Raw genomic sequence first — 144,179 nt, forward strand, 5'->3', positions numbered from 1 at the left:
CTTTCCTTGCCAGGACATTGACCAGCAGGTGCAGGGACCCCCTAGCACACCAGTCCACGATATATTGGGCCTATGCCTCTAGTCTAACACAGTCAATTCTCACTGTACCTTAGAGGCCAGGTAAGCCAGCCACTACCTGAGTCCACTTTAGAGATCACTCAGGAGGCTCAATCACTCTCAATAGCAACAGCCTTCAGGCCAGGGGCACACACCTCCAACAGGAGCCCTGCATACCAGGAATGCACCTGCAACACTACGTGTGTTCCAGCACGACCCCACCTGCATTTGCCATAGGTCACCCAGATGGCCCCTGGCCGCCAAAGCCATAGTCAGAATCTCCGACCTCCAGCAGACTCATCCAATGTGCGCCCTCCTTCAATAGTAGCTGTAGGCAACATCTTCCCTACTGCAGACTCTCACCTGGTCTCCACTCTGCAGCTTACCACAGCACCATGTCACCATGCCCAGCAAATAGCACGTCACGGCCCAGTCTACTCTGCACCGTCTAGCCCCAGACCACTGGGGGTGCATTTGTCACTGCCCCATGAAGGCTGGCACAAATGAAGGAGGCCTGCTGCTTACAGGCACCCTGTTGCCTCCCAGGCAGCACTCCTAGCCACCGCTGGGACCCAGACCACCTCCACTACATGCACAATCGATCACTGGCCAGTCTAGCCTCTAAGGCCCAAGCTCCTCTTAGTCCAATGCAGTAATTTGCTGTCAGTCACACTTGCTGCACCGTCGCTCAGGCTGCCATCTTGTCTAAAGGTGCTGTGCACCAAACCAATCTCATCAGGCCCCCATCTCCCAGGCCCTAGCACCGTCTGGAACCCTGGGAGGTCACATATAGCAGGAGGGCCAGGCTCCACAGGAGGCCCATGGGCCACCACACCACCAGCTTGTACCAGGCCGACCAGCACCACGTGCCGCCAGGCCCGCCAAGTGCTCCGCACACCCCATGATTCGTCTCACCACTATCCCTGCACAGGGCCTGTCAGCCAGAGTGCCTGAAAAGTTTTGAAAGTCTATCAGTCGCTGTGTGCATCCAGGGCAGCAAGGGCTGCATTTGTAGGGCTCAGTATCGCATCAGACAGCCCAGGATTTGGCAGGATTTTAGTCTGTACACCGGGAGGAACAGAAAGACACGTCTACCCGGCCATCTTGCTTGGCCACTCCCCCCCCCCCCCCCCTCACAGAAGTCTCTTGTTGAAATACGAAGTTAGTATTTCAAGCCTGCTTTTAGCTCCCTTTTTAACTGTGTCCAAGCACATTGTCTGTTAATTGAAGACAGCAAATAAAAATGTATCTGCTGCAATAAATGCCATAGGAAACAAAAATCACTGATGGGTCAGAGGAGATAGATAACAGAAAAAACTAACAAGGGTGACTTACAAAAAGAAGTCAGAGTCTGTAATCGAATGCACTGTACATATTTGGAATGGTCAGTGGCAACTTCCGTCATGGGCCCGATGCATGGGTTCTAGAACTCTTCAAAACTCCTTATACTTGGGTCTTTTATATATGTTTATTCATCAAGTCATTGTGTTTCACACATTTTATACCTATAAATCCTTCATTTCCTTAATGCATATAGGGATCCCTGTATCCCTTAAGCAGGAATAATTAATATGTATTAATACATTTGTTCTATTCTTAACAAAAACACAGAAAACGAGGAAAGGCTTTAAACTCACATGTGTGTTAACAATCCTATTAATTCCTCTCTAGTTGAATCATTTAACTGTATTACTTACAGCTACTTCTTCCAAAATGTGGGCGCTCTAAACGCTAGTGTAGTTCACATTTCCTCCTTGCACGTGCATAGTAAAAAAAATAATACTGCAAACACTATAAAGATTTCTTTAGGTTCTAAAATCACGATTTCTGTATTACATGCGCAGATGTATATTTCTTCTATGCCTAGTTATAGCTTTCTCCGATTTTTACAGCACATTTATTTTAAAAAAAAAGAAAAACTGAATCAATACAACTCATCATATTATAGAAAACACCAGTAATCACATTTCTGATGGATACAACTACCTGTGGATTCCTCACCTGATGAATACTCCCATGGCACCAGCATTCGACGGAAATCTTCTTACTAGTCTCTGCACGTCGACGAGGACGTCACTCTAGCCCACGCGACGCCGTCTGACGTCATACAGGCAATAAGAGGTCCTCGCCGACGTGCCGATGACAGTTCCCTTTTTTCCGTGCATTCGAAACGGTTATCTTCGAGGGAGCTACTGTTACCTTCGTGGTTACAGTGTATTGTCTGCTGCGTAGTCTTCTCTGCGGTAATAATGTCTCAGAGGAAGTCGGGTTTCAAGCCCTGTCAAGAGTGTGGGGGCAAGATGTCAGTTACAGATCCTCACTCCGACTGTCTATGGTGTTTGAGCTCCGACCACGACGTCTCGACTTGCGTTTCATGTCAACACATGAATCCGAAGGCCCTCAAAGAGCGTGAGGCCAAGTTATTCATGGCAAAGTCAAAGAAGAAGGAGAAACATCATAAGAAGTCTTCTTCGCCAAGGTCTCACCGGCGTCATTGAGACTCCCGGCGCCGTAGAGACTCACGACGTCATTCCAGCAAGGAGTCTCGTTCGAGGTCACCTTCGGCTCGGCGTCGGAGGACTTGGGAGGTCAGCCCCACGGTCACGCCGCATCCATAGACGCCGTTGCCCTCTCCGGCGTCACCGACTTCGCCTGGTCAGGCGTCAGTGATTGAGGTGGTGCAGCCTCTTGTGTTTTCTCCGGCGTCGCAGACGTCGAGGCCGGCGTCGGGGTCGCCCTCGATCCAGGCACCCCAGTATCCGGCTTTTCCCACTCCTGGAGCCGATAGTACCCGCGTTTCTTAATGCGATGTATACCATCTTTCAGCAGATGGCTCCAGGAGCTGCTCCGGCTGGTCCTTCGGGGCCCTTGGCCTTTTCGTTGGGTGATCCTGCGCCTCTTCGGCCGGCACCCTTTATGCCCTTTCTCCCTTTTGGGAATGTGGGCTCGGCGCCGGTGCCGGCGTCGGTGGCCGCTCCGGTGGCTTCGGATGTTTCGGCCCCGGAGGTTGCCCTTCCGTCGAAGTCAGGATTTTGCCCTGTGACTCCGGTTGGTCCATCGGCTCCAAGACCTCGTCCTCCGGCTCCTACCTCGGCGCCGAAGCTGCCTGTGGCGCCGGACGCGGCGTCAGATGCTTCTGGAGATCGGCGCCGTTCTTCGACGTCGGCGGAGGCCATGTCGACTCCGCGTATCGAGGAGAGACTTCATTCGAGGAGGCGTGCTCTCCGTCTTTTAGAAGAGCAGGAGTACCAGCGAGTCTTAGAGGAGGGAGAGATTGAGGACTCTGGAGACGGACTACATGGTCTGGATACAGCCAGTGGGCTGGACACTTCCCCTGAGTGGGACCTTTAATCTCCAGGGGAATATACGGAGGAGGCTGCTTCCTTTCATGCTGTGGTGAGGAAGGCAGCGAGCTTTTTGGACCTGCCTTTGCCGGTGGCAGAGGCGAAGCAGAATTTGCTGACAGAGGTATTGCATCCGGCCTCTGCTGCAGCTGAGCCTCTCTTGCCATTTAATGAGGCTTTGCTGGATCCGGTGTTGGAGGTGTGGAAGAAGCCGGTGTCTTCCTCGGCCGTTCATAGGGCTGTGGCCAGGAGGTATCGAGCTGCACCATCTGACCCTGGCTTTCTCTCTAGACACCCTACGCCGGAGAGCTTGGTGGTGCAAGCCTCCTGTTCCTCAAAGTCAGCGCCTGGTTCCTTCCCGACGGTGCCTGGAGACAGAGACTCCAAGAAACTGGATGCGCAGTCCAAGAAAATATTTTCGTCATGCAGTTTGGCGTTGAAGGCCACCAACGCAACGTGCATTCTGGGGAGGTACATCCATGCTCTGATGGATGATATTTCGTCTTCATTTACGGAGCTCCCCCAGGGTCTCTTGGATGTGGTCTCGGACGCCCAGGCTGCCGCGACCCAGATTATCCAGTCTGGGCTGGACACAACCGACTCGGTGGCCAGGGCGATGGGCACGGCTGTGGTGGCAAGAAGACAGGCCTGGCTCCGAAACTCAGGGTTTTCTGCGGATGTGCAGTCGACCCTGCTGGACCTCCCGTTTGATGGGGACAGACTGTTTGGAGCCAAGGCAGATTCGGCCTTGGAACGATTTAAGGAGAGCAGAGCCACAGCCAAATCGTTAGGACTGCAAGCTCCTTCTTCCTCTGCCTCTTCTAGATTTTTCAGGAGGTTTCGGGGATTTGGGCGTGGCTCTTCTTCCTCTTCCTTTCGGGGGAGGTTCCAGCAACCTGCCTCTTCCCTCCCCTATAGGTCATTTAGAGGGAGGGGGAGGGCCCGTACCAGAGGAGCCTCTCAACAGCACTCTGCCTCTTCCTCGTCCTCTGGAGGGGTGCAGCAGGGGAAGCAGCCTTAGGCTTCCACCGTTTCCCACTCACTCCTCTCCTGTAGGGGGAAGATTACAGCATTTTCTCCACAAGTGGAAGTCTATCACCACGGACACTTGGGTTCTCGGCATTGTGGGGAAAGGCTACGCCCTTCCCTTTCGGGAGTTCCCGCCCCTCATCCCGCCCCGCCCATCTTATTGTTCAGAAGAACACCTCCTGTTGCTAGAACAGGAGGTTCAAGTCCTCCTTTCAAAGGGCGCGGTAGAGTTGGTCCCAGAGCAGGAAAAGGGTCGAGGTTGTTACTCAAGATACTTCCTGATTCCCAAAAAGGATGGTCAGTTGAGACCAATCCTGGATCTGAGGATCTTGAATTGGTTCCTCAAACAGGAAAAGTTCAAGATGCTGACCCTAGCACAGGTGCTTTTGGCGTTGAACAAGGAAGATTGGATGGTGTCTGTCGACTTGCAGGATGCTTACTTTCATATCCCGATACTCAAGTCGCACAGGAAGTATCTCCGGTTTGTGGTAGGGTCGCAGCACTATCAGTTTGCGGTCCTCCCGTTTGGTCTTACTTCAGCACCTCGAGTCTTCACAAAGGTGATGTCAGTGGTTGCGGCGGAGCTCAGAAGGAAGGGGATAGCAGTATTCCCTTACTTGGACGACTGGTTGATCAAAGCCAAGTCCCCGGAGCTTGTGTCGCATCATCTGCAGTCAACAACCCAGTTGTTGTTCGACCTGGGCTTTTCGGTGAACGTGCCCAAATCTCACCTGGAGCCCTCTCAGCGCCTCCTGTTCATAGGGGCAGTACTGGATACAACATTGAGTCGAGCCTTTCCTCCGCCTCAGCGGATTCAAGATATTCAGGAATTAGTTCCAATGTTTCGAAATGGAGCGGTAGTTCCAGTCCTCAAGGTCCTTCGTCTGCTCGGTCTGTTCGCCTCCTGCATTCTGTTGGTCACGCATGCTCGCTGGCACATGAGGGCTCTTCAGTGGTGCCTCCGAAGGCAGTGGTCTCAACACAAGGGAGATTTAGAAGGTACTGTCAAGATCTCCAGAGATGCTGCTGTGGAATTGAAGTGGTGGATTGCGGGCAACAATCTTTCACAGGGAAAGCCGTTCGCGCAGTCGCCACCAGTGGCCACGGTCATAACGGATGCTTCCACCCTAGGATGGGGAGCTCATCTGGGGGATCTGGAGATCAAAGGGCTTTGGTCTCCAGAGGAACAGGTGTTTCATATCAATCTGTTGGAGTTACGGGCTGTACGTCTGGCTCTCAAGGCCTTCCTCCCATCCCTTCGTGGTCAGTCGGTACAGGTCCTGACGGACAATACTACCACGATGTGGTACATAAACAAACAGGGAGGAGTAGGGTCGTACCTTCTCTGCAGAGAAGCTCTTCGGCTATGGTCCTGGGCAAAGGACCATCAGATTTGCTTGGTGGCAAATCATCTGGCCGGGGTCTTGAATGTACGTGCGGACAGTCTCAGTCGCCAATTCTCGGCAGACCACGAGTGGCGTCTCCATCCAGATCAAGTCTGTTTAATCTTCCAGATGTGGGGGTTTCCTCGGATAGATCTGTTTGCCACTCGGGAGAACGCGCATTGCCCGTTATTCTGCAGCCTCCAGTATCCGATGCAGGGAGCGTTGGGGGACGCGTTTCAGATAACCTGGTGCGATCAGTTGCTTTACGCGTTTCCCCCCATACCCTTGATTCCTCGAGTGTTGAGGAAAATTCGCCAAGACCGGGCCCAAGTCATCTTAATAGCTCCGGATTGGCCAAGGAGGGTATGGTACTCCGACCTTCTCCAACTCTCACTGTGCCCTCCGCTCCGTCTCCCTCTCAGGGCAGACCTCCTCTCGCAGTCGCAGGGGCAGGTTTTACACCCCAACCTCCAGAGTCTGCACCTACATGCTTGGAGATTGAACGGGGCAACCTGAGTTCCTTCTCTCTCCCGCCTGATGTAGTGGATGTTATCTTAGCGGCCAGGCGACACTCCACTAAATCTATCTACGCTAATAGGTGGTCTAAATTTGTTATGTGGTGTGGAGAGAGACAGATTGATCCCTTACATGCTCATCTGTCACATGTTTTGTCTTTTGCACTGTCTCTAGCGCAGAAAGGTTGTGCAGTGGCTACCATTAAGGGTTATTTGTCGGCCTTGTCAGCCTTCATTTGTCTTCCAGACCAACCATCGTTATTTAAATCCCCTATTGTTCTCAGATTCTTGAAAGGTCTTCTGAATCAATATCCTCCAAAACCATTCGTTATGCCTCAATGGGATTTGTCCTTGGTCCTGACTTTCCTTATGGGGTCCCCTTTTGAGCCTATGCATTCTTGCCCCTTAAGGTATTTGGTTATTAAAACAGTATTCCTGGTAGCTATAACATCAGCAAGGAGAGTGAGTGAGTTGCAGGCCTTATCGGTTAAACCCCCTTATATAACGTTTTATGGGGATAAGGTGGTGTTGAGGACCAAGGCTGCTTTCCTTCCGAAGGTTGTTTCACCCTTCCATTTGGCTCAGACAATCACTTTGTCCACGTTTTATCCTCCGCCTCATCCTTCAAAGGAGGAAGAAAGACTACATCGCCTGGACCCAAAAAGGGCGTTGAGCTTCTATATCGACAGAATGAAGGATATCAGGCTGGAGGATCAGCTGTTTGTCGGATACGTGGGCAAGAGGAGAGGAAAGGCAGTCCACAAGAGAACACTCTCCAGGTGGGTTGTTCTTTGCATTAAAATCTGTTACTCTTTGGCAAAGAAGGATCCGCCTGAGGGCATTAGAGCTCACTCCACCAGAGCTAAGTCGGCCCCTTCGGCCTTGGCCAGGGGTGTTCCTGTGGTCGACATCTGCAAGGCCGCAACTTGGTCGTCCCTTCACACTTTTGTGAAACATTACTGTTTGGACTCTGAGGTCAGGAGGGACGGTCATTTTGCACGGTCAGTGCTGCAGGATTTCTTGGTTTGACCATTTAGGCACCCACCGCCGGGCGTGGTACTGCTTTGGGACTCTATTCATCAGGTGAGGAATCCACAGGTAGTTGTATCCATCAGAAGAACGAGTTACTTACCTTCGGTAACGACTTTTCTGGTGGATACATTAGCTACCTGTGGATTCCTCACGGTCCCACCCGCCTCCCCGTTGCCTTTTTGGTCTCTCCAAGCAATCCTTGAGTGTGCTCCTTTTGGTCTTCAAAGTTGCAATACATTTTGCATATATGATATTTGTATATATGTGTATATTTATATATAAATCTATATATATTGTGTATATACATGATTCGTATGTATAAATATATTTATTTGTTTAAAAAAAAAAAAAGAAGGTTATATTAAATCTACAGCTATTTTATTGCAATGTTGTGTGATTTACAATATTAAGAGATGTTGCTTTGCTCTTTCATTACATTGGGTTATTATTATTCTCATGCACGTAAAAAATGTTGGTACTGTCATCGGCACGTCGGCGAGGACCTCTTATTGCCTGTATGACGTCAGACGGCGTCGCGTGGGCTAGAGTGACGTCCTCGTCGACGTGCAGAGACTAGTAAGAAGATTTCCGTCGAATGCTGGCGCCATGGGAGTATTCATCAGGTGAGGAATCCACAGGTAGCTAATGTATCCACCAGAAAAGTCGTTACCGAAGGTAAGTAACTCGTTCTTTTCTTTTAGCCATCCTGGAAATCGCATCAAGTAATTCAATCGACTATTGTTTTCTTTTTAACAGGTACATCAATCAAGTGGTTGATGTGTGATGGAGATTTAGGGATAACTGGGAACCTTATTTGGGTCCCCGAGCCCTGATATGACAAGCTATGTGTGACTTTTGAATACCTGTATGGGCATTTTCTTTGTGACACTCTTACTTTAACAGCTTAAACATGTGACAGATGAGCATGTAAGGGATCAATCTGTCTCTCTCCACACCACATAACAAATTTAGACCACCTATTAGCGTAGATAGATTTAGTGGAGTGTCGCCTGGCCGCTAAGATAACATCCACTACATCAGGTGGGAGAGAGAAGGAACTCAGGTTGCCCCGTTCAATCTCCAAGCATGTAGGTGCAGACTCTGGAGGTTGGGGTGTAAAACCTGCCCCTGCGACTGCGAGAGGAGGTCTGCCCTGAGAGGGAGACGGAGCGGAGGGCACAGTGAGAGTTGGAGAAGGTCGGAGTACCATACCCTCCTTGGCCAATCCGGAGCTATTAAGATGACTTGGGCCCGGTCTTGGCAAATTTTCCTCAACACTCGAGCAACTGATCGCACCAGGTTATCTGAAACGCGTCCCCCAACGCTCCCTGCATCGGATACTGGAGGCTGCAGAATAACGGGCAATGCGCGTTCTCCCGAGTGGCAAACAGATCTATCCGAGGAAACCCCCACATCTGGAAGATTAAACAGACTTGATCTGGATGGAGACGCCACTCGTGGTCTGCCGAGAATTGGCGACTGAGACTGTCCGCACATACATTCAAGACCCCGGCCAGATGATTTGCCACCAAGCAAATCTGATGGTCCTTTGCCCAGGACCATAGCCGAAGAGCTTCTCTGCAGAGAAGGTACGACCCTACTCCTCCCTGTTTGTTTATGTACCACATCGTGGTAGTATTGTCCGTCAGGACCTGTACCGACTGACCACGAAGGGATGGGAGGAAGGCCTTGAGAGCCAGACGTACAGCCCGTAACTCCAACAGATTGATATGAAACACCTGTTCCTCTGGAGACCAAAGCCCTTTGATCTCCAGATCCCCCAGATGAGCTCCCCATCCTAGGGTGGAAGCATCCGTTATGACCGTGGCCACTGGTGGCGACTGCGCGAACGGCTTTCCCTGTGAAAGATTGTTGCCCGCAATCCACCACTTCAATTCCACAGCAGCATCTCTGGAGATCTTGACAGTACCTTCTAAATCTCCCTTGTGTTGAGACCACTGCCTTCCGAGGCACCACTGAAGAGCCCTCATGTGCCAGCGAGCATGCGTGACCAACAGAATGCAGGAGGCGAACAGACCGAGCAGACGAAGGACCTTGAGGACTGGAACTACCGCTCCATTTCGAAACATTGGAACCAATTCCTGAATATCTTGAATCCGCTGAGGCGGAGGAAAGGCTCGACTCAATGTTGTATCCAGTACTGCCCCTATGAACAGGAGGCGCTGAGAGGGCTCCAGGTGAGATTTGGGCACGTTCACCGAAAAGCCCAGGTCGAACAACAACTGGGTTGTTGACTGCAGATGATGCGACACAAGCTCCGGGGACTTGGCTTTGATCAACCAGTCGTCCAAGTAAGGGAATACTGCTATCCCCTTCCTTCTGAGCTCCGCCGCAACCACTGACATCACCTTTGTGAAGACTCGAGGTGCTGAAGTAAGACCAAACGGGAGGACCGCAAACTGATAGTGCTGCGACCCTACCACAAACCGGAGATACTTCCTGTGCGACTTGAGTATCGGGATATGAAAGTAAGCATCCTGCAAGTCGACAGACACCATCCAATCTTCCTTGTTCAACGCCAAAAGCACCTGTGCTAGGGTCAGCATCTTGAACTTTTCCTGTTTGAGGAACCAATTCAAGATCCTCAGATCCAGGATTGGTCTCAACTGACCATCCTTTTTGGGAATCAGGAAGTATCTTGAGTAACAACCTCGACCCTTTTCCTGCTCTGGGACCAACTCTACCGCGCCCTTTGAAAGGAGGACTTGAACCTCCTGTTCTAGCAACAGGAGGTGTTCTTCTGAACAATAAGATGGGCGGGGCGGGATGAGGGGCGGGAACTCCCGAAAGGGAAGGGCGTAGCCTTTCCCCACAATGCCGAGAACCCAAGTGTCCGTGGTGATAGACTTCCACTTGTGGAGAAAATGCTGTAATCTTCCCCCTACAGGAGAGGAGTGAGTGGGAAACGGTGGAAGCCTAAGGCTGCTTCCCCTGCTGCACCCCTCCAGAGGACGAGGAAGAGGCAGAGTGCTGTTGAGAGGCTCCTCTGGTACGGGCCCCACCCCTCCCCCTCCCTCTAAATGACCTATAGGGGAGGGAAGAGGCGGGTTGCTGGAACCTCCCCCGAAAGGAAGAGGAAGAAGAGCCACGCCCAAATCCCCGAAACCTCCTGAAAAATCTAGAAGAGGCAGAGGAAGAAGGAGCTTGCAGTCCTAACGATTTGGCTGTGGCTCTGCTCTCCTTAAATCGTTCCAAGGCCGAATCTGCCTTGGCTCCAAACAGTCTGTCCCCATCAAACGGGAGGTCCAGCAGGGTCGACTGCACATCCGCAGAAAACCCTGAGTTTCGGAGCCAGGCCTGTCTTCTTGCCACCACAGCCGTGCCCATCGCCCTGGCCACCGAGTCGGTCGTGTCCAGCCCAGACTGGATAATCTGGGTCGCGGCAGCCTGGGCGTTCGAGACCACATCCAAGAGACCCTGGGGGAGCTCCGTAAATGAAGACGAAATATCATCCATCAGAGCATGGATGTACCTCCCCAGAATGCACGTTGCGTTGGTGGCCTTCAACGCCAAACTGCATGACGAAAATATTTTCTTGGACTGCGCATCCAGTTTCTTGGAGTCTCTGTCTCCAGGCACCGTCGGGAAGGAACCAGGCGCTGACTTTGAGGAACAGGAGGCTTGCACCACCAAGCTCTCCGGCGTAGGGTGTCTAGAGAGAAAGCCAGGGTCAGATGGTGCAGCTCGATACCTCCTGGCCACAGCCCTATGAACGGCCGAGGAAGACACCGGCTTCTTCCACACCTCCAACACCGGATCCAGCAAAGCCTCATTAAATGGCAAGAGAGGCTCAGCTGCAGCAGAGGCCGGATGCAATACCTCTGTCAGCAAATTCTGCTTCGCCTCTGCCACCGGCAAAGGCAGGTCCAAAAAGCTCGCTGCCTTCCTCACCACAGCATGAAAGGAAGCAGCCTCCTCCGTATATTCCCCTGGAGATGAAAGGTCCCACTCAGGGGAAGTGTCCAGCCCACTGGCTGTATCCAGACCATGTAGTCCGTCTCCAGAGTCCTCAATCTCTCCCTCCTCTAAGACTCGCTGGTACTCCTGCTCTTCTAAAAGACGGAGAGCACGCCTCCTCGAATGAAGTCTCTCCTCGATACGCGGAGTCGACATGGCCTCCGCCGACGTCGAAGAACGGCGCCGATCTCCAGAAGCATCTGACGCCGCGTCCGGCGCCACAGGCAGCTTCGGCGCCGAGGTAGGAGCCGGAGGACGAGGTCTTGGAGCCGATGGACCAACCGGAGTCACAGGGCAAAATCCTGACTTCGACGGAAGGGCAACCTCCGGGGCCGAAACATCCGAAGCCACCGGAGCGGCCACCGACGCCGGCACCGGCGCCGAGCCCACATTCCCAAAAGGGAGAAAGGGCATAAAGGGTGCCGGCCGAAGAGGCGCAGGATCACCCAACGAAAAGGCCAAGGGCCCCGAAGGACCAGCCGGAGCAGCTCCTGGAGCCATCTGCTGAAAGATGGTATACATCGCATTAAGAAACGCGGTACTATCGGCTCCAGGAGTGGGAAAAGCCGGATACTGGGGTGCCTGGATCGAGGGCGACCCCGACGCCGGCCTCGACGTCTGCGACGCCGGAGAAAACACAAGAGGCTGCACCACCTCAATCACTGACGCCTGACCAGGCGAAGTCGGTGACGCCGGAGAGGGCAACGGCGTCGATGGATGCGGCGTGACCGTGGGGCTGACCTCCCAAGTCCTCCGACGCCGAGCCGAAGGTGACCTCGAACGAGACTCCTTGCTGGAATGACGTCGTGAGTCTCTACGGCGCCGGGAGTCTCGATGACGCCGGTGAGACCTTGGCGAAGAAGACTTCTTATGATGTTTCTCCTTCTTCTTTGACTTTGCCATGAATAACTTGGCCTCATGCTCTTTGAGGGCCTTCAGATTCATGTGTTGACATGAATCGCAAGTCGAGACGTCGTGGTCGGAGCTCAAACACCATAGACAGTCGGAGTGAGGATCTGTAACTGACATCTTGCCCCCACACTCTCGACAGGGCTTGAAACCCGACTTCCTCTGAGACATTATTACCGCAGAGAAGACTACGCAGCAGACAATACACTGTAACCACGAAGGTAACAGTAGCTCCCTCGAAGATAACCGTTTCGAATGCACGGAAAAAAGGGAACTGTCATCGGCACGTCGGCGAGGACCTCTTATTGCCTGTATGACGTCAGACGGCGTCGAGTGGGCTAGAGTGACGTCCTCGTCGACGTGCAGAGACTAGTAAGAAGATTTCCGTCGAATGCTGGCGCCATGGGAGTATTCATCAGGTGAGGAATCCACAGGTAGTTGTATCCATCAGAAAAGGATTGTACGTATTCCTTTTGAATTTTCTCCTCATAAGCTCCAAGCTCTTACTCTCCTTGTCAAGAGGTGGCCCGATGTTGAAGGGATGTTCATCCTCCTCCCTGCCGTTGAGGTGACGATTGAATCCGCTGGCACCAAACCCTTGATGTATGCCGGGTTCTTGGGTGAATACTTATATTTTTTCTTTGCCCTAGGAGTCATGGCTCTGCATGTTGCAGGATCTTTGATAGCCTCCCTTCTTTGATCAAGAACGCTAGGCAGCATTGGCAGGAATTAGCTCCTGGCTTGTGATGGCAATAGGGTTTCCTCCTCCACCTGCACTCCATAATTGTTTGCAGCTTTTTTTGATTACCTGATTATATAGAGTGATGTTGTCCGGAGGCGAAGGCCTCCATGGGTAAGAATCAACACCCTCCTCTGGTGAGTCAGTCTCCAGGTCTTGCCACAGATTTTGAGTATTCGGACTTCTGAGCCCTGGAACAAGCCTCCAACTTATTCCTTTATCTATTCATAGAAGAGTTCTTCCTCCTTCTCCTGAGGCTCTGGTTCGATGTCTTAGACCTCCTTTTCTCCTTGATCCTTTGGTGTCGAGGTACTGTGTGCAGTTTAAAATCTCCTTAAGGATTAGTTGAAATCTTTTTTCTTCTGCATCAAGGCACCTCCTCTTCTTCTCAATTTCTGCAGAGCATTCTTCAGCGTCACAGCTCAGCGTAGATTTTCTCTTTGCCGTTGAAGATTTCTTCGAGGACACATCGGTCATTGAGATTTGGTGTTAGCTTTGAGACCTCTCCTTTTTCAATGTTGAAATGTCTTTCCTCGACATTCTTTTGACAACTGGGTCTTATCTGGAGATTTTCCTCCTGGGGTGTCCTTTCAAGAGATTGGAGGGGTTCTCTTTCTCTGGTCCTGCCTTCAGTTGATAAATGCTTCAAAAACTAGGCTACCCTTGTTTCTCCTAAGTCTGACCTTCGAGAGACTGGCGCATTTTTCAGGGCGCTCTCACCTGTGGTCTTGTCCTTCTTGGTTGCCTGAATTTATACACTGACAATCTTTTGGTTGGCGTCCGAGGTTTCCCTCTCAGCACCTTCAGCGATGTTTTCCTTCCTGTAGCTTGACAGACCCAGGTCTCTCAGGAATGGGGTCTTCTTCTGTCCCTGCATGGTGAGCAGTGCACTTCTCTGCTTTTGCCTCGTTCTCAAAGTCTTCAACATGAAGACAATGCAGGCGTTGCAATCTTCGCATCTGTGGTCAATGGGTAGGCATAGATTGTAGAAAGGGTGCTGGTCCTTCTGCGTGAACTTGTGGTGGCAATTTGAGCCCAACTGTAATGGAGTCTTCTCCATTAGGCCATACAGGGAGCCCCCTCTCCGGGCATTCTTGAATTCTGTTGAGGAAAAATTGTCTCCTACCCTCTCAACTTCCCTCCGGTACATCTCCAATGTTCTTGTCTGATTTGGTGTTAACTTTCAATGATTTTCTTCTCAGAACATTTTCTTCCTCAAGTTGGAGAGCCTTCAGCCAAGCAGACAGACCCAATGGCAGAAAAAAAGAATCTGAAGAAGAGCTGAAGAGCTGAGGAAGAAGAGCTGCCCTGCCTATGACTGTGCTTTGTGGAGCTATCCTGCAGTTGCTGCTTCTGCCGGAGTAAGAGGGCAAAGACTGGACTTTGTGTGCCTTGCATCCTGTGAAGAAATCTCCAAGGGCTTGATTTATAGCTTGCCTCCTGTTTGAAGTCTCAGGGACAGCAAAGACTTCTCTCTGCCAGCACCTGGAGTCTCTTGTCAGAGCAGGAGTCTCTCCAGTGGTGCCCTATCCAGTCCCTGGGCCCTTGAAAGGAAAAGCTGATGAAAATTCAAGGAAATCGGCTTCGGACGACTCCGGACAGACGCCGCTGCTGAATCCGGTGACGCCACCTGCAACCAACTCCGTGATCTTCGCTGGAACGCAATGACCTTCGCAGGCCCGACATTGAGGCAGCTCCGCCAAAGTCCGCGGAAGTCGCCGCACCACATCATGACCGACGCCGCTCAAAGTGCGCTGATTTAATGTTTCGCACAGACGCCGTGATCCCCGACTTTGCGCATCGGCTTGTTTTCACTCTTCACCAAAGGTACTGTACCTGTCTACGCAACTCCGTGTCCGGCGCCGCTGGTGTCGGATTGTTGGGAACGACTCCGTCACAACTCCATGTTAACACCTCATCAAAGCATTTTGTGTTTCTAAGCGCTATTTTTGAGTTTAATCTTTAAAAATTAATATCTTGACTTGTGTATGTCGGATTTTTGTCATATTGCTCGTTTTGTTTAGATAAATATTTCCTCTTTTTCTAAACTGGTGTTGTGTCATTTTGTAGTGTTTGCATTAAGTTACTGTGTGTTTTGGTACAGATACTTTACACCTAGCACTCTGAAGTTAAGCCTACTGCTCTGCCAAGCTACCAAGGGGGTAAGCAGGGGCTAGCTGAGGGTGTTTCTCTTTCACCTTGAATATAGTGAGGGTCCTTGCTTGAACAGGGGGTAACCTGACTGTCAACCAAAAACCCCATTTCTAACATTGGGGATCAGCGGTTGGGATTTGGACTTGTATTTGTACTTTACATACAGTGATTAAGTGTACATTACTGTTTGAGTTCAGACCACTACGTGACCACATACTACTTGTCTTGTGATTTTGCTTTTCTCTCTTTGGGACTATTTTTGTTCTACTTCTATTTTTGCTGATCCCTTGATTGACTTTTTTTTGGGGGGGGGGGGGAAACTTCATTTGGGAACTTGTTTTCTGACTTGGAACTTCATACTTTTGTTTAACTCTTCATCATGTCTCAATCTGGAGATGCGTCAGCTGGAGCTGCTTTTGACAGAGAAATTGGAGAGCTACGCCGTGGCTCAGTTGAAGCAGTTGTGCAAAGATTTAGCCTGTCCCATTAAGAGCTCTTCCAAGAAGGAGGAGCTGCAAAAGGCACTGAAGGCCTGGGTGACAGCCACAGAGGTTGAGGGGCCACACAGAGGAGGAGCAGGGTGAGGAGGAGAGGGTGCCAGTCACTCACAATGATGTAGTGGGTGGGCCTGTTATGTCCAGGGAGAGTGTCTCCGGGGCAGGCAGCAGTGTGTCCTCCAAGGGTCTGACACCTGAAGAGTTACAGGACAGACAGGCAGAGAGGGAATACTAAATGGAGCTGAAAAAGTTTAGTCTAAAGATGGAGATGGAAAGGGAGATGGAGCAGAGAAGGTTGGCCATTGAGGAAAGGAAGCTGCAGCTGGCTCATGAGCTTAGCTTAAAGGAGTTAGACACAAGGAGCCAGCCTATCAGGGATGGTGGCAGCAATCCTACAGTGCAGCCCGAAAGGAGGGTGCACATTCCTAAAGACCTGGTGAAGGATTACAAGAGGGAGGATGACATACACTTGTGGTTCAAGGGGTATGAGTCTGCTCTCCACATGAACCTGGTCCTTGAAGCTCATTGGGGGGCAGCTCTGTGGAAGCACTTTGAGGTAGAAGGAAGGGATACACTGACAGCCTTAGGGGATGCTCAGAATCTCACATACACTATCATGAAGGAGGCCCTACTCACAAGGTATGGTCTCACCCCAGAGCAGTATAAAGACAAGTGTAGGTCCTCTAAGAAGGAATCCCAAACATGGTTGGAATGTGTTGATTCTCATTGCAGGTCACTGGATGGTTGGGTGGAGGGCAGTAAGGTAACTACATATGAGGGGCTTTACAATCTGATTGCTTTGGAGCACTTGTACAGTTTATGTTTTCCAGAGCTGCGCCAGCACCTGATTGAAAGCAAGCTGACTGACCCCAGGAAGCGGACCGCTGGGAGAGCACCCGGGTCCAAAAGAGGTATGGGGGAAGACCACACTAAGGGTGGGCAGGGTCCCTCTCAGAAGAAAGGGGGAGTTCTCTAAAGGGCCCCAAACTGATTACCAGGGTAAGGATTCCCAACTCCCCAGTGAAAAGAAGCCATGGTTCTTCAAAGGGAAGCCAGTGGCAGGTGGTACCCCCACATAAGTGCTATGCATGTGACCAGGTGGGTCATGTGAGGGGGGGGACCCCAAATGCCCCAAAAGTACACCGGCACCCACTGATGCGCCATCCCAGGATTTGGCCAGTGTAGCACTTGGGAAGGAGTTGGTTTCAGGTGGGTGGGAACCAGCTGAGATGACCCTTGTCTCACTAGGGGACAGTGAGATGGTCCAGAGAACCCTAGTGCCTGAAAACACTAAGAAGTACAGGCAGTGGGTGACCATCAATGGACAGAGGGGGGAGGCTCTGAGAGACACAGGAGCTAGTGTGACTACAGTGAGGAGTCAGCTGGTGTCTGAAGAGCAGATTGATCCCCAGGTACTTCACCAAGTAGTTGCAGTGGACAACTCAGAGCGCCTGTGCAGAGTGGTACAGGTTCCCTTTGAAATTGTGTGGGGGGGGGGGGGGGCAAGGAGTCTCAGGTTCCTTGAAGGTAGCTGTGAGTCCAACCATGCCTGTTGATTGTTTGCTAGGCAATGACCTGGGGGATTCCCCTTGGAAGGAGGTGGAACACAGGTCTCACTTGGAGATGTTTGGTCTGCCTGGGTGGGTATGCGTATCCACCCGGTCAATGGCAGCCCACCAGGGTAATCAGGAGCCCCTAGAGCCTGAAACAATGGCCCAGGGGACCGCCAAGAAGAGGAAGGGCAGGCAGTGCGGGAAACCGGTCGCAGAAGTTCCCACGGTCCGGGAGGAGGCGGTGACAGGGGAACAGGTGGCTGAACTGGGGGAGGTCCCTGAGCTGTCGCAGTGGCAGCAGGAATGGGGGGGCCCCACCAGAGAGGCATTCTGTGAGGCACAGAAGGTATGCCCTATAAACAAACTGCAGGGAATTGCCTGCCCACCACCCCTAAAACACACTGATGCACAAAATGCCACTGTAGAAAAAAGCTATCTTGAATTTGGTAAAAACAACAAGCAGAAAACATAGTGAAATTTTCCTTTTATTGGTATGCTTTATTTGATACACATTCATGTGTCTTACGCCATTTGCACTGTGACATTAAAGGTACAGTACTAACATTCACCTTGAGGTACTTCTTATGTTTCCTTCTTTAATACTGTAAGCTGGATAGATGCAAGTACTGTTCAAGCACACACTGGAAGCAGTCCCCTGAAATTAGCACAGCTTATTACGACACTGTAAAAACAATGCAGTGCAATAATATGTAGAAATAAAGACTATCAACATAAATACTAATTTGAATATCATTTATCTATATTACATTTGGACATATCAACAGCACCGCTAATTAACATACCTGTAGAGAGACTCTTGGGCATATCTTCCAAAAGCAATTTATGATATTTATTTGCATGTGTTGTGCTTTTAAAAGTCCAGAACATTTAGTGCCTTGTGACTTGGATACTTTTCCAAATTAAGAATGTCAAAAGATAATAATTGCATTCATGGACTGGGATGAAGACACTCCTTTGGTGACTAATTTTGATAGTTTTAAAGGGGAACAGTTGTGTGACTGCGTCTTGCTCAACAATTTAAATCTGTGCATCAGTTTCAAGAAAATATCTGCAGTAAATTAAATTGTGAATGGTGCTTGAATGTGGCTTTCGGTATTACACTGCAGCAATACCTACAACCCAAATATGCACAGGGCACTTTAATTAGATTCATCACTTCCATAACAACATTTTACTGAAATGATTAAAAGATCTGAAAATAATAAATATTTATTAATTAGATTTTATGTTCAAGTGGAATGCCAAACTTAATGTGCAGACTGTCTCATGCCTTGAGCACAATTGCTGACTTTATTGCCACTTGCTTCTAGTCTCCATAAAATATGAATATCTAGGATTCTATGTACACTACAAAACATTTTTATACTTCTGTACACATATACACATTTACATTGGGATTCAGTTCAGAACTCTCCTCCAGCTTCGCTTATATGTATTTAAAAAAAAAAAAAAAAAGTGCAGTAAAGGATTGTCAGATTAATGCCAGCATGAAGAGATATGATATCAAGCTTAGTCGACATCCACTGCATTTTACAAACAACATATCGAGCACATTGCATGGGCAGCGCCTGACCGAGCAGCAGATATGATTCTAAAGAAACTGCATTGCAATGTGGAGTTTTTCACTCCTCTAGACACTCTGTGGGAATTAATAAGGGATGAATCAATTATTCCAATACATATCTTTAAACTGTCACTTTGGGCGAATTGGATTTGTGACTACATGTTAATTCCCATTCCTTCCATAACTACTGTGGGTGTCTTCATAATTCCAACCCAGAAACCGGGAAGAAAAAGTTGGCTTTACATAAGACCAATACTTGCCTCGAGTCCTCAAGCCTTAACAATTTTGAAATCCAATTGTACTTTCCCAGGAACAAACATTCCCTCAAAAGCAAACTCTGTCAAATTGGCTGAACTTAAAAGATAACATTTACCACACGCGGGCATCCAGCCCAGTCTTTACAGTGGGTCTGAAATTGGTAGTACATACTTCAATGACTGTTCATAAGCCTGATGGAGCTGGGCACTGGCAACTAAGGACACATCAGTAAATTAGGAGTACAGGATGCACTAAACAAGCAACCTATTTTCAGGTCTATTCCTCTCCTATTTTCTACCAGCAGGAACAAATTAGGAGGCAAGTCACTGAAAGGCGATTGAAGCAAATGCCCAAAAGTTTTGACCAAACAAGTCAAAATGAACAGTTTAGCCAAAGTAAACATCAGTTGTTGAAAGACAATCCAAAAACCATGCTTGTAAGCATAAGTAAAGTAGTCTACAAGGCTGTGCTGCTTAATTCAATTTTTTGAGGTAGTGTAAAGTCAAACAATCTTGTGGGTCTAAAGCAGTAGAATGATAATGATCTCACAAAAACTTTTACCATTTCCCAGGATAGAAGTAAAGAAATGCATCCTGAAATTTAGAAAAAATGGAACTTACCTTGTGAACGCGGTAGCTGATGAACATTTTTGAAAAAGGGCAATCCAAGAAGAAAATAAGAGATTCCTTCAAAAGAGCAAAAATCCAAACACCCAATCATGTTGTTCAAAACAACGTGTGCTGAACACACACTACTTTACTTTCCTGAACCTCTTAGATGGGCAGAGACAAGTACAAGAATTGCTGGTCTTGTTTCATTGGTGGGCCGGCAAGGCAGAAATGGGTGCTGCTCTACTTCTCAATACAAAACATGGAAAACTGCCACCATGGTATACACAAATTTAGGGACCACAAGATGGTTCTTACAACTAGAAATGTATGTACAGTTATTTTGCACTCTGATACTGGTAAATCCAGAGGAAGAGCACACCTGAGTGCAAAGTGAATGTACACAACCAGCTGTAGATGACACTGATATCACTGAACATGTATTCCTAATTCAGCTAGTCGCTGCAGTGAGAGCCCAGAAAGGAAATTCTAAGAAATCAGTTTCACAATATGTTTTGCTAGGGCAGCACAATACTGAATTTCAAGCAGTTAAATGTTAAGACTGCAATTTATATACTCATCAGCAAGATAGCACCAGGTAATCTATCTTTGAAAGTCCTCAACATTGGACAGAGGGGGGCTTGATTTTTGGAGGATGGAATTCCTGCGTTCAAAAAGTAATTTGCTAACTCTTACTAAGCGTTATTTTGGATTACAGGAAGAAGAATTATACCCAGAAAAACATGTAATGCTATAATCATTTAGTGGTAAAGCTACACCACCCATTTCTTTCCTTCTTAAATCCAAAGTCAAAGTGATGAATACTTAAACATGTGCGGTCAAACTAACAAAGGAAATTTAAATTATTAGCTGCATAACACCAATATTCTAGCAAGTACCCTTAAAATCTATGAATAAGCCTAAACAGTGATGAAATAAGTTAGCAACATAGTGTTTAAATTAAATCACCTTTTATCAGGCACACATATCAGGGAGCAGAATGGCCTGTGGATTAGTGATATTCTGTTCAACTTCATTCAGCATGGTCACTTATCCTTGCTCCCATCCGTGAGCTCTTGCTTCTTTACTGCATTTGAAATCAGAAATCGACCTGCAACGCCCAATTGCAATATTCATTTCTATAAGTTTCATACATCTTTTTGTAGTTTTTCAAGTTAAGGAGTTAAACTAATAGCCATATTGTTGGCAGTGGCTGCCAGCAGCTTTAGGAGGGAGGGGGGCGGGCGGGACACACACACACACACACACAGACACACACGAACATCCATTACCAACACACATACCATTCCAACATGCACGCACTCACCAAACATTCATTTTAAAAGATCGCACACACTCATTCTTTCACACACACACACACACGCATGCACATCCATCCATCCATTAACAACACTCATAGCACTCAAACATGCACGCACCAAACATTCAATTTAAAACATCACACACACACACACACACACACACACACACACACACACACACACACACACCTTCAGCCTCCAGGTCCCAGGAGGGTTGGGACTGCTGCCTTCCCTCCCTGGCTGACCAATGAGGGAAGGCAGCAGTCCCAGCCTCGTCAGAGTGGGATGGGGTCAGTGAGACTGCTGACCCCACCCCACTCTGTGACGAAGTGTCACTGATTGACACTCGCCCTGGGCACTTCAGGGCTTAAACTGAAGCGCCCAGGGAGAGTGTCAATTGGTGACGCTTTCCTAGTCACTAAGGGGAGGGCCTCGAGGCACCTTTGCTGAGCCGAGGAGGTCACGCCCATAGGAGCTGTGACCTCCTCAGCACAGCAAAGTTTAGCTCAAGCAGCCAGGAGTGTGCGCAAATCACACATGTCTGCTCCTGGCTGCCTGAGCTCAACATGGAGAGTGTCTGTCAGGCTGACCTTTGTTCAGCCTGACAGACACTCTTCATGAGGGGCAAAAGGTGGGGGGGCATGGCCCCTCCGTCCTAAAGGACGGGCCGCCACTGGTTGTTGGTGAAATCAAACTTTCCCACAGGTAATTAACACCACAACAGGCATGCCAAGCAGCCAGGTCCTTAAATTGAAGGTAACCAACTTACTTCACTAAACAGTGCGGCAAATAATCAAAGCAGTATACTCTCAAATGGTCATGCTACCTATAATTATCAATACAGGCAGGTAGTCTAAGGTTTCTTTTCAAATACATAGCCACATGAGTTTGTCTTGGGACTGTATAATTAAGTTACTGTTGTTTTTACAGACCACGGTGTATAGAGAGGGCCAATGTAGCAACAGAGGGATGCTTTGATGAAGCACTTAGTTTGTTGTTATCTTATAACCTATCAAATGATAAAAGAACTATAATTTTGACCATTTCGAAACTAGAACATCTCACAGCTTATGTAATATTGCAAAACTACGGAGATCAGTTCAAAACCAGGATGGATATGCATAATCTATACATCTTCAGGTCACGTGTCAATAGGTCATCCTCCAAGGTGAGGGCATCTCCTGTGGCTGAGTAGTCATTAAGGACCAGTAATGAGGAAAACAAATGCAACTGCTAGGTTGTTAACTCTCATTAACACATCCAAAGTATGAATACAGCAAAAACCTGAACTGCTAGATTAGTGGTAGTTCATTGAATAGGGGCAGACCAGTCTGAAACATCTGTGCACATCAACTGTTTTAAATGTCGTTAAAAAGGAAAAATGGAAGAAATTGTCCTACAGATTTCGTACAAATACAACAGAAGTAAAATGTATATTATCATTTTTTTTGCTGTTGTCCATTTTGAAATGTGCCTACTCAAAGCAAATAAGACCAGTAAGTGTAGCATACACCATTTAATTAGGTCTATTTGAAATGTTATCCTTGCTGCCATCTCCACTGTTCCATGAAGGTCTAAAGTGCTCTTCTACTGTCTTACAGGTGGCATACAATAAAGTTTATTTAAAAAAAGAGGAATTTTTGAGACGCCTATGACCACTACTACCATACCGCACTAAAATATTTACGCGAACTGTGCACATACAAGTTTGTTACAGTGCAGCTAAAGATAACGCTAATCGGTAAACTGCCACATAAAATTATTTGGTTAGTTTCCACTAACAACATGTAATTCTGTAAAAAAGGGCAGTATGAGCATAGATAAGAAAGAGCTCTAGCATTGGAAGAAAGCTACAAAACGATATGCAGAAACGAGAACAAGAGATATGACTTATTTCCTTTCTTATACTTGCTTAATGCACTACCAAAACGTCTTATCGGCAGATGGTTGCATTATTTCGCAATAATTAAAGAATCAAAGAATTAGTACTTCATGGAAAGGAATGGTGTTTCTGGCTAACTTTGTTCGACTTTAAATAGGGTGGCATAAGAAAATGTTAATTATTTTAAATTTACTTTTATGCCAGTTTGCAATTCTTAGTACAAGCAGCCTTTGAAAGTAGTAGTGTATGGATGTGGCAGGCGTAAAAAAAAAAAAAAAGTACTCTTGGGTCACCACTAAAGTCTCCCATGTCAAAGCCTAAACTGCTGGTAAAGCATACTTTGGTCTATTTCAGAAGCTAAAGAAGACCTTGCAGGTCTTACAATCCTGAAATTCAGTTACACAAAGGCCAGTTAGTATGAAAAATGGTCGCATGCCACAGTGTTTCGGCATTTAACTGTGTGATGAAAAAATAACTGCTCTAGAAATAGAATATGTTTTTATTACTAACTAAATGAAGCTAACACTTTTGGTCATATAGAAAAAAATAATACTGCTTTATCTCTGGACATGGCAAATAAAAGGGACACACACACACCCATGAGTCCAGTTTGAAGGACAACCTATGAAAAATAATGCAGAGTACAAAACATGTTATTGATCCAAAAATGATGCACGACATGTGGGGACTGACAATTCAAATGCACAATTTTTAGGTCTAAATAAAAGCATGAAAGACCAAGGGCCTGATTGCCATCTTGGCGGACACTGTTACTCAGTCACAAACGTGACGGATATCCCGTCTGCTGTATTACGATTCCATTAAGTCCTATGGAGATCGTAATACGGCAATCGGAATATCCAGCACACTTGCGACAGAGTATTCCAGCTGCCACGATCGTAATCAGGCCCTAAGACTAGGATGCAAATGTCCAAGTATTCGTAGTCAAGGTCTCTAAGGAAGGCCCATGTGCCTGGGTGAAATGCGTTTTTTTATGTAAAAGGTACATTTTCCAGATTCAGGAGGGCTAAAGTGCAAGCAGACTCTTCGGTCTCGACATCCAAAGGCCCTACATGAATATCAAACAACTGCTTCACAGTAAAGAGCAATTGTATGTCTAGATTTCGTTTTAATTTGAACATCGGTTGCCACACTGCTCAAACTTTTAATGGGGGTAACAGAGCTCATCCTGTGCCTCTAATGGATTTGCAGGCCTCCCCAGATAGAGTACTTAACTTTACTTCTGGTATTCTACAAGGGCAGTGACATTTATTCGTCACCAGCGGCATCCAGAGGGATGCAGCTTCCCTCTGTAAGTTCCTGTAGGCCCACTGCAGAGTGCCTTAAAATACCCCGCTATGCCAGCCTTCCCACTGACGTGCATGCACAGAGATGAGGTTTGATTCTGACTCCATGTGCCAGTGTAATAGTGGATCTACTTTGTACTGAATGTTGCCAGTCACTCAAGAGCCAAATCTAAATTTCATACCATCACTCTCAAATCTGTTTCAAGCGTAGAATATGAGCTCTGGAATCTGCCCTCCCTGAACACCGGTACCATTGGTACTGTCAGAAGAGCACTGAAACTGGACGGTTACTTTCCCACACTGGACTTCAGTCATTCCTTCTTGTCCAAAATAACTTAGCTCATTGCTATCCAGAATTACACTAGCAGTATAAAATGTATCAGGTTCTATTTGGACTGGATATTCAAACCACACAGGGAAAGTGTTGCTGGATCCATCAGAAAAATATTTACTCAAGTTTTGTCCTAGAATAACACCCTGTCGTTTCAGTTCAATTTTTGCACTATATTCTGCTGATCCACAACTCGAACCGTAGAGACCAAAGCCAGCAATGAACACTCTCTTGTCAACAGCGAACTGAATGCTGTCACATCGTCCTCTATATCGCCACTGGTTACTGCGGTAGGCACAAGACTGGAAACGGTGGCATCGTTGAGGAACAAGGCCTTTCCTTGTTTTGCTCACAAACTCTAGTTCTGGCTTTTTAGCAGCAGTATACCACAAAAATATATCATTAGTTTCTGTCAGAGTCAAGATCCCTGACTGAGCAGCGCCATTGGCAAAATCATCAAGTGCCATGGTAGGGATACGAATTAAGTAAAGTGCTTTCCCTAATACTTTTCGCTTATTGTCTATAGAAACAGCCATGTCTTGCCGCTGGCATTCCACCTCTGCCCAGTTGAGTGCTGCCTCAAAAACAACAATTTCTTTTGCATTCAAAGTCTCTCTTCGGAGAATACTTTCTAATGTCTGAAAATCAATGTCACAGAAGCCTTCAGATTTTAGAGCCAGTTCCGCCTGTGCATCAATCACTTCCCAGCAGCGTTGGGTCAGATCAGGTTCTTCAAAAAGACAGCTCTGTGAGAGCAGGACGCAAGCATTCTTTGCGCTGAGGCTAGTTTCCAGGAAATTAACACATGCTCGTGCAAGATGAGGAACAATGTACTTCTTTGCAGCGTAAAGTGTTGCCAATACAGTATCGGCCGATAAGTCAATTTCATCGCAGTAGATATACCTGAAAACGTAAGAACAGCATGATATTAGCATAGAAACAACTACTTTCAACAGCCAAGTGCAACCCCCACCAAAAAATATACAAAGTAAATATTTTTTTTCAAAAAGGAATTACTAGCAAATAACTGTTGTAACAGTTTAACTACTACAGTACACTGACTTGCAATACATAATCATGTGATATACTACATGGTTCATGCAGCTACTCAAGAAGTTTGAAAAAGGTTCACAGGTTTTATTTTTCTAATGCCGACCATCAAGCATATTCTTGCAATGGCTAGTCCCAAAATGCTCTAGTTGTTGCCACAATCATCTACATGGTTTTTGCAGAGAGCACACATACTACCAGGATTCGTAGCTCTAGCAGCTGACTGAAAGCAGAACATTAAAATAAAATCAAAAAATTTATTTGGAAATTAACATAAGACTACAAGTGGAGTTTCAGAGTCATGTTTTCTATTAAGTTAGCACAAAAAATGAGCCTATCTCACAGATGTTGAAAGCAGGGTGCACTCAAAGGATTGAGATGAACAGAATTTAAAGCTTACACCTAGTCTCAAAAAGTGTGTGGGGGAGGGGCACAGAACTGAATTTCTTTTGGAATACATTACAAAGCACGCTGAGAACACATCATTTGTTGACAGTTCAGGTGGATTTTCCTTCAAATTATACAAAATGGATTTGCGGGCATATCCCAGCAGTTGGGTATGTGCATTTTGTAGCAACTGTAAGAGTCAACAAACTGGCGACGATGTTTTACAACAGTAGTATACCAAATCTGTCCGTCAGACTTTTTTAGTTGCTGGGATGTACAGAAACAAACCAGATCCAGAGCCAACAACTGAGCTGCCATGGGTAATGATTTTTCATCATCAGGGGTATGGAATTTAATAAAATATCTACTTGTCCATAAGGACAGGTTGCTTAAAAAAAATCTACTTGTTCCTTTGGTGCATTGTGGTGCGCCGACAAATTATGGCAGCAATCTCATTATGTAGGAGCTCTAATAATAGGCTCTCATGATCATGTCAGGGCTAATACTGTAGTATGGCTTGAATACTTGCAATTTCAATCCCTAGTACAGCAATTTCCTTATTTTTGCTACCTTTCCACAGCTCTACATAACTGGGCTGGAGGAAGCAGTAAGCAATAGTTCCAGGGCTGGAATGCCTTTGCAAATGCAAAACTCCTAACTAATATTTTAAGGATGTTCACTAGCTCTTCTCTAATCTTTTCCGATACTGAGAAAGGTTGGAAATTTACTACTGATAATGGCAGAAGTAGAAGTTCTTCAAGGATTGGGGAAAAAAAAAAAAATGGTTGGAGTCAACGTGAACTTGTAAATGCTAAATAGATTTTCGCAATCTACACATGCATATTTGTTCATGCTAAAATACAATTCACAAATGTTTTCTAAGAGTACGATTACCTAGTCTACTTCTGTAAAGGTCTTGTGAATTCATGAAAGCCACTAATTCAAAGACAGATAGCATAGGTGCACTGTTGCAAATTTCTTTAAGAATTGGGTCCCTAATTAAGTCTGGCATTGACCAAGACATTTTGTTTTTATTACAATTCTATTTTTCTATCTACAGGCTGGCTTTACTGTGGGTGATCGCATTCTGCTGTTCCGCAAGTATCCTATAGGCACACAAAGTAGTTTTGTTCAGTGCCAGGAACTACTGTGGCAATCAGTGGCATAATGAAACTGAAGGGGGGCCCTATGCAAAGAACATGGAGGGGATCCCCTCCCCGCCAGACTCATTCAGGGCATCTGCTGTCCTGAGTGGGTCCCCTGGAGGGGTACCCCTGCACCGCCGGAACTGCTGGACCTTTGTTACAGCACTTTTGAGACAGAAAACACAACAATATAGTGTTACCAAAGCCATGTCAAAACAAGGCATGAATAGACAAAACAAAAAGACTCACAACAAATGTTGGATCGGGCGGCTTTGCCAGTGCTTGTTTATTTTCATGCTTCCCATAATCTAGTTGAAAATGGTTACACTGATTTTCTGTTAGGAATATTTTTTGGGAAATACTGGCATGCATCAACACATTTTACTAAATTATGCTTTAAAGAAATAGCACTTAATTTCATAGTAGCAAAACATTTTTTTCCTACTTGCATTTTGTTCTGAACATTTTATTTTGAAAGAAAAGAATGATCACTCTTGCCTACAGGTTTCTGCAAACATTTGCATCTAATCAGAGAGCATTCTGGGAGCATTATACTTAGCCTCAAATTGCTAAACTTTTCAAATGTGTGTACACTTTTTTTTTTACTGGAATCACTGTCAGTAGTGCAGTGTAACCTTAAAATGTTTAGTTACACCGCTCAACCTAATGATGAAGGCTTTTCAATATTGAACCATAAATACAAGTTTGAACACCATTAACATATGGACACACATTACCTCAACTTCAGACAGCACCTTCCCTGTAAACTGACAGCCAAAGGGTTTGTGCTGCAGTGGGTTGTGCCTACTTGTCCCAAGGACAAAATAAACATGAAAACTTGTTGCCCTTGACCCCAGACAATATGTCGCTGGTGTGGGGCGATAGGAATTCCACATCCCTGATCATGTAACCCACCATGCAGCAATTCATATGGTAAAATCTAAAGAATGAGAAATGGGTTTGAAGAAAACGTATGCATTTTTAAAATGTGCCCAAGATACTGCGTTTAGGACACGTTTTTGAGGACAAAAGTTGTAAGGCAACATAGACTGGACAGATCGGTAAGAACAAATACTGTTAGTGCCTGCATCAATCAATCCACACTCTTCTGAGCAGAAGATGAAAATGGCTTAGTTATTGGAATCAAAAGCCACTTACAGATCAATGAAAATCAGGACAGCATTACTTCATATTAGTAAAATTATCATCGACCACCACCTGCCCGTATCTAACGGAGGACCAAAGCCCCCTGGTAGTGACCACGCCAGTCACTAGACACCAAAAATGAAAGCAGTACCCATTCTTGCAGAGCTATACCAGCCAAAAGTTGGAGAGAAGGATAGCCATCAGATCCAGGATCTACTTTTTCAATAAAGGAATAATAAGGATAAACACCATATTCCTTATGTTATTCCCTTACGCAGTGAACCTCAGCCTCAATATCCTTTCAGAACAGAAGGAAAGCATTGTATAAATGCAACATTATGTCAATTGAAATATCAGGGCATAACAGGGCCTTGTCTCATCAATGAACATACCCCTTTTCCCCCAGTCTCCAAACTGGATCGATCCTTTAAGATAGTTTTACACCATAGGAATTTGAATTAACATAAACAAACATACCTGATGCAAAGTGAGCACAGTACGGGTTTAATGATGAACTTAGTGCAGAAAAGAAATACAAAACAACCTTGGATATCCTCAATGGGTTTTAGACAGAACAAAGCACCTGAAAGTGACTATCTAACTGTCTTTATTTTAGACAGGGTGTAGTTCTTGTTTTTATAATTGTCTACAGACTGTAACAACAGTCCTGGCTTATTTTCAGCGCACATCATAGAGATCCTATAACCAGATCCCAAGGTATTGTCATACATTAATGATATCTATTACAGTGAAGACGATTAAGACATACACCTAACTAGGGGAGACAGAATTATAACAATATTAACAACTTATGGTTACAAGATTAACTTGTGTGCTACCTTGCAGCCTCTTTATACACTAAAGTTGCAAACTGTTAGAACTGGCATCCTTGGCGTGCTCTCCCCTAACTTATTGCCTCAGCTTCCCAGGTTATTGCTGTGTGCTGGCCTCTGTTTTTGCTACTCTGGGCACTTTACCGCTGCTGACCAGTGCTAAAGTGCAAGTGCTCCCTATGTGAAATTGTATGTGTAATTGGCTTTTCCATGACTGCCATATTAGATTTACTAGTAAGTCCCTAATAAAGTGCACTAGAGGTGCCCAGGGCCTGTAAATCAAATGCTACAAGTAGGCCTGCAGCATTGATTGTGCCACCTACATTAGTAGCCCTGTAAACATGGCTCAGATCTGCCACTGCAGTGTCTGTGTGTGCAGTTTTAAACTGTCAATTTGACTTGGCAAGTGTATCCACTTGTCAGGCCTAAACCTTCCCTTTTTTTATACATGTAAGGCACCCCTAAGGTAGGACGTAGGTAGCCCTCTGGGCAGGGAGCAGTGCATGTTAAATATGGAACATGTACTTATGTATTTTACATGTCCTGACAAAAATAATGCCAAATTCAGTTTTCACTGTTGAAAAGCCTATCCCTCTCATGGGTTAACATGGGGCTGCCTTTAGATATCTTTTAAATGCAGTTTCCCTTTGAGAGCAGATAGAGATTTGGAGTTTGGGGTCTCTGAATTCACAATTTAAAAATACATCTTTCAGTGGAGTTGGTTTTTAGATTGTTAGTTTGAAAATGCCACTTTCAGAAAGTGAGCATTTTCTTGCTTTAACCATTCTGTGACTCTGCCTGTCTGTGGATTCCCTGTCCCTGTCTGGGTCAGGCTGACAGTTGGGCTGTTTGTGAATCCCCTCTATAGAGGGGCACAAAGGGAGCTGGGGTGTAGCCTGCATATCCTGATGAGCCATCTGAGCTAGAGTGGAGGAAGGAGTGTGCCTGCCCTCACACAATACAATCTCCATCCCTCTAGTGTGTGCCTGGGGCCTGGCCTGGGCAAGGTAGGATCATGTAAAAAACAGAAACTTTTCTTTGAAGTTGGGCAAATTCAAAGGCAGAAAGGGGTATAAGTATTGGACCCAAAACCACCAGACTTTAGATTTCTTCAAGACTTGTTTCTGGATCCAAGAGGAACCTCTGCAAAGGAGAACAGCTGAGAAGTGCTGTCCCTGCCTGTGACTGTGCTTTGTTGGGCTACCCTGCAGTTGCTGCTTCTGCCTGTGAAAGGGGACAAACAAGACTTTGTTGTGCATTCCTGCTTGAGAAGAATCTCCAAGGGCTTGGACTGAGCTTGCCTCCTGTTTTTGCAGTCTCTGGCACAGCAAAGGTTTCATCAACCATCCAACCATGCTGTGGACTCTAGCTTGTCAGAGGGTGCCATTCCAGTTCCTGTGCCCCGGAGAGTGAAATTCTGGTAAAATGTTGTGAAATGCCACCAGACGCTGCTGTGCGACTTCATAAGGATGCCGCTGCATGGAATCCGTGACACCGCCTGCATCCAAAGCCATTAATCTCTCAGAAGCACGACAACCCCACCGACATCCCAGGCCCCGCGTCACTGATGCCACTGATGTCCCAAGAACTCACAAGATCGGAGTGTCGTAGCACCGACATTCATGACACCCAAATCAGTCGCAGCATCTGTGGTGTGACCGTTAACCCGTGAGGTCGCCCCGCAGCATCGTGACTTCGCCGGACTTCCACTTTGCTGCAGGTGCCCCGGGACTGACTCCTCGCAACCTACACCACCTCACCTCCACCTCTTCGCAGCAAGGACTCAACACCTCTTTGTGATGCCTCCGCTCCATCGCCCCCCAGCACCAAAACCGACGCCGCATCAGATCCAGCAACACTTCGCTCTCCGACTCTGTGCACCAGGCTGTTTTCCACATTTTTTCTAAGGTACTGTACCTGGGGGTCCTTGTGACTCCATAAACGGCGCCAGTGGCGTTGCATTGTGGAAAACAACTCTGTCACGATGCCGCTTAACATCAAATTGCAGCACTTGTGCTTCTAGGCACCATTTTTGTGTTTTTAATTGCTAAAGTCATATTTTAAATTGTGTATTTTTATCATATTTGGTCTTGTTTACTTAGATAAGAATTTACTATTTTTCAAACCTGTGTGCTGTCCATTTTGCAGTGTTTCACTGGTACAAATACTTTACACATTGTCTCAGGGTTAAGCCTTTCTGCTCGTGCAAAGCTACCACGGGGGTTGACGGGTGTTAACCGGGTGTGTTTCTCCTTTGCCCTGACTAGAGGGAGGGTCCTTGCTTGGACAGGGAGCAACCTGATTGCCAACAAAAGATCCCATTTCTAACACAAACTCTGCTGGGATTCTTTAACTTTGGATGAACTTACTTGCCTCCCTATGCTGTCCAAGTGAAATCCTTGCAAGAGTCTATTTCTCTCAAGTTTATAGCAAAACAATGGATGAACAAAATCAATCAATCACTTGTTAAGCGTGCTACTCACACAATAGGGTCTCAAGGTGCGGGGGAGGGGAGAATGGGGTTGCTACTGCTCGAATAGCCAGGTCTTGAGACGTTTCCTGAAGGTCAGGAGGTCCTGGGTCAGGCGTAGGTTGACGGGGAGGGAGTTCCAGGTTTTAGCGGCGAGGTGGGAGAAGGATCTGCTGCCGGTTGCGGTACGGTGGATGTGGGGCACGGTGGCGAGGTTGGCAGAGCGGAGCTGGCGGGTGGGAACGTGGAAGCTGAGATGCTCATTGAGGTAGGCAGGGCCTGTGTTGTGGAGAGCCTTGTGAGCGTGAATCAGGAGTTTTAAGATGATCCTCTTGTTGACGGGGAGCCAGTGAAGGTCTGAGGTGGGCTGAGATGTGTTTGTGGCAAGGGAGGTTAAGGATGAGACGTGTGGAGGCGTTCTGGATGCGCTGAAGTTTCCTCTGGAGCTTGCCCGTTGTTCTCCGTGTAGAGTATGTTGCCGTAGTCCAGTCTACTGCTGACGAGGGCGTGGGTGACCGTTCTGGTTTCGATAGGGATCCATCTGAAGGTCTTACGAAGCATGCAGCGGGTGTTGAAACATGAGGATGAGATGGCGTTGACTTGCTGGGTCATGGTGAGCAATGAGTCCAGTATGAAGTCGAGGTTGCGTGCGTGGGTGGTGGGAGTTGGAGCGGCTCCTAGTGTGGCAGGCCACCAGGAGTCGTCCCATACTGATCAGTTGGAGCTGAAGATGAGGATATCAGCCTTATCAGAGTTCAGTCTGAGGTGGCTTTTGTCTCAATCCAGTTGGAGAAGGCATGAAGTCTGTTGTGGAGATTGGTCTTGGCGGTGGCGGGCCCTTCATGAGTGAGACGATCAGTTGGGTGTCGTCCGCGTAGGAGACAATGTTATGGCCGTGGGATCGGACAATGTTGGCGAGCGGCGCCATGTAGATGTTAAAAAGGGTAGGGCTGAGAGAGAATCCTTGGGGGACTCCGCAGATGGTCTTGGTGGCTTTCGACAGGAACGGAGGGAGGCGGACTCTGAGTTCTGCTGGACAGCAAGGATGTGATCCAGTCCAAGGCCTTGTGGCGGATTCCGGCGTCGTGGAGGGGGTGCGGTATGTGGTGACAGACGGTGTTGAAGGCTGCCGAGAGGTCAAGGAGGATGAGGGCCACGGTTTCATCTTTGTCGAGCATGATCCTGATGTCATTGGTAGCAGCGATGAGAGCGGTCTCGGTGCTGTGGTTCTTGCGGAAGCCGAATTGGGAGATGTTGAACAAGCTGTTGTCCTCCAGGAAGCGTGATAGTTGGCTGTTGACTATCTTCTCGATGACCTTCGCTGGGAAGGGGAGGAGGGAGATGGGCCGGGAATTCTTAAGATCTTCGGGGTCTGCCTTGGGTTTTTTGAGTAGGGCATTGACCTCAGCGTGTTTCCAGCTCTCCAGGAAGGTGGCGGTCTTGAAGGAGCTGTTGATGATAGTGCAGAGTTGGGGGCCAATGATTTGGCTGGCCTTATTGAAGACATGGTGAGGGCAGGGGTCGGCGGGTAATCCGGAGTGGATGGTGCTCATGGTGGTGACCTCGTCGTTGGGGTGGGTCCAGGTGCTCAGGAGGTTGGTGTGGTTGGGTGCGTTGGGGTTGGTGTTGGCAGCAGTGGTAGTGGGGGGGGGGAAATCGGTGAGGCGAAGCTGCCGTGGGTATCCGTGATCTTGCGGTGAAAAAGGGTGGCGATGGAGTCGCAGAGGTCTTGCGAGGGTGGGGGAGGGTCGATGGAGCAGGACTTGGTGAGTTCTTTGATGATGCTGAAGAGCTCTTTGCTGTTGTGCGCGCTGTTGTCAACTTGCTCTCTTTGTAGAATGATCTTTTGGTGGTCCGGATGAGCTGGTGATGCTTGCGGATGGCTGTCTTGAGGGCGGCGTGGTTGCTCTCCATTTGTTCGTGGCGCCATAACTTCGATTTTCCGGCACTCGGCTTGGAGGCCTGAAAGTCGGCAGTGAACCAGGGTGCTTTCTTGCTGGTGCGGGTGTTGCACACTGTGCTACACACAGTGATGCACACTGATATCTTGTGCATACTGCAAGCAAACACGCTAGTGGCAAAATATTTACAAACTAGGGACAGTAGGAGCAACCCAGTGCTAAGAGGCATACCAAGCCAGTCAGGTCATACTTATGAGACCTACAATAAGTGTTTCTGTAGCATACAAGGCTCACTCATATTCTTCAGCTGAAGCACATTTTCTTTCCATTGAAAAGTTCTTGAAGCTGTTCAGACAGCGATTTTGAAGGAGTGCCCCTTGGTGGTTTCTCCTGTACTAGCACTAGAGGCAGCCACTAAAGCTTATTGCTTGCACACTATACTTAGGAGGGTGCTGTGGGTCTCTTCTTTTGAGTATAGTGGATGAAAAGTTTCAGTATGATCCCACTCTTCGTACACATGCTTTTCTCCAATATGAGCAGAATGTTACTCCAAATCCATAAGCTTTGCCCATTAAGTCTTTTGAGAGTGTGTTCTAAATGGACGGTTCTGCTCAACCATCAGTAGGAACATGATATAAGTACTCCACAGTCTGCGCAGCAGTGAAAGGTATGGTGGAAGATGGTGAATTCTGTCCAAAGTGCAACCACAGTAAGATCTTTGGTGATAGCATTATGCAACATGCAGAATTTTATGCCCTGGTACCTGCACTACAGAAAGCTGTCCTGTCACTTACCGCACTAATAACATCCAATTCATCTTTCGGTGTGCAAGGGTACAATGCTGACCTGCAACACTGGCCCTTGAGTGGATTCAAAGGTTCAAAGGGGAGACCTATTAAGAATAAACAGCTTTGGGGAAAGGTAGGTGTCTTACAAGACAAGCTTCCATTGGTAAGACACACTTTGGGCCATCAGCGTGAGGAGTTTCATGCCAAAGGGAACTGTGCGGCTGTCTTAGCTGCCAAAGCTGAAATTCAGACTGTTTTAGATCTGGTTAAGGCTGCTACTTTGACAAAGATCAAAACAAGCATAACAACATCAACAATATATGCAAACAAACCTCCTGTGGGCTTTCCTCCTACATATTCCCACACTCTTAATCCAGACAACACTCATGTGGTTACTCTACCAGGAGTGGTAGACAGGATGATTCCTAATGAGGTGTCCAGATTAGACCGAATCAGAGAAGCACATGAGGGACTGTCATCTTCCCATGCTGGGGTTAATAGAACTACAGCAACACTACTGGTATCCTTGTATGTATAAGTAGACCACAGATTACAATGTGACTTTTGTCAGCCGATTAAAGCTACTATTAGAAGACCTTTGCTAACTCCTTTCACATTCTCCAACATCCAGTTCAGGGTGTTTATTTGGACCACATCGGCCCAACAGATTCTGTTAACCAATGTAAGTATATGTTGGTAGCAACTGATTCAAGTTCTCAATTCCTATGGGTGTGGCCACAGAGAAATATAAGTGTTTCAGCAGTCGTACAGGATTTGCAGTGTCTGGTAGCGATGGAAGCAGTTCACTTAATTCAGATAATGGTGCTGTGACAGCTTCCATGGCATATAGGGACACTGTCTGCTGTAGAACTTTGTCTGCAGTTCATCAATCTGTCTTGAGCCAAGCCCAGAGGATTAGTTGGGCATGCTAACTGCATGTTTAAACAAGCCTTGACTGCTGGGGTACTATGTCCAGGTTTTAGTTGCTACTATAATCTGTATGAAATCCAGTGAGCATAAAATAACTTGCCTAGACAAGTATTGGAAGGGCCCACTTCATATGAGGTGCGCCTCGGAGTTCCTCTGTACGTGCCTGGCCTAGATAGTCCGGTTAAGGTGGTGGATGAAGAAAAGTTTGACATGGAAAATGTCTGACTTCCTTACCAATCCAAGAGGTCACAGACAAGCCATCTAATGTGAACCATTCTGAAGCAGCAACCAGCGAAGAGAAGGTAACCACTGCTGATCGACGGGTCCTTAAAGTAAGGGACCTTGTTCGAAGAAACATCCATGACAAGCAAGCATTTGAACCTTCCTACAGACCACTTGCTGCATTCCTTGGGGTAAAAGGTAAATTAACTTTCACTCTGCCTCCTTTGTCTAGTTCAAGGAGAAACAGACAGATGTCCACCAATCACCTGAAAAAGCACTGTGGCTTATTCTATACAGCTGACCATCACAGAGACCAAGAAGGATTCAGAGTAGAAGCTCTCTGGATCTCCCTACTTTGAATGAAGTACCCCTTGAAGAGAGCAGTAACATTCCTAGCTTGAGGTTCCGGCCAGGGATATTTGAACATAATGCATCTCCAACTGTACACAGAGCAATCTGTTTTACAGATGATTACAAAAAAATGGGCAGGCAGCATCTAACGGTCAATTAAATTATTTCACAGTTAATTTAATGAGTCCAAAAGTAAAGCTCCAAAAGTCTTAGGAGAAAGCTAATAATATTCATTTCTTTATTGTTCTTCAGATTTTCTTCATAAAATATAGCCACATAGCCAATGCTTTTCGCTCACACAACATAAGCCTCATCAGTGCGTGCACTCTGTAACTGACATCCAAAGATTTGTAGTCATCCATATGTCACTAAGTAATCATCCATTTGTCACTAAATAATATCAATATTGCTTCAGTACAGTCTCAATGGAAGGTCAATCATGCAATACCTGTTGGTGCAGACTCATGATCGTGGCCCCTAATGAGATATTGCAATTACCATATGAGTTGAAATTTTCAATGGATTATGTGATTATTCCTGGTTCTATTTCAGATGACTGGGATACAGAGACCGGAAAACCACGAGGTCTGATTTGCAGACTTATGCTACTTTGAACAATCATGATCATTTTTTGAATGCATTGAATTCTTAAAAATGTTATTGTTTTCATCATTATGCACAGTATTGATACACTGAACTGGTTACCCTGGAGAAATATACACTTATACACAATGGGAGCATTGCGAGGTTCCATCTCTTAATAATCGTCAACATTTCCTCATGCGATTTCTTTATTTCCAGAGTGAGGACAAGTTATATTCCTCAGCTCTCTGTTTTCCACCAAGTCCACAACAACTCCAGAAAAATTAAATCACAACTAAAAAACTGATCTAATCAAATGCATTTCATGAAAATTTGCCTATCCAAGAATAGGAGTACTGGCAAGAAATTGTTGATGAGATATGCGTTTGGGGAACAAAATGCTGGCAAGTTGAAAGCAAAGAAGCCTTACTATGGGCATGCATTATTCCAAAAGAAATTATTTTCTTGAACAAAACCATGCAGCAGACCAACTGTCTTGGGTTTGCAACCATGAAAAACCTTCAAGAATAAATACATAAATAAATAAAACAAAAAAAACACATCTATACCAAAAGATAACTTAATCTTCTTTAGCAAATTCCAATTATAAATGAACATTTCAGAATCTGAAATAAATGATATGATCTAGGATGAAACCTACATTCCACTCAGAACCTCTGAAGGTTTAGCCTTGGCCCTATGATTCCAGTACTTGCATGTACCGTTTTCTTTCCAACACCCCTGTTCATAAGGTTAATCTCCCTGATCTGGAATATATCACAGACACACACACTCATACCTGTAGTTGTTACCACATATAATGTGGGCAGGCTGTGCAACGATGATTAGCACATTCCGGTCTGATGGCTGTGAAAGCATGTATTCATAATTCGAGAAAACATGGATCAAACACCACTAGAAACAACGGTTTCTCAGTGAAAATAATATATGCTATTTTAATAAGAGAAATTAATACTCAGAAAGAGAAGCTGCAGTAAGAATTAGGCAGATAGCTCAAGAAAACCCTTTTTAACGCTACTGACAATGTCATGTACACGCTTTCTAAAAGTGCAGTCATTAAACCACATCATGTCTTCAGCACTAGACCTTCTAAAAAGGACTTGGGTTTATTACAGCATGACTAGGCTGAATTAAGAACCATCATACATTTAAATTTGGGTATTAAAACAACTTTGATCAGGTGTTATGCCTAGGCAACATCTGAAGCAGACACCCATTTTTGAGCCTTACAATTTGACTATAACACAAAAAGCAATGGCTATAAAAGAATTAAAATACACTTTGCTGAGTCTCTAAAAGAGAGAAGCACCATTTTCAGTTAGTGACCATTCACCTATTACATCGCTGAAACACGGTATTGTTTCTCTACCAATTATAATTTTTCATTTTCAAGACTGCCAGACATATAAACCTTTAGGTTTGTATGAAATAATTCAGATCTGTTCATTTTATATTTTACATGTGCTTAAAAAATGATGACCATGTGTTTATTTTATTAGTACCTTCAGCTGCAGAAATGCTCTAGGTCACTGTCTTCTGTGCAATCCAATTTCCTTGCATGGAATATGTAGTGGTTTAATGCCAGGATTAAGTTGAGTTTTATTAATTACTCCTACATCAATCTCCATACACCATGAACTACTGCATAATGGTTCTTATTCAATGTTAACCAATGTTAATTGTTGTGGATTGAAACCTGGCCAACTTTATGTGAATACAGTTTCTAAATCAATACACTGCAGGGGAACAACCTGGTACCCACAGTCTCAAAATGCAATCAGAAAAAGTGCCTTGCCCTAATATGTATACCAGAGGCATGTGCTTTGATGAAATTAGCAAATTTGTTGGTGTGCTATTACAAAAGCAAGCCCCTTTGACTTATGTGGCAGAAACGTATAACTTGCAGACAACGATGACTGCTTCGGAGATTTAGAGGGTGTTAAACACACAATACCCAACTCACTTTGCTGACAGTATTCATACAATCTTGAATTCCTCAACAACTAGTATTGTGCATCTTTAAGAATATTTGATTTGGTCTGTTGACTGGATTTCAAGACGTTTTCAGACTGATACCACCATTTTTCACTCTTTTCTGCTGCTCCTCAGCTGCGGTATGGTCATCTTTCTCTTTATCAGACAAGGAATTCACTAACATGGAGTACACTTATCCAGAGATGTAGAGAAAACCTAGCATGCCATCTGGGAGACGCCTGGCTTTCCAAACTTAGTGAAAACTGGATGCCGTCTTTTTGCAAAAATATATGCTACACAAGAAAGACCTGTGTAGGAACAATCCAGCTAAAATTATCTTGGATCTACATCTAGAGCAACCCCATGTGGCTTTCCTGGATGTGGAAATCCTCCTGCAACTGTTGCAGTCACACCGGATACAATGCATCTGACCCTACTGCAAGATACTAATTATGACAGATCAATTTCACCAGTTATTCTTTGACAAGTTTCCCGAGGTCTGGCTTGGGACATCTATGTTACCTGGGCCTCCAAATGAAGTGCCCTCACCATCACTGAGTGATTTGGAATTGTGACCGCTTGATGGTCCATCTGAAATGTGAGCTAATGACAAGCATGCATTGACTGGTTTTCTCCATGACCATAGGTTTGCTGTGTGTGAACATGGTAACATCATAAGGTCCTCAGAAAAGAACTGAAAACACCTTTTGATCCAACAGAAAACATGCACAGGATTCTAAACCTAACCAACTGTGTTATGAAGCGGAAACTTTTCAATAAAATCTCTTCATTTTTGCTTTTGCTTTTCAAGCTGCATTATTTTTAATTGGCATATTCAGTATCATACCTGATCTGTTTAAACGTCAATATGCCTCCCTATTAACTGGCATGTTTTATAATGTCTTTTATAAACGCATGGTGTACATTAAAATCTTTTGCTTGTTATATTGCTTGAAACCTGCTAGGTGTAAGAAAGTATTCATGCACTGCATGTTGCATAATTTCTTACTATTTATGTAGTTCATGCCTTTTTTATGCAACTATGTTTCATATGTATATGACCAATATTATGAAATTATTTTAGATATAAAAGCTTAGAACTTATTTTTTGAGACCATAGATGTTGGTATAAAATCTGAAAACTCCCTATACATATCTCCATACATATGACACCACAACTCAGATGTACAAGCCGGGGATGATGTAGAGTCCATAAGGCCCAACTCTACATGGGCAGGCCAAGACTCTATTTTCTATATTTTTGTATAATCATGGACATGTCTGCTTTTGACCCAGATGTCGTCTGTCTTATCTTTCCAAGAAATGGTGGCAGTGTCAAGTCATTCAGACAAGACACCTGATGTTCAGAAAATGACATCCATAAGCCTGGAACAAGAGCTTTTTATCTCTATTTCAAGGTTAGACAAGAACAATAACAAACAGTCAAGTGTGAATTGCCATGTTTTTACCTTAGCTTTTATAAAAATGCACCTAAGAGTAGCATCTTGATGCAGACAGGTTATTTCAGACATTTTTAAGAATATGCCATAAATTCCCATCTCAGAAAAGATGCAGTTTAAAAGGCCAGATTATTGACCACTTGTCAGGAGAGGTCCTTTGCCCTACATAAATCACTCAACATACTACCAAAGAAGATTTTGACTGCCAGAGATGCTGCCACATTGTGCTTTATGCTGAAAGTAGATGCAGAGCCAAGTCTGGGAAGACAGGAGCTGATTCAACATGCGTTTTCCTTTCACAGGAACACGGTCTCCTGGACTTCTGATAACTACAGCAGTTTGCTGTAAACAGGTACACAGTATGTTGATTCTCCTCAAGAAGCTCTAGATGCAAGTTATAATAACCCAAGCTCTTCTAGTGAAGTGCACAGAAATAGGTCTTATTACATTACATTTTAGCTATGGCAGAACGGTTCATTTTATTATCATTGTTCTCAACATGTATTTGCGTTGTTTAATCTTCTGTGTGGTTATATTAGATAAGCTAAACAGTTGAAATAAATGCTTTTTAATTGAAGTGTCTTTTTCTTAGCACAGTTTGTATGTGTGGGATATTGTAAAGAATGAAATTGGCTTTTCAAATTACCACTGCTTTCCTGGATCCCTGTTTAGGAACTGTTAAAAACCCAAAAGCAGTTGATGTCACTTCAACTATGTATTAAGTGAGGTCCTGCAGGGCTACAATAACCAGTCTTTCACATTTAATCATTGCTGCATTGAACTAAGTTCACTGGTGTCAATCGTGGGTGTGAAAACAAAGCTTGTAGAGCTTAGCCAGAGTCTTAGTTTATGCAGTAGGGGCTCAGGACTATTGACAGGAAAAAAAAGTTTGGACAGCTGTCCACTGGGCCATAATAGTAAAAACTGACAAACCAAGTCTGAAGACACAGCTGTGAAAATCCAAAATTCCAATAGGCTAACAAGACCCAGAGAAAAGGCCTCTATCTTTACACCAAGATTGATTTTTTTTCCATTGGCAACTGTAAGATTTTAATGTGGAGTGTATCTTGGACAATGGATTTTTTCTGCAACATCCGGAGAACATTCTGGGGCCAGCACAGTTAGCATTTTGAGTACCAAATCCCCAGATTGAGACGTCTGAAAGTGGGTGTGCTGAGTAGAGGGGACCCCAGATGGGAATATGGAAAACTGCCAATTAGGACAAATTTCCTTTGCCAAAAGAGGAAGAAGTCCTGATCTCCTTGACTACTCTGGTACCAACGAAAGGACCTCTGCTTTGTCTGCTTGAATCTTCTGCAGGACCTTGGAAAATAAGGGAAATTGAGGAAAAGCGTAGAGAAGGTCCTGAGGCCAAGATACTGCTAAGGCATCAAGAGCCCACCCCCTTGTTGATGGAATCTGAGTGCAGAAGTGAAGAAGGAAGGGGTTCTCTGTTGAAAACAGATAAAACCAGGCCCGACTGAACCTGCTAAAATCTCCTTAAAGAGATGAGGAGAAAAGCAGAGAGAGACTGATGACAGAAACTTCCTGCTGAGGAGCTCATCAGGCCCATTCCTCCTCCCTAGAAGTTGAACAGCTGTCTGAAACAGAAGGTTGCTCTTGGCTCAACAGAAACGCTCCAGAGAAAGGAGGAATAGGTGAGGATTCATACCCCCCTGGTGTCTGATGTTTGGTCGAACAACCTTCTGCACAACTGAAGAAGTGGCGCAACCCACAGGAGGGTACTGTGCACCACTGCAGATTTTCTCCAGTTGGAGGACTGACTGCTCTCTAAGGGAGACCGTTTAGCCTGAGCCTTTAACTTTCCAAAAACTGCCCCAGCCAACACTGCTAGCATCTGTGGTAAGTATTGCGGGTGTAGGGGGAACCAGAGGGTTACCTTTGGACAGACTGTCTGGAAATAACTATCACTGGAGACCCTGGAAAGTTTGTGTGAGTTAATGGAATAAAAGTCTTGTATTCCTGAGAAGACAGATCCCAGTTCTGTGCATGGTGAACTAAAGGGTGCACTTGGAAACTACTCCATGGACCACTGGCTCCTCAACCAAAGTTTTGCTAAAGCTTGAGGAAGGGAGGGAAGAGTGGATATTTGAGGTGCCAAGCTGGGTCTTCTGTTACCTGGAGGAGAAATATCCCCCAAGGCCGTGCAGGGAAAAGATTGGACTTATTGATATTTAAGAGCAGTCCAAGAGACTGAAGATGATAACAGACCTTCTGGATGTGGCACTTTGCCTTAAGGAAAGAAAACACAGCAATGAGCCAGCCATCGAGGGATGGGTACACTTGAATTCCCTCAGAATGTAAGGGAAACAAGAGCTTGGTAAAATCTTTTGGTGGTGAAGAGAGGCCTAATGGAAGGGCCTGGAATTGGCAATGGTTGTTTCCCCACAGCAAAACAAAGATACTTCTGGAAGTCCTTGCAAACTGGGACATGCATATAAGTGCCCAGCATGTTGAGTGACGCTAGGAAGTCTTCCTGTTCGATCAAGCGAAGGATACTCTGGATTGTAATCATCTTGATATGGAGAAAATGCTGGTTCACACCCTTGAGGTCCAAAACTGGCCTGAATTACTCTGATAACTTTTGAACTTGAAACAAGATGGAGTAATACCATGTTTGTGAGGAACTGGAATTATTGCGGCCTTGTCCAAAAGTACTTGGATCCCTTCAAAAGGCCCAGACGCCATACTGGATTGATTGGAAGTGGAGGTGAACGAAAAGAATGGTCTGGAGGTGTGGATAAATTTGATGTGGTAATCTGATATGGTCTCCTTGAACCAAACATCTGACAAAGTGCGAGTCCATTGTTGATGAAAAAACAGAAGACTAACCCCAACCCAAACACTGGCATAGTCATGCCTTTGGAGGGGGAGGAGTGGAAGAGGGCTGAGGCTGGAAACTGGGCTTGTTGTTTGAAGGGGAACTCCGGCCACAATTGCTTCCAGAAAGGTTTGAAATTCCCCTTTAAAAATAACAAGTCCAAACACCCTTCGGTAGCCAAACTTTGTGCCCCTAGAAAAAAGGGAAATTTTTCTTTTTCATCTTCTTTTTGACATTTTTGAGCCTACAAAGGGTAGTTTCAGTAGTACCAGCTTCTGGGATGGTTTCCATGAGTGAAATCAAATGTGCTGCAATTGCTGCTTCAGGAGCAGCGGCTGATGCATGTAAGATTGTCATATTAAAAGGTCTGATAAAAAACGGTCTTGCTGCTCCATCATGGACAATAAAGAGGACATATCCAATCATTCATCCATCAAGTTAGCTAAAGCCTGAAAGTCCTTGAGCAGGGACTGGACCATGTAGGTAACATAGGCATTTGCTCGGACTGAAACATTAGATGCAGAATATGTTCTTTTATAAGCCCCTTCGGTCTTTTTATCGGTTTTTCAGAAGGAAGAGCATCTTTTGATAACATAGTGCCCTGCGAGGACAAATCAGCAACTAAATTGTCCACATTTACGGTTGGTGGAAAGTCGTTCAAAAGCCCTCCAGCGGAAAGCGTTTAGAAAGGAATCTATGGGGAGGGATGGTAGTCAATATCTTTCCATTTGTGACAAAGCACCGTGAAGAGGCAGACTCAGGACCTGCTCGATACTGCGTAAAAAAAGTCCTCTTTATCTGTTCCTGGAGCAGAAAAGTTCAAATATCTCTAAGATGTTGAACAAGATGAACTAGCTCAGTGCCCTGCACAAAGTGTCCTCTATTGTCATCATCGTCGCAGTCATAAGGATGATCAACATCTGCAACCAAACGAGGCACCTTAATTAAGGGACGGAAAAAACACTCATGAAATTTGAAAGCTGCCCCCAGAGCATCATTCATAATCTGTATTGGATGGGGTTCATGCTGCTCTCCTCCATCATGCAATCCACACTACTCGCTATTCTCCATGTCTGCAGCTTCCTGTTGGTGAAGCTTTTCCCATGCAATTTAAATAACACAACTCCCCAAACTCTTGTGGGAGCCGCCATTTTAAAATCACTCAAAACGAGAATATAATAAAGGGATCAGCGCTTAAAAATGACAAAAAATAAATAAATCAAATGATAGCCAACAAATCAATGTAATTCGTTGAAAGAGACAGGAAAGGCCAGGTAATAGGACGGAAATTAGGCTACTCAGAAAGTATCTCACCATCGCACTATGGTTGTTGCCTGCTCTGCAGGATAGTTAAGCAGCTAACACAAGCCTCGGTGGAAAAAAAATAAAGTGTTAGATAACAATCAATTTATCTAGGTTGAGTCGGCCAGGCGACAGATTCCATGTGGATGTTGTCATTCCTAGTTTCTCCTTTTATGCCTCATGGGAGTTTAGGGGCCCTCCTGGGGAAATCTTTTTCAGTCAGGCTTGACAATAGCTTTCTGTTCCCTCAGAAAACTGCTCACATGTAAGGTCTGGGGAACCAAGACAGATGAGGAGGCAATGACGTCCCTGTGCACTGAGTAATAATGATTCTGCTGCTAGTCTCATCAAAAATGAATATTAATAAGCTAGAGAGTAACAGCATCTTCGGTGCCATCTTTTCGTTGTCAGCCTCAACAAAGGGGATAAGGAGAAAAACTGAGTTGTGTAGTCCTGTTTAGGGTATTAGATTAGATTATAGTCTTGATGCTGCTTAATAACCCAGAGTGCATGTTTGACAAAGACAAAATACTGGGTGATGCATTGCGGGTATTTATTAATTACCAATACTGGCTTCAGCGTTATAATTACCAGTAGAGCCCGAAGAATACTGGCCAGGTGGGAAGCCTACTGGGAGCCCATCGTTCCTCACATGTGCGCAGAGAGCATGATGCAGCAGGCTGACAGTTTCCAGATCCCCAATTGGTATTCACTATAAGTGAACAGATACATAAACCCAACAAGCTACAGGGGAGGTGGGGCAGGTCAGCAAAGTTGTACAGAGGTTCCCCTCCTGAAGCAGGGAAGCAGCAGTTCAGATAGAGGGGCACTGTCATCCAGATGAGGCACATAGCTTACTTTTGGTTTCTAATCACAAAGACAGGGAGTCATGAAAGTACAGTCAGGATGGTTCTCCGCACTGGAGTGCACTTCAATTGCGGCTCACTTATTGCGCAAGAGTAGGTGCTGCTTGGGTGGCACGATGCTATTCCCATGACTGTATGACACGCAAAGGATATTATTACCATATACTATTGTGATACTGCTAGAAAGCAGTTCTTATTGCCTTACGCAACTAGTGGCCATGACAACATGCCTATACATACTAAGCGAGCAGCGAGAACTGGCACTAACAGACAATATACTGTCATTTGGAGGACACAGAGGGGTAGGAGGAGGTGGGGGCTATATGCTGAGATCAAGAAGAGGGGGGAGCAAAGGAGAAAGCAGCACATGAGGGGGGTTGAGAAAGAAAACATATGTACTACCACGAAGGGCTTAAAGTTAAAGAACAAAAGTAGCTGCTGAATGTCAGCAATGGAAGGGTATAACAACATAGCCAACGAAAGCAAAGAAAAAAAGAAACACAGAAGAGAGGAAAGCCACCAACAAAGAGAAGGAACTGAGATTGACAAGTAAGTCATCTAATGGTGAGAAAGAGCAGACTCTGGTGTATTGTATACAACGTGGCCTTGAGGGTAACCACAAAAAGACAATCAAAATTGAATAATAGACATATAGCAGAGGACGAAAATCAAAATTACATTTTTTATTCCTATATAGAGGAACTTTTATCTGGCTGCATGTAAACCATTAATTTTACATTGTCTACCAATTTGCACTCTAGACATCTATACTTTAGATTTTTCTGGCAGTGGCCTGGTGATCATGCATTACATAAATGTACTCTGTGTAAAAGAACAACCAAATTGACATACCTGCCAACTCCTTATTTCAAATGTACCTGCACAAAGGTTTTGGATAAGTATACAGTGTGCAGTGTGCAGGAAAGGAGAGTCAAAGAGAATAAAAATGTTTCCTACTGGCACCAAAAAATAAACATACTTTCATAAAGTGCAGTCTGGCTGTAGAAAGAAAACGCAAAGTACACTTCCAATACATTAACATGGATGGGAAAAAACCATCAAAACCAAAAAACAAATTTGCACAATATGTATTCTCTAGGACAGGGATCTTCAAGCTGGGGGACACCCCCCCGTCCCCCTGGATACATCCCCATCCCCCCCCCCCACCAGGCCTATAGTGATTCTAGAGGGAGGCAGAGCAAGGATCTGGCCAAGAGAAGCATTGTGCTGATACCCAGGCTTTGTTTTAAGCTGAAAAAACATGAGCAGCAGTAAACTGCTCTGTAATGGGCCATCAATAACATGTTTTGTCATTTATCAAACACCCTTGGCCTAAGAGCAACAGAGAAAAACTAGTGCAAAGGAAACCCAAAGAGTAGGCTGGGAAAAAAAAGGATCCAAATTCCTTCAAAGTCTGATCTGCCTGTGAAGAGCCCTTTCAAAACTCAACTTCATTGATTTTGAAGAATAGGGACAGAAACAGTGGAGCCAAACACCGCATAAGTTAAAGCAGATAAGGGTCTAGAGGGGAGTTCTTTTGGTACACGGTACGTATGCCTAGAACATTCCAGGTTTGAGTTTGGAGACTTTGGAAATTCAACACAAGAAAGCAAAAAAGTCTCCCAGCAAGTTTTTGGTCGTAAAAATTGTAATGAGATACTTTACTACCCTATACTTGAAAGGGAACTGAGTAACTGAACTGCAAAACATGAGAGAGAAAACCATCAGCATTTCATTTCCATTTCTCAAGGTCTCATTAACAATATCTGACTTGTTTTACTCTTTAAAATTCCATCAATGATTCCCAATATAGGGTTGCCAGGAAAAATAGAAAGCTTCCTTGTTTAGTGCACTGTAGAAAGCCTCAACCAGTCAGACATGAGCGACCTGCTTGGCATTTAATCTTAATAAACAGGAAGCTGCTTCAGGGCTACTCATGCTAAAGATGGGCACAAGCGCAGTTACACAATGAAAGGGGCTGGGACTTAAACGTACAAGAACACACAATGATGTCCCCTTTCTACCATGGACTGAAGAATTAATTGTGCGCAGCAGACATGAACAACTAAAGCACATCTTGGAAGGTACCTCATTTATCACTACCTAATGGTGCCTGTACAAATCGCTGACGTTCCAACTCACCGCTATCATGTCCAAAGATTTATAGGTACCAGTGACCTACAAATCATGCAGTATGCAAAATACTTCTCCATGGGGCCAGTTTCTGTGCTCAGCTCACACACTACTTTCTTCAAAAAGTCATTTCCCTTTCTTACCATCAGTTTACAAGTTATTTCAACCCCAATGGAAGGTACATTTTTCATCCTTTGACACGATTCTAACTAATTCCTTTTCCGCTGTCATTATCACAGAATAAAGGTACTTATATTTACTTCAAAATGAAATCCCTCTTCTAATCAAGTCCCTTGGAAGCAGTCTGCAAAGTTCAAAATGCAACAGGTAGACCACAGAATCAAGAGGATCAAAAGACCATAGTATAACTCTATAGATTACTGAAATATAACATTTTAAAGGTTAAGAATTTGTAACAAGTATTGTCAACCACCCGCTACAAGGACTGATCTATATCTAATTCCCCCACCACTGGAATCTCAAAGTAAACCTTGTTTCTCCTTCCTATGTTGTTCTCACCTACCCCCAAAAAGGACTTAAAGTATATCAGAGTACAAAGTAACACAATCCCCCTCATTAACGGGTGTCACAAATCTATTTTCGAACTTGTAGAAGGAATGGTTTCCTCATGAATTTATATCTGTTTGTATGAACACTGACAGAAATGTTAGACAGAAGTTTGAAATGTGCAGTGTCTCTGCTGAATTTATAAAAAAACAAGTATGAATGCTGCTGATTGAGGTCACTTATGATTACAATTAGTCAGTGTCTCATACACATGGCTAATTCTTCAATCCATTTTAGAATAGGGGCCTCATTTTGTATGTCATGGCATAAAAAGTGAGGTGAAGTGAAGTTCATTTAAGAACAAGCAGCCAGAGTTGAGGCACGCAGGCAGCCAGCTCTCAAATCCAACAGCAGAACCTTAAGCACAGTTCATAACAAGCAAGGAACCTGAAATAGGGAACACCACAGTGTTGCACTGCTCCTTGCTAGAGATTTCATAAAAAATAAAATTCAATTATTTAATGACCTGTATGAGTGAAATCTAGACTTAACCAAAAGCTGCATTTTAAACGTGCACTTTCTTTGCACTTACTTGACTTGCTAATGCTGACAAATTTCAAACAGCATTCACTCGGCAGAAAAGTTTCTACTGTGACTTTTGCATTGCCTTTGCATTATGCTAACTTCCTATGCTAACAAAGAAAGCTATAATATATGTTATTCCTTTAACCACTTGACCGACATTGAAATCTAAAAACTTGTAAACGAATCTGAAATGTACTTCTTTATGAATAGGCTTTAGTGTGGAGATGTGTGAGAATCAAAATTACATAAGCTGTTTGTGCATAAAACGTACATGTTCTTTCTTTCAGAATAACGAGATGGCTGTGATAATTTCTTAGTGTAACAGTGTATGAAAAATGTTTTCTAAATGTATCTTATATTAGAGCTGTTTTTGTTAGAAGTTACCATCTCAACAGAAATTATTCCTGTCTTGCGCTCTTCTTTACTGTTCATTGGATGATTAAATACCTTAGCTGAAACATTTGTAATGAATTGTATTCATTGAAACTCAAGTATAAAAAGTGTCCCAGTGGACTAACAGTTAGTGCACACACACACCCTCTCACTCGTCATTTAGAGCTCACGATTGTGAAACTGTGAGCTCAGACAGACCGTTGCTCTCTGCCTAGACTATTCTGTAACAGTCTGTTACAGTGCTCTTTATGAGTACGGTCAGCTTTGCTGACTAGGCTGCCTCTTAGACATTTGTTCCTTTTTGCTATTTCCTGACTAAAATTATTTATGTTACTGACTTAGAACACTAGACTAGGGAAGGCTTATGGGACATGCTTTGTGCAATGTTCTGTAAATCTTATTTGACTAATAAAGAAAGATTTAAAAATGTATGAGAAAAAAATCATTGCTGACCCCTATGATTAGTAACTTTATGAATTATCTATATTGAAGTTTAAAATTGCAGTTCTCTTTTCAGGCTCATTTTAAAGTCTTCTACTGGGTATTTAAGAGTTGTGGAGTGATTTATAAATGTAGGTTTCTCTGCACTCCCAAAACGTTGGCAGCAGAAGTAAGGTTAAAATGACAAGGGGAAAGATGCTGCAATAACTGAAAAGTGCACAAAAATAGATAAAGCCCAAATGCCTTGAACCCGGTTGCTAAGAAGGATAGTGCATTTTTGTCCGATACTGATTTGGGAGATGACATATTAGATTACCTTTTAGCTACATGTCAACCACCATATGTGGGTCCTATGCCAAACAATGGAGCTGAATTGATAAATAATGTAACCATGGCTACAGCTCAAATAGATCCAGGTGTTCCACAAGTTACTAGTTTTATGCAAGTAGTACAGCTTGCAAATATACAACCTATGGTGCAGCTCAGAATGCAAGTGGAATGTGTACAGGGGGAATGATGGTATCTCCGGGAACAGGAAGAGGTGCTCAGAGTGATCAGAGTACAGGTGTTGATGTTGTGACGCTGAAGAAAATGACACCTTGTCACTTATGTAACAGGGTGGGGCACTGGAAGTGCGCATGTAGGCTCAGTCAAGATAGAACTGTCAAAATCAGATACAGGGAGTAAACAACATGCAGATACTGGGGGTTCCCATGCAAGAGATGCAAGTACCAGTGCAAACTCTGACTCAAATGGTAGACCATCCCACAAACACCTGTTATCCAGCTGAATGTAAACAATACAAGACTGAATCAAATCAGCTGCCGGAAATTAATTGAAATGTGATGCAGGTTCAAAATAAAAATACAGTCCAGTAGTTTCTCAGGTTTAATAATATTAAGATGTTAGATTTGGGCATGTCACAATGATGTCAAGTACTGAATCCTAGAAAATTGTTACCAATCCTGCATCAGATTGTTTTGAACACGATTGCCTTAATGTCACAGATGTATGCACCAGATCATACATAAAAAATGAGCCTTTAATACATTTAGATTATGTTCTATTTGTCAATGGCTCATGTTTGAGAACAAATGATGGTTCATTTTGAGGTTTCACTACCTCGTCTGGTTTGCCCATTAGAAATGGTGAATATGTTAGAAATTTACTGGAAGCTCTACAACTCCTCACTGAAGCTGCTGTTGTGAAATGTGCAGCACACAGAAGCGACAATAATTATGTCACAGTTGGCAACAGGTATGCTGATGATGTGGCACACTGCTGCGTGATTGTGGCCTGTACATTTAATTGATAGTTTGCAAATGAAAATCCAGGAGACAATGGCCCTCATTATGACTTCGGTGGTCTTTTTAACAGACCGCCTAAGTTGTGGGCGCCAGAAGAACGCCAGTGTTGGTGCTCCGAAGACTGCCATATTATGACTTCATACAGATTTCTGCCCGTTCACAGGCGGAAATCTGGCACCGTAAGCCTGGCTGACAGCAGAAGAGAGGGGTTTCCACTGCCACGCCAACAGGACTCCGCCTGCCATATTATGATAGTAATACAGTGCAGCAGTTTCCTGAACGGAGGTACGGTGTTGGCGGTGGAAAACACTGAGACCCACCCCACCCTCCTGGACGACTGCCTCACCGAGACAGGTAGGTGGACTGTTCAAAAGCAGGGAGCATGGGGGGGGGGGGGGGGGTAGTGCATGTGTGTGTTCATATGTGGGGGTGGGCGTGTATGTACGTATATGTGGGTACTGGGTGTGTCTGAATGGGAGGGGAGGACGTGTCAGGGTGCGAGTGAGTAGGTGCATGTATTGGGATGCATGCGACTAGGGGGGTTTGTATGGTGCATGCAAGCGAGTGGGGGGTGTATGTCGGAGTGTTTTGGTGAGTGGGGGTGCGTGTCTGTGTGCGAGCGAGTGGTGTCTGGATGTATGCGTGCGGTTGGGGGGGGTGTCTACAAGTGTATGGGTGGGGGTTGTATGTCTGCAAGTGTGTGGATGGGTGGGGGTGTATGTCTGCAAGTGGTGTGTGGATGAGTGGGGGGGGTGTCTGCAAGTGTGCAGATGGGTGGGGGGGTGCCAGTGACAGGAACGGGGATTTTTGTCACCAAGTGCATTACCACCAGGGTTTTCGTGGCTGGGGGACTGCTGCAGAAAGCCTGGCGGTGTGCTGATTTGTAATATCGCCAGCCTGTCTTACAGCTGCTGCAGGGCTGAAGGTGCTCACCCTGGCGGTACTGGCGGCGTTGTGGCCTCTGCGAGGGTGGTGTAATGAGGGCCAATGTCTTTTCCATGATGAGTGTAGCGGATACTTCGGATGAAGTGAGACGAATGCAAGAAAATGCACAAGACACAGAGAAACAGGGTTGGATCAGAGCAGGATGTGGGATAGAGGAGTACAGTGTTTAGTATTCAGTGGATAGAAACCCAATATTGCCAGACAGTCTACTATCTCCAAAGACATGACATTTTCATGGTCCGACTCATCTAGGTAGGGACTACATGATACAGCTTTTAAACAATACCTCAAGCAGAACTGCCTCATCAATGTGTGGCATGTCAACAGATGAATGTAGGCAAACAAACATGTTACATTGAGTCGTGTAGGAAGATCAGGAGGTCCTTTCAATAGGATGCAGGTGGACTTCATCGAAATGCCCATTTGTAATGGGTTAAGCTATGTCCTGGTGATTGTCTGCATCTTCTCCAGATGGGTGGAAGCTAATCCAATCAGGAGAAACAATAGTGTCTCTATAGCAAATTTACTGTTGAGGGAGTTAGTACCCAGGTACGCTGTGCCAGGTTCTCTAGAATCAGACTGAGGTACTCACTTTAACAGTGAGATCACAAAAGTGTTATGGGCAGCATTACAATTTGAACAAAAGCTCCACTGCAGTTATCGTCCGTAACATTCAGGCACAGTGGAGCAACTTAATGGGACAATTATATCAAGATTGGCGAAAATGTGTGCTTCCACTTGTCTGCAATGGCCTAATGCTTTGCCTTTAGTGCCAATGAGTCTACGAAGTACTCCTGACAGAAAAACTGTTTTGTCACCACACAAGATCCTAATGGGCAGAAGCAATGAGATTACCTGCAGTTCCAGCAAATGAAGATGTGAATTTTTCAGATGACATGGTACTCGATTACAGTAACGGATTGGTTGATGTGGTACGCTCTGTCTCGTGGCACAACCTTATACCTGGTGAATGGGTCTTAGTCACGAAGCATGTAAGAAAGTCCCCTGCCTTGACTGCTATTGATTGACTATCCACTAAATCTTATGCTGCGATTATACCAGTGGCCCTTGTGAGTAGGGATGGTCTGTTGGTTGGGCCTGTTAATTGCGGGATAGGGGACAATGTCCCGAGTTGTATGCCTAGTATTATGAAGGATAGTGCTAAGCTAGCTATTATGTCCTGGAATCTGGCAGGGTTGAGTAGCAAACTAATGGACCTGAGTGGGCTGCTTATGTTAAAAAACAGGATATTTGCATATTTCAGGAGACTTGGGCTTTGGCCCTAGTCTCCCTGGATGTTTTTTTATCTAATTACTTGGAGGCCCAGCCCGCTGCTGGGGGCAGCGGTTGGGCAAAGGAAGGCCTTTTGATATTGATAAACAAGAAACTACAGTGCACTCACTCAGCCCTAAAAATAGACTCACCCGATTTATTAGGCACACAGCTTAAATTTAAGAGAGGCTTTAGCCTTGTAATAATTAACGTATATGCTAGATCAGTGTCATGGGCTGCAAAGTCTCAGACCTTAGCCCAGTTGATTGAATTTACAGATACATTGCATTATTCTATTAATTTAGTTAACGCCTGTGAGGTCAATTGCTCATTTGAACCCTCTTCTTATAGCAGCGATTTGACTGCTGATGAGGATGAATATAGGGGTATCCCACAATTGATGGGGAACCAACTGTCAACTTGTTCACGTGCCACCCTTCAGTTAAGAGCGATGTATCTTAAGCAAGGTCTAAGGGCCTGTAATGGCAGTACGCACTTGGATCAATGTTACCCTCCTACCTTGAAGTGTGGCCAGCTAACTAGCGTCATTGATTATTTTTTAGTAGATGTTAGATTGTGGCCTATGCTGAAAGATATGAAGGTTAATTTTCGCCATGACAGCGATAATAATTCTTTACTTCTTACAGCGATGTATTTATGAGATCACAGAACAACCACTCCACTACAGTGTCCGAGCCATTAGTGGCTAGTGATTACAAACGTGTTGCCTGGCCGAAAGCGATGTCAAACCCTTATTTGCACAAGGAGATCTATAATTTGTTTACTGGTGCCTTATCTAATTAGGAGGAGTATGAGGTTGAAAACATTCCAATCCACAGTATCCATGAGACCTTGGTTCCTAAATTACAAGCCATTTTTTATAGCAAGACCACTACCAAGAGGACTGTCTCTACACACAAAATATAAGTGGTTTAACAACGATTGCTTAAAGGCTAAATCAGCACTAAAGTTAGCGGTTGTGTCTCGATCACAGAGGATGATTAGAACGGCCAGAATTGCATACCATACAGCCATAGCGTAGGCAAAGAAAAACTGAAAAGATATTGTTTGGCAGAATTTGCTCAAAGCAACCAGTTTAAATGATAATAGGACTTTATGAAAGTTACTCTACCAAAGTCAAAATGAGGGCAGAAGTTTCAACCATTATCATATCCAACCGGAAAGTGGGGTGACCATTTCTCCAATCTTTATGCTCTAAAGATTGATACATCCAGTGACGACTCTTCTCCTCTGATGCAGTTCGAACTGAACCCCTTGCTACGAGGGTCTGGGGAGGGCATTAGCAGTCCCGATGACTATTGATTTCACCTTGGGAGAAACTGGCGCTGCAATTGCTTCTTTGAAATCTTCCAACGCTCCTGGTCCTGACAAAATACCAGGGGATCTATTTAAGTCTGAGCCGGTAATCTGGTCCAGTTAAATCAATATGATAACCAATGCTATAGCAGCTAGGGGCCTTATCCCTGTTACTAGGGAGGGAGCTGAAATAATACCTATCTATAAGAAAGGTGAAGTGAGCTCCCCTACTAATAACAGACCTATCCGCCTTAACGATAGCCTACAAAAACTTTTTGTGAAGCAGGTTCTGAATAGGTTGTTAGAGTGGGTTGATGCTAATCGTGTGCTGCCATCATCCCCTCATCAGGTGGGGTTTCCACCCAAAACTAGTACTGTAGACCAAGTTTTCCGGTTGGCTCTTTTATATTAGAAATATGTACTTTTTGCCAAACAGTCAGTACGACGCTATTGTGGACCGTCAGTCCGCCTTTGATTTGGTTCCTAGATGGAAATTAAGGGAGGTCTTCGATAAAGAGGGTATACCCAGGAACGTAATTCATCTTTTAGTGCAGCTCCATGAAGCTAACTATGCTCATATGAGATGGGGCAAATGCTATACTGCAGGGGGGTTGTCAAGGTTGCGTCCTGGCCCACTCATTTATTTTTACTTTATATATCAATGGGGTGGTTCAAGCCTGGTCTTTTTGCCAGAATGGCGCCCCACCTTAAATGCTCAAAAAATCCCCATATTACTTTTTGTGGACATTTCTCTCCTTATTTCTAAGACACTGAAAGGGCTACAAATTCTTGTTAATAGGTTCACAGCTTTTTGTACAGATCACGGGCTGGAAATGAATGTTAGCAAAACAAAATTGATGATGCTCAGTCCTGGGCCAGCCAAGAGATGCACAATTTCTGTAGACAGTGTTCCCTTAGACACGGTTGGATCCATAGCTTATCTTGGTGTCAGGATCTCAAACAGTTTGAAGTGGGAAGATCAGATAAGTAGGAGTTTGCTTCTTTTACAACAGAGGTAAGGTGCTATCATGCGCTTGTATAAGTGTACCGGCGCAAGAGGGGTATCTCAGTCCCTAAAGATTTACTTGGCAAAAGCACAAAATGCTGCTACTTATGGTGCAGAGGTGTGGGGCTATTGGAAAGTTCATAAAACTGTCTGCTAAAGAAAATAGCTTTGTTTGAGCACTATTTGCTTGTCCAGGCAGTACCCCTCTGGTTCCCATATATCTTGATCTAGATCGTAATTGGATTTTAGATATGCTAGTTTTAAAGAACAAATTACTTACCTTCGGTAACGAGGTATCTGGTAGAGACTATCTAGCTGCAGATTCCTTACCTTCGAATTCCCTGGCGTCAGCTTCGAATCCGGAGTTTTTTCTGAGCAGTACCCTGCACGCGCGCCGCCAGGTGGCGTCGTTCGGATCCGCGTGCGTCGTGTGCGTCGTTGGAGCCGCCTATGACATCACGGTTGTCTATATAGACGCCGTCTCGGTGCGCGTACGTCAGTTCTTTTCCACAACTTCCCACGCCAGAAGTGCAGAGTCATGGAAGAACCAACCATTAAGGATTTTACCTCTTTGACTGTTTGAAGCAAAAATTATTTCATGCCTTTAAGAAAGGCAAAAATGGCAAGATCAAAAATATACATATGTACACATAATAAATACATATATATATCTACATAAGAAAAATAGCAGCAGAGCGGGGAGGCTTGGGCGGGTGTAAGGAATCTGCAGCTAGATATAGGGCCTGATTACAACTTTGGAGGACGGTGTTAAACCGTCCCAAAAGTAACAAATTATAGATCTCCTTGTGCAAATAAGGGTTTGCCCTACCGTATTACGAGTTCCATAGGATATAATGGACTCGTAATACGGTAGGTGGTATATCCGCCACTTTTGGGACGGTTTAACACCATCCTCCAAAGTTGTAATCAGGCCCTAAGTCTCTACCAGATACCTCGTTACCGAAGGTAAGTAACTTGTTCATCTGATAGAGACTTCTAGCTGCAGCTTCCTTACCTTAGAATAGATAACCAAGCTATAACCCATGGCGGTGGGTCTGAAGGAGATTTTTATACCAGGAAGTCCTGCAAGACAGAACGGGCAAAATGCCCCTCTCTTCTCACCTGGCTATCCAGGCAGTAGTGTTTTGCAAACGTGTGCAAAGAAGCCCACGTTGCAGCCTGACAGACGTCCACCACCGGTATGCCACGTGCTAACGTAGTGGTAACAGCTTTCTCCCTAGTAGAATGAGCTCTCAAGCCCTCGGGAGGCTGCTTCTTTGCCAAAGCGTAGCATATCTTTATACAGAGAACGACCCAGCGCGAAATAGATAGTTTCTGCACTGCCCGACCCTTCTTTGCACCAACGTACCCCACAAAGAGTTGGTCGTCCACCCAGAACTCTTTAGTGCGGTCAAGGTAGAACAATAACGCTCTTTTTGGGTCCAGCCGATGGAGACGCTCCTCTTCCTTAGAGGGATGCGGTGGTGCAAAGAAGGTGGGCAGGGTGATATTTTGACCCAGATGGAAAGGGGTCACCACCTTGGGTAGGAAAGAGGCACGAGTTCTGAGAACCACTTTTTCAGGATAGATTGTGAGATACAGTGGTTTTGATGACAAAGCCTGTAGCTCATTAACTTTTCTGGCAGATGTAATTGCCAACAAAAAGGCTGTCTTAATAGTGAGCAGCCGAAGAGGACAGTTATGCAAGGGCTCGAAGGGAGCACACATAAGGAAGGTAAGAACCAAATTAAGATCCCACTGGGGCATAAGAAAGGCACAGGCGGGAATAGATGCACAAGCCCTTTCAAAAACCTCTGTACTATAGGTGACTTAAACAGAGATGGTTGATCGGGCAACTGAAGAAAAGCTGATAAGGCTGCAAGATAGCCCTTGAGAGTCCCCAAGGAGGAAACCTGCTGGGCGAGAGACAAAATAAACAAAAGGATGTTAGACCGAGAAGAAGAAAGAGGATCAATAGACCTCTCTGAACAATATGAAACAAAACGTTTCCAACGGCAGGCGTAGATCGACTTAGTAAAGGGACGCCTGGCTGCCAGAATTACATCACAGACCTCGGGAGGGAGGTCACAAACCATCAACTGTCGCCGCTCAATCTCCACGCATGAAGGCGCAGAGTTGACAGGTTCGGAGAACCTTCCCCTGCTGCTGCGACAGAAGATCCTCCCGAAGAGGCAGCCTGATTGGAGGACCGATGCTCATATTGAGAAGCTCTGGATACCAAACTCTCCGTGCCCAAACCGGAGCCACTAGGATTACTTGGGCCCGGTCGTTCTTGATTTTCTTGAGAACTCTGGGCAGAGGTGGTATAGGCAGAAAGGCATACAGGAGGCCTGAACTCCACTTGCGACGAAAAGCATCGCCTAGCGATAGCCCCTTTGGAAACACCAACATGCAAAACTGCTGACATTGCGCGTTCTCTGCGGAGGCGAACAGATCTAACCAAGGCTCTCCCCACTGCTGAAAGAGTCCTTGCGCCACCTCCGGATGGAGACACCATTTGTGATCCTCTAAGCATTTTCGGCTGAGTTTGTCTGCTCTGGCGTTCAGAGAACCTGCAAGGTGTTGAACCACCAGGGTCATGCCCTGTTGTTCCAGCCATGTCCAGAGACGTAAAGCCTCTTGACAAAGGGTCCACGACCCCACACCGCCCTCCTTGTTGCAGTACCACATTGTGGTAGTGTTGTCCGTGAACACCTGCACCACCTTCCCTTTCACAACAGGAAGAAATGCCTTTAATGCTAGCCGGATCGCCCGAAGCTGCAGCAAGTTGATGTGGAGCCCGGATTCCGCAGGAGACCAGTGACCTCTGATCTCCACCACCCCCAGATGGCCGCCCCATCCCAGAAGTGACGCATCTGTCACTACCGTTAGATCTGGTTGGGGAAGGGAGAGGGGTCTGCCTTTGACCCACTCGCAGTTCACTAACCACCACTGCAGATCTTTTGCAGTCCCCTCAGAGATCTGAACCACGTCGGTAAGATTTCCCTGATACTGTGCCCATTGGAACTTCAGGTCCCACTGCAGAGCCCTCATGCACCATCTGGCATGCTTGACCAATGGGATGCAGGAAACCATGAGTCCCAGCAGCCTCAGAGTCTGTCTCACAGAGATCCAGAATAGAGGCCGAAACATCGGAATCATAACCTTAATATCCTGGACCCGCTGATCGAGAGGATAAGCCCGATACTGCACGGTGTCCAGAACAGCTCCGATGAAAGTAAGCTTCTGAGAGGGAGTCAGGTGTGACTTCGGCACATTTATAGTGAACCCCAGCGAATGCAAGAGGTCCGCCGTCATCTGGAGGTGGGTGACAAGAGCCTGGGGCGTAGGAGCCTTCAACAGCCAATCGTCTAGGTACGGGAAGACTGAAATCCCTGACCTGCGCAAATGAGCTGCCACCACCGCCATCACCTTTGTGAACACCCAAGTGGCACTGGTTTGACCGAAAGGAAGCACGGTAAACTGAAAGTGCTCGTGGCCCACCTTGAACCGCAGGTAACGCCTGTGAGCTGGCAGGATAGGAATATGGAAATATGCATCCTGCAAATCTAACGCTACCATCCAGTCTCCTTGGTCTAGGGCAGACAGAACCTGAGCAAGAGTGAGCATCTTGAATTTCTCCTTCTTGAGGAAGAGATTGACGTCCCTTAAATCCAAGATAGGGCGAAGGCCTTTGTTCTTTTTGGGAATCAGAAAGTAGCGGGAATAACAACCACTGCCTATTTCTGATATCGGGACTCTTTCTATGGCTCCCTTGGCCAAGAGATCTGTAACTTCCCCGCGGAGCAAAGCTAGATGGTCTTCCATAAGCCATTCCTTTGTCGGAAGGATAGAAGGAGGGAAAGACTGGAAGGGAGTAGCCCTTCCGTATGATCTGCAGGACCCACTTGTCCGTGGTGATGGAAAGCCAGTGAGGGAGATGAAAACGAATCCTCCCTCCAACTGGACGGACATGATCCCGCAGAACCACACTAGGAGGGCTTGGGCGCAGTGGAGGGGGGCTGTGTGGCGGTTGACCTCTGGCCAGACCCTCTGGGTCTGATGGTACCACGACCTCTTCCAGGATGCTGTGAAGCCTGAGGACGGTGGCTGAACTGTGGCTGGCGTGGCACCACACCCCTTCAGAAGCCTCGAAAGGGGCAAAAGACAGACTGCTGGCACTGAAAGGCCCAAGGATCTGGTCGTGGCTCGAGAATCCTTGAACCTCTCAAGCACGGAGTCTGCCTTTTTCGCCAAAAAGGCGAGAGCCATCAAAGGGCATGTCTATCAAGCTGGACAGGACATCCCCTGAAAAACCAGTAGAACGTAGCCAGGCGTGGCGACGTAGGGCCACTGACGATGAAATTGCTCTGCACAGCGAGTCGGTTGTGTCCAAACCACACCGAATCGTAAACTTGGCTGCATCTCTCCCATCCTTGACAGCCTGGGTGAGAGTGTCCCGTACGCCCTCCGGGACCTGGGGCAGCACCTGTGCCACCGTATCCCATAAAGTATGGGAATAACGGCCCAATAGGCAAGAGGTGTTTACGGACCTCAATGCCAGGCTGGTGGAAGAAAACATCTTCTTCCCAAGCTGATCCAGCCTCTTGGATTCCCTATCCGGGGGAGCGGAAGGGAAGGCACCACGGGAAGTAGAGGCTTGGACAACCAAGCTCTCAGGAGTGGGGTGTTGTGTCAGGAAACTAGGGTCGCTGGGAGCAGGTCTATGTCGGCCGCCGACCGTCCTATTCACAGGAGCCCCTGTGCTGGTTTTGGACCACGTACCCAGAAGGACGTCTGTAAGAGCCCAATTGAAGGACAACAACGGCTCCTATGTTGACACCCCCGGCTGAAGCACTTCTGTCAGGATATTCATCCGGATTGGCACCGTAGGCAAATCTAGGTCCAAGACCTCAGCTGCCCTACGCACCACCATAGCGAAAGAAGCACCCTCCTCCGTAGCCACATTAGGAGGAGAGAGCATACTAGTATCTGGAGACGTGTCCAGTCCACTGGCCTCCCCTAGATCCTCATACAAGTCCTGTTGCAATCTAGATTTTAAGGGGTCCTCAGACCCCTCCCATTCCTCTCCTGCGTCTGGCTGATCTAAATAATGCTCAGACAATGATCTGGGTCGAATTGGCTCTGTCGGAGTTGACGTCGTACGAAGTCGCTCTGGCTCCGGATCATCCGGAATAAGGATGGGGCTGCCACCGGTGGCGGAATCGTCTACGTCAGACCTGGCGCCGAAGGAGGTTGACTGTGAGACCGGCGCCGGTCCGGATCAGTTATCGGATCCTGGGGTCCCCAACGCACTGAGGCCGAAGCTGCCGGCATCAAATACGAAGGGGCCCCTGCTGACCCCGCGGGGCCCAAAGACCCACCAGAGGGTGCAGCCCGCTCAAAAACGAGACGCATGGCCTCGTAAAACTCTTATTTGACTGAGGGTCGATCCGGTCCCCGGAAAGGGGTGAAGACGCGGAGTCGACCCTGGCGACGGCTCCGCAGAACCGCGCTCAGAACGTCGACGTTCCCTAGATGCCTCGTAGACCGACGGGCGTGGCGAAGACGAAGTCCGCTTGGACTGCTTCTTCTTCTCGTGCCTCTTACCTTCGGATGACCTTGAATGCGAGGAAGAGGACTTGGGGCTCCGGGAGCGGTGCCGCAACCTCCTCCTACTGCGGGACAGTGACCTCCGCGGAGTCGCGCCGACCGAAGACGAATGTTGGGCCGCAAGAAGCTTAAGGGATCTCTCCCTCAAGGCCTTCGGCGCCATGGCCAGACAGTCGGAGCACGAGGTGGAATCGTGGTCCTTCTCCAGGCACCAAAGAAACTCGGTGCTGATCCGTCACCAACATGGTGCGATGACATGCACCACACGGCTTGAATCCTGTCTTCCTCGAAGACATGACTTCAAACAGTCAAAAAAGCGTCGACAAACCGTCGAAGCAGGGTAGCTCTTTCCAAAACTGCGCTTAAGCAGCGCGGAAGGAAAAGAACTGACGTACGCGCGCCGAGACGGCGTCTATATAGACAACCGTGATGTCATAGACGGCTCCAACTACGCTGACGACGCACGCGGAGCTGGTCGACGCACGTAGATCCGAATGACGCCACCCGACGGCGCGCATGCAGGGTACTGCTCAGAAAAAACTCTGGATTCGAAGCTGACGCCAGGGAATTCTAAGGTAAGGAAGCTGCAGCTAGAAGTCTCTATCAGATACCCCTGTTATACTGGGTAAGGATATGGATGGACCACTCCAGAACTCAGTACGTAAAGAAATTCACTTGTTGATTTTCTTGAAAAAGATCTAACGTACCCTCTATCCCATGGTTTAAGCATGTGTTAAAGGAGTTCTGTATTCTGGGTCTTTGGAGTTTCTGGGAGAATCCCCAGGGTTTAAGGAAAGTCCAGATGCAATCCCTGATTTCATCTTACTGGGCCTCTGTCAGGAACAACCACCTTTGTGCTACAACTCACAGGTGGTTGACCAATCTATTTCTTGATTTTAAGTGGTACCCCCTGTATGAGTCTTTTTCAGATATTATGTCTAAAACCCTTGCTAAGAACCTGTATATTTGTTTTTGTTATGTGTGTGTTTGCCACTAATGTCTTTGAAAAGTAGCTGGAGGACGACATCTGTATCGAACATTTGCCCGGTCTGTGGTGCAGCTCCGGAGACTGTTGAACATATCCTGTTTTTCTGTACAGCTTACGTGATTTTCCGGTGCAAGTGCATACATCCTATCTGCCGGAACCTGGGCACCAGACAATATGTTATGGCCTCAGGATTTTTAAAAGTGATACTTCTACTGTTACGGTGCAGGAAGTTTGCAAGCCCCTTGTGGCTGCATGGTACATACGCACCTGTTTTTTAAAAAGACTGTCAATGAATCATGTCTAATAAATTGTGCTAATTAAGCATGCATGGCACACACACATGCTTGCTTCTTTTAAAAAATAATGTCAATGAATCATGCTTAATATTATGAAATTATGCATGCTCAGTGGCCAGGGCTCGGGGATTGATTGATTTTATTGTTGCGAGCATTTTATGCAGGGTTTTTTTATCTTTTTGTATTTACTAATGTAAATTATGTGGAGTTTCTTGTTTTGTACACTTTGATGGTTTTTTGATAACCAAATAAAGTTTTGGATGATGATGATGGATGATTGTAGCGAATCATAGTTTGTTTTAATGGGATAACAGGAGTTAGCTTAGCCTTCGGCTTGCAGACTCATGCCCCCGTCACCTAGTGACTTTTAACCTACTTAGCTTGCTCCGTCTTAGTCCATTTAATTATTTAACTTCTTCTAAGATGGCTGCCTTGTTTATAGTTAGGCCACTTGTTATGCTTTGCATTATCAGTGCCACCGCACTAAGGCATCAAGATCAAGTGACAAAGACAAACAAACAGTAGGTGTTCACACTTAGGGACTTTCCTTCTCTATACTGTCGAGGGAATTGTTTATAGTAATTGCCGCCCCAAGCATCTCTGTTATCTATTGTTTGGGAACACACCTACTTCTGGGGTCCAAGCAGAGCTGTATAAATACATCACACTTTAGACAGATAATCAGAGGGATTCACCACCATCACAGATATCGATGCTGCACGTCGTCTTGACGCTGACCCAGTCTTCGTGTCCCTGCAGAGTCTGAGATAGAGACCTCATTCCAGGGTAACGAGGGTTGGGGGCTCCTCTCATGGACATGGCATTGGCAGATTAGGTTTAACAAACCTAGCTCTCCTTTAGGTAGGAGGTTAGGCCTATCACATTAGGATATCAGGACACATTACACACCTTGTGTCATTTCATGCTATTGCAAGATGGTGGGTGTCTTCGTAATAATGACTCTTGTCTTTACAATTCTGTTCCTTGCACTGTTCATTATCCTAATCATTGCAGCCCATGCAACTTATCGCAGATTGCAGTTGTGTTAAATAAAAACTATTGAGACTTTACTGCATCTTCGTTATTGCCTGTGTTTGGATGGGACATGATGTATCTGTGAGAAAGGGGTAATCTCCGTTTAACCACGACACTCCCTGAGATGTCTTACTCTCGAGTCCATGCGTAAAGGCTGCCACAAATCACCTTTTACTATTTGGGTTTTCGGTGAGGTGCTGCTAGTGAGCCGGAAGGGTTGGGACGACAGCTATGACTTGTTGTAGGATAGGCATAGTCGCCTACAAACATAAGTACTGTCATACTTAAACCAGCAGTCTTACCTAGAGCAAGAGTCCAAACCACGACATGATGATGAATTGATGGTGGATTGATGGTGGATTGATGGTGATGGATTGATGATGGATGATGATGATGGAATGATGGTGAATGATGATGGATGATGATGTAAGAAAGTCCTGTCTAGAGTGACATTGGAAAGGCCCCTATCAAGTAATTATGATCACTAATACAGAAGTTAAATGTGCTAGAATTCCAACTGGGTACACACTTCACATACCCAGAGAACAAGGGATCCTAGTGAAGAAACAGTGTTCTATGAGTCAGAACCAAGAGCACTGGTGTACGTACCACTGGACGCTGTCCAAGCACAGACTCAATAGAGAAAAGACTGATTAGAGGCAGCAATCTCTGATAGGTGAATTAGTCCAACTGCCGGACATCTCACATAGTGGCACTGGAGAAGAACTGGTGACACAAGTTAATGAAGTAACTTCTTAATCAGTTCCGGAACTAGCAGAGAATAGTAGAGATCCAGGAGAAGAAATTAGTTATGGAATACAGACAAAAAGTGATCCACATTACAAAAAATGGCCAAAAGCTTACAGTAGACAGAAACTAAGATCAAGTGTGTCGGGTGAATCAATACCGCGAACCATCAAAGAAGAAACAGTCAAGTGGTATAAATGACGCAGAAGTTGTGGTATCGCGGACGGCCCTGGAATTACGGTGTGCGCCAGGATCAGCTGCAGAATCACATCCTCAGTAGGGAACCAGGAGAAAGATCAAGGAGCACCATGACATCCTTAAGGCTTCTTTGAAGGAGAGTGGATAGTCTGAGATGAGGCATGCTTAGTCTTCTTGTACTTTTTTATTTATTTTTGTTGGCTTGAACTCACCTGAAGACTTGGACTGCAACGACAACTTGCCAGGGCACACTCCTTCCTTGACTTGGAGTTGTGGCAAAAACACTAGAGACAAACTTTGTGAGGATTTGTCACAAATATCTGCTTGCAACAGTCAGTACATGGCTTAAACCGTGCAGGTTTAGGAGGGGCATGTTGCCCAGCAGACCAGAAAGACATTTTGAGAGAGAAAAAAACTCAACCATTGAGAAAAGATTAGGAGCTTGCTATGAATTCACACACAAAGGTGCAGATAGAAAGGGACTGATGTCATTGCTTGAGTGGCACCTTTATGTGGCCCCAGCTGTCACTTCCAGGGATTTGCGAGGTTGACACAGAGATACATGTCACTACCTAGCAGTGTGCAGGGGCTATACTGAAAAATCGTCCAAATCCAGTCTAGCTCCTGGGGATATGCTGAAGGTGAAAAATATGCAGCTAGAATGATCCATCAGCAATTGAGATAGGTCACCGACACATACACACCCTTAAATTTGCTGTAGGTTAAAAATCAGTTTTGCTATCTTTAAAGGCCTGTTAACGATGGTCCTTTATTACATTGAAAGTTAAAAGTATCTACTTTTCATCCAGAGCCAGGATAAAATACAAAGTCTTTCAACAATTAGTGCTATGAAGAGACAATTGAAGAGTATCCTCTCATATGTTCAATTATCTCCTATTGAACTAAAAGTTCTGCATTATCCAGGCATAACACAAAGTGTGCAACCACATCTAGGTAACACATTTAGTACAGCTTTATGGTCTGACACGATATAATGGCTATATATTAGGGCACAGTCTTCTCTGGGCATGACCAAGTTAATCTGGTATACTATAATTTCCATTTGCAGACTATTATTTACGTAACACTATTACTGCTGGTATCCAAGATCCTATTACCAGTCAACCATTGACATTAAGCCTTGTGTGATGTTGCGTAAATGCAACATTGCTAAAGTATTACTCTTCATTTTGGTACTTTTAATAAAAGCAGTTTAGTTGTTTAATAGGTTACTACTACTTTTACGCAACGGTGATTAGTTCTCTTTTTTTAATTTTAAGTGCAGTACGTTTTTATAATCCCAGGGCATTTCCTGAAGCTTAGATCATTTTTGTGACGGTATATAATCGGATGGACCACTGCTTCACTATATTTTAGTGTATGAGGAGAGGGATATCAAAAGGTAAACATGTCGGCAATGTTGCTTATTTTATTTTGTTTTACCACCTGATATTCCTTACTAGCTCTCCTCATTTTCTGATTTTCCTGTTTGAGTTTGTTAAAGAGGGATGTGCTGGTGTCTGATTGGCGGATGAATAACGCAGATCACTATTTAAAAGAATTTCTTGTTAATCAATAATAACATATGAATTCATAAATAACTGCAGTCTGTGACCAGCATTGGCAGGGGGTATTCATTCAATCAAACGAATGAAAAAGAGAGACAAACTAACTGAACCACATAAAAGGTGATATTTTCGCGTTACAGGATACCAGATGAACGAGTTACTTACCTTCGGTAACGACTTTTCTGGTGGATACATTAGCTACCTGTGGATTCCTCACCTCATGAATACTCCCATGGCGCCAGCCTTCGACGGAAATCTTCTTACTAGTCTCTGCACGTCGACGAGGACGTCACTGTCTCGCACGCGACGCCGTCTGACGTCATACAGGCAATAAGAGGTCCTCGACGACGTGCGGACGTCAGTACCAATCATTTTTTACGTGCATGAGAACAACCAGGCAATGCAATGAAAGAACAAAGCAACATCCATTATATTGTAAAAATACACCACATTGTACGAATAACTGTAAATCTTTTTTTTTTTTTTTTATGTACATATATATATATATATATATAAAACTCTTTCTTTTAAAATATATACACACACCAAGTATATACATAAAGATATATACACCTATACCTATATATATATAAATATATTATATATATACATCTATTGCACCCTCAAAGATCAAGAGGAGCGCACTCAAGGATTACTTGGCAAGACCATAAAGGCAACGGGGAGGCGGGTGGGACCGTGAGGAATCCACAGGTAGCTAATGTATCCACCAGAAAAGTCGTTACCGAAGGTAAGTAACTCGTTCTTCTGATGGATACAACTACCTGTGGATTCCTCACCTCATGAATAGAGTCCGAAAGCAGTACCACGCCCGGCGGTGGGTGCCTAAATGGTCAAACCAAGAAATCCTGCAGCACTGACCGTGCAAAATGGCCGTCCCTTCTAACCTCAGAATCTAAACAGTAATGTTTTGCAAAAGTGTGAAGGGACGACCAAGTTGCGGCCTTGCAGATGTCGACCACAGGAACACCTCTGGCTAAGGCCGAAGTGGCCGACTTAGCTCTGGTGGAATGAGCTCTAATGCCCTCAGGAGGATCCTTCTGCCATATTTTAATGCAAAGAACAACCCACCTGGATAGTGTTCTCTTGTGGACTGCCTTTCCTCTCCTCTTGCCCACGTATCCAATAAACAGCTGATCCTCCAGCCTGAAATCCTTTGTTCTATCGATAAAGAAGCTCAACGCTCTCTTTGGATCCAGACGGTGCAGTCTTTCTTCCTCTTTGGAAGGATGAGGCGGAGGATAGAACGTGGACAAAGTAATTGCCTGAGCCAAATGGAAGGGTGAAACAACCTTCGGGAGGAAAGCAGCCTTGGTCCTCAACACCACCTTATCCCCATAAAAAGTTGTATAAGGGGGTTTTACTGATAAGGCCTGCAACTCACTCACTCTCCTTGCTGATGTTATAGCTATCAGGAAGACTGTTTTTAAAAACAAATACCTCAAGGGGCAAGAATGCATAGGTTCAAAAGGGGACCCCATAAGGAAAGTCAGGACTAAGGACAAATCCCATTGCGGCATAACGAATGGCTTTGGAGGATATTGATTTAGAAGACCTTTCAAGAATCTGATAACAATAGGGGATTTAAATAAAGATGGTTGGTCTGGAAGACATATGAAGGCTGACAAGGCCGATAAATAACCTTTAATGGTAGCCACTGCACAACCTTTCTGCGCCAGAGATAGAGCAAAAGACAAAACGTCCGATAGATGAGCTTGTAAAGGATCAATCTGCCTCTCTCCACACCACGCAACAAATTTAGACCACCTATTAGCGTAGATAGATTTAGTGGAGTGTCGCCTGGCCGCTAATATAACATCCACTACCTCAGGCGGGAGAGAGAAGGAACTCAGGTTGCCCCGTTCAATCTCCAGGCATGTAGGTGCAGACTCTGGAGGTTGGGGTGTAGAACCTGCCCCTGCGACTGCGAGAGGAGGTCTGCCCTGAAAGGGAGACGGAGCGGCGGGCACGTTGAGAGTTGGAGAAGGTCGGAGTACCACACCCTCCTTGGCCAATCCGGAGCTATTACGATTACTAGAGCCCGGTCTTGGTGAATCTTCCTCAATACTCGAGGAATCAAGGGTATGGGAGGAAACGCGTAAAGCAACTGGCCGCACCAGGTCATTTGAAACGCGTCCCCCAACGCTTCCTGCATCGGATACTGAAGGCTGCAGAACAACGGACAATGCGCGTTCTCTCGAGTGGCAAACAGATCTACCCGAGGAAACCCCCACTTCTGGAAGATTAAACGGACTTGATCTGGATGGAGACGCCACTCGTGGTCTGCCGAGAAGTGGCGACTGAGACTGTCCGCACGCACGTTCAAGACTCCGGCCAGATGGTTTGCTATCAAGCAAATCCGATGGTCCTTTGCCCAGGACCATAGTCGAAGAGCTTCTCTGCAGAGAAGGTACGACCCCACTCCTCCCTGCTTGTTTATGTACCACATCGTGGTAGTATTGTCCGTTAGGACCTGTACCGACTGACCACGAAGGGAAGGGAGGAAGGCCTTGAGAGCCAGACGTACAGCCCGTAACTCTAACAGATTGATGTGAAAAATCTGTTCCTCTGGAGACCAAAGACCTTTGATCTCCAGATCCCCCAGATGAGCTCCCCACCCTAGAGTGGAAGCATCCGTTATGACTGTGGCCACTGGTGGCGACTGCTGGAACGGTTTTCCTTGTGAAAGATTGTTGCTTGCAATCCACCACTTCAAATCCACAGCAGCATCTCTGGAGATCTTGACAGTACCCTCTAGATCCCCTCTGTGTTGAGACCACTGCCTTCGGAGGCACCACTGAAGAGCCCTCATGTGCCAGCGAGCATGCGTGACCAACAGAATGCAGGAGGCAAAAAGACCGAGCAGACGAAGGACCTTGAGGACTGGAACTACCGCTCCATTTCGAAACATTGGAACCAAATCCTGAATATCTTGAATCCGCTGAGGCGGAGGAAAGGCCCGACCCAATGTCGTATCCAGTACTGCCCCTATGAACAGGAGGCGCTGAGAGGGCTCCAGGTGAGATTTGGGCTCGTTCACCGAAAAGCCCAGGTCGAACAACAACTGGGTTGTTGACTGCAGATGACGCAACACAAGCTCCGGGGACTTGGCTTTGATCAACCAATCGTCCAAGTAAGGGAATACTGCTATCCCCTTCCTTCTGAGCTCTGCCGCAACCACCGACATCACCTTCGTGAAGACTCGAGGTGCTGAAGTAAGACCAAACGGAAGGACCGCAAACTGGTAGTGTTGCGATCCCACCACAAACCGGAGATACTTCCTGTGTGACTTGAGTATCGGGATATGAAAGTAAGCATCCTGCAAGTCGACAGACACCATCCAGTCTTCCATGTTCAACGCCAAAAGCACCTGTGCTAGGGTCAGCATCTTGAACTTTTCCTGCTTGAGGAACCAATTCAAGATCCTCAGGTCCAGAATTGGTCTCAAACGACCATCCTTCTTGGGAATCAGGAAATACCTTGAGTAAACTCCTTGACCCCTTTCCTGCTCCGGGACCAACTCCACCGCGCCCTTTAAAAGGAGGACTTCTACCTCCTGTTCTAGCAACAGGAGGTGTTCTTGTGAACAATACGAAGGGCGGGGCGGGATGAGGGGCGGAAACTCCCGAAAGGGAAGGGTGTAGCCTTTTCCCACAACACTGAGAACCCAAGTGTCCGACGTAACAGTCTCCCATTTGGTGAGAAAATGCTGTAATCTTCCCCCTACAGGAGAGGAGTGAGTGGGAAATGGTGGAAGCCTAAGGCTGCTTCCCCTGCTGCACCCCGCCAGAGGATGAGGAAGAGGCAGAGTGCTGCTGAGAGGCTCCCCTGGTGCGGACCCTACCCCTCCCCCTAAAAGATCTATAGGGATGGGAAGAGGCAGGTTGCTGATATCTTCCCCGAAAGGAAGAGGAGGAAGAGCCACGCCCAAATCCACGAAACCTCCTGAAGAATCTGGAAGAGGCCGTGGAAGAAGGAGCTTGGAGTCCCAACGACTTAGCCGTGGCCCTGCTCTCCTTAAAACGTTCCAAGGCCGAATCAGCCTTAGCCCCAAACAGTTTGTCCCCATCAAACGGGAGATCCAACAATGTGGACTGTACATCTGCCGAAAAGCCCGAGTTACGTAGCCAGGCCTGTCTCCTTTCCACCACAGTTGTGCCCATTGCTCTGGCTACCGAGTCGGTGGTATCCAGTCCCGTCTGGATAATTTGGGTCGCAGCAGCCTGGGTATCAGAGACAAGATCCAAAAGACCCTGGGGAAGCTCTGTAAACGAAGAGGAGATGTCATCCATCAGAGCATGAATATACCTCCCCAGGATACAGGTCGCATTAGTGGCTTTTAACGCCAGACTGCAGGACGAAAAAATCTTCTTCGACTGCGCCTCTAGCTTTTTTGAGTCTCTGTCCCCAGGCACCGTCGGGAAAGAACCAGGCGCTGATTTGGACGAACAGGAGGCCTGCACAACCAAGCTCTCCGGCGTAGGGTGCCTAGATAGGAAACCAGGATCAGTTGGAGCCGTCCGATACCTCCTGGCCACGGCTCTGTGAACTGCTGGGGAAGATGCCGGCTTCTTCCACACCTCTAAAACCGGATCCAGCAGAGCGTCATTAAAAGGTAATAGAGGCTCCGCCGCGGCTGAGGCCGGATGCAACACCTCTGTCAAAAGGTTTTGTTTCGCCTCCACCACCGGCAAAGGCAGGTCCAAAAAACTAGCTGCCTTCCGTACCACTGTATGAAAGGAAGCAGCTTCCTCGGTATATTCCCCCGGGGACGAAAGGTCCCACTCAGGGGAAGTGTCCAGCCCACTGGCCGACTCCAGTCCACGCAGCCCATCACCCGAGTCCTCTAGCTCTCCTTCCTCTAGGGCTCGTTGGTACTCCTGCTCCTCTAGTACCCGGAGAGCACGCCTCCTTGAATGCAGTCGTTGCTCAATCCGCGGAGTCGACAACACCTCCGCCGAAGTCGGAGATCGGCGCCGATCTTCCGAAGCCACCGACGCCGCATCCGGCGCCACAGGTAACTTCGGCGCCGACTGAAGAGCAGATGAAACGGATGGACCCACCGGAGTCACAGGCCGAAATCTCGACGTCGACGGGATGGAAATCCCTGGGGCCAATCCCTCCGAAGCCATCGGAGCGGCCACCGGCGCCGACACTGGCGCCGAGCCCACGTTCCCAAACGGGAGAAAGGGCATAAAGGGTGCCGGCCGAAGAGGCGCAGGATCACCCAAAGAAAAGGCCAAAGGCCCAGCCGGAGCACCCCCTGGAGCCATCTGTTGGAAGATGGCATACATCGCATTCAAGAATGCGGAACTATCGGCTCCAGGGGTGGGAAAAGCCGGATACTGGGGTGCCTGACTCGGAGGCGACCCCGACGCCGGCCTCGGCGTCTGCGCCGGAGAAAACACCTGAGGCTCCAATACCTCAATCACCGACGCCTGTCCAGGCGAAGTTGGAGACGTCGGAGAGAGCAACGGCGTCGAAGGATGCGGCGTCACCGTGGGGCTGACCTCCCATGTCCTCCGGCGCCGATCCGGAGACCTGGAACGAGCCTCCCTTGAATGACGCCGAGATTCTCTACGGCGCCGGGAGTCTCGATGACGCCGATGTCTTGGAGAAGACTTTTTCTTGTGATGCTTCTCCTTTGACTTGGCCATAAACAGCTTCGCCTCGCGTTCTTTAATGGCCTTCGGATTCATGTGCTGACACGAATCACAAGTCGAGACGTCGTGGTCGGAGCTCAAACACCAAAGGCAATCGGAATGAGGATCCGTCACCGACATCTTGCCTCCACACTCACGACAAGGCTTAAATCCAGACTTTCTCTGCGACATTATTTCCACAGAGAAAGAGTACGCAGCAAGATATACACTGTAACCGCAAGAGTAACAGTTGCTCCCTCGAAGATAACCGTTTCGAATGCACGGAAAAAAGGGAACTGACGTCCGCACGTCGTCGAGGACCTCTTATTGCCTGTATGACGTCAGACGGCGTCGCGTGCGAGACAGTGACGTCCTCGTCGACGTGCAGAGACTAGTAAGAAGATTTCCGTCGAAGGCTGGCGCCATGGGAGTATTCATGAGGTGAGGAATCCACAGGTAGTTGTATCCATCAGAAAATGCAAAACAGTGCATGGTGGATTTTACACACTCCTAGCACTATTGCTTACAAAAAAAAAAAAACGGTAACCATTCTACGTTCAGATGTATACAAAGGAAACTGCATATGGAAGCAGAATGTTTCATGCTTTGCGCCTGATCTGCAGGTTCTAGGGTGTCTTCAAATGATGGAAAATATATCTGACTTTAATAGCAAGACAATTATTAGGCGATCAGAACTCCGTGTTAATTTCATCGTCATGATTAAATGTGCACCACTGTCTATTTTGTCCTCACACAACAGAAATTCTGCCCTCTTCTGTTAGATAAAAAAGAATAAACGGAAATTAACCAGCGCTTCGAGCACCCACGTGGTAGGAAAAATACACCATTAGTAGTCTGTCTGAAAGAACAATAGTCTAATGAACTGTCTTTTACCAAGATGTGTTCTTATAATTGAAATGTGGAGCAGAAGAACAGGAAAAAAAATCTAGGCTTAAGCAAGTGTTACTTTTGAAAATGGTTGCACTTATAACAAGTACATTAATATTCACACTGACCTGGTCTGCTGCATCTTGTGCAAACTTTTATACTATTAAAGTGAAAATCTACGTAACAGCGGCTTCATATGTCTCAGCCTATTATGTCTCTAGGATGGTGAAGTTAGGCGTTTGTGGTAGGTACTTCCTTTGAAGGAAAATGGAGGTGAACAATATTTCGAGAAGTGGTAAAGTTTGCATGACAGGTGTTCTTAGCGAATTACACAGCAAGAGCTTCCATGTTGTAAAGGTGAAAAGGGGTTCTAAGCCTGGCGACACCATCAAATTAGGACAGTATGCTACTTTGCTACTTAACGTTCTTTCTGAATACTGTAATCAGCTGGGCTACATCTGCTGCAGTCTACACTGTTTAAATGTCTTCTCATTGGTAATTATGCAGAATAATTGGAAAATCGTGATGACCCAAAGACAAAAATACCTTATATCAACAAAATGCATTGCCGTAATTAGATGGTTGTTAAGTTCCAGGCAATATTTTTTTGGAAATCGTTTCTTTAGTATCAGCGGATTTCCTTTCTAAAGCACACCATGAAAAACGCACATTGAGGTCCACAGCAAACGGGTAAACTACCTACAACAAATGAAAAGGTTCGAATCCGATAACTAGAAAGGCAGCTCTTTGCACAGATGACAAACTATTGCCAAAGGACAACGTTTGATTCAATAACTGGGATCAGGGTTAAGGACAGGCTAACAATATCATTACTTTAAGATATCTGGCACCGAAAGATACGGGTGACCGCAGCATGCGAAAGAAACACCACTTTCTGGCGGCGAGTGATTAGGTACTGCTTCTAGCTTGGCGTCAAGCTTCTTCAGGAAGTGGAGGAACAAGCAGGAAATCTGCGTACCTCATCCTGAGACAAACATTGCTGAGCTCGACGCCTCTTGCCATGTGCACCTTTTAACAACTAGATGCTGCAGAAATGCAACCTTTGCAGAGCGTGGTTCATTCAAGGCACGCATATTATTTGATATTAGGAACATGTGTGATAAAGGCACGCTTATTATAGGTTATAACAGTACATAACAAGACTTACTTCAACATAGCGAGAAATGCTGTAGGTTCAACGTCGGGTATGCGAATTTCATCGTTGCCCTCCGCGAGCTCTCCATAAAACATTGCATGGAATACGGAGCTCCCAACAGCTAAAACATACTAATGAGAAAGAGAAAGACAATTTAAACCACCAGGCAGAAGCACATGAACTGAAGGCACACATTAGCTATTATGCCAGTTTTTGACGAAAATCAAACTACACCAGCTAATCCACATCGGGCAAAACGAATCAAGACGGCACAGTACACAATGCTGGACCCCCCCCCCCCACCCCCCTCCAGCGGTATTGTAAAACAAGTTCACTTTTACGTCGTCTCTTAGGGGCAGTTATAATGTACACATAATTCCCTACTGGGCTCGTCTGCCATAGGAAAAGGGCGAGCAGTAGCAACCCTTAAACAGGCCATCAAGCATTCAAATGACAGAACTGAAAACATTCCCGCTTTTTATGAAATGTATATACGTAGGAGGCCATGCTATTAATATGTAAAAAATAAGCACAGCAAAGAGCTGAAACTGATGCTCGCAAACCATCTGTTTAGTCGTCTTCTACCAACATATAGACGAAGCCCAGAGGCGACCGTGCAGCATTCAGAAAGGTCACTCACTGGATGCAGCAGCACAAATCCCGCAGGACCTCTTAAATGCATGGGGAACACTCACATTACCTATACGAAAGTGGAAATATTAGTGGAGCTGCTGCTTACTTTGTGTCCCGGCAGCCGCTGAGTCCCGCCTGGTGGCCCCACCACAAAATGAATATCGGCCATCAATTCATTATTGAACATCACTGCATTTCTAGAAACAGAGGGAACGTTATTATTTGACCGTGTACTATTCTGCTCGTCACGCTGACTGTAACTTGCTAAAAGGTTTAAAGTAATTATAAATAAATGCAATCGATTGCAAGAACAGGTAGAAGCCAAGCAAGTCTTAACTGTTTAACAATTATAACAAGTTAAAGGAAAAGGGCACTTCATACAAACAACCCCTCCCAATACTACACCAGAACATGTCTTTCACTATTCTTGAATGGGCCATGCTCGTTTGCACTTGTTTGCCCGGTGGAAAAAAAACAGTGTCCTTTCAAACCCACATAGGATTCAACCCGTGCCCTTAAGAAAACTCTCTCTCGGGCATGCACGTTAACTACCTAAATGCACACATACACGCCACAGCTCTCTTACCGCTCTCGGATGGTGGGATACAGCCCCTGCCAGTTCGGTGCGGGGATGGTGTTGTTGTTGTTGAGGTTCTGCTGGTGGTACAGCTGGAGGGTGTTTGAATTGGAGTTGGCCGGTTTCTTGCTTGGAAAGATCTCCGCAGCCATCTTCTTCTTTCGTGTCTTTAGTGTAATGATTTCATAGCAAACTGGTGGTAACTTGCTGCTGTTGCTGGCATTTCCCTTCGGTCCTTTCTTCGACCTCTTGACAGACTCTGGAAGCATTAAAAAGAATGTGAGGCATTTCATGTTCTTTCCCTTGGCATCTACCATGAGTACAGCTTGCCAGCCCAAAGAGGTCTAGAGCATTCAAGAAAATGATGCGGAAACCCGAGGGGCTAGGAAATCCCAGTAAGAAAGAAACATAGCTTCGCCTCAAAGACAAGGTGACCTTTTCCATGAACTAAACCAGCCAGCCGCTTCAAGTCTGATCCGGGGTTCCATTTCTTAGCCACTTCAAGACTTCCAAATCCATTTGCCCTTAAAGCTGCCTAAACACGCAGCAAAACAAAACAGCTCTCATGTGCTGTACGGTCTGCCAGCAGCGCTTGCTTTGAAACAGGCTCGCGCCTGAGCACGAGCGAGGAGCACCGCCTGGCTGAAGTTGTGTTTCGTGGCTCTGGAGAGAGCAGGTATTACAGCCCTGCAGATGGAAGCCGGGAGCCAATAGCTGCCGGAACTGGCCACGATTGGTCCAAGCTGCGCATTGTCACCAATTGGAGTGTGAACAACAATAACATTAACATCTCATCATTCGCAACCCCACTTTGTGTGGTATATGCAAACTTCTTTGGCAGATCTATGCCTTAGCATTAGATGATATAAGAACACTACAGAAAATTAGAAACACGGAATAGGGAACCTGCAACAAAATGAGGGCGAGGGCTTGATACAAAACAAGCGTACGACGCGTTCAAACACAGTGTTAGCTCTGCAGTGCATCCTTTAGAGAGTCACCATGGCACTTTTGTAGGACCAATACTGATCTCAGTACTGGGAGAAAAACCCAACGACCCGCGACATTTTTCTCTTAAGCACGTTTAGAATCCCCTTTCAGATCAGCATTCAGCGCGCCTCAGACTGAATAGGGATGAGATCACGGCATTAGTTGTACACTTATTCCCGTTCCAAGGAGCATAATGGTGCCTGCCAGGAGTTTCAAATCACCAAGCAGTGCTAATTAGGCCAATAGTTATATCGGACACGCTAGCAATTCATCAGAAAAGGGCAAATGTCTCACGCAAGACAGGAGGAATCAAGGCAAATATTTTAATGAACGTCTGAATAGAAGCCGTGCATTCAAAGAAAGAAAGAAAAACCCAGCAGGCGCTTTCAGCGCGATGTCAAACAAGAAGAATCTGTAAGTATTAAAGTAAACGTGGCAAATAATACTGTATACTGCAGAAGTCCTAGCATAAAGAAGCTATGTCACATGCATCCCAAATGGCAAATGTAAACAATTCAGTAAACCGAAAAAACATAATAAAACATCACGTAAACGCTTTACTGGGCTTACTGTTGCAACAGCTACTGCTGCTTGCACCGACAAATAAGCATTTAAAAAGTAAATAAATGTTTGCCGTTTTAGAGTACCGGTTAGAACTCATTGTGTTCGCGTACTCTCACAAAATATTAGACCAAGGAATCTGCCAATCATCTGTCTGCTCAGGGCTAGAAACCGAAAACTATTCTTCTGTGATACCATCAAATGGAGGTCAGTGAGCAGCAGCAGAAAGGGGATGGAGCTGGAAGGTGCAGTCATGAAGCGATGTGTCCGACAATCAACTTCCATTTATATTAAAAAAAAAAAAAAATCTTCCCAAAGAAATCGGAAGCAAAGATAAATTTGGTAGTGCAGAGCCTGTGTGTGCAGTCTTACTGCCACTCTGACTTGGCATTTGAAGCCTCTTGCCAAGCCTTAAACCCCTCTTTTCTCAAACATAAGTCAGCCCTAAAATAGACACTAGGTAGCTCATGGGGCAGGGTGCCATGTAAGCTAAAGGCAGGACATATAATTTTAGGTTTTCATGTACCGGTAATGAAAAACTCCCAAAGTTGTTTTTCATTATAGCGAGGCCTGCCCCTCTCATAAGCCAGCATTGGGAATTCCTTATAATACTTTTACTTTCTGATCTGGGAGAAGTATCTGCATCATGTTTAGTACCATTGGAATGTTAATAATAAATCCTCTTTACTGGTGGGGTCGGATTTATTATTGCGGTTTTAGAAATGCCACCTTCTAGAAAGAGGGCATTTCTCTGCACTCACTGCCCTATGTGCCCGCAGCCTACCCCAAATACACATCTGACTTGGGTTAGGTGACAGCTACACTTGTGCATTCCCTCCAGACACCCACAACATAGGATACTCAGCTACATCTGCATTCATCTGCATACTAATGGGTCTTGCTGGGGAGGAGTTTGGGAAGGGCTCCCACTTACATCTGGTCAGAGCAGTGGCGTAACAAAAGGCTCCCCCACCTGCAGTGCAAGGGGGCCCGAGCTACAGGGGCCCCATCAGCAAAGCAGTCTGCCCTAAGAGCTACTGAGTGAGCCCTGAGAGGGCCCTCCATGTTCTTTGCAAGGGGCCCCCTCAAGTTTCGTTATGCCACTGGGCCAGAGCCCTCCCAAAGAAGGGGATAATTACCTCCCACAGTTAGCCTGGAGCCGAGGCTGACCTGAAAGGGCGACCTGTTCACTTCACAAGAACTCTTGGTAGTCACCCCCCCAACTTCAAAGCCACTTTTCAGTATTTGTACTGGGTCCATGAACCACTAAAGACAATACACCTCTGGGCTCAGGAAAAGCTGCTGGAGTAAAGACTGCTGTGTGCCAGGATTGCCACTCTGCCAAGACTGATTGCTTCCAGGAACTGCTGCCCTGCTTTGCTGCACTGCCTTGCTGCCTGCTGATCTCTGCCCGGTAGCCCAAGACTCCTTCACCAAAGCCAGAGTGACTCAGCAGCTTTTGCTTTCCTTTGCCGCTCGCTACTTTGAATCACCCTAAGTGGCTTTGCCAAACTCAGTCGCTTGCAACTCTGGTCATCCAGAGCTTTTCTGCCAACTTTGCCACATGCATCTTCAATCACCCAGAGCGGCCCCGATATCCGTCGGCAGAATTCATCCTGTACCTGGAGCGGCACAGCTAAGCCCAGCAGCAGCACTGTGCAAAGCCCGGAAATCAACCACCTGCTCCCCGATAGGAGCACAGCCAATTACATTACCGTAGTCTGTGGAATCAACACGAACTCGTGCACAGGAATCCCAAGCATCACCTCTTTGATCGCATAATTAATAACCTTACTTTATTTTTGAGTTTGCAAAGTAAATATTTAACCAGTTACAAATTGGATCTGTATTGTGCTGATTTTAAATTAACTAGATAAACAAGATTTATTTTCCTACACCTGAGTGGGGTCTCTTTTTGTGGTGTACCTACTGTGATTATTTATGAGTGTTGCACACATACTTCATCACACAATGCCTTCATAGTTAGACCTGCCTGCTCTGCGCCCCGCTACCAGAGGCTGGGCACAGGCTCCTTTATGTCGTGTAATTGACTGGCCCATACTAGGATTGTCGTCCCTACTTGGACAGGGTACATACCTTTACTAACTAGGGACCCATTTTCTAACATTGGTGATCAGCGGTGAGGATTGGACTTGTGTTTGTGCAATACCACATAGCGATTCAGTGCATACTATAACTCCATACTTAGAGACCTATTTTCCTATTTTTTGCCTGACCTGTACCAACTGGCATTGTTCTTTTTGATTTCATTTTTCAATTCTGGCTAACTGGCCTTTTTGAATTTTTCTCCTAAACTATGTCTCACTCTGGAGAAGCCATACCTGCAGTAATTGACTTTGAGCTGACCAGGTTGGAATCTTACACTGTGCAACAGCTGAAGGATTTCTGAAAGGATTTCCAAGTCTGTACAAGGGGTTTCCCCAGGAAGGTGGGACTACAGAAGGCCTTGAGGGTCTGGACAGAGGCCCAGGTTGCAGGGGAGGACATCCCAGATAAGGAACAAGAAATTCCTGAGGCAGAGGATGATCTGATCTTGGAATCCCATGAGGAAGGTGAACAAACTGTGGAAAGGGCCAACAGGTTGCCAGGAGCAAGAGTGGTTTCAAGATCAGGGAGCAGTGTCTCTTCCAGGAACCGGTCACAAGAGGAGCTGGCACACAGGAGGGAGGAGGGGAAACTCAGATTGGAGCTTGCTAGATTGGAGCAGGCCCACAAGGAGAGAAAACTGACTCTGGAGGAGAAGAAATTGGCCCATGAGCTCAGTTTTAGAGAGCCGGACGAAAGAAGCCTGGAAGTAGGGCCCAGCAATGGAAATGTTGGCAGCATACCTGCAGTGTCTTCAAGTGAGTCTAAAATCCACATCCCAAAAGATGTTGTGGCCAGTTTCAGTGTGGGGGATGACATGGATAAGTGGTTAGAAGCCTATCAAGTTGCATTATAAGTGCAGAGGATCCCAGGGGAACTCTGGGGAGGTGCCTTTGGTAGTACACACCCCTCTGTGGGGAGGGACACCCTTTTTGCTTTAGAGGTGGGGTGTAGGAGGCTGGCCTGGTTTGTAGTGGGTACCCTGGGTACTTACACCTTATACCAGGTCTAGTTATCCCTCATTAGTGAAGTAGTAGTGTTCTAGCAGCTTAGGCTGATAGAGGTAGCTATAGCAGAGCAGCTTAGGCTGAACTAGGAGACATGCAAAGCTCATGCAATACCACTTATAGTTACACAGTACTTATACACAAGTAAAGTCAATAATCAGTGTTAGCAAAAATAAAGGTATTTATTTGGGTGACACAGTACCAAAACTATATTAGAGACAATACTCCTGCTAGAGGTAAGTATTATACACAATATATACACTAGACACCAAAATTAGACAAGTAAATAGTCATAGAACAATGCAAACAGTAGGAAATCCTATAGAATGCAATGGGAGAAAATAGGTCTAGGGACAACACAAACCATATACTAAGAAAGTGGAATGCGAATCACAAATTCTCCCCTAGACAAGTGTAGTGTGTGCAGAATCGCTGGGAGAGTAAGAATACAGTAAAGGTAAATAAATTACCCCATCCCAGAACCCAGAAAAGCAGGAGTAAAGTATTGCAAGTTTCCTTAGGACACACTACACTCTGTTTTTGGGATTTTGCAGCAGCCAACCAAGTCTGCAAAGAACAACTGCTGGATTATTGGACCTGAAGACCTGAAAAGGAAGGGGACCAAGTCCAGAAGTTGAAAGAAGTTCCAAGAAGGACAGGAGCCCCTGCCGACCCAGAAGAGGGTGCAAAAGAAGAGTCCCCGGTTAGTCGAAGACTGCAGAAATGCACCCTAGGAAGATGCCAGCGGGTTCCTGCGTGATGCAAAAGATGTCCCACTGCGTGAAGATCATTGCAGACGAGAGTTCGTGTTGGAAGGCGCCTACAAGCCTTGGGTATAACAAAAGTGCGTTTTTCGTCAAAATGGCACTGGATGGACCCAGGAGGGACCTGGGGGCCTCAACTCTGGGTGAGGAGGAAGAGGTGTCTCTCAGCACTTTAGAGAGCCCTCAGGATGCCAGCCGGCACCCCCAGGAGCAGCAGGACCCGGGTTCAAAGGAGGTGCAAAACGCAGTTGATGCAGCACAACAAAAGAAGGTCCTACGCCGCCGGAGAACAACTCAGCGAGTTGAGCGTCGCAGGATGGAGTGCTTGGGACCTGGGCCCGGCTGTGCACAAAGGAATTTTGCAAAGAGTGCACAGAGGCCCCAGGAGCTGAAGAAGACGCAGTACACAGGGGTACAGTCACTCTCGGGGAAGGTAAGATCTTACCTTCTCCAAATTGCATCAGCAGGACCTCAGGACAGTCTATGTCGATGATGTCCACCGTCTGTGTCCTTAGGAGCACGCTTGTCACTGTGAGAGGAGTCCCAGTCATCGTCTTGGAAGGTGCCTGCTTGGAGCAGGGGAGTGACTCCGCCACTCTACGGGAGATTTCTTCACGCCTTCTGGTGCAGGATGAAGAAAGAGTCCCCAGAGCATGCACACCGTGGAAACTGTTGCAGTTGCTGACTTGGAGCTGAGGTTGCTGAAGAAAAGTGTCTCTTGTAGACACTTTGTTGCAGTTACAGCGTTTCTTGGAGCAGGCTGCGGTTGATCAGAGGTAAGGAGAGTCTGAAATTGTTGCAGAGGATTCCTGAAGGAAACTTGCAAGCAGAATCTGCAGAGAACCCACAGAAGATACCCTAAATAGCACTGAGAGGGGGGATTGGCTACCTTATCAGGTATGGACCTATCAGGAGGGGTCTCCGACGTCACCTGCTGGCACTGGCCACTCAGAGCCCTCCAGAGTGCCCCCACACCTTGCAAAGCAAGATGGCTGAAGTCTGGGACACATTAGAGGAGCTCTAGGCACCACCCCTGGGGTGGTGATGGACAGGGGAGTGTTCACTCCCCTTTCCTTTGTCCAGTTTCCCGCCAGAGTAGGGGACAAGGGGTCCCTGAACCAGTGTAAGGGTTTGTCTAAGCTCCCTATGGGTGGAAAAAGAAATGCTGCAGCCCATATGGATCTCCTGGAACCCCAATGCCCTGGGTACCTAGGTACCATATATCAGGGACTTATAAGGGAGGTGGGGGGGGGGGGGGGTCTAGTGTGCCAACTAAAATTGGTATATGAAGTCACTGGCCTACAGTGACAAATTTAAAAGCAGAGCGAGCATAAGCACTGAGGTTCTGATTAGCAGAGCCTCTTTGACACAGTTAGGCACTACACAGGCATACACATTAGGCCACAAACTATTGAGCACTGGGGTCCTGGCTAGCAGGATCCCAGTGACACAGTAAAAACACACTGACACACACTCACAAACAGGCCAAAAGTGGGGGTAATCATGCTAGAAAGAGGCTACTTTCCTACATGGGGGACCAAACCAACTACCCTGCTATGAAAGCCATCTTAGCCAAGTTATTTGGTCTGATCCCTGAAGGGCAAAATGCAAAAGTTCAGGACCAGTCGCAAACTCAACACACAAACCTGGGTACATTTTCTAGACTATGCTGGGTAAGGCACTGAAGGGAACCAATGTGAATGATTTTGATGGGCTGTTCAACTTGTTTTTGACGGAGCACATGCTTGCTAATTGTTTTACAGAGCTGCACCAACACCTGGAGATAGCACCCTGACTGAACCCAGGAAACTTGCGGAGAAGGTGCAGTCAGCATCCCCAGGGATTAGGGTTAACTCATATCTCTGTTCTTGGTTAAACCTTCATGTTTCGAAGTAAACATAATGTGCTGTGTTACACAATTGGTTTTTATCAATGCTTGTTTTACCAATGCTTGTTTGCTAATGTGAGCAGGTGTAGACATGTGCTTCTAATTGGGTGTGGTGACTCATCCACATGTGGAAACTCAACTGCTTTCCTGATTGGCTATAAAAAGCAGAGTGAAGCATGCCTCCCTGCTTGGCTTTGCTTCCTGATCTCAGCATCTGATTTGGCAATTCTTTTCTTCGTTCCTGTACCAGCTGACACCAGGCATTCCTCTAGCACTCCAGAAAAGACTGCAGCTATGTGACTAGTATTCTCCAGGGAGTTTGTTCTTTGAGCGCCGCGCTTTCCTAGAACAACTGGTGTATTTCAGACCTCGTATTTTGGCAGAGTGCTTATCTTGAAAAGACAAATACATTTCTGAACATTCTACATTATTATTGTAGTTACTTGGCTAAATGTGCTACAGGAAATCTGCTTGAGCTCAAGTACTACAAAAAGTGACAGTGCAATTTAAAAAGAGCATTTAAATGACTTTTCTTTCTCTAATAGCATAACTCTTGGATTTATATTGTGTCATTCATGCCTGTGTTTCAGGTTTGAGGAATTTGCTTTTGAAGCGTTTTCACACACACAGTGAAACCAAACCAAACTGTGCCACCCTAACTGTTTAAACCCGGAGTGGACCTTTGTATTTCTTGAATTGTTTTTGTTCCTTTTCGTTTAACCCTATGCATGCAGGAAAGTTACATGTGATATAATTAATGCCCTTGTTTGCCTTTCTTGTGCATGATAAGTGCAACCACAGTTCTAATTGTAGTGTGCAACAGTGAATCTCTGTCGAGCCAGCCCTAGTGTCGCAGTACTTATTGCTATGGTACTCAGTTTGGGTTTTTGGTAATGCAGTGTTAGCAATTGTGCCAAAAGTTATTATTATCCAAGAAAAGTGCTAGAGCATCCCGGTGTTCTTCTACCACTCCCGTGCCCATATCAGAAAGAGAGAGATTCAGTTTCAAGGAAGTTGAGTGCACTAACTCTATTATCACTCTATCAACAATGACCTGCCCCTCCTAAGATACAGGGTGCATGGCTGGACCGGCAAGACGTGCCAGTGTTTTGTCTCTTTCTCTTCCACTCCCCCTTTCTTTTTGGGACACCTGCCAGAGTTTCTGTGTCTACCAGGAAGTGCTGAGAGGTGTTCCAGGAGGTCGGGGGGCATACCATCGCCCCTGCAGACATCCTGCTTTTCAGGTGAGTGGCCCGTCTCGACAGAAAGCCAAGCCAGAACATACAGGGCTTGCCTGGGCGATGGATTCCTCAATGGTTTCTTTCAAAGGTTTAGCACAGGCTTTACCAGCTGATCAGGATGCTCCATCTTTATTAGAATCAACTAGGGCCCTTGCGGGATTAGAGAAGGAAGTTCTTTCCTTAAAGCAAGAGAACCAGGAGTTGCACACTGAACTACAGCGGTATAAAACACAAGACACCCCCTGGGGAGGAGTCAAACTAAAACAAAGATCTCCAGTACTACAGGCCCCTCGGATTGACCCGTCTAATCATGTTCTTAGACCCGATTCAGGTCCAACGACTTCCACCACACAAACCATGCAGGTAATGGTCACAACATCAACCCTGTGCCCTTAGCTCATCCAGAAAGGTTTTTTGGAGATAGTGCCAAGTTCAAATTTTTTTGTGTTGGGCAGCTGCTTTCTCCAACGATGCTGCAAAGGTAGCTTTTATTATCTCTTATTTGGGAGGCAATGCAGTTAATTGGTCCATTCTGCTGGTGGAGCACAATGACCCTATACTGTATGATTTCCACCGGTTCAAGGAAGCCTTGCGGAAACTGTTCACCAAACATCTCTTCGTGCAAGCCAGTGACAAGGAGTTGCTGAATTTGCGCCAGGGAAACAAGGATCTACTGTCCTATATCACCTCTTTCAATCAGTTGGTGGCAGAGACTGAGTGGCCCGAGGAGAAGAGGACCTCTCTCTTCTATCGTGGCCTTGGGACAATCTCAAGGATGTTCTAGCCCAAATTGTGGAACCTCCTACGGAGTGTTCCAAGTTCACTGACCTGGTGGTACGATTGGATCACCGCTTGATTGAACGTAAGGGAGAAAAATTCAGGGGTGACACACGCTTAGTGGTGCTCAAAACTAAGAAAAAGAAGTCCACCATTCCCACTCATGATACACTTGAGCCCATGCAAATTGGCAGTGAAGGAAGAGAAAGAACGTAGGAATAAATTGAAACTGTTTATACTGTGGTAAGGCAGGGCATTTTGCTCGGGAATGTCCTAACAAGCCTACTGCTCCAAAGACAGCCATCGGAGCGTAACATGGCCAGAATTCTCTCTTCCTGACCAGTCAGAAAACGATCTTGCTTGATTATTTCTGAGACCATTTTATCGAGCGCTTCTTTCAATATGGTCTCACATCTTCTGGCTAATACCACCAGTCCAGTACCGCGACATCTAACTCTTATTGTGACGTTAATGTTGTCCCCTCAGGTTCGTAAGGTCATTCCCATATTGCATGACTCTGGGGCTACCGGAAACTTTTTAGACTTGGGTTTGGCTAAAACCCTAAATATTACGACTGCCAGAAAAGACGTCCCTGAACCAGTCAGAGCCGTAGATGGCTCAGAATTGTCCTCCGGGCTCATCGTTTATCAAACAGCCCCCTTGTCCATGCTTTGCGCAAACAACCATATAGAACAAATTCAGTTTGACCTCATAGATACCCCAGTATTTGGAGCCATTTTGGGGATACGCTGGCTTCAGTTACACAATCCCAAAATTGACTGGGCAGCAAGGACAGTGACAGACTCTCAACATTGCTGGCACTCCTGTTACCAAGACAAACCAATACTAGCGACACCCTTGCATTGTGGGTCCACATATTGTACGGCTTTCAAGCCGGACAACTCACTGGCCATTCCTGCACAGTATAAAGACTTCCATGATGTCTTTAGTGAACAGAGGGCCACCCAGCTGCCGCCACATAGGTCATACGATTGCCGTATAGACTTGATTCCAGGAGCAACGCTACCATGTAGTAGAGTGTATGCTCTTTCTGAGCCTGAGAATCGATACCTGCAAGACTACCTGGATGATCTATTGGCTAAGGGTTTCATTCCTCATTCAACGTCACCAGTATTGTCATCTTTGTTCTTCATGCCCAAGAAGAATCGTGAGCTGCACGCCTGTATAGATTATCACGCAGTGAACAAAGTGACCAATAAAAAAAAAAAAAAAAAAAAATAATCAGTATCCTCTTGCATTGATCTCGGTACTTTTAGATCAGGTACATCAGTCGACAATTTATACTAAACTCGACCTCCGGGGCGTCTACCACTTGATCCGAGTGATGAAGGGGGATGAGTGGAAGACGGCATTCCGAACTAAATTCGGACTCTTCGAGTACACAGTGATGCCCTTCGGGTTGTGCAACGCTCCTGCAGTGCTTCAATTTTTCATCAATGAACTGCTGCAGGAGTTTCTGCATATCTGTGTAGTGGTATACATAGACGGCATTTTGATCTATTTGTCTTCCACTGAGGAACATATAGGGCATGTAAGAGCTGTTTTACAACGGCTTCGTGAGCATCATCTCTTCGCCAAGCTGGGAAAATGTGTTTTTCATGCTACAACTGTAGAATTCCTGGGATTTGTGATAACTTTCGATGGAATTTCTAAGGATAGGTCCAAGGTACAGGCCATTCTGGATTAGGTAGTCCCAAGATCCATCAAGGAAGTGCAGCAGTTTTCGGGCTTCGCAAAATTTTATCTGAGATTTATGCCCCACTTTTCTACTGTGGTATCTCCCATAGCTCGTCTCCTACGAAAGGGGGTTAAGTTCCTCTGGGATGCAGAAGCTGAGAAAGCCTTCCAACATTTTAAAAACACATTCACTGAAGCACCCACTCTCCATCATACTGACCCTGCCCAGCCATTTTTCGTGGAAGCAGATGCTTCCCAAATGGCAGTGGGTGGTGGTCTTGTCCCAATGAGATCCGGAGTCTGGGCATTTCCATCCAGTAGCTTACTTCTCAAAGAAATTGCTACCTGCAGAGCAAAATTACACGGTGGCGGAGCGGGAACGTCTGGCCATTAAGCTTGCCTTCCAGGAATGGTGTCACCACCTACTAGGAACTAGACACACTGTAACTATTTACACAGATCACCGTAATTTTCAAGCGACCAAGGACCTGACACCTCGTCAATTACGCTGGCTTCTATTCTTTAACAAGTCCGACTTCGTAATAGCCTATAGGCCCGGCACTACACAACAAAAGGCAGACACGTTGTCTAGGATGGGTTTTTCCTCTGATGTTGCGCTAGAACTGGCCAGAAGCATTACACCCCCAGAACAAAATCATAGCTGTGTGCACTTCCCAAGTATTCCTTGAGAAAATACAGGTAGCCCAACACAAGGTTCCCTGTTCGAATGATGTGCTTGAAAAAGAGGGTTTAGTATACCATGCTGATCAGGTGTACGTCCCTACCAAAGAATTACGGGATACAGTGTTACACTGGGGACACGATTCTGTCCTCGCAGGTCACCCCGGTGAGAAAAAGATGTTAGATCTCTGTCAAAGATGGTTTTGGTGGCCCACACTTGTGCAGGATGTCAGAAGCTACGCCCAGACTTGTTCCTCCTGTGTTCAGGCAAAAACCTCACATATTCCAGCCACAGGATTGTTACTGCCCATGCCAATTCTGGTGGCCCCATGGCATTCCATAAGTATGGATTTTATTTCTGACCTCCCAGCTTACAATGGACACACTGTCATATGGGTGGTTGTAGATTACCTAATTAAAATGGCTCATTTTGTTCTATTAAAACGCCTCCCTACGGCTTCAAAGCTCTCTGATTTGTTTGCCCAACACATTGTATTCATGGGTTGCTCATCACAATTGTTTCCGATCGTGGCTCCCAATTTACATCACGGTTTTGGCGTAGCTTCTGTTCCTCTGTTGGTATGAACGTCCGCTTGTCCTCTGCATATCATCCACAAACGGATGGGGAGACGGAACGTGCCAACTAATCGCTGGAGCAAATCCTGAGATGTTACAATGACACATAGTCTACTAAGTGGGATAAGGCTTTCCCTCTTGTTGAATTTGTATATAACAACAGTGTCCACATAGCTACAGGAGTATCCCCATTTTACTGTTTGTTTGATCTGCACCCAAGAATGCTACCTATAACTGGGTCCCAAACATCCACAAGAGTCCCATCAGTACAGAAACACCATAAAGAGTTACAGGAGATTCAAAAACAATTACAACATAATTTAAAAATCTACCAAGCTCAAGTAAAAAAACAAGCAGACAAAAGAAGAAGACCTGCTCCCTCTTACCAGATAGGACATCAGATGTGGCTCTCATCAAAAAATCTCCATCTTGCAGGATCCAGAAAATTAAACCTCTGATTTCTAGGCCCTTTTCCCATTGCCAAAATCATCAATCCTGTGGTAGTAGAACTGACATTGCCAGATGATTTCAAGGTACACCCCGTGTTTCATGTGTTGTTACTCCGACCCTATTGCACTGATACCCGCGATGCCCCACCACCTCCCCTGGTAAAAGTACACGGGCAATGGGAATTTGAAGTGGCCAAAATTCTTGACTCCAGGCAAGTCTGTGGTGTTCTACACTATTTATTGGCTTGGAAAGGATATGGGCCTGAGTACAATTCCTGGGAACCCGCATCCACAGTTCATGCTCCACGTCTTACTACAAAATTCTATCTCCTGCACCCTTCCAGGCCCCGCCCTTTGAGAGGGTCCTTGGTGGGGAGGACGGTCAGGAATCCCCAAGGTGTCTCCTGCGTTATCTGTCAGCATCCCCAGGGATTAGGGTTAAATCATATCTCTTTTCGTGGTTAAACCTTCATGTTTCTAAGCAAACACAGCACATAATGTGCTGTATTACATAATTGGATTTAACAATGCTTGTTTGCTAATGTGAGCAGGTGTAGACATGTGCTTCTATTTGGGTGTGGTGTAGACAAGTGCTTCTAAGTGGGTGTGGTGACTCATCCACACCTGGATCAGCACAAAGGTATCTCAGGAGGTAGGGGGCCCAAAAGGTTGATTAGGGTTCCCCCCGGAAGAAAGAGGGGAGAGATAAAAAGAAAGGGTTCTCTAAAGGCCAACAAAACAATTGACAGGGGAAAGGGTCTGTGTTAGAAATTGGGTCTCTGGTTGGCAGTCAGTTTGAACTCTGTCCAAGCAGGGACCCTCACTCTAGTAAGGGTAAAGGAAATACACAGCTCACATAACCTCTACTCACCTCCTTGGTAGCTTGGCACAAGCAATCAGGCTTATCTCAGAGGCAATGTGTAAAGTAGTTGTACAAAACACACACAGTGAAAACACCACAAAAGGACTAAACACCAGTTTAGAAAAGTATTCAATATTTACCTAAATTCAAAAACCAAAAATGCAATATACGCAAGCAAAGATAAGAATCTTTAAAATAAAGAGTCTTAAACCATAGAAATCAATGGATGCATTATTTTAGCGCAAAGTACCTGGTGTCAAATATACAGCTGCAATGGAGACAGTGCGTCAGAAAAGCAAGCAATGCGTTGATTCCTTATTCGCAAGTGAGGCCATGCGTCAATTGTTTTCTCGCACCGGAGGCTGTGCGTCAATTCTTTTCTTGCAAGGGAGGACGTGTGTTGACTCCGGGTGCGCAGCCTCGGGTCCGTGCAGGGATGTTGAAGACTTTGATGCCTCGGATCCGTGTATGGAAATTTCTGATGCACTGTGCGAAGAGTCCGCGGTGAGAACAGGTGCTGCATCATTTCTCCAGTGCAAGACAGGTGCTGAATTGAATTTTCAGCCGCGGGACAGGGCATGCGTTGATTTTTCTGACACGCACACAGCGGTTTGTGGATTTCCCCCCACAGGTTGCCAGCTTTCACTCCCAAGGCCCCAGGGACTGGATGTGGCACCACTTAGCAAGTCAGGACTCCCAGCAGAAGAGCCGAGACACTGGCAGATGAAGTATTTGATGTCCCTGAGACTTCAGAACAGGGGGCAAGCTCAGTTCGACCCCTTGGAGAAACCTCACAACCAGGATTTCAGAAAGCTAAGTCTAATTCGTTCCCTCTTCAGGCAGAAGTAGCAGCAGCAGGCCAGCACAGCAAAGCAACAGGCAGAGTGGCACCCTCCTCAAGCATCAAGCTCTTCTCCTTGACAGAGGTTCCTCTTGATCCAGAAGTAATCTGAAAATCTGGGGTTTTGGGTCCACTACTTATTCTCATTTCTGCCTTTGAAGTAGGCAAACTTCAATGGAAAGTCTCTGTTGTTCACAAGATCCTGCCTTGCCCAGGCTCGGCCCCAGACACCAGGGCTGCATTGTGTGAGGACAGGCAATGCCCTTTCAAATAGAAGGGTTTGGCCTGACAAGTGGGTGCACTGGCCAGGTAGAATTGGCAGTTTAATACTGCACACACAGGTACTGCAGTGGCAGGTTTGAGACATGTGTACAGGGCTACTCATGTGGGTGGCACAATCAGTACTGCAGGCCCACTAGTAGCATTTGATTTACAGGCCCTGGGCACCTCTAGCGCACTTTACTAGGGACTTACTAGTAAATCATATATGTCAATCATGGATAACCAACCACCGATACAATTTAGATAGAGAGCACTTGCACTTTAGCACCGGTCAGCAGTGGTAACGTGCCCGGAGTATCAAAACCACTACAATGAATTACAGCACAGGATCCAAAAACAGGGGGTCGGAAGCAAAAAGTATAGGGAAACCACGCCAAGAGCTGCCAGGTCTAACATTCTGGTTCAGATTCCCAATCTGGCCATCAGAAACCAAACTCCCCTGACGAACGTCAGCAGCTCAAAACACTCAAGTGCTATGTGTGAGGCAAGTATGGACAGTACAAGGGGGGCCCCAATTGCCAAAAAAAGGGCACACCCTCCCACAGGAGGTAAGAATCCAGGGTTGGCTAGCATAGTGCTGGGGGAAGACTGTCCCAGTTAATGGGGGGTGAGGGGGTTAGTGGAGTTACCCTAGTATCCCTGGGTGATAGTGAGATGGTTCTTAAGATCCATGTGCCACGCAATACTATAAAGTATTAGCAATGGGTCACCATCAATGGGCAAGGTGTTGAGGCTCTGAGGGACGCAGGGGCCAGCATGACTATGGTAGTGAGTCAACCGGTGTCCCTAGAGCAGGTGACTCCCAATGCACTCCCCCAAGTTGTGGTGACTGACAACAGAGGGGATCACTATCCTGTGGCCTTGGTTCCATTTGAGTGGGGGGGGATAGTTTCAGGTCATCTGAGAGTTGCTATAAGCTCTGGTATGCCTGTGGACTGTTTGTTAGGTAATGACCTAGAGTCCACTGTCTGGAAACAGGTGGAACTGATGTGAAGATGTGGGTGTTACCTGACTGGATCTGTGCTACCACAAGATCCATGCCTGTCCGAGAGAGGGGCGGGGTTCAAGAAGGCCTGGAGCATGGAACAATGGCCCAGCCAGCTGCTTAAAAGGGGAAAGGCAGAGGGTGTGATAAACCAGCCCCTGAGTTTACCGCTAGTGAGATGGATGGGGCACCCGTTGAGGTCACCCTGGAGTCTGCTGAGGAGGGCACTGCTTCCCTAGGCAACCTGCCTAACCCTGCAGACTGGGAGGTGAAAGGAGGACCCACCAAGGAGGAGTTCTGTTTGGCACAGAGAGAGCGTCCAACCCTTGAGCGAATAAGGCGATAGACCGAAGCCCAAGAAGCAGGTGATGTCTGTGGAAGCTATCACATTAACTGGGAGGACGGCCTCCTACAAAGTGAGCCTAAGGCTCCTGTGCATAGGATAACAAGGGCCCCGGTGGTCCCCCAATGCTACAGGGCCTTCCTACTGGAGCTGGCTCAAGAGATACCCCTGGCAGGGCACTTGGGCCAAGACAAGGCCTTTGCAAGGCGTGTCCCCCACTTGTATTGGCCCAAGATGAGGACCTCCTCGGACATGTTCTGTAGGACCTGCGTGATCTGCCAGGCTAGTGGGAAGACAGAGCAGAAGCTGAAGACTCCCCTGAAACTATTCCCAGTTATTAGCACCCCCTCTGAAAGAGTGGCCATCAATGTCATTAGGCCCATGGATCCCAGACTACTTCTGTTAACTAGTTCATCCTGGTTCTGGGAGGGAGAGGGGAGGGAAATCATGCCACTTGGTACCCAGAGGCCATACCTCTGTGGACCGCCACTGAACCTGTAGTGGCAAGAGCCCTTATGGGAATTTTCACCCAGGTGGGCTTCCCCAAAGAAGTGGTGTCTGACAGGGGTACCAACTTCATGTCTGCTTATATGCAGTCCATGTGGAAAGATTGCAGAGTAACCTACACGTTTCCTAACCCTTACCACCGTGCAAACCAACAGGCTTGTTGAAAAGTTCAACAATATCCTAAAAGACATGATCAAAAGTCTGCCTAAGGACAAAGTGGGATATCCTTTTGCCTTATTTGGTTTTTGCCTACATGAAGGTACCACAGAAGGTAGTGGGGTTCAGCCCCTTCAAGCTTCTGTATGGGCACCCCGTCAGGGGACATCTTAGCTTGGTTAAGGATGGTTGGGAGAAAGCTCCCAAGAAAGTCCTCCAGGATGTAGTAGACTACATGCTGGCCTTCCATAGCAAAATGACTAAGTTGTTGTGGAAGCAAGCTTCTGACAACTTAGAAGCAAGACAGGCTGTAATGAAGGAGTGGTATGACCAAAACTCTACCACTGTGGAATTTTAGCATGGTCAGAAAGTGTGGGTGATGGAACTTGTGGAGCCTGGGTCTCTCCAGGATCGCTGGTCCGGACCCTACGAGTAGGTGAAGAAGGATAAGGTCACCTATGTGCTGGACCTTAAGACCCCGAGGCAACCTTATATGGTGCTTCATAACAATCACATCAAACCTCACTTTGAGAGGTTTGAGGTCCCCCTGTTGCTGGTGACTCATGGGAGCTGATGAGGAGAGTGAACCCCTTCCTGACCTCTTAGCCTCCAAGGAGAAGGATGGGTCTGTGGAAGAAGTGATCCTTTCCCCCCATCTTGACTCCTGAACAGCAGAGAGACTGCCACCAAGTATTGGAACAGTTCTCCTTTCTTTCCTCCCTTACTTCTGGGTTTACCCATCTGTGTACTCATGGTGTGGACACAGGAGCCAACTTCACTGTCAAGCACAAGTCTTACAGGTTGTCAGATAAGGTGAGGGGCAGCATCAAGAGTGAGGACAATAAGATGCTGGATTTATGGGTGAAAGAACCCTCCATTAGCACCTGGTCCAGTCCTGTGGTTCTGGTACCAAAAGCTGCCCCACCGGGCACCACACCTGAACTAAGGTACAGTGTGACTACAGAGGGCTCAAATCTGTAACCAAGACTGATGTTCATCCCATCCCCAGGCTGATGACCTGGTTGACAGGTTATGGGCTGCCAAGTACTTTTGATCTCACATCAGTGTACTGGCAAAGGAAAGGTCAGTCACTACCAGTTCAGGGTGATGCCCTTTGGAGTGAAAAACGCTCTGGCCACCTTTCAGAGCCTGGTAAACCAGGTATTTGCTGGTTTGGAGGCCTTCTCTGCTACCTACTTGGACAACATAGCTGTTATCAGTAGCAGCTGGGAAAACCACCTCTACCACCCCAGGGAAGTGCTTCAGGCCGTGCTACAGGCAGGCCCGACTATCAAGGCCAGTAAGCGCCAGATAGGGCAGGGGTCTGTGGTGTACTTGGGAAACCTGGTGGGTGTGGGTAAGGTGCAACCCCTCCAGGCCAAGACTGAAACCCTCATGGCCTGGAAGCCCCCCCAAAGCCCAGACAGAGGTCAGAGCCTTCTTGGGCCTCACTGTGAACTATAGGAGGTTTGTCAAGGTATACAGCACTCCTGTTGCCCCCTTGACTAAGCTGACCTCTAAGAAGCAGCTGAGGAATGTGATTTGGGAAGAGGTATTCCAAAAAGTGTCTGACTCCATGAAGCAAGCCCTGTGCACAGCTCCTGTACTCAAGGCCCCGGACGTCTCCAAAGAGTTAATTGTACAAACTGATGTCTCAGAGCATGGCGTAGGGGCAATATTGTCACAGCTCATTGAGAAAAGGCCTGGATCATCCTGTGGGCTTTATCTCTAGGAGGCTACTTCCCCAGGAACTGAGGTGGAGTGATATAGAGAGGGAAGCATTTGCTGTGGTTTGGGCCCTGAAGCATTTGAGGCCATACTTGTTTGGCACTCACTTTTTGATTCAGACTTACCACATGCCCCTCAGATGGCTAATGCAAATGAGGGACAAAAATCCAAAATTGTTCAGGTGGTCCATTTCCCTACAGGGTATATACTTCAGGGTGGAACACCCATCTGGGGTAGACAACGCCAATGCTGACAGTCTACCTAAGTTCTTCTGCCTTAGTGATGAGAACTCCCTAGAGGCTGGATAGCTGTCTCTACTTTCAGCTAGGGGTGTGGGGAAGAGGGGCACAAATTTTTAGATGCAACATCCTTAGAGTGGGCTTACCCCAGACTTTAGCCTTTTCTCTTCCTATTTTTCTGAGCATCGTTTAATTGGCCTTCGGTCTCTGAGCACATTAACACTGCTTACCAGTGCTAATGTGCATGTGCTGCTTCCCCAAAACATGGTAACATTGGTGTATCCACAATTGGCATATGTAATTTGCAGGTACACCTCTGGGCATACCCTTCCCACTTGGGGCGACAAAAGCAAAGACAGTTGATGGACGTAATGCAGAGCAAATCAAACAGTCACCTCCCAGTCACAGATCTAGGTTTAATCCATCAGTTTTTTTGCTTGCCAGTGGACATTTTTGTCCACTGACTGCACTGTGTACCCATAGCCTATCTCCAATACACGCCTGGCTTGGGCTAGGTGGCAGCTACACTTGTGCATTTCCTTCAAAAACCCACAACACAGGATACTCAGCTACATCTGCATACTGATTGGTCTTCCTGGGGAGGAGGTTGGGAAGGGCTCCCACTTACATCTCAAGAGGTAATGGCCAGAGTCCTCACAAAGGGGCTGATTACCTCCCACTGTTAGTCTGGGTCGAGGCTGACCAGAAAGGGGGACCTGTGCGCTTCACAAGAACTCTTTGTGGTCACCACCCACCTCAAAGGGACTTTTCTATATAAATACTGACAGTACACTTCTGGACTCAGGGAAAACCCTGCTGGAGTAAAGACTGCTGTGTGCCAGGATTTCCACTCTGCCAGGATCGACTGCTCCCAGGAACAGCAGCTCTGCTTTGCTGCACCGCCCTGCTGCCTGCTGATCTCTTCCTGGCAACCCAAGACCTGTTCACCAAACCCAGAGTGATTCCGGGCGGCTTTTGCTTTCCGTTGCTGCTTGCTACTTCAATCACCCCAAGTGGCTTTGACAAACTCTTCCGCTTGCAACTTTGATCACCCAGAGCAGTCCTGCTGAACCTAAGCCGCTCACTACTTCAAATCACCCCAAGCCGAGTTTATGTTGTGTAATTGACTTGCCCTGACTAGGATTGTACTCCCTACTTGGACAGGGTGCATAACTTTGCCAACTAGAGACCCAATTTCTAACACGGGGGTTTTATTGTTAAAGCAAAAAAATATTAGCAAAGTCTCATTCCTCGCTCTACATTGAAGGGGAATGATACTGCTCTAGTTGCCCTCACTAGTGGCCCAGGCTTTTGATAAAGTGCATGTATGAAGGTTATACTTTGTATAGAATTTACCATAGGCACTTTACCCTTAGCGAGCAAAAAGACTTTCTTGATGGCTATAAATAATGTACAACTAATTCTTGGCATCTCATCAAAATAATGCTGGATTCCCCAGACTGGCATGAAGCGGTTTTAGTCGTTTTTTGGGGGGCTAATGAAGTTATTATGCCAGGTAATCTATTTTTATGAACCATGGCCACAATTCTTAGCTCAGTGTTTTTTTGGGGGGAAAATGGGCAGATATGATTTACATCAATCTGGAAATTGACCCAGTTTCAGAATCGTTGATATAGAAACTCCTCTCCCTTTTTATCCTCAAACAGTAACATCTCAAATTTACTGGCTGTCAGTCACCATGCATTTATCGTCCATATTCTCTTTCCTATACTATCTGTATGGCTGTCAAATTCCCTTAACATGAGTCAAGTCTGCCGCAGGAAGCAAAAGGTGATCTATTCCAGAAAATGAGCAATATGTTCCAGAATAAAAGAAAAACACTATCCAGACATCTTACTCCCCTGATACATCACAGAGCCCATATGGGCCAGCCCAACTCAAAAACATGAACATCCTATAAGTGCCTATCCACTGTGGCATTAAAATTCCTGATTATATTTATGCCCACTGGTGTTCCAAACAGCATGCTTCTAGTTTCTCCCTGGGTCTTTCATATGAAGGGGGGGGGGGGGTGAAGGGGGGGGGGGGGGAGTTGGTGTATATATCAACAAAAGTCCTGGTATGCCCTGCTAAGCAGCCTCAATCTTTAGTTAATCTGTTCATCTTGTCTGGGTGGACGAGCGTAACAGTCAATAAAGTTCTTCTGTAAATGAACGGCCACCCCTCTGGAACCCCTCAAAAACCTAGCATAACAGTCTATTGAAGCTGAATTTCCCAAGGAGGTGTGTCTCGTGCTTGAGGTGTATCCACTGGGCTTTAGTTATATACAAACCATCATACTGTACTATGCTTTATTTTATCATTTAGGCCATTACATTTCTGGGAGGTGATCTTCAAGGCAGGTGTCCTAGATGTTATTTTACTAGGAGTCATCTGAGCCAGGTGTCTAAAGTTTGAGGTCCCACAGATCAATAGCCACAAGGGTGGTTGTGTCAATCCTGCTATGTCACATTATATGCGTGTGTTGTATTGCTATGTCCTATCTATAAACAGAGCCACTGGAATTATTAAGAGGGGAGAATCAAATTACATGGCAGGGGTGACTAATAATACTATGAAACAAGAAAAGGCAAATTATGCAGCATAATGCAGCACAATTTGTGATAGTACTACGTCCTTATTTTGCCATTTTTATACATGATAACACTGTTTGGGGAAAGATTTCACATTGAGGGTATCAATGTAATACCAAAATACAGCAATAAGCAACTGAGAGATGAGCAGTCAAACTTTGAGAGGGGCCTTCCACTGTACAGTAACTGTGTCTTTAGAAATATTTGATCTGTTTGAACTAAAAACATTTTTTGGCAAAATCTTCAGATTATGCAGTCGATGAAGGATTATGCGGCAAATGTGGCAATCCATAATTATGTGGAAAATGCCACAGCCACAGAATCACATAACTCCAGTGACCCTGTCTACAACCCTGCATCTTCGTCTTGAAACCCTTTCACCCTACAATTTTACCCCAGAAGTACCTGTTGGCCATAACTCTAATACAATGCTAAAAAATTTTGGAAACCCCAGGGGAAGTGTGGGTCGATGTGTAAATTGCTGGCTGTACCATCCCCTCTGACTAGGAAACAGCAGCAACAAGCATCACCATAAAACCACTGCCAATGTGAATGTGTTCAGAGCCTCCACGAGGGAGGTCATTATTGGTTCAGATTTATGTTCGAGTCTTTAATTTCTGCGTCGGATTTTGTGGTGTGTGTAGTCGTCTGTCAAGCTTATTCTGGACAAAACCTCAGTTGGTTTGGCCATGCAGCCTTCGCCACCACTGTTGTTCTGTGTCAGTTCCAGCTGCATCTACACTTTGTTCTCTCCTGGGGTCGCCTCAATGGCAAATTCAATCGGGGTAAATATGGAGCAATCATGACAATGTGCAAGTGCCCCTGTCATCAATACCAGTCCCAAGCAGATTTTTGAGTGTCAAAGATAGAGGACTTCACCTGAAAGTTGACATTCAATTTTCCTGGATACATTAGAGTATAATCCAGCTATAATCACTCTCCTCTTTCGCTTTAATGCAATAAAAGAAAGTTGTTACTGCTGAACCAGACATGCATAGTGTGGGAACAGCATAATGCTGCTGGATTCAAAGGTCACCTCACTTGCCCATAATGCTGCCTTAAGAATCTTGAGTCTGTCAATTTAACAAAGCTTTCTTACAGTGACAGACAGGGTGGCGCCCTAGGAGGGGATTGAAAATTAAAGCATGGCAGCCCTTTTCTATCACAAAACAGTTAATACATTCCTCAACTGGAAACCATACCTTCTAACATGTTGTGATTGACTGCACAGGGTTAGTGCTTTCATCTCCCTCTGGTAAACTCAAATTCTGAGACTGTTTCTATGTGCCTGCCCTTCTGCATCTTCGCTTCTTTTCTTCAATACATTTCGAGGCAACTGAAAAGTGAGCCAGTGTGTCTCAGGGTCTGAAGGGAAGCTTCAGCTATTGAGGCCAGTTCTTTTACCTCTGCAATCCTGTCATCCACATTACAGAGATCTTGTCTGATCAAAGAAACATCCAGGTGGACCAAGTATATTTTGCAATCAGTGATGTTTGGGACTCTTATGGTCAGTAAGATAATTTGCATTGTAGTGACGGCAACATTAGTCTCACCTGCTACCAGTGTCGTTGGGTGTTCTGCTGCTTCGCCTGAGATTGATTTAGTGTATTTTTCCATGTTAGTTTGTTGTGAGGCAGAGGGCCCTTTTGCTGCAGTGATTAGCTATTAACTCAGACAGGTACCTTGGGGCTGGTCTCCAGTTGTTACAGTGTATGGATCTCACGTTTCAAGCTCTGTCCACATGAATGGAGGGGATATTTGAGGTTACAGCTTGTTTACCAAGGACGTTCTCATAGGTGACCTATGTCCTTGAGAAATAGTCACCTAAATGAATTCTGATCTAGAAGACCGTCTCAGTGAGCAGTCTGCAAAACGTTTGAGGACCGCTTCTCTTTGACTCAACCTACAGCCCTTGTTTAGTGATTGGAGGGCATTGTGGCAGGCCACATTAAACAACCCTTTTTCAAAAATGAGTACATGCAGCATTCATGACACCAGTCTCAAATACGGGCAAGGGGTAGGATGGATGTCATAATCCTGTAGCAGCAGCCTGGTGGAATAAATGGGAGCCCAGCAGCCAATTTGTTAAAACTCTGGGCTTCGGGCCAGCTGTTCTGTTTCTTTTGTCAAGGCCCCAGAGCAGCTCTAACTCACTCACCTACAGCAATTTTGCCTCACTATTTAACCATAATGTTGAGCCCCTGTCAGGGGTTGCCATGTCAAGACTGATGCCATGCTTATTATTATTAATTAGGTGTTTAAAGATGTATACAAGGTTTGGGGTGAAAGCTCATCGGATTGCATCTACCACCTTGGCATGCCAGACGGCACCCCTGTTCTGGTTTTCTTAAGCTGGTCACAAACAGATTTCATTTTAACTTGTCTAATGGGATAAAACACTTGCAGCAGAGATCCTGGAGTATCCAACTAATTCTAGGGTATGTAAACAGTCAAAAAACTCATGGTGGTTCATTTACTTTTTGGAGAGATCTATGTGCCCTCTTATCACAGGTTTGACATCATAAGTTTGCACAGATGGTTACTGTGCCAGGTGCAAAGCACAAAGTGTAACATGCAGGTCACTGATCGGACAGAAAAGCTCAGTCGGTTACTGCTTTTGCTAGAGGGATCATCCTTGGTTTACCTGTAGGTCACATGTTCTAATCTTTGTGAGATTAATTACTGGGTTATAAACCTGCATCAAGGAGTTTTTTGCAGACTGCAATAGGTGCAGAGCAATACTAGTTTTTTATCTCAATCTTTGATTATTCTAAGGTTAATATAAGCCTCCTTTGGGTAGTAATTAAGACTATAATAAAAGCATAAAGTAAATGGCTGGTAGTGTAATTACTGAAGTACGCATATATCTGAACGCTTTACTGTGCATGCATTTCTCGTACAGTATCTGGAAAAGTCAAAAGCCTATCTCCAAATCATAACTCATCTCAAGCTTAGTGACATGCTAAGTATCTTTGCTTCCTCAACCTTGCTTCCAGGCCATGATGAGACTCGAACCAATTACATGTCAACCAACTTTTATGTGGGGCATTTGTGCTGGGCTCAACTGGAAGTGAAAACAAGAGGCATTCCTCACTCCTTGGGAGTTGCTTCTCTGAATGGAAAACATGCAAAGTGTGCACTGCTGAATTTGTCCCAGTGTCTGCAAACTGTACCGGGACACAGCATGTTGGGATGGACTGAATCTGGATCAACAATAGCTTCCAGGTCTCAGTATCCATTCAGTCTGTGACCTCAGACTAGGACGGGACTATATATGCAAAATACAGATAACTGCGTATTGAATCATACGTAATGCAGAAATACATTTGGGGCTTACTTATTCTGACAAGTTTCATGCATGCTTTAGCACTATCACTCTCCTTCAAGAGTATTAAGTAAGAACAACACAAGGGCTCACTTATTTAAATAAGGTGCAAAAATCAAATAAAAAAAAAACTATTTACAAAGAGTGGCTGGATGAACTGAATGTTGCAGGAAAGAGAAAATGGGCTTTACGGGAAACGTCAGGTACCCTCAAAATTGGAAAGTGGGTACAGTTTCAGAGTTGCTCCTTTCAGGGCAACTCTGACCAACAGTGTTTCCAGGGTAGTCTTCCAGACCCAGAGAAATTAAGAATCACACCGCTTTAGTGTAGAGGTGGGAAAGCCGGCAAATTTATACAAAGCTGAGCCAGGACTATGACTTGAAACCTACAACCAAAGAAGAACCACTGAGCGAGTAAATACCTTGTATGATTTGATTTCTCCAACGTTTTCTGAAAACCACTGGATGGGAAAGAACACAACTATCTCACAAAGACTGCGAGCAGACATGTTAGAGACTAGTGGCCTGTTTAAGAGTTCAGTGGACTGGTTACCCCACCATAAATGTAATGGATATCTTGTCCGCCGTATTATAAGTGCCAATGAATATAAAGTACTTGTAATACGGCAACTGAGATATCCGTCAAATTTGTGACAGAGGAACCCGTCCGTCGAACTCTAAATAAGGGTCTAAATATTTACAGACCAAGCATGGGCTATGCTTAGTTTACAATGCAGGGCAGACAACTTTCATATCACTCTACAGCCAAAACAAACTTTGCTTTGATAGAGAGAATTCTTACTGCAGTGCAGATGGCCATATTGAAAGAATGGCTGTTGGCACAAGGGGAACTAATAATTATAGTCTCTCACATTCCTACTATAGAAGCAGCAACAAAAGCAAGTATTCCTAAAGCTCACGCTCTACACCTGCGTTTGGTAAAGTGGGGCTCCCCATTAAGTGCAGCTGATGTAACATTCAAGTACAATCCAACTCTCTGCGTGCAACAATTTCCACATTATACACAAGAAGTACCACAGACACCTAATATTTTACCTATTAAGAGCTACAAGAGCATGTTCTACACAGTCTGTGGTTGATACTACACAGAAATACTCTGCAGCTTACACTGCAGTACATGGATTTATTATTATTATTATTTTTTAAACTGCAACCTCAAACTGCTGTATACACACTAAAATGTCAAGTGATTGCACTGCACAGCTCTCAGAAATGTAGGCCTTGTTGCTTGTACTAGAGAAAGCTGATCTGTCAATTTCCACACTAACAGTACTGGATTGTTCCTTCTGTGTGCAAGGGTACAGTGCTGTCTCAGCACATTAGCAAATGAACTGATTCAAAGATTCAAAAGGGAAATAAATAAAACTAAACAGCTGTGAGGAACAGTGGCTTTCTTAAGAGATAAGCTTTCATTGGTCCATGTCCAACATACAATGCCACGTAAAAATGAAGGAATTTACGCTAAAGGGAACTGTGCAGTCAACCTGGCCACAAAAGCAGATGTACATACCTTCAAGGTGGCTGTGGTAACCAAATCTCAACCTAAGGTATTTTGGCAGTGATTCAAGCAATAGCTAAGGGAGGGAAGTCACATGACAGCTTTCCCTTTAAGTATTTCTACAATGTCACATAAGAAAACACTCTGATGGTATCTACACCCAGACTGGAAGACAGACATTTTCCTAACAAGCAGGTTAAGTCAGACCTAATAAAGGCAGCTCATGAAGGGTTAGCATCTGCCCATGCTAGCAAGAGTGCCACAGTAGCCATGCTACAGCAAAGGTACTGGTGGCCACATATTCCTAAACATACAAATAATTATGTGAGACTAATATTTGCCAACAAACAAAACTTCTACTGTTTCAAGACAAACGCGGAGTCCCATTACTATCGCCAATCATGCATTTGGGTAATTTTCCTCGTTCCTATCAGACCAGTCATGTCAGTAAACTAACAGAGGCACACATAGGTTGCTGTTGATTCGTGCTCCAGATTTCTGTAAGGCCACAAAGAAACACTGATTTTTGATCAGTCATAAAAGCCTTGCAGTGCTTAGTAGCAATGGGAGCCGTTCATACCTTTCATTTAGACAACGGTTCTGCGTTCACCGCAATGGAGCTTAGGGATGCTATATCTGCTCTGGGAGTATGTCTGCAATATTTGCACCTGTTTCACCCAAAAAGCAATTGGTTTACAGAGTGCACAAATGGTGGGCTCAAACAAGCCATGATGGCTAGCGTTTTAAGTATAAAATTGAGTTGCCTACATAATCTATATGGAGTTCAGAAAGCATTAAATAATTTGCCTGGAGGAGTACGGGGAGGTCAGACTATTTGAGAGGTTCTTTGGAGAATCTATGCATGCACCTGATCTTGATAGTCCTGGAAAGGTAGTGGAAGGAAAAAGTATGACCTGGAGAACTGTTTAATGGTCTTGAAGAATGTCCAAGAGGTCAGAGACAAGCTATCTAATTTGAAGCATTCGGACTCTGCGACCCGTGAAGTTAAGGTTTTTATAGCTGCTGACGGTGGTGCTCCAAAGCAGGAGAGCCTGTTCATGAAATTATCCCTGATAAGCAAGTATTTGGCCCATCTTACTGACATCCAGTTCTTTGGGTAGAAGGCACACCAACTGTAAACCTGCCTCATTCAAAGAAAAAACAGGGAGGTGTCCATAGATAACCTTAAAAAGCATTAAGGGGACAATTCTGTTCAGCAGAATCCCTTGACAACAAAGTGCCTTCAGAGTGGAACCTTACAGCCACTCCCAAATCTGAAAGGACTACGCCTAGAAGAGTACAGTCATACTGAAATCTAAAGTCCCATTCCGGGGAATGTTTATCCAGCTTTACACCAAGTACTGGATTTCATGGAGGAATGTGATGCTGTGATTAAAGAAATTCCAACCATCGCAACTATTGCTGTAGTTTAATATGAGCTGCCCCTGAGCTAACATCCACAAGGATGTTACCACTTATATTTTAGCAGAATGAATCTGCTGTAGATTTTGATTTAGGCGACATGCCAACAGGTACCACAGTTGTTAAATGCCACTGATAGCTTTCTGTTTACCACCGCCTGTTGGAAATTTACCTTTTCTGCATGGTCACCCAAGATTTTTTAATGTTTGCTGGATTCAACATTTAGGCTGGCTGTAGAACTTGGAGCACTTTATCCCTGCCAACCAGTGGTAAAATGCATGTACTCCTCCTTTCTGATTTGTTGGAATTGGCATACTCCTACATTTAAGTCCCTAGTATATAGTATAAAATGCACCCAGGGCCTACACGTTAAACACCACTAGTGTACTGCAGCAATAATTGTGCCATCCACTACAGTAGCAACACAAACATGGCAGCAGGCATATCTGTGTAGCCTGGCAGTAGCAGTGTAAAAAACTGCAATCTGACCTGCCAACATGAACCATTTTGACAGATCAAAACCTCCCTTTTAAATATTAATAAGTCACCCATGTGTAGGCCTTGTGGCTCACCAGGCAGGGTGCAATGTATATAAAAGCTCCAGAGGGCTTAACTATCCTATTCAGAAAACTATGGCCCCCGTTAAAAGCCTAATATTGTATCTCAGAAATGGCACTAGCTGGAAAAATATTCACACAACTATTTAACTATTTTTAAAAATTAAATTCAATGATGGAGTCATGTTTTTAATAAATAGTAAAGCAACTTTTAGAAAGTTACCCTTTTCCTGCCTGAAGATCTTGGAGACTAAATTTGCCTTTGCTCTCCCACTTTTAGCAGCCAGTAATTAGCATCTGATTTGTGTGAAATGTCTTCCAGGAGCAAACAATGAGCTGACCTGAATGGGTAGATACGACTCCTCGGAACCAGACAGAATATGCAGAGTATAGATGTGAGCATCTTTTTTGACACTTAACATTGATTCACACTCAAAAGGAAGGTTAACTGGATGCCAGAATAATTCTTGTATATCACTATCTGGTTGATGCAATTTCCGTTTGTTCTACTAGACTTCGGTCTCTGAGTTTATTGTGGGTACAGTGACTGTCCCAAACTGGATTTTAGTGCAAGATGTGGGAAGCTGTTAGATGTGGGAGGACTCTAGGGTTACCATAGTACACTTTCCACACACATTCCTGGCCCTCAGAGCCCAAGTTTGAAGTGGCCAAAGACTTTCCCCAACTTCAAAATGCCCAAAGAGGGTAGGGCCGTTTATATCCCAATGCATTTATCGGTCGGCTTTGCAGAACCTCATTCGTCTGCGGCCAAAAAAATAGCACTGTTGGAATAAAAAGAAAACCATTACAAACAAAAACAGTTAAAAATAGGCAGTAAAATATGTCATTCGGAGAACACTAGAACAAATTAATGGGCTAAGTGGAAAGAGATTCCTTGAGGATATTTTGGAAGTTTTATTAAATGCTCGACAGCTCCCAGAGGGCTCTGATCTCAGAAAGGGGGGCACTGTACCATGGGTAGCATAATAAAGAGGTCCTGGCAAGAGGGGAGGAAGCTTTGTGTACATTTTGATGTTACTGGCAGAGCAGGTCCTGAGCCAGGCAAGTGAAATTCAACAATGATGACGTATATGTACACAAACAGTTCTCTCTGCCAGCAGCCATATGTTGCTTGGAGGCCCGCAATGGGCAAGACGCCTAAAAACGTATATGTCAACCACATTCAAAAAGTAAGAGTTTGTGTAATGTTTCACGTGCAAAATAGTTCTAGCATTTGTCAAATTCATGTGAAATTATGTGAAATGAACTTGTACCTTATACTGTGTGAAAATTGAATGCGAATCCATGCTTTATGTATGAATATCACGATAGCAACAGATTGATTTTTAACAAAAGCAGGTTTACAGCTCCTGCATATCATTTTCTGCTTCAAACAAATTTGAAAATTACAAAATACTTTCATCTAAAAAAGGGAAGAAATAAAAAAAATTCATCTAATGTGAAATCTGTAGATTTCACAGGATTTAGCCATCATAATGAGAGAGCGTAGTTTATGTAATCTATATTAACAAGAAATGTTTATGAAATAGTGTGTGATAATACCACTTAGAAACTGTATTAATGTATTTTGTTTAAACGTGCACTTGAAATGTGACCACGGGGAGTGGCCGCCAATGTATACGTAGACTAATAAAAATAACTAAATGTTTATGAATTATTATACTGAATAAGTTTTATACTAATTATTATGTTACTAAAGTTATGCTAAATCAATTCGTAGGCCTTAAGTTAGCATGAGCCGAAGCTTAGCTGCCTGGCTTTCATATTAAATGTGGTTCTCTAAACATGCAGTGTGCTGACTAGCAAAAGGACATGACCTCTTGTATTCTTCAAACTAGAAGCTGAATGTAACCATAGTAGGTCCGTTCTCAGGAAATTCATAATTGCTTGTAGAAATGTTATAGCCAAAATGCAACAGTCTAGATTAATTTAATGTACAAGGTCACTTAAACCAGTACAGACAATGGAGCTACTGACCGAAGATGTGCAAAGAATTACAGAAGGATGAAATCATACCGGACATTCTACCTCTGAAGATGTCAATCATGTGGACCAATAAAAAGTATGAGAACTGATGCGGGGTGAAAGATTTAATTACATAATCCATTTTCAATTGGATAGAGATAGTGGGGTGCAACTCTTTAGCCAATTGGATTTTAAGGGAATGTACAACGAAAGGGGATACACATCCCTGTCACCAGGAAGTAAAGGGGAACGGAGGGGTATGACAGGGAGCCTCTAGAATTAGTTAGGGAGATGTTATTGATTTTATCCAGAAAATATGTCACTCTGTTTGGTGACTTATTGGTTTACTTAAACCATCCTCTTTCTTAGATTGTCCATTTTACACTTTACCTCCTTATGAGGGAAGTGCCCTTTTTGCCCAGAGCTGAATTCCTGATTGATGGCGAATCGACTGATGTCCTGAAGACGAAGATTGAACCTGAGTGCTGACCCAAACCCTGGAGGGTAACTATGACAATGGAATTGTAATTTTCTGTTTGCTTTTCCTTTCTAGGTACCAACTGCTTACTTTTGACAGAGGCCATCGCTAGATGTTTTCCAAATTGGTGTTCTAAATTGTTTTGCATGAAGCCCAACATGCTAATGCTAATCAGTGGTTAGGACAGGTGTTCACTAAACTGACGCAAATAGACAAAATGACTGAATCTATGTTTTGTTGAACTGATGCACTAATGACATTCTACTAAAGTTGATCTATGTTGACGCTGTGTTATGTTCTAATAATTGCGTTCCTTGCCTTGGTGAAGTCTTATTCAAGTTGCCAGATTATGACAATGCTATTATGTTTCTTGGTTTTGAGATTAACACATCTGCTTTTAGAATTATAACTAATAGGGAATAAAACTCATAAAATTCTACTAAACTGGTGTGGTTATTCATGACTACAAGGTCATGGTGGTGTCTCGGGTTGATTAATGTCTTTGACTAAAGTGAAATGCATTGTGGTAATAAATATTGATGACATTATTGGTGTATTTATTGATTAGCTATCTCATCCTAAGGTGTCTCTCAACTGGGTCAAAAGATTTGTCGGCCTAAAACGAGTCCTAATGTGTAATAAATTATCATAGAGGGACGCGTTAGCAATAATACAAAATGTTGTCTTGACATTGCATGAACACACTTTCCAGGGATGCTTTTAGGTCCCAGTTCAGTCATAAGACAGAACAAGCGAGATCGCTCTGTGAAAAAAGATAAAAAGAAGTCCACAAACCGGACAGAAAACAGCGAGCCTCGTATGTTTTCAGTACTTCGTCGCTGCGCTCGAGGTGGGCTAACCATCGGGAAAGGCATGACGTGTGCATGCCTTCCACTAATGAAAGCAAGCAGATTTTAAAAGGCAAGCCCACAAACCAATGAAAGACACTGACGTGACATGGACGGGGCTCCGAGCCCTTTTCTAACAACTGAAGCGTCTCGCAAGCGATACGCATGCACAAGCGCATGCAATGCAGGCTCGACCCTAAAAAGGACTTAGAGGGGGAGCAATGGAGGAAGCATAGACGAGCAACTCTACACCATAGAGAGGAAGCATACAACACTGGGGGGGGGGGTAGAGGACGCAACAGAGGAGCTGGGGTGGGATAGGAAAAGGTAATATGTTTCTTTAAAAACAAAAACAAAATGGTGGTGGGGGAGTAACAGACAGGTGGAGGGTTGACAACAGAGAATGCAGGGATGTTAAGGAGAAACAACTAATTTGCAGAGATCAAGATGCACACTCCATTGGAATTATGGAAAAAAGAAAAAAATAGGACTTTGAATGTAAACGGTACAAGGGTTACATTTATCCAGTCAGAAACACTGCTACTTCCAGTTAAAAGACAAGCAGAAAAAATAAGTCACTGAATGAGAAGTAAGTCTATGCAATATATGAGAAAGCCAAACATTCGTGAGCAACGGGGCTAACCACAGACCTACACTAAGTACTGGTATTATACTCAATAAATCATTCGACAACTAACAGCTAAAATGACAACTAAGCAAGCATTGGCAGCCAACAGGTCGCACCTTCAGAAGGTGATGCTTTTTATAGTTAATCATTTCAAAATATCCTACTCAAGAACTGGCTGGTTTGTTGTTTGCACTCATCGATCCAAACCCACCTATAACTTCAGTGTTCAAAATACCGATAAGTCCACCTTCCTTCAAAACAAGCAAATGACTTGTTTAAGGCAACTAAAACATATACTTAACACGACTTCACAAATTACAACATTTTCCTTAATCAGGACAACATCCTTTACGGAATGAAAACCGAAAATATTGTTAACGGGCTATAGCGATATACGTTTAGCGAAGGCCAATGCCAGCTGTAAATGGAAAACAAAACTTAGTTCAAAGCCGCTCAAATAGTTCCCACACTCCTAATACTGCGAGATTCGAGCTTTAAGTTTGTGCAAACGAACGCACCTCGCTGGGCTAAAAAACGATGTATATATTGCAAAATTAAGAAAATATGCTTTTACCACATTAAGTCAAGGTATAAAACTGTTGGTATCTGAGTTTGAAATAGAAAAACTGCTTACCACGCCCACTATTACTGCGAAGAGCCAATCAAGTCAACCAGTAGGAGGATCAACGAGTCCACAAAGACAGCACAGTTAGACCGCCAGCTCATGTAATGTTTAAAGCACTCTCCGCTATTTACAACCAACATTCCTAAACTGAATAAGTCCGAAATCCGTTGTCAGTTGACTTTTTTAACATACATTTGACCGTAATGTTAGTGCTTCCGGGTCGCATGATGGCCAATCTTATTTGGTTGTACAGTTTCTGGAACTGGGAGGGAATAGTAACCTCTGAGGTGAACTATGATTGGACAATAAGTAACACTTTAACCAATCCAAATACACCGCACATAATACAAAGAGCCCGAGTCCGCATATATTCCTAGAGGAGTATGTACGCTGGCTGGCATGACGATTGTCTGAGATGAAAGCAGTTAACGTTGCTGGTATTCAATTTCAAGCCGGGCTGGGGCAAATGGTTAGGTTTCGCTGCTGCTACCCACAGTACTGAGGCTGATGGGGAGGGGAGCACAATAAACACCGGGAGGTAACAGTGTAGAGTGATTTAGATAGTCGTTTACATAGAAATAGGACTAAATATTGACAATGCTCTGACCAGTACTAATATCCTATACATATATCAGATGCCAGGCCGTTTTTTGGCTGTTTAGGGCAGTTCACGCTTAGGCCCTCATATCTTTTTGACCACATAAGGTACCCATACCAAATTTAAGTCCTTTTTTCCAACATCCTAGGGATTCTAGAGGTACCCAGAGTTTGTGGGTTCCCTGGAGGAAACCAAGAAATTAGCCAAACTACAGCGAAAAGTTATTTTTTTCCCCTTAAAAATGGGACAAAAGGCTTGTGTTTATTTTCCCCTGAAAATGGCATCAACAAAGGGTTTGCAGGGTTAAAATAACCATCTTCCCAGCTTTCAGGAACAAGCAGACTTGAATCCGATAACCCCATTTTGAAACACAATTTTGGAATTTTACTGGAACATACCCCATTTTTACATTTTTGGTGTGCTTTCAGCCTCCTTCCAGTTAGTGCCAGAAATGGATGTGAAACTAATGCTGGATCCTGGACAGCTAAACATTTCTGAGAGGTAGACTAAATTCTGAATTCAGCAATGAGTCATTTGTGTAGATCCTTCAAGGTTTTCCTACAGAAAGTAACAACTAAAATTAAAAATATTGAAATTGAGGTGAAAAAAAGAGCCATTTCTGTCCATGTTTTCTTCTATAACTTTTTCCAGCTATGGCAGATTTTTTAAAAGCAATATACTGTTACGTCTGCTGGACTCTTCTGGTTACGGGGATACATAGGGCTTGTAGGTGCATCAAGAACCCTAGGTACCCAGCGCCATTAAAGGAGCTACACCTTGCAATGGACTTTCATTGTATACTTCGTATACAGCAAATCTTTTGGTGAAATATAAAGAGTGAAAAATAGGTATCAAGGAAACCTTTGTATTTACAAAATGGGTATAAAATGAGGTGTTGAGAGCAGTGGTTATTTGCACATCTCTGAATTCTGGGGTCCCCATACTAGCATGTGAATTACGGGGGAATTTCTCAAATAGACGTCTTTTTTTACACACATTTGGAAGGAAAAAATATAGAGAAGGACAAGGGGGCAGTAACACTTGTTGTTCCATTCTGTGTTCCCCCAAGTCGCCTGATACCTCACTTGCTTGGGTAGGCCTAATGCTCGTGAGAGGAAAAGCAACTTAGACACATCAACTTTTTACATTGACAACTGACGTGTTTTTTTGGAAAGTGCCTTGCTGTGGATTTTGGTCTCTAGCTCAGCCGGCACCCAGGAAAACCTACCAAACCTATGCATTTTTTAAAACTAGACATCTAGGGGAACCCAGGATGGGGTAACTTGTGGTGCCCTCACCAGGTTCTGTTACCCAGAATCCTTTGTAAACCCCATAATTTGGCAAAAAAACACTTTCTCCTCACATTTCGGTGATAGAAAGTTCTGGAATATGAGAGGAGTCACATATTTCCTTCTACCCAGCATTCACCCAAGTCTCTCGATGAAAATGGTACCTCACCTGTGTGGGTAGGTCTAGTGCCCGCAGCAGGAAATGCCCCAAAACACTACATGGACACATCAACATTATCAAATACAAAACAACTTGTTTTTGCAGGGGGCATCTGTGTTTTTGGTCCTGGGCTCAGCAGCCATCCAGGGAAACCTACCAAACCCAGGCATTTCTGAAAACTAGACACCCGAGGGAGTCCATGGAGGTGTGACTCAGGTGGATCCCCCAGGGTTTTCTTAAACAGAATCCTTAGCAAACCTCAAATTTAGCTAAAAAGTCACATTTTCCCCACATTTCTGTGTGGGATCACTGCACTGGCACACATTTCCTACCACCCAATGTTCCCCTCAGTCTCTTGATAAAAGTGATACCACACCTCTGTAGGTGGGCCAAGTACCTGTGACAGGGAAGAGCTAAAAACATGTTGAAATTGAGGGAGGAACCAAAGCTTGCTCAGTAGGGCAGTAGTTTGAAAAAATAAATGTTTTTAGGCTAACAAGTGGGACAGAATTTTATCGGTATGGATGTAACAATGCGGGGTGGTAGGAATTTTGTGGATTCCTGATGGTTCTGGAAGGTTCCATCACCAAAATGTGGGAAAAACTGGTGATTTCAAGCAAAGTTGGAGGTTTGCAGGGCATTGTGGGTAAGAAAATGGTGCGGGGTGCATGTGAAGCACGCCACACTGGACTCACCCAGATGTTTAGTATTCAGATATGTCTAAGTCTCCTAGATTTTTCTACGTGGCAGTGTCCTAAAGTCCAAACAATGCAGTCCTCACCATTCCAAGTGGGATGATTTTGAGAGTTGGACAAGCTCTCATGGCCCATATGTAAAACCAAAACCGAAAATAATCAAATGCCCTCTTGCTTGCCGTTGAGATAAGATATTTTAGTGTGCGGGGAGAAAGCTGAAAGACTGTTACCCCCTTCAGTTGGGGTGGGGGCATAACTTTGCCCATACTGGTTGGTAGCCACCAACCCACATTTTTTTTTTTTTTTTAATTCACAGTGGGCTTTCTCATCGGATCATGGCTTCCAGTGCGATGGAGGCAACCTCTGATGAGGTCAGCGCGCGATTGTGCGACGTCATTAGACGTCTCGGGGGTGGGGGGCTACAGGGGATCATCCTTGCCCCTAGGCCCATGGGGGGAGCACTAGCGCTCCATCCACGGGCCTGGTGCAGGACTTAACGGTTACATCCCCAGCACCGAGCGATGCTGCAGAGGACGTAACCGCTACATCCAAGGCACCGAAGGGGTTAAAGACTCCCTTTCTGAAGCTTTCTCAAAAGCAGGGGGTTTGTGATCTGGCTTAGACAATGGGCTCCACAGAGACTAATTCATCCCTTGTTAACTCATGCTAGGCAGCAACAACTGCGCCCTAGGTGTGATGAGTGAGCTGTATAAACGTTAGCCTTCAGAGCACATTTCGAAATATGTGTGCTCTCCCAACCCTTACTCAAAATGGGAACATGTACTTATTTTTTTCAAATGGGTTGAGACGCCAGGACAATCCTTAATAACCTGGACTGTCTGGGCAAACCTGGGATGCCTGGTCTCCCTGTAACAGCAGTAGCAGTGTGGCAATTAGAAGATCAAGAAACAAACAGTGTGAGCCAAGATTGGGGTCTGGCTTGACTGCAAAGAGCAAAGCAGTAGCTGGACGAACAAATGATTGTGCATGTAAATGGTATATTAAACATCCCATAAAAGACATGATAACGACTCTTTTATAATAAATACATTTTTTTCTTGAACACCTGGGTATTTCTATAGTTTTTTGTATATTTTAAACATACTAGTTTTTTGATTCTGTACTTTTCCCTATCCCCAGTACCATGACGCACTGCTGTGAGGGAACAAGAGATTTCAGTTGTCATTAGCACTGTATATGTGGTCATTGCTTTTGTATTCAGGTTAAGATTATTTTGTATAAACCCACTGACGTTGTGCTCCCTCTCGTTCTCTTGCATGACTGACTGAGCGGTGTAAATCTCTTATCAGATTTTGGTGTGCCTTCTGGACCAGTTTTTCTGTGAAGCACTCTAAAAGACAACTCCAGTTTTTCTTTCATATAGAACTCATTTGGTCCTACAAGACAGGGATGGTTGATTTATTTTCAGATTATAAGTCATACAGAAATCAAATAAGATAGTCAACATCAATTAATCAGTACATCAGAGTGCAGAGCTTAGAATCAATCAAAGAAATCAGTAAAGTTCAGGTCAGCAAAATACAGTGTGCATAAATGGCAGCATAATCTGACATGAATTCACCTCTAAGGTCAGTAAGAAAGCGCTCTCTAACACACCAAAAACGTATGTCCTTTCATACTATTCCAAGCAAAGGATTTCACTCATTCAAGCTCTTTAGGCATCATGTAAGTTCTCATAGGACATACTTTTAAAAAATAGGACAAGGGCGCCTCTCTCATATTTGAATGAAAAAAGTCAGTTACAAAACAGAATGCTTTTGCTAGGTCTCACTTTAGCTGCTTGTTATTGAAAGCCTATTGTGTGCAATACCAGCGCTTTCAGTCAGTTTCTGCTCATGGCTTGTTGACTTTCCTGTCTATCTCATTTACATGCTTCTTATTTGATGGCTTTCCTTCCTTTTCTTGTGTTGGTCCCTCACCTGTAACATGGTTCATTTACATTGTTTAAGATTGGATGAGTTGTGTTCTTCCACTGTTTCAGGGAACTACTTTCTTTCAGCATCATATGTAAGTGCATATGTTTTATTGCTCTCCCCTATGTGTGCTTTTCCTCCTCACATCACTCCCTCAGCTCATCCATTGGTTCCCCGTCCCTTCCTGTGTAGCTCACCTTTGTTTTTTTTGGCTTTTTCGAAAGACACTCTAACACACTTCCTTATCATTGCTCCCTACTGGTCAACCAAACCACCCCCTTTACCCTCACTGTGTTCTCACAATTGCTCTCTGATGCACAGCAGTGTTCAGTTGTTGTTGCCTCTGCTCCTCGTTGCTCCTCTGCTCTTCCCTGTCCCATTTTTTATTATTTGTATTATTTTTGTTTTTGGATGGCTCAGCAGCTGCAATTTGCTGCAGAGCCGCCCTTTTCCCTGTAATACTTTTTATTTCTGGCCCACATCTAATGACATTTCCTTGCTGTGATTGTTTTGACCCAGCCTTCTGGCTGTGACTCTGGTTAGATGTTTTCTGGTTTTGAAGAGTTCCTTGCTGACGTGGATTTTGGCTGTCTTTGGCCTTTGAATACATATCATACCTCTTTGTACCTTTCAGGATGATTGAGTCCCGCTTGCTCATTTGTCCTCTTGTAGTCAAAAGGCTGCATTGCCAGTGGAGGTAAGGCAAATGCCTGTTAGGTAGGACGGGGATTCTTTCTTGATTAGCACAGTGGCCCACACCACCAACTCCAAAGCACAGGGGTCTCTGCCCAACTTCCTCTGCCAACTCTGCATCATCAATTAAGCTGTACAGATAGGAGCATAGATGATTTTTCATCCTGCTGTAAGAAAGAAGTGCTTATGCAAAGCTGAAAGAGGTAATTGAGACCTCCGTCCTTATCTGTCCTTGCAGTAATATTTCTAGGGTGACCATGTCAGAAAGGAGAAGTAGGGTAGTGACTTTGCATAAGCATTTCAGAAGCATTGCACAGTTGCCTGAAGGCCTTTTGTAGGCCTTAAATAGGTTACATTGCAAAAAGGGTTTGCTTATGAATGCATTTCATAATATTAACACAGCTGCTTTGCTTTATTCTCTGCCAGCAGCCCAGGCTGAATTTGTTTTGAGAGCGTCCTGGCCAATGGCTAGGGTACATAGCTTTGAAGCCGCTGGGCAGCCTTGTACAGTGTGAGCAGAGTTGTCTATAAAGAGCTAGATGGGTTTTAAAATAAATAGGAGGCGGTGGGAGTTGCAGTGCAGCACAATATATTAAATGCAGCTTGAGAAGCACTCGCATGGAAAGAATAAAAAATGATTGTGAACCTCTATAGGCCCTAGGGGAGGAGTCTCAAAGTCTATAATGCAGCCTTGCCCAGCATTTGGAAATCACCAGATTGATGTAATGCTGAGTTTAGCCCTGTCTTTACCCTGTCATGTCTCCCCTTGTTATTTAGTTGTGTCCATTAATCTATTGCAGGTTTTAAACCCTCATTATGATCAGCCGTAATTATTCCCCTGCCCTGGATTTACAATTACCAGAGGTCCTGGTAATTCCTCGACCAGGAAACAAATATTAATTTTGAGTTTCTGGGCTATAACATTTGGATATCAATCTTACCGTGTTACTTTCAACATGTTCTCCCCCTTAGTGTCCCTCCCAGAGACATTGCCTGCTTGAAGCTGACAAGATCTCTCAGTAGACTACAACAAAGAGGTACTTCCACCAAACATATTATCCCGATGAGCCTGACATCTCCCAGGCCCATCCAAGGTAATTTAAGGTACAGTGGCCGACTGCAGAACGGCAGAAAGATGCTTGAATGAATGCTCCTTTTGAGGCAGTTATGGAGACGGATAGTCATGTGGTTACCTTTTTGAAAGCCAATTTCCAGAGAAAGCGGTTGAGTGGTTGTAAATATCAAGAGTCTAAAGTGCCAGTGTATGCCTATTATGAAAGGCTTATGCAAGTCTGTAAGAAATTGGGTTATTGGTTGAGGGGGTAAAAATCCTATTAAAGCAACAACCACAATTCGTGTCAAGGTGTACCACTAAAGTAACCTCTGCTTCACCCTCTGGTAGCTTGGCACGAAATAAGGTAGACTTAACTTGGAGGCAAAGTATTTATGCAGCGCACAAACAGTAACAAAGTGAAAACACAAGAAAAATCCCCAAACAATTTAGAAAGATAGAATACATTATAATAAATAAAATGATACTAGAGTGATAAAAATCTATTTAGTAGAACCGGAGATATTGTATTTTAATTGTTTAAGTTAAAATAGCTCCAAGGAGCAGAAAGCTTTAACTGTGGGTTTATGGTCATGCTGGACCCGGACAAAGTCTTAAGTTCGGGTCGACCACTGTGGAGCGCAAGCCGGGCACTGGACCATGTCCAGCCCGCTGAGTATTGTACCTTATGTCCTTGGTGCAAGGTCTGCATGGCGTTGCTTTGTGAGACTTCGCATCATCCAACGTTGCTTCCAATAAAGCTCTGCAGCAAAGCTTTGCACCTCTTGAAGTCAGTTCGTTGAAGCTTTCAGCTGAGTGCCATAGCTTTGTGGGGCTTTATGTCGGTTCCGATGAAGTTTTGAGCTGTCCGGCAAAGCTTTGTATTTTCTTCACACTGGATTTGATGGAACCTTCCACTAAGCAAGGAGGAGTGCTCTCTGATGTCAGCCAAGGGACCAGGACCTGGGGAGGCACCTCTTGGAGATCAGACACTCACTCCAGCAGAGGCCAACAGGGCTCAGGGAGGTCTTGTTGCAAGTCCAGTCAAGTCCAGTGCTGCAGGTCAGCTGGGCAGCTGTAGGGAGACCTCTGGACCTTGTGTGTCCCTGTAGTTTAGAACAGGAGGTCAGCCAACTGACCCTTGGAGTCACTCAGGTTAGCCTGGGATGAAGGGAGCAGGTCCCGTATTCCTTCTCACAGAGCAGAGCAGGCCTTAATCAGCAGGGCAGTCGTCTGCGGAACAAGACAGGCCTCAAGCAGCAGGACTCTCCTCTGTTAGCAGCAGGGCAGGTCTCTGAGGAACAAGGTAATTCTCAAGCTGCAGGACAGTGTTCGTGGAAACAAGGAAGTCTTTCTGTCATGTCCACAGGTCCCTGAGTGCACTGGAGAGGTGTTCGGCGGGTCCAGCATTTATACCTGGTTCCAGCTTTTGAAGTGGGAGGATTGTCTAGGTTGCTCCTACATTTGGTTCTGGTTTCCCTGTCAAAGCTCCAAGAAGTCTGCGGTGATGAAAGACTAATGTCAAGTTCTTTTTTGTGTGATTTAGAGGCTGCCCTTTGAAATGTAAGTGGTACAGGGAACAGCTCCGCTCCTAGCCATCGTGGCAGGATAGCCCTTCCTGCCAACACTTAGTCCCCCTATGTGTCACTGTCTGGAAGGAATGCACAAATGCCAACAGGTAAGTGATTCACAGTCATGTGACTCCTGGGCACTGGCAGTAGGCACCTAAGTGTAACAGAGGAAAATGGCAACTTTCTAAAAGTGGCATTTTCACAATTGTGACTTAACATCTGACTTTAACATTAAAGTTGATTTTAAATTACAATTCATTTCAACCCAAACATATTTGTACCTGCTCTCAATCAAAGGATAGCACATTAAATATGAGGGAATTCAGTGTTATCCTATGGGAGTGGTAGGCCTTACAGAAGTGAAAAACGAATTTAGGAGTTTTCACTACCAGGACATGTAAAACTAAAAAACACATGCCCTACTTTTTTAATACAGTCCTCCTTGCTGTGTGGGCCTTAGGAGTGACATATATTTTAAAAAGGGAGGTTTAGGCCTGCCAAAGGCTTTATTTTATTGGGTTGAAATGGGAGTTTAAAACTACACTACAGGCTGCAATGCTGGGCCTGAGACTTGTTGAAAGTGCTACTTTAGTGGGTGGCACAATGAGTGCTGCAGGCCCAATAGTAGCATTTCATTTAGATGCCCTGAGTACATGCAGTACCCATTTACCAGAGACTTAAAAGTAGATTAAAAGTGCCAATTAGGTGCAGGCTAAATTTCCCATGTATTAAGGAGAGAGAGCACAGGCACTTTAACATCGTTTAGCAGTGGTAAAGAGTCTTAACACCAACAAAAACAAATTCAGAAAAGGAGGGGGTGAAGGCAACACGGTTTGGGACAGACTCTGCAGAGAGATCCCAGTCTAACAAAGTCTTTCACCAGCATAGTGATGTTAAAAACCCTGTGCATGGAAATCTTAGCAATTTTATTTCTAAGTTTGTTCTTGGTTTGCACCTGGTGATTATCTTGCAAATTCAGCAGAATCTGAGTTGTTGGCAGTTAAAGCCCTTGGATGAGATGCCGCAACATGCATATTATTGCAGCAATGAATTGGGAGTGAGGCTGAAGAAAATTGAAGAGAAATTCATGTTGGCACAAACAAAATCAGCACAGAAGAAATTTAAGAATGGTCCATACACAACAAATTCCACTAATAGTTCTGATGTTGGTAATGGAATGGAGGGAGTTAGATATCCAGATTGAGGTCAGATGATACAGAATGGGAATGGTGTCCCATAGAGCAGAGGATGAGGGATGCCTGTTGATTTGAATTCCAGAATGGACTTAGCTATGTTGAAAAAGACAATGCTGTTTTATTATTGTAGCAAGTTGGGTCATTTGAAGAGGGAGTGTAGGTTGAATCCAAATGGAATGCAGTTTGATGGTCAAGCGCCTAATATGAATGTTATGTCATCTCAGAATAGAATATGAAAATGCCAAGACTTCCAAACTGTAACATACCCCAAGCCCAGGTACTGTAGCATAATTTGAATAATGTGAGTGTCGGAACCCCTTTCAGAGGACCACAGGGGCTACTGGATACATCTGTGGTGATTGCAGACTTTTACTCCTGATGTGCTGCAGCCCGACCTACTATGGATCCTGAGCAACTGGACCAAGTACACCATCTGCACTTGACTCTCAGTGGTACCCGTGGATGAGCAGCCAAAGTCTCCCTTGGGTGGCGAGATACAGTTAAGTGAACACAATTCATAGCTCAAAGTTCACACAGTAAGAAAGATAAACCAATGGCCAGTGAAATACTTACTTTTGTAAGAAATAGAAACATTTATTACGCTACACATGCAAAGGAATAAGGAACTTTTATGAGTAATCTCAAACCCCTTGAGGTTAAGGCACTAGTCGTCAGGCAAATCACTGTCCCACCCTGTACCTCATAAGGTGGTCCAAGTTATTCCCCATTCACTCATGGCCGCCTCCAAGGAATGCTTACTGGTAGACTGTACTCAAGAGTTCCCCTTTGATGTCTTAGGGTTTAGTCAAACCTGTCTATGGTGCTCACTCCCTCCAACTCTCTCCTCTTCCTCACAGGGCACACTCATCTTGGCAAGCAGGTGGGTGCTTCTGGGCAGGTGATCTTGGTTTCCCTGGGTGATGTCCCTCACCCATCAGGAAGATAGCCAGCCTTGGCCCCAGTCCTGGTCACTGGCGGAAGTCTTGTAGAGCTTCTACTCCTCACATATCCCATCTGGCTGTTTGGCAGATGACAAAGTTTGAGGTCTCAAACTCCCCTAATATCCAATTTCTAGACAGCAAAATTAGCTTTAGGGGCTGAGTCTTTGAAGTTTTATGTTAAGGGTTCTGCTTCTTGTGAAGTGTACACTTCTCTTTTTCTTCTTTCCACTTGATATATTGCATATTTTCATGGCATTGTACTCTGGGATGATGATATGACATATGTTACATGATTGCACTGTCTTGTAAATAGCTTGCCTATAGGGAAGAGGGGAAAGAGGGTAACAAAAAAAAGGCAGGGGGTGGATGGAGGTGCCTGGCTGGTGACATAGTGTGTAACTATAGTTGGGTGTGGATGTTGGCTAATCAGGAGGACCCAGTGTCACAAACAAAATAACCCACATCCAAATTTATGCTGTATATAAAGAGTCAAGAACAACTGTTAAGAACCACGAAGATTTTGTGTATTTAGAATATTTCTCAATATCTTTCTATATTCCTAAATTCATTAAAAAAAAGTACATCATTGTTAAAGCATAATAATTTAACAATAGAGAACCCTCTCCCCTCACTCACTATGACATATTACACTTGCAGCCTTCATACATACCACTCATATCCGTATACATCATACTATCATCCAATAAAACTTTTTGGGGAAAATGCCTCCTGTTAGAAATGGGGTCTTTGGTTGACAGGTTACCCCCTGTTCAAGCAAGGACCCTCACTCTAGTCAGGGTAAAAGAGAATCACCCTCAGCTAACCCCTGCTTACCCCCTTGGTAGCTTGGCAGAGCAGTAGGCTTAACTTCAGAGTGCTAGGTGTAAAGTATTTGTACCAACGCACACAGTAACTTAATGAAAACACTACAAAATGACACAACACCGGTTTAGAAAAATAGGAAATATTTATCTAAACAAAACAAGACCAAAACGACAAAAAATCCACCATACACAAGTCAAGTTATCAATAAAAACGCAAAAAGAGTCTTTAAGTAGTTTTAAACACACACTAGCGCTGCTAGAGTGAAAATGTACCTGGTGCCTGTCAAAAATAACCCCGCACGGGCGGGTGTGTGTCAAAAATAACTCCACACGGCGGTACGTGAGTCGAAAATCCAGCCGCACAATGATCCGAAAATCCCGCAGCGCAGGTTGTGATCTCCCAGCCTCTGTCAGCGATGCTGCGCGTTGTTTCTCCGGCTCTGTGCGTCGATTCTTCGGTCGTGTTTCCTGCGAGCGTCGCTTCTCAGCTGCGGAGCCGGCGGCGCGTCGTTTTTTCAGCCGCAGATCGGATTTGCGTCAATCTTTTCCCCGCACAGCGCTCTGTGCGTGGATTTTCTTCTCTTTAGGCTGCCAGCTTCTCCTTTCAGGGTCCCAGGAACTGGATGGGCACCACAGGGCAGAGTAGGAGTCTCTCCAGAGACTCCAGGTGCTTCCAGGTTCTCCTGAGCGAGACTCCTGAAGCGGGCAGTCTGTTTTCTCAAAGCCAGCATGTAACTGAATACATCCTGGAGGGGTTTACTAGGCGCTTTCTCCAAAGCTTCCTTAACCAGACTCAAGGGTCGCCTCACATGGTGGCCATAAATCAGCTCAAAGGGACTAAACCAAAGTCCCTTTTGAGGGACCTCCCTGTAAGCGAACAGAAGGCATGGCAAGAGGACGTCCCACTTCCGCCTCAAGGGCTCTGACACGCCCACGATCATGTGTTTTAAGGTGCGGTTGAATCTCTCAACCAGACCATTAATTGGGGGTGGTAAGGGGTGGTGAACTTGTAGGTTACCCCATTCTCCTTCCACTGAGACTTCATATACGTGGACATGAAGTTGGTACCCCTATCAGATACCACTTCCATGGGGAACCCCATGCGGGTAAAAACCCCCATCAAAGCACGACCCACCACAGGGGAAGTTATTGATCTCAAAGGAATGGCTTCTGGGTACTGGGTGGCATGGTCCACCAAGACCAAGATAAACCTGTTGCCCATGGCTGTCTTGGGATCCAGAGGCCCCACAATGTCAATGCCTACCCTCTCAAACGGAGTACTGACAACAGGCAAAGGTTGGAGGGGAGCCTTACATTTCCTCCCACTCTTGCCACTTGCCTGACAAGTCTGACAATGTGCATCTGAGTGCCTGCCTCTAAAAGGAATTTTCCTGCCGCAAATGTCCAGCTAAAGGCACATCATGAGCCAACCCCAGTAGGAAGGCCCTGAAGCACTGGGGTACCACCAGCACACGGGCTGACCCAGGCTCAGGAACCTTAGGCTCGCTATACAGGATGTCATCCTCCCAATAAATCTGGTGTGATCCTGGCTCCTTGCCAGCTGCCTGGTCTGCAGCCTGCTGCTGCAAACCCTCCAAAGTAGGGCATGACTTCTGTGCTGCACAGAATGCTTCCCTGGTGGGCGCCCCTTCCTGCTGTCACTGCGACAACTCAGGGACCTCCCCCAGTTCAGCCACCTGTTCCCCTGTAGGCTGCGGGGCGTCACCCTCAGGCTCCGCCTCCTCCCGGACCGTGGAAACTTCTGGGGGCGGTTTCCCACGCCCCATGCCCTTCCTCTTCTTGGCAGTACCCTGGGCCACTGTTTCAGGCTCCAGGGGCTCTTGATTACCCTGACAGGCTGCCATTGACCGGGTGGATACGCATACCCACCCCGGCAGACCCAACATCTCCAAGTGAGACCTGTGTTCCACCTCCTTCCAAGGGGAATCCTCCAGGTCATTGCCTAGCAAACAATCAACAGGCATGGTTGGACCCATTCAAAGGGAACCTGCACTACTCCTCACAGGCGCTCTGAGTTGTCCACTGCAACTACTTGGTGAAGTACCCGGGGATCAATCTGCTCTTCAGACACCAGCTGACTCCTCACTGTAGTCACACTGGCTCCTGTGTCTCTCAGAGCCTCCACCCTCTGTCCATTAATGGTCACCCACTGCCTGTACTTCTTAGTGTTTTCAGGCACTAGGGTTCTCTGGACCATCTCACTGTCCCCTAGTGAGACAGGGGCCATCTCAGCTGGTTCCCACCCACCTGAAACCAACTCCTCCCCAAGCGCTACACTGGCCAAACCCTGGGACGGTGCAGCAGTGGGTGCCGGTGTACTTTTGGGGCATTTGGGGTCCCCCCTCACATGACCCACCTGGTCACATGCATAGCACTTACGTGGGGGACCACCTGACACTGGTTTCCCTTTGGAGAACCATGGCTTCTTTTCACTGGGAGTTGGGAATCATTATCCTGGGAATCAGTTTGGGGCCCTTTAGAGAACTCCCCCTGTTTACCCTTACCCCCCCCCTTTCTTCTGAGAGGGACCCTGCCCACCCTTGGCGTGGTCTCCCCCATACCTCTTTTGGACCCTGGTGCTCTCCCAGCGGTCCGCTTCCTGCGCAAGCTTCCTGGAGTCAGTCAGCTTGCTGTCAATCAGGTGCTGGCGCAGCTCTGGAAAACATAAACTGTACAAGTGCTCCCAAGCAATCAGATTGTAAAGCCTCTCATACGTAGTTACCTTACTGCCCTTCACCCAACCATCCAGTGACCTGCAATAAGAATCAACACATTCCAACCATGTTTGGGATTCCTTCTTCTTGTAGGACCCAAACTTATCCTTGTACTGCTCAGGGGTAAGACCATACCTTGTAAGCAAGGCATCCTTCATGTTAGAGTAGGTGAGATTCTAAGCATCCCCTAAGGCTGTCAGTGTATCCCTCCCCTCTGCCTCAAAGTGCTTCCACAGAGCTGCCCCCCAATGAGCTTCAGGGACCAGATTCATGTGGAGAGCAGAATCATAACCCTTGAACCACAAGTATATGTCATCCTCCCTCTTGTAATCTTTCACAAGGTCTTTAGGAATGTGCTCCCTCCTCTCAGGCTGCACTGTAGGGTTGCTGCCACCATCTCTACTGGACTGGCTTCTATGATCCTGTCGCGTAGGCTCTCATTATCCTAATGAGACTACTGGATTTTTGGGCGGCAAGATCGTTCGCAGTGTGGGGGACTAAGTGTAACCCATGGCGGAGGACCCTTGTCACCCCAAATCCGGGTTGAGTTCCGGCTAACTAGCAGTGCCTCATCTCTCCCAAAGGGAAGAGACAATTGGGCAGCCGAGCGCATGACATCTTAGTGCTTCCCAGGGAAGTCGTGGTCACTCAGATCCCAGCCAGTTCTCTCATACACAGTAAGGTCTCATATATAAATGACAAAGGCAGTTTGAGTTTTAAAGATTGGTTTAATAAAACGACTGCATTTTAGATAACAAGGCGTGAGCCGCAATAACCAGAACCATACAACACAGTAGGATTGAAATAGTAACGAGGAGAGTGAAACATAAGAATAACGCTATCATAATGCAACTAGATTACATTCTCTCTCCTAAGTTCTATTTTGAGCACAGCATGTTAAGCTCTAAGCCTGCCTTTTAGGTTTCCCCGGGAGGACATCGACCCTCATACCTGAGCAAAGGCCTGTGATCGAGATCAGCATCTGCAACAGGGCAGTCAGCGTCTAGTTGTGGGTTCCTGGTCGGAATCTCCCTCTTACGTGTATCAGGACTAGGAAGTGTTTTTATAACTAACACCCCAATGTTCTAAGAAACATCCCTACGTAAGAATGTGTACTTTCTACGAACCCTAAAGACTACACTTCTACCACGTCTATCGGCAATGTACCAGACTGTATCCTTGACTGAAGCACAGAGTGAGCAGGAATGTATTGTTTGAAAACTTCAGTGCTGAAGTAAGCTAAACAGTGTGATAGAAGAAAATAAAACAAGACCGTGAAACTGGTTGTTGTAAAATAACAGTGCAAGACTAAATAAAATGCATCTAGGACAAAGTGCACAGAGGCCTAATACTTTAAGCAAACGCGCAAAGGCTACATTAAAATATGGCTACACTACAATCCATCTCTTTCAAGCTAAGCTCATGAGCCATCTGTATCTTCCTCTCCTCAAGAGCTAGCCTTCTCTGCTCCAATTGGTACTCCCTTTCTGCCTGCCTGTCCTGCAACTCTTCAGGTGTCAGACCCTTGGATGAGACATTGCTACCTGCCATGGAATCCTTCTCCCTGGACAAAACAGGCCCACCCACAATACCATTGTGTACTGAACACTCTTCCTCCTCCTCCTCATCTCCCTCATCCTCTGTGTGCCCTTCAGTGCTCTTGGCTGTCACCCAGGCCGTCAGCGCCTTTTGCAGCTCTTCCTTCCTGGATGAGCTCTTAATGGGACGGTCAAAACTTTTACAGAACTGCTTCAGCTGAGCCTTGGTATAACCCTCCAATTTCTCAAGGTCAAAGTCAGCTCCAACTGATGCATCTCCAGCTTGGGACATGATGAAGATTAAAAAACAAGTGCAAAGTTCCAAAGGCAGAAAAACAAGTTCCCAAAATCAAGGAATCAGCGATAAAAAATGGAGTAGAATAAAAATAGTCCCAAAGAGAAAAATCAAAAGATCAACAAACAAGTAGTATGAGGTCACGTAGTGGTCTGAACTCAAACAGTAGTGTACACTTAATCACTGTATGTCAAGTACAAATACAAGTCCAAATTCCAACAGCTGATCACCAATGTTAGAAATGGGGTCTTTGGTTGGCAGTCAGGTTACCCCCTGTTCAAGCAAGGACCCTCACTATAGTCAGGGTAAAAGAGAATCACCCTCAGCTAACCCCTGCTTTTACCCACTTGGTAGCTTGGCAGAACAGTAGGCTTAACTTCAGAGTGCTAGGTGTAAAGTATTTGTACCAACACACACACTAACTTAATGAAAACACTACAAAATGACACAACACCAGTTTCGAAAATTAGGAAATATTTATCTAAACAAAACAAGACCAAAACGACAAAAATCCACCATACACAAGTCAAGTTATCAATAAAAATGCAAAAAGAGTCTTTAAGTAGTTTTAAACACACACTAGCGCTGCTAGAGTGAAAATGTACCTGGTGTGCGTCAAAAATAAGCCAGCATGGGCGGGTATGTGTCAAAAATAACTCCACACGGCGGTACGTGAGTCGAAAATCCAGCCGCACGATGATCTGAAAATCTCACAGCACAGGTTGTGATCTCCCAGCCTCCGTCAGCGATGCTGCGCGTTGTTTCTCCTGCTCCGTGCGTCGAATCTTCGGTCGCGTTTCCTGCGAGCGTCGTTTCTCAGCTGCGGACCCGGCTGCGCGTTGTTTTTTCAGCCGCAGATCGTATTTGCATCAATCGTTTCCCCGCACGGCACTCTGTGCGTTGATTTTCTTGTCTTTAGGCTGCCATCTTCTCCTTTCAGGGTCTCAAGAACTGGATGGGCACCACAGGGCAGAGTAGGAGTCTCTCCAGAGACGCCAGGTGCTGCCAGAGAGAAGTCTTTGCTGTCCCTGAGACTTCAAACAACAGGAGGCAAGCTCTAGATCAAGCCCTTGGAGATTTCTTCTCAAGATGGAAGGCACACAAAGTCCAGTCTTTGCCCACTTACTCTGGCAGAAGCAGCAATTGCAGGATAGCTCCAAAAAGCACAGTCACAGGCAGGGCAGCTCTTCTTCCTCAGCTATTCAGCTCTTCTCCAGGCAGAGGTTCCTCTTGGTTCCAGAAGTGTTTCTCCAGTCTGTGGTTTTGGGTGCCCTTCTTATACCCAATTTCTCCTTTGAAGTAGGCCTACTTCAAAGTAAAGTCTCTTTGGAATGTGAAATCCTGCCTTGCCCAGGCCAGGCCCCAGACACTCACCAGGGGGTTGGAGACTGCATTGTGTGAGGGCAGGCACAGCCCTTTCAGGTGTGAGTGACCACTCCTCCCCTCCCTCCTAGCACCGATGGCTCATCAGGATATGCAGGCTACACCCAAGCTCCCTTTGTGTCACTGTCTAGTGTGAGGTGCAACCATCCCAACTGTCCAACTGACCCAGACAGTGAATCCACAAACAGGCAGAGTCACTGAAATGGTATAAGCAAGAAAATGCTCACTTTCTAAAAGTGGCATTTTCAAACACACAATCTTAAAATCAACTTTACTAAAAGATGTATTTTTAAATTGTGAGTTCAGAGACCCCAAACTCCAGATGTCCATCCGCTCCCAAAGGAAATCGACACTTTAATCAGATTTAAAGGTAGCCCCCATGTTAACCTATGAGAGGGACAGGCCTTGCAACAGCGAAAAACGAATTTAGCAATATTTCACTGTCAGGACATATAAAACACATTACTATATGTCCTACCTTAACCATACACTGGACCCTGCCCTTGTGGCTACCTAGGGCCTACCTTAGGGGTGTCTGCCCTTTAAGAAAAGGGAAGGTTTAGGCCTGGCAAGTGTACCCACTCTAATTTACAGTTAAAACTGCACACACAGACACTGCAGTGGCAGGTCTGAGACATGATTACAGAGCTACTTATATGGGTGGCACAACCAGTGCTGCAGACCCACTAGTAGCATTTGATTTACAGGCCCTGGGCAACTCTAGTGCACTGTACTAGGGACTTACTAATAAATCAAATATGCCAATCATGGATAAGCCAATTACATGCACATTTTGTAAAGGAGCACTTGCACTTTAGCACTGGTTAGCAGTGGTAAAGTGCCCAGAGTAACAAAAACAGTAAAATCAGAGTCCAGCACACATCAACAACCTGGGGAACAGAGGCAAAAAGTTAAGGGAGACCACGCCAAGGATGAAATGTCTAACACCTCCACAACACACAACTACATAATTTAAGGAGAAAACATATCCCCTCACAGTACATTTACTAACACAGGATTAATCGTCTTGCAAATTGAGAGACTAATAGGCCTGATACACATTTACAGGTCCATACAAAACCGCTAATAATGCAAAAAAGTGCATATAATCTTTGATGTCATCCTGGCTGATTATTCTAACTCAGTGTTGGAGAGGCTTATAGCGCAAGTGCTGGGTGGTCAGCCAACCACACACCTTCGGGCCCTAAAAAAATTATTCAACAAGGAAAAAAACACCAGAGGGGGAAAAAGAGGGCAGCCTCCCACCCTTTCTCTGGATTGAAGACGTTTCTTCAGAACATCGCTGTCACAGTCCAGAATAATGTAAATAGCATATTGAAGGTCTGGTCCTATATATATTTCCAAATATCCTAGTACGGCTCATACTTTAATCAAAAATATGATCCGCCGTGAAACTTTCTACATGGGGGGGACACAGTAAACTAAAGAGACCAATGAAAGGTCCCAGCTGGCTCAACAAGGTCTGAGTCAGCTCAGTCAGGTTCAGCTGGAGCATTCACCAGACTCGAGTGTGTACATGTTGGAGAATTGAGGGGACTCTGACTTTAAAGCCAATACCGCCTTCTAAGCACCCTTTACATTTCCATATTGACCAGCTGCGCACATTTGCATTTGTTTCAGGCAAGCAGGCACACTGGCAAGGCTTGCTTAGCTAACAGCGCCTCCCTCGGTTTCACAGCACAGGAGGCTCTCTATCTGATACTTCAGCAGAAGCATTTCAACTCTGAATTTGCCATCCCTGGACCATTGTCTTTTCACTAATAGTAGGGGAATGTTTGTCTACAGTTAAAAAGGTATGGACACGTCGAGACCCTCTGATTCCTCACACTTTGACTACTGGCACTAACCACATATATACTGCACAGTACTGCTCTATCCCACTCTGCTCTAAGAACTATAGAAGTTCCAAACCTACCCCTGATGGGAAAGCAAGTCCAGGTTGTATGCATTTTGAATAAGCAAATAGTGCATCATGTTTCACCCTGTGAGGATAGATCCCCTTGAAGAGGACTATCACTTGTAATATGAGATTCAAACCTAGTCAATATATTGGGCAGGGATGTTCTGAGTAAATTGAATTGTTTGATTTATTGTACACCACACGGTGTTGAGCTTCAAACAGATGGTGAGGATGAGGATTTTAAACTGAGCACACAAAAGTCAGCTGTTGGACTGTTCCAGTTTTTGTCAAAAGAAGACTTGGCATCTGAATTTGTGAAGGAGGAAATCCTCATTTTAATGCTAGATACATGGACACAGTGGCACTTCCGCAGTTCTTTGATAAAGATTGATGTTTCCAGTGCTTAGAAGGATCCAGATGATTGACCTGTAAAATGTCTAAAGCTGAAAGACTTTATTGAAGAATTGGAAGAAAGAAGGTAAGGTAGTAAGTACAAGACAAAGAGAGAACCTTAGGGTGAGTGGGACAAGGTAGAAGAGAGTTTAGGGGAGGATGGTGTACTCCCAAAGTTGAGTTTGGTCTGGCAAACAGAAGTAAAGCTTCCGAAACCGCAGGCGGCAGAAGACCACCAGTGCTGGTAGTCTTCCGAACACCATGTTACAAGTACTGAAGGATTTCCGCCACAATTTTGGCAAAAATCCTCCAGTAGTCATGCTGAGGTTGGAGGCGCATGGGCGGTTGTACCACCGGCCCGCCCCGTCAAAAGGACTCCACCAGCCGTATTATGACCTGTAATACAGCCTGGCAGTGTCCTGATGGTGGGACGCTACAGCCAGTGGAAGTGCCTGTTCCCGTTCCCTGTGAACAACCTCCTCGCCATCAAGGTAAGTCAATCGTCTGACATGTGAGGGGGTGGGAAGGTGGGGGATGTTGTGTGTACGTATGTGTATGCGTGTGTGTGTGTATGGGTGTTTGAATACATGTTGGAAGGTGTGTGTGTATGGGAGTTTGAATGCGTGTGTATGGGTGTTTGAATGCATGTATGATTGTTGAAGTGAGTGCATGTTGTAATGTTTATGTGAATGTGTGTATGGATGCATGTATGGATGTGTGTGTGAATGCTTGTATGGATGCGTGTGTGTGAATGCGAGTATGGATGAGTGTGTGAATGCGAGTATGGATGCGAGTGAGTGAATGTGTGTATGTAAGTGTTGGTGAATGAGTATATGCGGAGTGCGAGTGTGTGCATGTATGCGGACAGACGGGTGGGGGAGTGGGGTTGTGCTGTTCTGGTGTGGGGGAGGGGGGCTCTGGTATGGAAGGGAGTGAGGGGGTATTTAGATTGCAGGGGAGATGGGCGAGTCGTCTACTGGTGACAGGAAATACATTTCCTGTCACCAGCAGCCCTTCCACCAGGGTTTTGTGGAAAGTCTACCGCCACGGAAACCCTGGTAGAAAGCCGTTTCGTGATGCCGACGGCGGTCTTCAGTGGAGCGCCAGGCGAGAGATGCTAATCTCCAGCCTGGCTGTCCACTCGCCCTGGTGGTATGAGCGGGGATGTGGCAGGTTGGCAGATGCCAACCCCCCTACACCCATAATGTGGTGGTCTTCACTGCCAGCCCGTTGGCTGTGAGACCACCACCGTGGACTGCCAGGGTCATAAAGAGGGCCTATGTATCCTCAGATGATGGGTTGGAGTGAATGTCCCCAGAAGTTCCATGTGTTGGTAGAACAAGTGTTTGGTGGAAATTATCCTGAAGTTCCTGGAGTTTATATGTGTGTGGGAAGAATGCTTCTTTCAAGCTTCCTCCAAAATAGATTGGGAGCTACTATTTAGTGTTTCCTAAGGTACATCATGTAAATACATTAGATGATAAGGAAGTGCTGCTTCATGGAAGACAACAGCTTAGTCCTTAACATATAGTAGGTGATGTCTGTGGCAGTTTAATTCCCTTTGTAGGAGTAGTTTTAAATGATCTGAAGATTAGAAAGTTATCTACTTTGACAGTTAGAAATGGGGTTTCTGGTTGGCTGGGGTGTGCACCTAAGCCAGGCAGAACCCACCCACTCTAGTCAGGGCAAGGGACTTACACATCCAAGATAACCCCTACTCACCCCCTTCGCAGCTTGGCACGAGCAGTCAGGCCTATCCCAGAGGCAATGTGTAAAGTGTTTGCACAACACGCGTGATGCAATATGTACACCACAAAGTAAACACAACACTGAGCTATGTAAAAATAAACTGTATTAGACAAAACATAATTAGAAAAAACATTACATGTCAGTAATATCCTGCTACCTTAGCAGTTGTCAGAATGTTACACAGGTTACTAATACTCTGCAAGAATAAGCAGAAGTCGCCTTAGAACACGTAAGTACTCAGGATTCTGCAACATAAGCAGTAGTCAGGAATCACATTATAAAATAAATGTATTTGTCATAAACACATCATAAAAGGAACATTTGTCATGGTCTGCATGATGCTTCTCACCTTTGATGAAGGGGTTTGAAAGAGCACCTGGTATTCTGCTGGTTCTGGGTAGACCAAGATAGGGGCGATAGTGTGCTGCACAGAATGCTTCCCTGGTGGGCGCCCCTTCCTGCTGCCACTGCGACAACTCAGGGACCTCCCCCAGTTCAGCCACCTGTTCCCCTGTAGGCTGCGGGGCGTCACCCTCAGGCTCCGCCTCCTCCCGGACCGTGGAAACTTCTGGGGGCGGTTTCCCACGCCCCATGCCCTTCCTCTTCTTGGCAGTACCCTGGGCCACTGTTTCAGGCTCCAGGGGCTCTTGATTACCCTGACAGGCTGCCATTGACCGGGTGGATACGCATACCCACCCAGGCAGACCCAACATCTCCAAGTGAGACCTGTGTTCCACCTCCTTCCAAGGGGAATCCTCCAGGTCATTGCCTAGCAAACAATCAACAGGCATGGTTGGACCCATTCAAAGGGAACCTGCACTACTCCTCACAGGCGCTCTGAGTTGTCCACTGCAACTACTTGGTGAAGTACCCGGGGATCAATCTGCTCTTCAGACACCAGCTGACTCCTCACTGTAGTCACACTGGCTCCTGTGTCTCTCAGAGCCTCCACCCTCTGTCCATTAATGGTCACCCACTGCCTGTACTTCTTAGTGTTTTCAGGCACTAGGGTTCTCTGGACCATCTCACTGTCCCCTAGTGAGACAGGGGTCATCTCAGCTGGTTCACACCCACCTGAAACCAACTCCTCCCCAAGCGCTACACTGGCCAAACCCTGGGACGGTGCAGCAGTGGGTGCCGGTGTACTTTTGGGGCATTTGGGGTCCCCCCTCACATGACCCACCTGGTCACATGCATAGCACTTACGTGGGGGACCACCTGACACTGGTTTCCCTTTGGAGAACCATGGCTTCTTTTCACTGGGAGTTGGGAATCATTATCCTGGGAATCAGTTTGGGGCCCTTTAGAGAACTCCCCCTGTTTACCCTTACCCCCCCCCCTTTCTTCTGAGAGGGACCCTGCCCACCCTTGGCGTGGTCTCCCCCATACCTCTTTTGGACCCTGGTGCTCTCCCAGCGGTCCGCTTCCTGCGCAAGCTTCCTGGAGTCAGTCAGCTTGCTGTCAATCAGGTGCTGGCGCAGCTCTGGAAAACATAAACTGTACAAGTGCTCCCAAGCAATCAGATTGTAAAGCCTCTCATACGTAGTTACCTTACTGCCCTTCACCCAACCATCCAGTGACCTGCAATAAGAATCAACACATTCCAACCATGTTTGGGATTCCTTCTTCTTGTAGGACCCAAACTTATCCTTGTACTGCTCAGGGGTAAGACCATACCTTGTAAGCAAGGCATCCTTCATGTTAGAGTAGGTGAGATTCTAAGCATCCCCTAAGGCTGTCAGTGTATCCCTCCCCTCTGCCTCAAAGTGCTTCCACAGAGCTGCCCCCCAATGAGCTTCAGGGACCAGATTCATGTGGAGAGCAGAATCATAACCCTTGAACCACAAGTATATGTCATCCTCCCTCTTGTAATCTTTCACAAGGTCTTTAGGAATGTGCTCCCTCCTCTCAGGCTGCACTGTAGGGTTGCTGCCACCATCTCTACTGGACTGGCTTCTATGATCCTGTCGCGTAGGCTCTCATTATCCTAATGAGACTACTGGATTTTTGGGCGGCAAGATCGTTCGCAGTGTGGGGGACTAAGTGTAACCCATGGCGGAGGACCCTTGTCACCCCAAATCCGGGTTGAGTTCCGGCTAACTAGCAGTGCCTCATCTCTCCCAAAGGGAAGAGACAATTGGGCAGCCGAGCGCATGACATCTTAGTGCTTCCCAGGGAAGTCGTGGTCACTCAGATCCCAGCCAGTTCTCTCATACACAGTAAGGTCTCATATATAAATGACAAAGGCAGTTTGAGTTTTAAAGATTGGTTTAATAAAACGACTGCATTTTAGATAACAAGGCGTGAGCCGCAATAACCAGAACCATACAACACAGTAGGATTGAAATAGTAACGAGGAGAGTGAAACATAAGAATAACGCTATCATAATGCAACTAGATTACATTCTCTCTCCTAAGTTCTATTTTAAGCACAGCATGTTAAGCTCTAAGCCTGCCTTTTAGGTTTCCCCGGGAGGACATCGACCCTCATACCTGAGCAAAGGCCTGTGATCGAGATCAGCATCTGCAACAGGGCAGTCAGCGTCTAGTTGTGGGTTCCTGGTCGGAATCTCCCTCTTACGTGTATCAGGACTAGGAAGTGTTTTTATAACTAACACCCCAATGTTCTAAGAAACATCCCTACGTAAGAATGTGTACTTTCTACGAACCCTAAAGACTACACTTCTACCACGTCTATCGGCAATGTACCAGACTGTATCCTTGACTGAAGCACAGAGTGAGCAGGAATGTATTGTTTGAAAACTTCAGTGCTGAAGTAAGCTAAACAGTGTGATAGAAGAAAATAAAACAAGACCGTGAAACTGGTTGTTGTAAAATAACAGTGCGAGACTAAATAAAATGCATCTAGGACAAAGTGCACAGAGGCCTAATACTTTAAGCAAACGCGCAAAGGCTACATTAAAATATGGCTACACTACAATCCATCTCTTTCAAGCTAAGCTCATGAGCCATCTGTATCTTCCTCTCCTCAAGAGCTAGCCTTCTCTGCTCCAATTGGTACTCCCTTTCTGCCTGCCTGTCCTGCAACTCTTCAGGTGTCAGACCCTTGGATGAGACATTGCTACCTGCCATGGAATCCTTCTCCCTGGACAAAACAGGCCCACCCACAATACCATTGTGTACTGAACACTCTTCCTCCTCCTCCTCATCTCCCTCATCCTCTGTGTGCCCTTCAGTGCTCTTGGCTGTCACCCAGGCCGTCAGCGCCTTTTGCAGCTCTTCCTTCCTGGATGAGCTCTTAATGGGACGGTCAAAACTTTTACAGAACTGCTTCAGCTGAGCCTTGGTATAACCCTCCAATTTCTCAAGGTCAAAGTCAGCTCCAACTGATGCATCTCCAGCTTGGGACATGATGAAGATTAAAAAACAAGTGCAAAGTTCCAAAGGCAGAAAAACAAGTTCCCAAAATCAAGGAATCAGCGATAAAAAATGGAGTAGAATAAAAACAGTCCCAAAGAGAAAAATCAAAAGATCAACAAACAAGTAGTATGAGGTCACGTAGTGGTCTGAACTCAAACAGTAGTGTACACTTAATCACTGTATGTCAAGTACAAATACAAGTCCAAATTCCAACAGCTGATCACCAATGTTAGAAATGGGGTCTTTGGTTGGCAGTCAGGTTACCCCCTGTTCAAGCAAGGACCCTCACTATAGTCAGGGTAAAAGAGAATCACCCTCAGCTAACCCCTGCTTTTACCCACTTGGTAGCTTGGCAGAACAGTAGGCTTAACTTCAGAGTGCTAGGTGTAAAGTATTTGTACCAACACACACACTTACTTAATGAAAACACTACAAAATGACACAACACCAGTTTAGAAAATTAGGAAATATTTATCTAAACAAAACAAGACCAAAACGACAAAAATCCACCATACACAAGTCAAGTTATCAATAAAAATGCAAAAAGAGTCTTTAAGTAGTTTTAAACACACACTAGCGCTGCTAGAGTGAAAATGTACCTGGTGTGCGTCAAAAATAAGCCAGCATGGGCGGGTATGTGTCAAAAATAACTCCACACGGCGGTACGTGAGTCGAAAATCCAGCCGCACGATGATCTGAAAATCTCACAGCGCAGGTTGTGATCTCCCAGCCTCCGTCAGCGATGCTGCGCGTTGTTTCTCCTGCTCCGTGCGTCGAATTTTCGCTCGCGTTTCCTGCGAGCGTCGTTTCTCAGCTGCGGACCCGGCGGCGCGTTGTTTTTTCAGCCGCAGATCGTATTTGCATCAATCGTTTCCCCGCACGGCACTCTGTGCGTTGATTTTCTTGTCTTTAGGCTGCCATCTTCTCCTTTCAGGGTCTCAAGAACTGGATGGGCACCACAGGGCAGAGTAGGAGTCTCTCCAGAGACGCCAGGTGCTGCCAGAGAGAAGTCTTTGCTGTCCCTGAGACTTCAAACAACAGGAGGCAAGCTCTAGATCAAGCCCTTGGAGATTTCTTCTCAAGATGGAAGGCACACAAAGTCCAGTCTTTGCCCACTTACTCTGGCAGAAGCAGCAATTGCAGGATAGCTCCAAAAAGCACAGTCACAGGCAGGGCAGCTCTTCTTCCTCAGCTATTCAGCTCTTCTCCAGGCAGAGGTTCCTCTTGGTTCCAGAAGTGTTTCTCCAGTCTGTGGTTTTGGGTGCCCTTCTTATACCCAATTTCTCCTTTGAAGTAGGCCTACTTCAAAGTAAAGTCTCTTTGGAATGTGAAATCCTGCCTTGCCCAGGCCAGGCCCCAGACACTCACCAGGGGGTTGGAGACTGCATTGTGTGAGGGCAGGCACAGCCCTTTCAGGTGTGAGTGACCACTCCTCCCCTCCCTCCTAGCACCGATGGCTCATCAGGATATGCAGGCTACACCCAAGCTCCCTTTGTGTCACTGTCTAGTGTGAGGTGCAACCATCCCAACTGTCCAACTGACCCAGACAGTGAATCCACAAACAGGCAGAGTCACTGAAATGGTATAAGCAAGAAAATGCTCACTTTCTAAAAGTGGCATTTTCAAACACACAATCTTAAAATCAACTTTACTAAAAGATGTATTTTTAAATTGTGAGTTCAGAGACCCCAAACTCCAGATGTCCATCCGCTCCCAAAGGAAATCGACACTTTAATCAGATTTAAAGGTAGCCCCCATGTTAACCTATGAGAGGGACAGGCCTTGCAACAGCGAAAAACGAATTTAGCAATATTTCACTGTCAGGACATATAAAACACATTACTATATGTCCTACCTTAACCATACACTGGACCCTGCCCTTGGGGCTACCTAGGGCCTACCTTAGGGGTGTCTGCCCTTTAAGAAAAGGGAAGGTTTAGGCCTGGCAAGTGTACCCACTCTAATTTACAGTTAAAACTGCACACACAGACACTGCAGTGGCAGGTCTGACACATGATTACAGAGCTACTTATATGGGTGGCACAACCAGTGCTGCAGACCCACTAGTAGCATTTGATTTACAGGCCCTGGGCAACTCTAGTGCACTGTACTAGGGACTTACTAATAAATCAAATATGCCAATCATGGATAAGCCAATTACATACACATTTTGTAAAGGAGCACTTGCACTTTAGCACTGGTTAGCAGTGGTAAAGTGCCCAGAGTAACAAAAACAGTAAAATCAGAGTCCAGCACACATCAACAACCTGGGGAACAGAGGCAAAAAGTTAAGGGAGACCACGCCAAGGATGAAAAGTCTAACACCTCCACAACACACAACTACATAATTTAAGGAGAAAACATATCCCCTCACAGTACATTTACTAACACAGGATTAATCGTCTTGCAAATTGAGAGACTAATAGGCCTGATACACATTTACAGGTCCATACAAAACCGCTAATAATGCAAAAAAGTGCATATAATCTTTGATGTCATCCTGGCTGATTATTCTAACTCAGTGTTGGAGAGGCTTATAGCGCAAGTGCTGGGTGGTCAGCCAACCACACACCTTCGGGCCCTAAAAAAATTATTCAACAAGGAAAAAAACACCAGAGGGGGAAAAAGAGGGCAGCCTCCCACCCTTTCTCTGGATTGAAGACGTTTCTTCAGAACATCGCTGTCACAGTCCAGAATAATGTAAATAGCATATTGAAGGTCTGGTCCTATATATATTTCCAAATATCCTAGTACGGCTCATACTTTAATCAAAAATATGATCCGCCGTGAAACTTTCTACATGGGGGGGACACAGTAAACTAAAGAGACCAATGAAAGGTCCCAGCTGGCTCAACAAGGTCTGAGTCAGCTCAGTCAGGTTCAGCTGGAGCATTCACCAGACTCGAGTGTGTGCATGTTGGAGAATTGAGGGGACTCTGACTTTAAAGCCAATACCGCCTTCTAAGCACCCTTTACATTTCCATATTGACCAGCTGCGCACATTTGCATTTGTTTCAGGCAAGCAGGCACACTGGCAAGGCTTGCTTAGCTAACAGCGCCTCCCTCGGTTTCACAGCACAGGAGGCTCTCTATCTGATACTTCAGCAGAAGCATTTCAACTCTGAATTTGCCATCCCTGGACCATTGTCTTTTCACTAATAGTAGGGGAATGTTTGTATACAGTTAAAAAGGTATGGACACGTCGAGACCCTCTGATTCCTCACACTTTGACTACTGGCACTAACCACATATATACTGCACAGTACTGCTCTATCCCACTCTGCTCTAAGAACTATAGAAGTTCCAAACCTACCCCTGATGGGAAAGCAAGTCCAGGTTGTATGCATTTTGAATAAGCAAATAGTGCATCATGTTTCACCCTGTGAGGATAGATCCCCTTGAAGAGGACTATCACTTGTAATATGAGATTCAATCCTAGTCAATATATTGGGCAGGGATGTTCTGAGTAAATTGAATTGTTTGATTTATTGTACACCACACGGTGTTGAGCTTCAAACAGATGGTGAGGATGAGGATTTTAAACTGAGCACACAAAAGTCAGCTGTTGGACTGTTCCAGTTTTTGTCAAAAGAAGACTTGGCATCTGAATTTGTGAAGGAGGAAATCCTCATTTTAATGCTAGATACATGGACACAGTGGCACTTCCGCAGTTCTTTGATAAAGATTGATGTTTCCAGTGCTTAGAAGGATCCAGATGATTGACCTGTAAAATGTCTAAAGCTGAAAGACTTTATTGAAGAATTGGAAGAAAGAAGGTAAGGTAGTGAGTACAAGACAAAGAGAGAACCTTAGGGTGAGTGGGACAAGGTAGAAGAGAGTTTAGGGGAGGATGGTGTACTCCCAAAGTTGAGTTTGGTCTGGCAAACAGAAGTAAAGCTTCCGAAACCGCAGGCGGCAGAAAACCACCAGTGCTGGTAGTCTTCCGAACACCATGTTACAAGTACTGAAGGATTTCCGCCACAATTTTGGCAAAAATCCTCCAGTAGTCATGCTGAGGTTGGAGGCGCATGGGCGGTTGTACCACCGGCCCGCCCCGTCAAAAGGACTCCACCAGCCGTATTATGACCTGTAATACAGCCTGGCAGTGTCCTGATGGTGGGACGCTACAGCCAGTGGAAGTGCCTGTTCCCGTTCCCTGTGAACAACCTCCTCGCCATCAAGGTAAGTCAATCGTCTGACATGTGAGGGGGTGGGAAGGTGGGGGATGTTGTGTGTGCGTATGTGTATGCGTGTGTGTGTGTATGGGTGTTTGAATACGTGTTGGAAGGTGTGTGTGTATGGGAGTTTGAATGCGTGTGTATGGGTGTTTGAATGCATGTATGATTGTTGAAGTGAGTGCATGTTGTAATGTTTATGTGAATGTGTGTATGGATGCATGTATGGATGTGTGTGTGAATGCTTGTATGGATGCGTGTGTGTGAATGCGAGTATGGATGAGTGTGTGAATGCGAGTATGGATGCGAGTGAGTGAATGTGTGTATGTAAGTGTTGGTGAATGAGTATATGCGGAGTGCGAGTGTGTGCATGTATGCGGACAGACGGGTGGGGGAGTGGGGTTGTGCTGTTCTGGTGTGGGGGAGGGGGGCTCTGGTATGGAAGGGAGTGAGGGGGTATTTAGATTGCAGGGGAGATGGGCGAGTCGTCTACTGGTGACAGGAAATACATTTCCTGTCACCAGCAGCCCTTCCACCAGGGTTTTGTGGAAAGTCTACCGCCACGGAAACCCTGGTAGAAAGCCGTTTCGTGATGCCGACGGCAGTCTTCAGTGGAGCGCCAGGCGAGAGATGCTAATCTCCAGCCTGGCTGTCCACTCGCCCTGGTGGTATGAGCGGGGATGTGGCAGGTTGGCAGATGCCAACCCCCCTACACCCATAATGTGGTGGTCTTCACTGCCAGCCCGTTGGCTGTGAGACCACCACCGTGGACTGCCAGGGTCATAAAGAGGGCCTATGTATCCTCAGATGATGGGTTGGAGTGAATGTCCCCAGAAGTTCCATGTGTTGGTAGAACAAGTGTTTGGTGGAAATTATCCTGAAGTTCCTGGAGTTTATATGTGTGTGGGAAGAATGCTTCTTTCAAGCTTCCTCCAAAATGGATTGGGAGCTACTATTTAGTGTTTCCTAAGGTACACCATGTAAATACATTAGATGATAAGGAAGTGCTGCTTCATGGAAGACAACAGCTTAGTCCTTAACATATAGTAGGTGATGTCTGTGGCAGTTTAATTCCCTTTGTAGGAGTAGTTTTAAATGATCTGAAGATTAGAAAGTTATCTACTTTGACAGTTAGAAATGGGGTTTCTGGTTGGCTGGGGTGTGCACCTAAGCCAGGCAGAACCCACCCACTCTAGTCAGGGCAAGGGACTTACACATCCAAGATAACCCCTACTCACCCCCTTCGCAGCTTGGCACGAGCAGTCAGGCCTATCCCAGAGGCAATGTGTAAAGTGTTTGCACAACACGCGTGATGCAATATGTACACCACAAAGTAAACACAACACTGAGCTATGTAAAAATAAACTGTATTAGACAAAACATAATTAGAAAAAACATTACATGTCAGTAATATCCTGCTACCTTAGCAGTTGTCAGAATGTTACACAGGTTACTAATACTCTGCAAGAATAAGCAGAAGTCGCCTTAGAACACGTAAGTACTCAGGATTCTGCAACATAAGCAGTAGTCAGGAATCACATTATTAAATAAATGTATTTGTCATAAACACATTATAAAAGGAACATTTGTCATGGTCTGCACGATGCTTCTCACCTTTGATGAAAGGGTTTGAAAGAGCACCTGGTATTCTGCTGGTTCTGGGTAGACCAAGATAGGGGCGACCCTTTGTAGTAGCCACGATGCTGCATGACAGAGAAACACCGAGGCAGACCATACCCTCCAGAAGGAGTCCCAAAGGAAAAAAGCCCCAAAATGGGAAAAACCTCTAAAACAGGAACTTCTTAAACAGAGGAAAAAACAGGAATGAATGCTGGAAAAAAGTAGTAAAATTTGCAATCAGAGGAGCAGGAACTTGAAAACAAACAACGAACAGGAGCGAAGATCACCACCAAGAGGAAGTGTTTGCAACGTAAAGCAGATCATGACTGAGTGACCTATATACAGGAAGGGGGGGCAAGGAAAGCCCAAGCAAAACACTAAGGGCCACTTTGGGGGCCGAAAAAGGGGACCTGCGGTGCAGGGGGCCTACGTCAAGGCTTCCACCTCGCCAGCGGTCTCCTCCAACGAGATTAGGGCTTCGTTGGGGCAGTGGGAGCCTCCGATGAGGCTTCCTTTCTACTCTGCCTGTTCACAATACCCCAGAGGGTCCTGTGGGGCGGGGAGCCCCGGACGAGGTTTGCTTACCCACCCGACGTCTCCTTCCTTTCTGTCGGCCCGCTCGGGCTGTGGCGGTGTGCAGGCACCAAAGTAGGTACCTGCTTGTGCCCCGGGGGTGCTCTGCAGAGTGCGCTTCACCCCGGGGGCATGATAGGAGCGCACTCACTCCTTTCCTTTCTGCTAGTGGTGCCCTGGGGGCACCTGAAAAAGCGAGACTCCAACTTGCTGAAGTAAACAAAAACCCGGGTTGCGGCGGTGATCTCAACCTTGGGAAGGTGCTTTCAAGCGCATGGGACAATATTGAATGCCAGGGTTGCTGCGTGATCTCCCGGATTCCAGCAGAAGTGCTATGAAGTACAGTGGGGCACAGAAGAAGTGCTCACCCGGCGCTCTACAAGAAAAGAAGAAGCCCTCCTCGGCCTGGGTTCGTGGCAGGGGTCAGGGGCCATGGCACCCTGCCCCTGGAGACAAGGGGGGGAAGCACAGGGCTAGCAGGCCCAGCAACAGGCAAAACCAAGGGATGCAGCTGGTGACAGTTCCTCCTAGTGAACAGGCAGGTCACAGGTCAGTACAGCAGCAGCAGTCCAAAGTGGGGCCTGGTGAGTCCATTCAGTAGCATCCTGTGTCCAGTTTCAAGTAAGTCTCTTCATGTCTAAATGATGGGAAAAATTCCCCTGTACTTATACTCAGTTTACAGCGTGTTTTACAAAAGAAGGGGAGAGGAGGTTCCAGCCAGTTACAACTAGTCCTGGGAGTGCCCCCTCTCTCCTGCAGCACAGGCTCCAAACATCAGTGGGGGGTACCATAGGGGTGACTTACATGTAATAAAAGGGGAGTTCTGGGCCTGGCAAGTAAATTTAGATGCCAGGTCTCTGTGGCAGAAAACTGCGCCCACAGGCTCTGCGCTAGCAGGCCCGAGACAGGTTTGAAAGACTACATCAGTGGGTGGCGCAAGCAGCGCTGCAGGCCTACTAGTAGCATTTAATTTAGATGCCCTGGGTATAGGGATACCACTTCACAAGGGACTTATAGGTAAATTAAATATGCCAATTAGGTATAAGCCAATCATACAAAGTTTACAAGGGAGAGCACATGCACGTTAGCACTGATTTGGAGTTAAAAAGTGCTCAGAGTCATAACGTCAGCCAACAAGGGTCAGAAAAATAAGGAAGAAAAAGGCAAAAAGTCTGGGGAATCACCCTGTAAAAGGGCCAGGTCCAACACTGACCATTTGGTGCCCAAAACTACTGGAGCTTTGTCTGCTAATATGTCCTAACTTATGGCTACCAGGGCTGTGGTTCTCCAAAATAGGCTTTAGGTATCTTGTTCGTGAAAGTGAAGTCTGTTCCATGTTACACATTAAACAGTGCTGCATTTGTGTGCCTGATAAGAGCAAAGAAATTAACAAGTTTGTGAATAAAATCATTGGAATTTCAACAGAATTAAAGGAGCTGTAAGCAACGGATATCTGGAAGACAGTTGTGAAGGGTTCTTCTGCAAAAGGATATTGGGGACTATTTTGAAATCCATACTAATCTTTGCTGTCATTCCTATTTGCTCATTTTCGTGCATGAGATGAATTAGAGTAGAGGTCTTCAAACTGGGGGTGCGGGCCCCCACGGGGGGGAGGGGGTGGTGCCAGACTCTTGCCAAAAGAAGCATCACACACATAACAGGCCTTTGTTTTAAGCAGAAGCATGTTTTTGCATCTTTAAAAAGGTAACAGTACTTAACTGCAATGTTTAAATAGGTCTAGACAAATTTAAACATTGCCATCTTTATACAATAATTGTGCAAAATTCTGAGGAGGGGGCCCAAAGATTTTTATTTTTCAGCTGGGGGGGGGGCGCGGCATTAAAAAGTATGGAGACCTCTGAATTAGAGGGATTACTGGAAGGAGTGCTTTAAAGGGTAAGGGAGGAAAGACATGGACAAAGGGAAATTTGTGAAAGAGGAAGAGAGAAGGAGTGCCACTTTTACAATGTACTTAAAGATATGGAGAAGTCTAGCAAGAGTCAACAACAGGTATTATAAATCAGGCATGAAGGGAACTTGTGAATGTTTTATATGATGGGGTATTGGTGACGCATTGTCACCATTTTTCATTTTTGTTGGACAGCTTGCTAATGCATATCATGTATAATCATTACATACCTATATCTAAGAGTAACGTTATGTTTAGATTGACCGTAGTTAGTAATTCCTGCATTGATAGTTAACTATGGTTAGAGTGTGGCACGTTAAGTTAACCATAGTTGATGTCGCTTCAGCTAAATAACTCACCTTTCCATCTACGTGATTAACTTACACCTATATGCGGCAAGATATCCAATTGTTTTTGGTTGTAATAAAAACATGTAAAGAACATGATTATACATGAACAAAGCACAGAATTTTGTTATGTAGTACATTCATTTATTCTCTTTCCCAAAGGTTTATACATGCCAGACTATTAAAAAGGGTGGGGCTGGTAAGGGTTATTGTGAAATAACTTTTATTTATGGCGCTGTTACATTTTTAATATGAACACATTAACGATGTAAAGTGAATTGTTCAGGACAACTAAATATTGCCAAGTGAGAAAGCCTCAGGTCTCCTGGTCCTAAAATATATTTAAGCGTCAAGCCTATGCATTTAATGCTTATTAGTGGAACAGCTTTACCTTTACTACCAAGTATTTTAACCCCTTGATCGCCATGGACGTAATGGTTACATCCATGGCTGCGCCTGTGAGGCGCCATGGACATAACCATTACGTCCATTTACCAGCCCTCGGGGGAAGTGATAGCGCTCCCCCTGTGGGCCGCCACCCCATCCCCCCAGGTCAGGGCTAGAAGGGGAATCGCTTACCCTTCCACCCCCACCCATCACCCCCCCATTACGTCAGCGAGCGATCGCGCGCTGACATCATGAAAGGGTGCAAAGACACGCTGGAAGCCATTTCCTTCCAGCGCGTCTTCAGGGAAGGAGGGAAGTTTTTACCTCTGTGCGGGGGGGAATCCCTCTGAAAGAGGCATCGAGGGAAAGGAAAGGGTTTTCCTTTCCCTCGATGTCTCTTTGAGCATTCCTGTGATCGGGCAACAGGAATGCCCACTAGACACCAGGGAATTAGTGTGTGTGTTTGTGCGTGTGTGTTGTTGTTGCGTGGAAGAGGGACCCCTTGGGCAAGGGTCGCTCTCCTCTTGGGGGCAGATCATCCTATTTTGTAGGCCCATATACCCCCAAGGGGTGCAGAATCCACTTAGTGCCAGGGATCATTTGTGTGTTTTGTGTGAGGGGGTGGCCCCTTGGGCAAGGGTCGCCCCAAAAAGGGGACAATATATTCTATGGCATTTCTGCATCCCTTGGGGGCAGATTGGCCTATTTTTTTTTCCGAACACTAGACACAAGGGAAAATTTTAAAATGGTTGGTAGCGGGATGTTTGTCAACTGTCAAAGTATTTGTATTTATGATAATAACAGTTTATTTCTTCTTTTTGTTCTACTTCTAAGCTTTTGCTTCCTTTGCTGTGGCTTGTTGCAGTTTTGGCAGTTATTGTCCTGCGATATGCGTAGTTGCATGTTTTAGGTAAAGGAGTATTGTTGCCATGCATGAATGACATGTTTGTAGGTGGTGTACTGAATGCAGGATTGTGTGTGAAATTGTCCTTAGATTTATGCACAATGATTATTGTGTTGTCCTATATCTAATTTACTTTTTTTTCTCTTTTTAGTGGGATGTCATTGGTGATTGCTGTGGCTTTGCAGAGTAGTTGCTGATGAGTTAAGATTTTTCAGGCAAGTGAGCGGTATAGTTTTTGAGTGTATAACTCTTAGTGATAAAGCTACACTTTGTTTGTTACTTATCTTGCACAGTGCTGGGTGTTGGTGGTGCATTTGTCCAGTTAATTTTTGTAGGAAGGATCATGGCTAGCCGTAGGATGACTGCTCAGCAAGTTGTTGGTGTGCTTTTTGAGTCGTCTTCTGACCATCATTATGAGAATGACTCTGCATCTGAGGCAGAGGAGGAAGTGCAAGATTCTGGAAGTGAATTTTCTGTCAGAGAGGAATCATCTGATGATGAAGCCACTCTCAGTGCTGAAGAAGGGCCTGTTTTAGAGGAGGACACTGATGTGCCAATGGTGCAGCAGCCAGCTTCTGAAAGGCTTCCCATTGGAAGACCTGACACGTGGGTTGCACCAAACATGGAGCAGCCACAGTTGCCTGCGTTTACTGGTTTCCCAGGTGTCGAGTTAATACGGAATTTTTTTGCCCATCAACTTTTTTGATTTGTTTATGGACAATATATTTTTGGAAGAGATTGTCGAGCAGACTAATTTGTATGCAGAGCAGTATTTGAGGGACAATGCTGCCAGACTTAGGCCACACTCTAGAGCTAACCAGTAGATTCCCACAAATCTGGAAGAGTTAAAAAAGTTCTTGGGTTTAACTTTTTTGATGGGGCTGATAAGGAAGCCATCATTGTCTTCATATTGATGTACTAGTCCCTTGATGGAAACTGCTATATTTCCTGCAATCATGAGTCGTAACCGGTATGAGTTTCTTCTTCGGATGTTGTATTTTGTGATAATGCTTTAGCCTTGCCACGAGATCACCCTGATTCTTACCGTCTTTTTAAGATTAGCCTTGTCCTTGATCATTTGTTAGATCGGTTTTCAGAGATCTATGTTCCAGGCAAAGAAATATCTGTAGATGAGTCTTTGGTCCTGTTCAAGGGTCGTTTGGTTTTTAGGCAGTACATTCCTAGCAAGAGGGCACGGTATGGAATTAAGATGTATAAGCTGTCTGAAATTAGTACAGGATATGTTTATAATTTCCGGGTCTACACTGGTAGGGATTCCAATATTGACCCTCCTGGTTGTCCACCCACTTTTGGAGTTAGTGAGAAAATTGTGTGGGAACTTACTAGATGACTGTTTAACAAAGGTCACCATTTATATGTAGATAACTTCTACACTGGAGTTCAGTTGTTCAAGGATGTTGGACTTTTGCTTATGCAGGGTCATCCCCAGTCTTTTTGCCTCCTGCCTCCTGCCTCCTATTTTTTTCTGACCTGTTGCTGTTGGCTTTTCAACTCTGAGCACTTTACCACTGCTAACCAGTGCTAAAGTGCATATGCTCTCCGTGTAAATTGTATGTAATTGGTTTATCCATGATTGGCATATTTGATTTACTAGTAAGTCCCTAGTAAGGTGCACTAGAGGTGCCAGGGCCTGTAAATCAAATGCTACTAGTGGGCCTTCAGCACTGGTTGTGCCACCCACATAAGTAGCTCTGTAATCACGTCTCAGACCTGCCACTGCAATGTCTGTGTGTGTATTTTTACACTGTAAATTCGACTTGGCAAGTGTACCCACTTGCCAGGCCTAAACCTTCCCTTTTCTTACATGTAAGGCACTCCTAAGGTAGGCCCTAGGTAGCCCCAAGGGCAGGGTGCAGCGTATGGATAAGGTAGGACATATAGTAATGTGGTTTATATGTCCTGACAGTGAAATACTGCCAATTTAGTTTTTCACTGTTGCAAGGCCTGTCTCTCACATAGGATAACATGGGGGCTACCTTTAAATATGATTAAAGTGTAGATTCCCCTAGAGAGTAGATGGACATGTGGAGTTTGGGGTCCCTGAACTCACAATTTAAAAATACATCTTTTAGTAAAGTTGATTTTAAGATTGTGCGTTTGAAAATGCCACTTTTAGAAAGTGAGCATATTCTTGCTTAAACCATTCTGTGACTCTGCCTTGTTTGTGGATTCCCTGTCTGGGTCAGTTTGACAGTTGGGTTGTTTTTCACCTCGCATTAGACAGTGACACAAAGGCGGCTGGGGTGTAACATGCATTTCCTGATTAGCCATCTCTGCCAGGAGGGAGGGGTGGAGTGGTCACTCTCATCTGAAAGGACTGTGCCTGCCTCTGACAATGCCGGCTCCAACCCCCTGGTGTGTGTCTGAGGCCTTGCCTGGGCAAGGCAGGATTTCACAAGTAGGTGTGAGTCCCCTTTGAAGAAAGGTGACTTTAAAGACTAAAATGGGTATAAGAAGGGCACCCAAATCTACAGACTTGAGAAACACTTCTGGAACCAAGAAGAACCTCTGCCTGGAGAAGAGCTGATAGCTGAGGAAGAAGTGCTGCCCTGCCTGTGACTGTGCTTTGTGGAGCTTTCCTGCAGTGCTGCTTCTGCCAGAGTAAGAGGGCAAAGACTGGACTTTGTGTGCCTTCCATCTTGTGAAGAAATCTCCAAGGGCTTGAGTTAGAGCTTGCCTCCTGTTGTTTGAAGTCTCAGGGACAGCAAAGACTTCTCTCTGCCAGCACCTGGAGTCTCTGGAGAGACTCCTGCTCTGACAAGTGGTGCCCTATCCAGTCCCTGGGCCCTTGAAAGGAAAGCTGGTGGAAATCCAAGGAAATCGACTTCGGACGACTTCGGACCGACGCTGCTGCTGAATCTGGTAACGCCGCCTGCACCTGACGCCGTGACCTTCGCTGGAACACGACGCTCTTCGCAGGCCCGACGCCGCAGCAGCCCCACTGAAGTCCGCGACTCCGTGGAAGTCGCCGCACCACGTCGTGACCGACGCCGCTCGAAGTGTGCGGATTCAACGTTTTGCACAGACGCCGCGATCCCTGACTTCGCGCATCGGCTTGTTTTCACTCTTCACCAAAGGTACTGTACTTGGGGGTCTACACGACTCCGTGTCCGGCGCCGCTGGTGTCGGCTTGTTGGGAACGACTCCGTCACGACGCCGTGTTAACATCTCATCGAAGCATTTTTGTTTCTAAGCGCTATTTTTGAGTTTAATC

At 45.7% G+C, this 144,179-nt stretch overlaps 1 protein-coding gene across 2 annotated transcripts; it reads right to left on the reverse strand.

Annotated features, from left to right (window-relative positions):
- Positions 1 to 17,659: 17,659 nt before the first annotated feature.
- BTBD3 (BTB domain containing 3) lies at positions 17,660 to 106,899 on the reverse strand. 2 transcript variants are annotated; one of them, XM_069234113.1, is made up of 5 exons: positions 106,692 to 106,899; positions 74,030 to 74,279; positions 73,550 to 73,640; positions 72,823 to 72,941; positions 17,660 to 25,388 (listed from the first exon to the last, which is right to left on the reverse strand). In XM_069234113.1, exons 2-5 carry the CDS (start codon positions 74,170 to 74,172, stop codon positions 24,356 to 24,358), a joined length of 1,386 nt encoding a protein of 461 aa, XP_069090214.1. In that variant the 5' UTR covers positions 74,173 to 74,279; positions 106,692 to 106,899; the 3' UTR covers positions 17,660 to 24,355. The 2 variants fall into 2 exon arrangements, with proteins under 2 accessions (XP_069090214.1, XP_069090213.1); XM_069234112.1 differs by lacking the exon at positions 106,692 to 106,899 and having other exon boundaries at positions 74,030 to 74,428.
- Positions 106,900 to 144,179: the final 37,280 nt, after the last annotated feature.

The sequence above is a fragment of the Pleurodeles waltl genome, chromosome 5 (assembly GCF_031143425.1).
Source record: "Pleurodeles waltl isolate 20211129_DDA chromosome 5, aPleWal1.hap1.20221129, whole genome shotgun sequence".
In the NCBI taxonomy this organism is placed as follows: Eukaryota; Metazoa; Chordata; class Amphibia; order Caudata; family Salamandridae; genus Pleurodeles; species Pleurodeles waltl.

Bases quoted from the DNA above. Each gene is read 5' to 3' on its own strand.
- BTBD3 (XM_069234112.1), bottom strand. From the start codon at position 74,337: ATGGTAGATGCCAAGGGAAAGAACATGAAATGCCTCACATTCTTTTTA. The intron at 72,942-73,549 runs GTAAGCAGCAGC...CTTTCTCATTAG, and splicing joins AGCGGCTGCCGGGACACAAA to TATGTTTTAGCTGTTGGGAG. The intron at 25,389-72,822 runs GTAAGTCTTGTT...TTACGTTTTCAG, and splicing joins GCATTTCTCGCTATGTTGAA to GTATATCTACTGCGATGAAA.